Here is a 144,179-nt window from a genome sequence, read left to right on the forward strand (position 1 = left end):
ACGGCTAAATAATTCATCAAAGGCATCATCTTCTGTATCAAAACAATTCAAATAATACTAATTAAATGTTAACTGTCAGATCAGAGGTTTAAAGTGGCTCCAGAAGGAGAAAGGTGTTCACACCTTATAAGCCAGGGAGGAAGAAAGTTGTAGGGAGACAAGGAAAAATCCTGCTTTTGTATTTATCAGAAGACAGGGTTAGAGGCTTCCCTTCAACCTAACTCCAAGAAAACAACTTACTTCATTCAGGTCCATAATTTTAGTCTGTAGAGGTTCTCAAGATTTGTGCTGCCACCAGTATGAGCAATGACTGAGTTTTGCATCTCTACAGTTTATCTCTTTTCAGTTATGTTTTTTTAACCCTGAACCTCTAGGTTAAAATACTGTAAGCAGAGAAGAGCAGCTGTATATTTTACTGCTCTCCCTCAACAGAAACATCAGTTACATCACATTTGCAGAAAAACCACCCCCTTCCTTTAAAAAAAACCAAACACAAACTAGATATTGGGTTTGAAGACACTGCCCTTCCTCTGAAAACTCACAAACCTCAAAAATGACCAGTGCTGCCACCCAGTTTAAAGGCAGGCATGAGCTGGTGCCAGCAGCACTCCACCAGACAACTAGCATGAGTTTAAAGATTTCCAGGGAAATGAGATTCATTGAAGTCCCTGTGAACACCCACCCTTCACGTCCATTTTCTGCCCAGGTTTAGCAAAAGCAGGACACATATCCTCCCAGTAACCTGGCCACAGGACTGCTCTGGTTCAAGCAATGAACAGAAGCATTTGAAACACCCTTCAAAATGACGGGCACTCTAGCAGTGTAACTAAATAGAGAACCAGTTTCTGTGGTGCAGGAAAGCAAAGGCAGCTTTGCTTAAGGAAGATTCCTCCTCAAAGCCAGTGACAAATATGCCTCCACTCCAGAAGGGAGGTTTCTCCATTCTCCCTGTTAGGGTGTTGCTGCAGGAGCAAAGTCAGGGAATAGGTGAATCCATCAAAATCACTGAGGGACAATGGTCTTGCAAGCTAGAGAGCCCTCTTCCGAAGCCATGCTTTAGGACTCCTCTCTTTGTTAAGCAAGCTGTGTCGAAAACAGAGTGCATTTTGCAGATTTCTCTTCCCAGCAGAATCAGCCCACTGGAAGAAACACCTAATTACAGGGGGGGGTATTTTGGTTGTTTATTGGTGTGGTTTTTCTCCCGCACAATTTCAGCCCACATTAGAGACCACTCAGTGGAATAAATGATAAATATGTATTAAATGATACAGTTTGCACCTCTGCAAAGAATGAAAACACTAACATAAGGGGCACAGCAGAGAATTAAAATGGTTGCCCTGATTCACTGGGGATGCAATGTGCTCCTTTGCAGTAGCGAAAAGCAGCTCACACGGAAGCCTAAGCAGTGCCCAGACCTTCTCCAGGCTCTGCATACATGGACATTTTTCACCTCAAGTATTTCATAGCCCTTAAAAATCCTATGGGCAAAAACTCTGGACACATTGGTTTTACTGCACTGCCGTCCATAACTGAGTGCAAGTAGATTTCAAAACCTCATTTGCAAACTGCAGAAAGGAAACTATGTTGAAACTGGTAGCAACAAGAATGAGGTCAATGCATAAATCCAAGACATACTTTGCCCCTAGCCAGGTCTTCTCTGTTGGGTCATCAACCCACTGTTTCATTTCTTGTCTCATGTCCCATCTGCTGCCTGTAGTCCATGGGCTAAGTGGCCACCCAATTTCCAAACTATATTATGTTGATACAAACAGACATTAACAGGAAATGTTTGGAGAAAAACACTAGGAGAAATCCATGAATCACCATTAAATCTGGTGGGAGCACACAGATTTTATCATGAGGTAAAAATGGTTCAGAATGTGGTGTATAACAGCACAAAATGGTGAAACACTGAACTTGGCAATGCCAGTACTTACTTGACTGCACTTCTAAACTCTCCCTAGAATTGTAATAAAAAGCAAAAATTAGAAAAAGCATTCAGCAGAACTAATCTTATTCACAAGCAAAGCTTATCTAGGCCATCAGCTATTTTGTAAAGCAGGAGACAATACAAAGTGCCATTAACGTTCCATCAGAATAACTCTCCAACAGACATTTTTAAGTACTCTGTATATTTGCCCAGGCTCTTGGAAGTATATGAGATTTTAAATTGGCCCACAGACCAACAAACATTTATTTTATAAGCGCAATCCAAAATATCCTCTTCCAATAAGCTGCTCATGATATTAGAGTTTGAAGATGCTCTAGTGTATTAAAGATAAAGTAGGAAAATCTGTTTCTAGTTCTTGGAATAATGTCCATATTTTCTCAGTATACAAATGGTATCCTACTACTAACCTCCTTTAGTAATGACTACTTCACACGCTCAGCAAGCTCAAACCTTTCTTTCACAGCATAATCAGAAAACAACTGCCCCCTTTCTCTGCTCAAACCTTTCTTTCACAGCATAATCAGAAAACAACTGCCCCCTTTCTCTTTATTTAATAATACAATAGCAACAAATTAAAAGTAGATTTAAACCACTATGGCTTTAGAAAATTTCCAGTTTAGTCTGGGACAGGTAAATTTACGGTACTGGATTTGTATTATTATATTTGTTACTATATTTCATGGCAATAAAAAACACTAGGCCTCAGAAATAATCATGCACATTATTTTAGAGAAGTTCATATAAAAAGCATTATACTATAATACTAAATCTGAAGAGAAAAAAAAAGAAATCAGAGAAACAGTTTGCATGCATACGCATGTCTGGGTTTACACTTGTTGTCATCATCATGATACCAGCTATTTTTTCTAAGGGGGAAACACCCACAATATTTCTTTTCTGATTGACAGTGTAAAAAGCAGATATATCCCCTCTTACTTGTTTTCTGTGATGTATTCCACCGCATTTGCTGTCTTTAATCCTCTGGAGGTGTTCTGTTGAAAGGACAATAAATATTTTTGGGTTTGTCACACAGAAAAAAAATACCCATAAGCATTAGTAAGTCTTTCATGACCTGTTTGCTGCCTTAAATGACTACCAGAGGGCATTTATTCAAGAAGTCCAGTGCAACTAGTACAGGCACTTTGAGAGATTGTGGCTCCCCTCTGCTCTCTTCAGTCTTCCAGCAGAAGCTGGGTACTTCCCGTCAGAGGAAGCCAAAGGAGAAGCACGTGGTCCCTCAGCTGGTGAAGTTTGGAGGCTGGCATGTTCACCTGGATTCCTGATGATGCATCAAGCTGCTTTGGGCAGGCAGCAATCTCCTTGTGCACCTCACTGCACTAAGGACACTTCAGTTTTGTAGCACTGGAGGTGGTCACCTCTGCCTTATAACAACCACATGCCGTGGCCTGCCATTGATGAATGCCCCCTGGCCCCGACAGAGGACTTAAGATGTCAATTCTTAGTATTTCTGAAGCTAATTGGGATCTTTGCTGATGTCCTTTTATTTTTTTCCTCTATGCAGATCTTAGTACCCCACATAGCATCAAAATAAAAAGTGCTTCAGCCCAGCTGACAGCCCGAAGAGGCAGGAGAGGCTGGGCATGCCTGCTGCTTCACATGGGTACACGGAAATGTGTCAGCACAGGAGCATCCTTGGTGTTTGCCGCCCTGTCCTCTCAGGCAGTGAAATACGTCCTCTGTTTACGCACTTCAACTCCTTTGGGTCAGCTCGTGGCCAAGGAGCACACCCAGCCCCGCCGGGGCCGCGGCAGGCCCTTCCTGCAGGCATGCGTCGCAGGAGGGCTAGGCCTTCCCTGGCCTCCCTGGGCTGCTCCAGCACTTCCCCCTTCGGAGCACTGCCTTCGCGGGCTCTCCTCACTTTTGACCTAATGACTACCGTTGCCACCAGAGGCATTGATTCCTCCTCCAGGGAACCAGCTCACTACCATAACCCATTACCCCTCTTGCTCCTCCTCTCCCTCCCAGGGTTAACAGCCCTTCCTTTCTGATGCTGCAATTTCACAGATAATCACTCCCAATTTCTGTGCACCTGAGGCAGGGCGGCCCCGTAAGGCACCAGATGGAGGGCTGCTTCCCTCAGAGCGTGGGTCTGATCAGTGACAAGTCCAATGCACAGGCTGGGCTCCCCTTAGATACCAGAGGGAACACTCCCCTGCTGAAGTGCCCAGCTGGGATGGGGCCACAACTGCTACCTTTGCAGAACCCAGCAGCTACCTTTGAAGCTTCAGAAGAAGCTTCTGGGGGACGCTTAAACCTCCTAAAGTGGCACACATAGCTCGAGGGCACGCTTTGTTTCAGTTCCAGTTATGATCCTCCAAAGAGGGAAGAGCACTAGATAATGCCATACAGACCGCGTGCTGGGCCCCCAACACCACTGCACTGCAAACCCTCTGTTAAAACTGTAACACGGTGGTACTAATTTTTGCAATTATATCCCAAGCTGCATGATATTTGATGTTCTCCTAAAGTCCCATAGTTGACTGTAAGAAACAAAACAGAGGAGGAAAGCATCGGCTTGTAGAGCAAAATACCAAAACGTGACCTCAATGGAAGGGGGTAAAAACTCCCTTCCCCTAAAGAAATAAACCCTCAGCATTAAGCCAGTATCATGGTTTATGAGTACAGGCTTCTATTTCAAAACACTTAAAGACAGTGACAGCAGAATTTCTTCTTTGTCCTCTTTACAGACTTCGGACCATTCCTTTTTTTTGATCAAGGAGAAAAAACAGCATAGTGGTTCTGCCCTTTCCTACCCTGAACTGAGAACAACATGGTAGTCTAGTTCAGCAAACTCAGAAATTAAAAGGCACAGTTCATAGAAAATACTTGAATCTCCTTCACAGCTGCACACACATTTCTCCTGAATTCTAAGCAAATTAGTCTCATCAAAGCTCTTTAAGATCTACTGTAACAAATACTGAAACTATAATTACCTCAATGGTGATTGTTTCCACTTGAACATTTGGAGGCATGGCCAGGCTGGGTTTGAAGTGCTTTGCCATTGCAACCAGAAGATGCAGTGTGCTCAGTAAGTCCTTTGTCAAGATAGCTATTCCATGTAAAGAAAAAAAACCAATGTTTAGTGTGCAAAACTGAGTAAACCTCACTCATATCATAAATTCTCCCTATGCAGAGGATTCCAAAGTTATGGAGGACCATAATACAGGTGGGACATCAGATTGGGGTTTATATAATATCACAATTCAGCAATACCGCACCTTAAAAGTCCTATTTGTGAGACATACACATGGACACTGAGGGTTTTTAAGTGGTCCACAAGCCATACAACTTAAAGGATGCAGCTTGCATGACTCAGTCAGGGTCAGATATTCCCGTCTCACTTTTGATCCAACTAGTAATTGAAAACAGGTTGCTTAATTACTGTTCTGGTACCCCTTTGCCTCATAACCGCCTTATAGCAGAGGAGGCTCTGTGATGGACAGTTTTCTCCAATTTCACTTCTGCACCTACATTCCACACTCCATTTCAGCTGACTTTCTTCCAGTTGCAAACACTTAGCCACAGCTTCCAGAATCACAGAGAGTTTCTGTCGCTGTTTTTTTTCTGTTAACGCGATCTTGTCAACATCCAGCTTGAGAGATCCTAGGTTTTCTTTGACAGAGAGTCCATAGGAAGAAGAAAGATGTATTTTAACATCACCACAGGAAAAATAAACCAGAAATATAAAATGACAGCAAAGCACACAAAGTCTTGTTTTAAATGTTCAGTAACACTTAACAGCTTCCACAGGCCCACATCCCACAGCTGTATGCCCTGTTAAAATCCTGTGCTCTCCGAAAGCCTCAGTAAAATGAGTGAAGCTCTGAAAAGGGGAGAGGAAAAAAAGTCATTCCTTGCAGCAGCATCCCCCAACCCTAGCACTCCACACTCCTACTTTTCCTAGTGGAAGCTACAGGAATCCAGTGAGTGAATCTTTCATGTAGGTAGTGTACAAAGGTAGTATCAACTCACATATATAGAAGAAATGCCAGCTCATTGCTCAGGGATGTAAACTACGAAAATAAGCCGATCCTGTTCATGCTACTGGCCTCAGCCTTGGTGAAAAGGAGATATGATTTGAAAGACGTCCCCAGAGAGAGTGAGAAAGGGGAAAAAAAGTGAAGCAGGGACAGGAGAGATGGAGAAATAGAAATAGACTAACAGGCTGTTCCAAGAGGTCGTATCTTTATGCAAGCATGTTGTTGCCTAGAGAGCCTCTTAGACTTTCGTCAGTTTCAGCCCAGTGCTTTAGACCTAGAACATTTATTTTTTTTTAAAGCAGGAAAACATATAAATGATAGTGCTGATTCCATTCAATGTTTCTGGTAGCATCACAAGTCACCTTTGTGCTCCTGCCTTATGAAGCACTCCTTACTTTCAAAGGCACTGTAATTTCACACTTCAAAGTTACCTTATTATTATGTTAACTAGCAGGTAAAAAGACTTTCTTAGAAGAAATATAATTATATGAAAACAATAGCAGATCATCAGGCATTTGTTGTTCAGAATTGCTGTTTTCACAGATAGTACACAATGTAGTGCTTTCTCCCTTAGTGAGAAACAAGACTCCAGCAGATCACTGCTATTGCGATTTGTGGGGTTTATTCTCTGATCTGGAAGTTTCTCCATGATGTGTTTGCAAGCTAAACTCCAAGCAGTAGCTTACCCAAAAGATGATGAAGTACCAGCCCGTCATACAGATCCTCTTCCAGACTTTTAACTACTATGTGTTCCTCTTTCAGGGTTGTGTTAATCCAGTCAATCAGTAACTGTGGAGGAAAAAGCAGCTGGCAATTACATTATTGCTGTTTAGACAGCAGAGGACTCAGTGCTATGTTCTATTTCACCTTTCTCTTTAGTCCCTTATTTCACATCTTTGTTTGCTTTCAACCTCCACTTCCTTTGTGCTTTTTGGTTCTTTTTTAAAGGGAAGTTAAGCATCAGTTAGTTCTCCCTAATTTTCAAGTGAGATAGACATCTTACAAGTTATATTCCTATGAATTTTCTAGAAATAGTTATACAGATGGAGACAGATCTTATTCCTGCTTCCATCAGGGAAAAGCCTGCAGAGTACACTCCCCAATCCCTGCCTTCATTAGACATCACAAAATTCACACAAATACAGTAGTCAGAAATGGTTTGTAAGAAAAGAGGCTTCACTCATTCTGTTGGTTGTCTCTCAATCATCCATGTTACTAGCACTCCCCCTCTTTCTCTCATATTTTTGTTTTCTTTTTCATTCTGTAAATTTGTACTAATCTATCTCCAAAAACCTTCTTTTTTGGTAAAAAAAAAAAAGGGCATTTTGTTTATTTTGCTTTCTTATGTGGCAGTCTTCCCATTGTCCTTTCCAATATTCTTCCTGCCTTTGCAAGGGCAAGCTGCTCAGGAAGCCATGGGCTCGGCTACAACTGGAAAGGAACCACATTCCCAGTTACATCCCTTGGTCCTGCACCCCTTTCTTGAACACCACGCTCCTGAGGCCAAAGGAGCTCTTCAGCGCTTCCCCAACCATGTGCTTTATCCACATCTGTTGACAGAAAGGGAAGATGACCTGCTGAAGCAGAACTGAAAACCAGTAGCCCCCACTGGCTGTTAGCAAGAACCTCTTGAAAGAGGGATGGGTATTGCTTGTATTGCTATTATTGCTACACAAGCGAGTGTCTGGAGTTTGTTTTATGCATAATATCCTTCTCACTTTCTGTAAACAGAGGAGAAAATTCGTAGCAGATCCCTGTAAGTTAGCCAACATTAACAGAAATGTAAAAAGCAGTATGGAAAAAAAAGGTTATCTCTGAGATGCTTGAAACTGCACAAGAGACAGAAGTGCCTGGTGCCAGGACTTGCATGAACTGAGAAGCTGTCAAAGTGTTTGCAATATACTTCCTCAGCTAAGAAGTAACAAGAATTTTCTGGAGCAGAAAGCTGTGCTCCTCAGCTAATGCTTGCATGTGAAGAACTGGCGAAGCTTTAGGTGTGAGAGAGACAGAACGGTACCCCAAACATCACAGTACAACTAGATGGAAGTCAGAAAAGGCAAAGCACTGCTGAGTACAGAGCTATGAGATCCCTTGTTTGCTATCTCAGCTCTAAACAGCCACATCCACAGCCTACAGGGTACACAACTCTGCTTTCAGTCCAGTTGTTGAGCAGAGCGCTGTGTCTAAAAATGAGTAAACAGGGAAAGGAGAAAAGGAATACTTCAAGAAGCTTGCTACCGGCTTCCAAATGTAACCATCTTCTATCTTACAAGCAATTCAATATTTATAGTAACTACGGTGAGCCATTTCACATTTCTTATTTTCCTAAAGCCACCTCAAAATGAAAATGTAGTGGAACACAGTCTTTCTCCCAAGCGAGTTTCTTTGCTTCCCTTAAAGATACCTCTTTGTCCCTGGCTCCATCCCAGTCTCTTCTCTAGAGGAGCCATGAACTGTTTAGATTAAGGTGGCAATCGGTGCCGTCAATGGGCACCCAGAGGATTGCCTCCCCTGGGACCTGCTTTCCACCTCCTCCTCATCCAAAGAAGAACATTTTTTCAGGAGTCTCTGATGGAAAATGGATTGAGCACTGAAGCTCACAGAATTCTCCATAAACAGGAAAGCTCTTCATTTTTGGCAGCACAGAAAGAACAAATTCAGTGTCTCTGTAGACAATATAATTGCATTTTGCAGCACCACCTTTCAAATTTTCTCTTTTGTATAAAAACATTGTGAAAAATTAAGTCTTTTAGATCAAATGTGCTAAAAACTTTAAGAAAACGTAACTAGAAACATGCGTATTTCTGGATTTATGAATGCCATATAACACACCCATCAGCACGAAGCCTAAGCTGGCTTTTATAATATTTATAAGAGTTTTAGTATCTCCATAATGCAAGAAGTGCTGGTCTTATAAGAGACATGCCACTTTTCTTCCAGGAAATTTCAGTATGCTAGCCTTCCCCTGAGCTGTGCCATTACAGAAACGCAGTGACTGAATGCACAGGGAAGATTTTCAAAATTACTTAGAAATAAAGTACTTTCCCATGAAATAGGATTCATCATTCACAGCTACCTCAAGCAGATGATGTACTATACAAAAACCTTGTACCATACTTAAAAGCTTTTCCCCAAATTCTTGGTGACTGGTGTACCTTTCATCCCTTTTCCCTCTGCTCTGTGCTATCCCCCTCGGGCTGCATCACAGCTGAGCCAGCTACCACTGGAGGTAGAAGACAAGACCAGAAGACCATTGATGATCAGCTCGGCAATCCCAAAACTTGTTAGCATGGGATCAGGGCAGCAAACCTGCACGTACCCAAACACACGTTTTTAGTCACAGCAAATGCTGATGTGGGTTTGCTTTCAGTCATGATCATTCCAGCTGACTTCCAATTGCTATTACACCATCATTACAATGAAGTAGCAACTGGGTGTAGAGGAATGAAGCTGGGTTAATTAACATTGATAACACAGCTGTGGGCTGGCTTGGGGGTGTTGGCAATGTAGATAAGGTGCAGCTGTGGCTGGTTCTGTTAGGGGGCTGGGCAGCCAGCGAAGAGGGAGCAGCCAAGGAAGAGAGAGAGAGGAAGAAGCAAGAGAAGAGGGAGCGGGCCCTGGATGAGGTGAGACTAGAAGGCAGCAGAGGGACGGGCACGAAGAGTATGTTGATACGAGATGGTAAAAGACCTTGTTCCAGCTTAATAATTTTGAGAGTGCTGTGACAGCTGGGTACTTCTGGCATGGCTCATCCACATGTCCCAAGTTAGGAGAGGTATCATAGTAGTGTTTAAACCTACGCTCCACTTTACACACAGCAGTGACCACCCTTGGGTGATGCAGGCATTTGAACCTGGGTCCTGTGTGGCCCCAGCCATCCTAGCACCATGCTTAAGCAAAAGCTCTGGTTTACTTGTGTGGAGCCCACATGCCAAAAGCAGAGCTCATCCCACCCCTAGACAGTGGGGAACTGGGGCCAAAGAGCTGGGTAATTTACAGGGATGAACATTATCACAACAGGTTAAAACAGCTTGAGGTGAGGGTTAAACAATACAGTAAAAGAAATGGTACCAGTTTTAATTCTTCCAATTTAGTATTGTGGCTTGAGGTCGGTTTTATGAGTTTCTTCTTCTCGCCTATGAAAGGAAGCAAACAAGATTCATTACAATTATCAGATACGATGTGGATAATACAAGTTTGCTGTAAAGTCTGCCATCAGTTTAATATTACCCAATATCATATTGCCATATGTAGAAACATTATCATTTTTTATTTTAGCTGATTCCTTATGAGCAAGAAAATGGTATATCACGCTATTAATGCTACTGTTGGAAATTATGCTTCTATGTAATTCAAATCAGTAAGATCTAGGTGGACAGTTCTGGAAATAAGAAAACAAATGTGGTCAGCTGGAAAAGACCTTTAAGATCATTGAGCTTAACTGTTAACCTAACGCTGCCAAGTCTACCACTAAACCATGTCCTTAAGTGAAATTTAAATTTCAGTTAAAGAACCAGCTAGAATTTGCGTTGTTTCTTCATTATCTGCCTCTAGAGAGTCAGCAGCCAAATTACACACACAGAGTTTAGTCGCTGCTGATAAAACCACGGGACTTCTGCTGAAAAAAAAATACACAATTCATTTGTACTGCACATTTTCTGCTTGGTTTTTCAGGTCATTCTTTGGACCTTTTTCTGTTCTGGTTCATAAAGTACATACCTTGAGCAATGGCATTCTCAGCTAGGAACTGATTAAGCGCAGCAGGCTGTGTAAGCACATTTAAAGAGGCTGGATCCATTGCCTTTTCTCGCTCCTGGTAAACTGGTAAAAAATATGGGGGGAAAAGGAACATGAATAACAGCATGTAAAGATCAAAATCAGTGCTAAGAAAAAAACAAACCCAAGGGATTTTTTTTCAGTTACGATTTCATGACTGGTAGATTGCTTTTTTGAAAAAATCTGAAAATGTATTTAAATCTGTGTAAAGAAAAAGTAATTTAAAAGAACTTTCCTTTTTTTTTTCTGTTAATCATCAAAATATAAGAAAGAAGCCCTGAAGTACTAAAATTTGCCTTAATTCCATCTAATTCCATCTGAATTAGATTAGTAAAATCCTATTTCAACTGAAATGAAAAAGCTTTCAGTTTCTAACTACCAATGGGTATCTGCTACAAAAATGACCATTACTTAAGTAGTATTAAATCCAGAATACAGCAGTTAAATTACTGAGACAAGCTTATAAATATAAGGAGTTTCTTTTATTGCTGGTATAGCTTAGGGGAAACAATGTCATGATTCTGGGTAGATAATCCCATCTCACGTTAGATTAAGTTGCATGGCTTCTTGAAGATTTCTTTATTTTAAACACAGATTGGAGAATGACTTTCTTTCCCAACCTAGATGTCCTCAAATGAAAGCAGAATCACAATACCAATACAGCAGTGAAAATACCTTGTCAACAAACACAAAACTATGGGCAAGATTTTCCAAAGCAGCTAGGAGTTGTGTTGGAGGACAGCAGAAGTCAGAGAAAGGAATGGGGTTATCAGAGCTGGGTGGCGAGGCTGCATAGCCATCCATACACATGGTCCTACCACACATCCAGCTGAAGTTCATTTCTATCACCAGCTATCATCTATGAATAAGAGGCAATGGTATCCCCCCAATCTTCTAGAAGCCATAACTCAAACCACAGTGCAAGCAGAGATGAGTCTGATTTTCTAACCATGGGTGTGTAAGGCTGTGCCATGCTGCCTACACAGAGAACACAAGAGATAGAGCCAGGCTCTACAGGCAGCCTACATGGTAGGAAATATTTAAAGTGCTTGCTTTTGCAATCTTAAAAGTTCACGTACAGGTTTTTCAGTCAAGTCCACAAGACTCAAATAATTAGGATGCTTTAGCCTGGCAAAGACTAAAACTCAATAAAAAAGTTACAGATAGTAGAATCTGAATACATTCTTTTACAAACTGTACTAAAGAATCATAGAATCATTTAGGTTGGAAAAGACCTTAAAGATCATCAAGTCCAACTGCAAACATAACATGGCCAAGTCCACCACTAAACCATGTCCCTAAGCACCACATCTACTCATCTTTTAAATACCTCCAGGGATGGTGACTCAACCATTTCCCTGGGCATCCTGTTCCAACACTTGATGACCTTTTCTGTGAAGATTTTTTTTCCTAATACCCAATCTAAACCTCCCCTGACACAACTAGAGGCCATTTCCTCTCGTCCTATCACTTGTTACTTGGGATAAGGTACTGACTCCCACCTTACCACAACCTCCTTTCAGGTAGTTGTAGAGAGCAATAAGGTCCCCCCCTGAGTCTCCTTTTCCCCAGACTAAACAGCCCCAATTCCCTCAGCTGCTCCTTGTAAGCCTGGTGCTCCAGACCCTTCGCCACCTTCACTGCCAGTCTGTGGACACGCTCCAGCATCTCAGTGTCCTTCCTACAGTGAGGGGCCCAGAACTGAACACAGGATTTGAGGTGCAGCTGCACCAGTGCCCAGTACAGGAAGACAATCACCCCCTTGTCCTGCTGGCCATGCTGTTCCAGATACAAGCCAGGATGCTGTTGGCCTTCTTGGCCACCTGGGCACACAGCTGGCTCATGTTCAGCTGGCTGTTAACCAGCACCCCCAGGTCATTTTCCACTAGGCAGCTTTGCAGCCACTCTTCCCCAAGCCTGTAGCAGCGCTGCGTGGGGTTGTAATGACCCAAGGGCAGGACCCAGCACTTGGCCTTGTTGAATCGCGTAGAGTTGTCCTTGACCCATAAACCAGCCTATCCAGATCCCTCTGTAAAGCCTTCCTACCCTCAAGCAGATCTACACTCCTGTCCAACTTGGTGTCATCTGCAACTTACCAAGAGTGCACTCGATCACAGAATCGCGACTGGCCTGTAGTTCCCTGGGTCTGTCTTAATTCCTCTTTTTAAAAATGGGGGTCATGTTTCCCCTTTTCCAATCAGTGGGAATTTCACCTGACTGCCACAACTTCTCAAATATGATGGATAGTGACTTAGTCACTTCATGTGCCAGTTCTCTCAGGACCCACAGATGCATCCCACCAGGTCCTGTGGACTTGTGCACCTTCAGGTTCCTTAGATGTTCCTGAACCTGATCTTTCCCTACAGTGGGCAGTCCTTCGTTTTCCCAGTCTCTGTCTTCATTTTCTACAACTTGGGATTTGTGGCTGGAGCACTTGCAGTGAAGGCCAAAGCAAAAAAAAATTGTAGTATACCTCAGCATTCTCCATATCCTGGGTAACCAGGTCTCCCATTTCCTTCTGGAGAGGGCTGACATTTTTGCCCCTCCTCCTTTTATCACCGATGCAACTATGGAAGCTTTTCTTGTTGCCCCTGACATCCCTGGCCAGATTTAATTCTGTCAGGGCTTTAGCTTTGCTAACCTGATCCCTAGCTGCTCAGACAATTTCTCTGTATGCCCCCCAGGCCACCTGCCCTCATGTCCACCCTCTGTGGGCTTCCTTTTTGTGTTTGACAGACCCTCTCATCCAGATCATCGATAAAGATATCAAACAGAACTGGCCCCAGTACTGAGCCCTGGGGAACACCACCTGTGACCAGCCACCAACTGATTTAACTCCATTCACCACAACCCTTTGGGCCTGGCCATCCAGCCATGCAAGTAGTAAGATGGCTCTTTATTAAACCAAACGTATAATGATTTAAGTGCAAGAAATCAGAGTTATATACTGCAACTGTACAAATAAAATTGTTGGCTGCAGAGGTGAAGGGAACTATGGAAGGATCATGGCTCTGAGCCCTGGACAATCATGGCAGCATATGGTTTGTGTCACAGTAATATCTGTACTAGCATGAGTAAGAGATCTCATCTTTCCCAACAGTCCTAAAATATAAAAAAGCCAGAGCAAAGACGACAATATAATGACCAGGAAGACTTTTTACACTCCTCTGAATCATCAAACCCCAGCTGCTGCTGAGCGCAGGATACCTGGCACAACAGCCTGCTGCTCTGCTCTCTAATTGGGAGTGCTGCCCGTTAGTGGATGGAAAATGCTCTCCCTTCTCTCTGAAGCTCAGTGCTGCAGGGTCGCTGAAGGAGAGGGGAGGCTTCTTCTAACAGAAACCAAGGAGATGCCCCGTGTTAAGGGTTCACACAGGAGAGGGCTCCTGCTCCCTACCCAAGACACCCATACTAGGAGCCTTGTCTCTCAAGGTTCCCTGTGTAATGAGTGGACATGGCACCTTTAAAGAACAATCCACAGTATTTAAACAAGGATCTAGCCCTGGCTTGCATTTTTCAGTTACCACCTCCATTCTGCTACCAAAGAGACAGCCTCAGCTGCTCCGCAGGTGCCTGAAGTGAGATGCTATGATGACCCAGCCCTGTAAGTACAGTGGAGCGAGGCAGTTGCTGCAAACACTGTTGCACACTGCCCACGGAAGACCTCCAAAGTGACATTTTCCTCTCCTTAATAGCTTTATACACACCAAACAGCATGGTGCAGCTCTGCAAGCTCGCTCTCACATATTTATTAAAGGCTCCAGTCAAAGTGCATTACGAACACATATTTTAACACAGATTTTGTCAAGCCAAGAATATTGGTAGAAAATAGCTACTGGATGCTTTTGCACATCAGTCTGGTAAAATGAATTAGGTACAAAAATCCCAGCAAGCCACTAGGGGAAAGGGTCACAAGAGAATTAGTTTAATTATGGTGGCTGCAAAACTGAATTCTGTCTCTAAAAAGATGCTCGGTAAAATAAGGTAGGAGAAATTGAGTCATTTAGTGCCTAAGGAACAACTGAACGGAGATAAGACTCCCAAAATGAAATTAACAGAGAGAGGAAAGTTTAATACAGAGCAACCTAAGGACAACTGACTTTCAAAGTAGGTTTCTGACAGCTGTTATAGCTGTTATTCCTTGGGATGTCCTGCTCAGAAGTCTTCTGTAGTCATCTGCGTACACCACAACTTACACTAACTCAGCCTTGCTGCAATACTCAACTTGTGTATCTCTTACTTCCTTCGACTGCTTACACATCAAAGTAATGTACTGCCTGCTGCATGCTTGATCTCCGGCCAAGGAACCCAAACATCAGAAGCCACTTTCTAACATTTGGAAGCCTGTAAGAAAAAGCCTGAAATTAAGAATTTGCAATAGTATAAGTTCATATCCTCTAAAGCTTCAGTCCTGTGTCCTAGAGTGTTAAAATTGCTATACAGGGTAAGACGAGCTTGCCTAGTATCCAGTCCCATACAGCACCCAAAAAGCAGAAGATTACAGGGAAAAAAGAACCAAACCAAACCCAAACCAACCCCTCCAAAAAAAAAAAAAAAAAAAAAAAAACAATGGAGCAAGCATATACAGGTACTTCCCTGAAACATTTCAACAGCTTACAAATCAGCCTTCCTAAATCAAAACCAGCGTCCTGTTTAATTAGAAGCTATCAACACATTTACTTCCCCTTCACCTCTTGAATATGTGTACCTCCCACCACTCAAGAGGAGGTGAGGAGCATGGCTTCCCCTTGCCTGAAGCACCACCTCCTGCTGCCTGCTCTGACCTGCCACCTGCCAGCTTCCCCTGAAGCTCCCCACTACGCACAGTGCAAAGAGAACCAACTGATTCACATTCTTCATGTCACCGTGTTACTACTCCATGTTACTACTGTATTACCATCCTACACCCTCAACAGTCATCTCTTTCCAAAACTGAGCAAGTACAGCCTACATCTTAGTTGCCCTTCACAGGGAAACCACTCCACAGTACCTTCGAGCATCCTGGTTGCCATTTTCTGAACTCTCTCCAGCATATCACAGCTTGTTGAAGTGCTGGGAACCAGACCTGCCCAGATTTAGAGAGGAGCACTGCAGCATTCACAATGTTGTTCTCCATTCCTCTCCCCCTACTCCCTATTGCTGTTTGCTATTTTGATCGCCACCACATGCCGAGCTGACACTAACGGAACTACCTATTATATCCCTGAGATCTTATTTCTAAATAGCAACACATCACTCTGAGCCCATCATTCATCTGCAGAGCTAGCATTGTTTTTTCCCCCCTCATGTGTTTCACATCACACTTATTGACACCGATTTCCCACAGAGAAATTTCCCATTTCCCATTTCAGAGCCTGAGAACCGCAGTTCCTTGACAATTAATAGACTCATTGCTTTTTATACTAATCATTAGCATTCGTGAGCAGTCCCTCATGTCGCAAGCTGCATTTCTGTGAGGCTTGGTCCTAGACAGCAGCCTTTCAAAGAATAAACTACTGCAGAAACAACATAAAATGGAACATGACTTGGTTTGGACACCTTCCTGGGGTTAGCTGTTTAACAAGAAATAGGAAGGGGTGCAAGACTCTGTTCTCACACACAAACTTCCACATTTGCTGCAACCAGCCTCTGCATCCATCGTTCAAATTTGCTATTCGGAGCTGTGACTGACATGCCGGTTTTTCCAGCCTCCAGCACAGATCAGTACTTGGAGAAGAGATCATTGTAGGAGACAACTGCTTGAATACTGATTCATTTTGCGATGACATTTCTAAATAAAATTGAGGTTTAATTATTGACTATTCAAATGAAATGGCATAATTTGGTCCTTCAGTCCCTGAGAACATCATAGATGTACAGGCTTGTGTGTTTTGAAGTCAAGAGGCATTTTTTTCTCCTGCGCCACCTGCTGAGGCAGCCAAGAAGTTAAGACTTCTTAGGTCGAGAGGTAGACTATTGCACAATGTTGCAAAGCTACAGCTATCAATAAAAGAGCAAATTCCCTAGTTGGGTCAGATCAGCTCACTTTTCCTCCACGAGTCTTCACACAGTCTGGCTCCCACAAATCCCTGATGTATGATAAAAAGCATTAACGAGCCACCAGTGGTCTCCGGCATACAAACTAGCTGTAGACTATACACAAGGTACTTACCAATGTTACCGAATTGTTTCAACTGTTTATTTCCTGTTTGAAAAGACAAAAGCTCTACTCCGCATTAGCTCAAGCACACTTCCTAGGCGCAGTTGACTAAATAGATCACACAAATGAGGGAACGAAACCCAACTGGGAATGTTGATGTTAATAGTGATAGTTCTGCCTTTGGAAAACCAGAATTAAATAAATAAATAAATAAATAGAAAGAGAATATGGACTGCGTGCCCAATTTAAAACTTCCTTTTACTTCCTTGTTTAGTACCAGACCTTTCAAGCACCATTTTTGCTCATTAGCATCAGAAGAGGTGCCATCGTAGCAAGAACAATCCACAGGAACACAGAAAGTCTTACAGTTAAAAAAAAAAAAAAACAAACAAAAAACCACGCATTAAAAAGCACCCAAAAGAGTCCCTTTTCCCAAACTTACTATTCTCTCCTTCAGCAATTTTCCGAAAGCTCTTCCAAGACCTTCTCACAGCAGGTGCGATGAAATTTGTGGGGAGAGGGGACGGACCCCCAGGCTCGGCGCGTCCTGCGCCAAAGCTGCAGCCTCCCATGCAGCACGACGCACCCCGAGTATGCAAGGGGGAAGTTGTGCCGCGCGATACTGGCTTAAAAACGAAACCACAGTCGTATCCGGAACTTAATTGTCTATGTGCTTGGTCCCTGCTGGAGACTAAAATAAACAGAAATACAAATGCAGGAAACATGCAACCCTGCAATTCCTTAAATACCAGAAAGCGTTAGAAAGACACGCTCATTCCTCCATGGTACTGCATGGCATGACTGCTTGCTAGTCTGCGGCTGGGGTGACTCCCAGTGCACTTTTTCTTTGCATAAACAGCCAAAATCGTCATGCTATATTACACCTTTTACCCATGGTCCTTTGAGCATTTCATAAAGCAGATCAGCACTACTCTACTTACCTGGTAGAAGGAGAAACCTAGGCACAAGGAGATCAACTCATTTGTCCTTAGAGAGCAGATTAGCCACACCAAGGCCCAACACGCTCATCTGACACAAGTGTCATCTCCACTAGGCAGTGCTGCTGCTCTTCCTCCCCTTTCCCATCACTGATTAAAAAGGGAAAGCTCCCTACAGCAACCACTTCCCCCGGACATTTGCTTCAGGTACCAGTTGCATGTGTTAACTCTTCTGGAAAGCAAAAGTAACTCTGCAGTCCTCCATGAAACCCCTGAATGACACAGTAGACAGCCACACTAACTAAGATGGTCCGGTTTAGCACTGCTAAGAGACTGACTCCTGTGTTTAGCTCCATGCCATAGACAAGAACAGATAGTTCAGCATGAGCTAAATGGGATAAAGGAAAATGGGTTGAAAACAGATTTCCAGCTGCCAGGAATTCTTAGTAACTGAGAACTTCACCCAAAATGCTTAATCAAAAGGAAAACTTAACTGTACAACATATCCCATTAGCAAAGACCCAGAGTACTTTACTACCTATGCAGAAGTGCATGCAACAGCCCAGAAAAGTTGTAAGTGAAAAACAAAAGTAAGTATAGTTAGAGATGCTATCGGGAACTTTGGACAAATCCAGTTTCATATCAGCAGGCAGAGGGAACAGGAATAATTAAACATTAGGAAAGCCATTTGTAATTACGAGGTCTCTCCTTGCTTCAACTGGCAACTCAAAGGACTTCTTTCCTGAAAGCCTCGCTCACAATACAGTGCAGCAGTGCTAAAAGAACAAGTCTGAAACGTGATGGACAAGCACCCGTTTTCCTCCAAAAAGTAATGTTGCCACCAGTGTATGAAGTATCCAGTCTTCTGTAGAACAGCACTAGTAAATTCTGTATCAGAGTTCATTGGACTTCATACCCATCTCCCCCAAGTTTTTCTGTACATTCCCAAAGCACACCTCATGCACACACACACCGCCACACCTGACCCTTACATAAAAATAGCCACTGCAGAACAATTCAAGGAATCAACAGTGCTCCCACCAAAACCAACTTCTGATAATGCATTTTCCTGCCTCTCCACACAGCTGTGCTTTATTGGAGAGCCCCTGTACACTCTCTCCATACCAGTGCAAGGGGAAACCTACAGGCATTTTCAACTTCACTCCAGACTTACTTAGGCTTCGGGCTTCCCAAGCGCTCTGCAGATGCATACGGGACTGGCTTCAGCACACCAGGCTTCCCTCCTGTGCCACTGCAGAAGAACTGGGCCCCAAGTCTCCTAACAGTATCACAGAGTGTAATTCAGCTACTTTACCTTTTCCTTTTTACAAGGGAAAACTACTTGATCAGGTCCAGTAGCTGAGCAATATAAAAAAGATCCCACCCAAAAAAATGTGGCTGACAAAACCTACAGAAGAGCTCATTTGCATCTGCCCATACAGTCTCATCACCTGCACCAGGGCCAGAAACCTGAGATCACTGCTTTGCTAGGTCTTTATATAAAGTAGGACCCTTGATGAAGACGACAGATGAAGCTCACCTTTCAAAAGTTCTTCCCACAGACTAGCCCATTTGTGTGTGTGTGTGAAAAAAAGACATAGAAAACAAAGTTGTCATTATTTATTTATTTGAATAAATAGTACAACTGTTACAAAGCATGCATAACACTCCTGCTGTGATTTTTAGCAAACATAGCATTGCATTGTAACTTGCTTACAGTACACAACTCCTGTCACAGCTGGATGTCTGCACATGTGACAAGTCCAGAATTTTACCTGCAAAGCTGGTTTTTAGTAGTTAGAAATCCAGAGTAAACACTGTTAAAAACAGTAGAAAAGATTCTTAAAAAGTACATTAATACTGAAAGCACTGAGGTGAGGGGAAGAGGGTTGGAAAATCCTGTAAGGTTTAAACTGATTAAAAAAAAATATCTGCCACTGTTGTTTTTTCATCTTGAAAAACAGGATGCAGCTGAGGAGTATCTGGGCTTCTGTGGTAATATAACTCACTGGACCCGAGTATGTCAAGTAAATGCACCTAAAAAGCAGTTGTATGGACTGGAAAAGACAGACATTCATTAAGTACTTGCAAATGGGGAAGCTTTAATGCTGCAGAGCGTTCAGCATTCCAGATGAACTCAACAGGATTTAGATCTACCCCATTGGCACACAGGGAACATATCTAAAACCCCAGTAACAATGAGTTCATTAATAGTATTTTAAATGTTGACTCATCTTTTTGAGAGGAGAAGTAGTAAATATCATGCATTTGTAACAGAAAAGCATGACAAAAGCAGGTGTTTAGAGAAGCTTTACCTACACTGCTCTTCCTAGAAACTGGATTGACTGGGATGAAGCTCCAGTTCAGTTAAATCCATCCTGCCAGCAATCCAGCTAACAATACATACAGCATCTACAGGAAGAATGAACTGGCTAGACAGCAAGGAGCCAAGGAATGAAAAAACATTTTTCCTGTACAACATTTGCCAACAGACTTAAAAACAAAACAGGGTATGACACCTGCCCCCAACCTGTCCAGGGCATCCAGCCTGCAGTCTTGATTGACAGTGATATTAATGTAAGGAATGCAAAAATGGATCCATGCCTCAGGTTGTAGAGGAGGGACTCTGGTTTCTGCAGAGTGGCCAGAAACACATATTGAACAAAACAGAGACTCTTAAAATTTGGTGGTACGTTCACATCTGCTCAGATGCAATGAAGATGCCAGCTGTATAATCCCACCTCACAAACAGCCATTCCCCCTCCCAAAGCCAAACTGCTCTTACCAGTCTCTTCTTGTTTTTATTTTCTGTTTGCTTTTCATATTAATATTGCTTCCAATTTTGATAGATTCTCTGAAGGTCTTTCTCAGCAACTCAGAGAATATAAACAGTATTGGCACTTCCATGTCACCTGAAGGGAGGTGGGTGGAATGACAGGTCTTTAACAGACTGATTTCCAATAAATAAGACTGCATTAAACTAGAAGTTTAAGATACCTTTCAGTTCAATCACCTTCCAGCCTGACGATACCCCAGTTCACAGCACAAGTGTTAGACCGATTTCATTAACTTGCCAGGAGAGCTGACCCACCAGGCCTTAGTGCTCTACAAGTCTCCTCTGCAATAACTCCTAGCGTCATGGCCCCATCTGAGATTCAAGTCCAATTGTTCTAGGCTCTGCATGAACAGCAAGAGGTCAGCTCCCTTATAAAGGGCAGGCAAGCAATGATTCCCCGCAGAACCTTGTAGAGCAGATGAGATCTGAATTTTCCATGGAAAGAAAGGGCAAATTCCTTCTATCTTTGTTTTGGAGGTGTGAGGGGAGGTGACCCAAATAATTCAAATACTAGAACTCAGAAGCCCAAAATACAAAACCAAGAAGCAGAAGCCCATTTCTATCCCTTTGAGATTAAAAAATATTTAATTGTAAATTGTAAAATTATACCATTCAAATAGCAGGTTCCCTTATGAACTCACAGGGTAAATAAAGTTTGGTGTAAGAAATCCATTTTTAGGGAAAGAAGATGCCTACTTTGAACAGGACTCAGGTGAGCCCATTGAGCACAGCAATACTACCTGCTTCCTCTCTGGAGCACTCTGACTAATGTTTCACACAAAATCATGGCCGCCCATAAAAGAAAAGTTGCTGCTGCGATACATAAAAGCAGTAGTAAAATCTCTCCCCTGTGCACTCCAGGGAAAAGCGTGCTATTATATCCATATTCCACAAATAATTTACCCTGGAAATTACAGTCCAATTCCCTTCACAAAGCTCTCCTCAAAAATCTACTCGTAGAGCTCATGTTCCAGCACAGCCTTTCATTCACACAGCAGCACCTACCACCTCACCAGCCAGGAACAGCTCTACAAATGAAACCTGCTAAGCACTATGAGGTAACCAGAGCCTACTGGATAAATCTAGAAATCCATTTTTAAAAACAGATTCCCACTAAAATCCCTAACAGTTTAAAAGATTACAGGACTAGGCCAGAGCCTAGAGAGTATTTCTTGGGATGGCACAGGGCAATCCGATGAAATTAGTTTGAAGCATAACTGATCGCTGAAGAGCTTCACGTTTTGAGTGCTTACCATTGATTTGCACTATGTGTACCACATATTGCATAGCCCAGTGCAATCCATAAGTACAGACAAGCTCTTATTTATACAGGAATTCAGGTTTATCCTTTAGGAAAGAAAATATATAATCCCCCATTTATAAAAGCCTGACCTCCAGAACTGTATAGCTGCCAATAACTACAACAGGAATGAATCTGACCCTTTAACTCGGCTATGGGAAATGAAGAGTCAGCCTTTAAACTGGCAAGTTCATTATTGCCCATGTTTGTTTCAGAAACGACCGGGGGCAAAATGCATTAATCCAGCCTGTGCCTACCTGACCAGCTCCTGACTGACGTGACTGAGGCTGCATGCTTAATGGATGACAGTGGCTCTAGCTACCAAATTTCTCCTAGAAAGGAGATGAAATAAAAAACAGACAACAAAAGATTAGCTGGACATCCCATTGCAAGACTTATTCTATGTAAACAAACACTGAATGGAAATAACACTGAATAGCATGAGGTTAACACAAAACCTGCAGCTTTTGACATTAGCTTCAGATAGTGCCTGTAATTCCCCTCAGCCCCACCCACCCAACAGAACACATAAAACCTTATTTAACAGAAAAGGCTCATCTTCTAAATAAATTCCAATGCTGATTTTCTATTGCTAACACTTAAGCCTGGAAAACCAAACGCCAGTTGCAGCCAAGGAGTATGCAAAAGAAAGTCTATCATAGAATCAAAGAGTGTCCAGCCATGAGAAAGGTCTCATGTTTTCCCTGCTTAATAAAATAGTTAGTGGTATATTTCCTTTATCAAAAAGAATATTTGTTGATCGTAACAAACAACAGACCTAACAGTATCTTCTGGTAAAAGTGTGAAATATTACACATTTTTCAAGTGACCTAGAGAATATGCATGCATTATTTTAAGTGAGATTGTCAAATAAACAGCTACAGACAGACCACATCAACCGTAGAAAGAATGCATGAAATATAGCATAAGGCACAACGGGAGCGTGCAGAGGGTGAATTTATTATAATTTCTGCCTAAGGAGGTTGGAAGGATGAAGACCTCAGCAGCTTCCAGGATCATTCAACGTTCTTGTACTTTGTGAACAGGTTGTATAGAACCCTGAGGGTAGACTTCAGATCCAAGTTGACAACATCTGTGGGAGAAAAGAAGAAAGCCTTAATTTGCTTTTTGTTCTCTCTCAATTGTCCTCAAAGGAACAAAAGTCTCCACATCTCTGAGCCAGCGGGACCAGCAACAAAAAACCCCACAGAGTTCTGATCTCCTCAAGTCAAGTCTTTTCAGTGTCCCATATGATGCACTTCAAAACAGCCTCACGATAACACAGTCACAGCTAACTTCTCTGGGAAATGGAAGAAAGGTAATTCCCTTCCTCACCTAAATCTGGTTACTTGAAAGTACTTCTGCCCGAGATCTAGGATAATGGCTTTGCGAAATACTACCACTGGCTTCACATGACTTCACTGGCCACAGAAGCAGCAAACAGGTAGCCACACACATCATAGGAGATACTGAACCTCACACGCACATAACTGTAATGATACAGTCTACAAATAAACAAAGCCTGAATTCTCTTAGCAGACTCAAGACTTTCGATTCCCTTCTTACCATGCTACGCCAAGGAACAGGTCTGGAACAGTTCTCAACAAAAAGCTTTTCTGCTCACACCTCCCAGTGTATTACTATGATAAAATGCCAGGAAATACCACTGACATGTAATCCAGGGACTATGGGGAGAGGCATAGCACAGAGAAGGCTGAAGAGGTGGAAAGAAAGGTTGGATATAGTACCTAAGAAAGGAGGAGGAGGAAGCAAAAACTACACAGTAAAAAGTATATATGGAAGCAGAAGGAACAACAGATAATGAAAAAAAAAAAAAAATCATTCAAAGTACCAGGAAGACAGCAAACAATTAACAGACTAAGTACAATTAATGCAAGGTCCAGGGAAAACATCTACTGCTCGTTTTGAAGAATCATTGCCAGGACCTCTCCACCCTTCCCTCCCACCCCACGCTGGGTAACACACTAAGCTCCACACTTCATCTGGTATCTGGTTCAGAAACTTCTCAAATTTTTCTTTGTACCCTTTTTCCTGTATTATATTACATATTTCACTCATGATTTTTTAGTTTGCATTTGCAAAAAAATAATCTCCTGCCCCAAAGAAAGGAAAGTCCTAACTGCTGTGAAGTAATACACCCTGAAAAAAAAGAGATGTCTTACCTGGATAACCTAAATATGAAACACGTTTCTAATTTTTCCAGGTATCATAGAAAGTTGCTTACTACCACAGCAACAGCCAGAATTAGCATTGGCTCCTCTGTATCAAGATGCAGTTCACTCAGAGAGAGCTTTAAAATGTAAATCTAGCCAGATGAAACACTGCAACAGCCATGCATTTCTAAGGTGGGGAAATCAAGGCAAGTATCTGGAGAACAGACAACTGACCCTACTGATGCTGGTAGTCACTTATGTTTGCTAATCAAGTAAACAATTAAACCAAGACCAAGGTGCCAGTGGAGAGACATAGAGATCTGGAGGACAGGGCAGAAACATTGCTGAAAGCTAGAAGCACAGCTAGGAAACTACAGCATTTCCCAAGGAGAGAGCAGCCGGGAGTAAGAGGCAGCAAACGGCCAGAGCAAGAGCTAAGGGCACCAGTAAGAGCACAGGCAGGAGCTGGAAGGGGGCCCATACCTGCAGCAATGTGCTGAGCAGGTACCATCCATCCGCCCTCATGCAGTTATTTAAGGCTGACTCCTACTAACCTCCATCAGCAATATGAGCTAGACACCTGCTGCTGTTCACCCCTGGTTACCCTGAGGAATGAGAGGTACTGGGAGGTCCCCCATCACTCTTTTAAATGACATGTAGATTTAGCATCAGAACTAACTATTAAGGTCACACAGTCTGGTCTCACATACAACAGTCCTTAATTTTACCTTGGAAATCCTATACTGAGCTTACAAACCAACCTTTGGCTGAATTAAAATACAAGGTTAACATTGCATGTCTTTTCTCTGCTTTTTCTTTCTTAAATCTTCCAGTAGTGGAAATTCCACCTCCATCCCCTGACAATTCAGACTGATGGGTAATTACCTTCTCTGTTGCAAAAGTTATACTGTAATTCTAGTTTGACATTTTCCTAACTTTCAGGCCTTGTTATGCCCTTGTTTGCTGCATTAAGGAGTACAGTAGTGTGAGATGCATCCTCCCTGTGTGGGTGATTACAGTGTTCCTTATTGATCAGTGCCTAACAGGCATTCCCAGGAATAAGCATACCCACAGCCTCCCATTTATTATTTTAAGATGAAGTCATAACTTTACCAAAAACAACTAATAAAATGTTAACTGAAAGTGGCCATAAATAATCAAAATAGTTTAAAATATTCCATTAATTTAAAATGTTCACACTCCATAACAACCCCATTACAGGTTAATAAATTAATCCGCTACAACATACTTTTGCGGCAATAATTCAGCACCAAGTTCTGCTGCTGACTATCTACTGAAATGGGCTGGAAGAACAGAGAAAAGGAGCTGTCCTGTATGCTATTCTTGTTCGCCACCTGTACTAAGACACCCTAAAATATTAAACAAGACCTCTTTCTTGCAAGCACTGCATAAAGCATGGGCTACAGAAACAGAAGTTGTGATGTTCTGCTCTAGACAAAGTTTTACATGAAAATCCTACAACTAACTCAAGATGCATTTACTACCCAATTCATGCCAAAGGACATGATTCACCTAACAGGTTTTCCAGCCTATTTAGGAACAAACACTAGATCAGTATGGCATTAACAGAGTATACTATACACAAAACATTTTGCAGAGCATCGGAGTCTGTGACAAAATGAATTCCTGTTCTAAGGAAGACATATTACATGACTGTACTGCCTGTCAAGATCCTGCAGAGGATTCCACAGCACTATGGTGACAAAGCCCAAGATGTTACTGTCCTCTCCACAGGAGCAGCTTTTCAAGAGCAAGTCAGTTTTACAGGCAATTTCAACACGCAGGCACCACACAAACACATTCAGTCCAACAGCTGTAAATAACTGCTGCCAGGAATGAGTACACACACAGAAAAGAAAGGAATACACACAAGAGACCGTACATCTTGCAACAGCAAAAAGCAAAGGAATGTTCTATGACTTAACGTGGCTCTCTAGCTTCTATTAATAATTAAATTTCCAATCAGTAAAATACTTAAACATATTTTGCTGCATATATCTACACACCTTGTCCAGAGCAAACAGAAGATCTACTTTAGCGCTCTACCACTCATAATAGTGTAAAGGTGTAAGATAGCCTTATAGGAAGGTAATCTCTGTTACATCAACCAATGAAAAGAAAACAAAGGGCAAGCTTTCAACAGAGCAATTAGGATTTTAACATTCTCTCTCTCAAAACAGGCTTGTCTAGCTTACCTGGTCTCCTACTGCAATCTTTTTAACCCTTTCACTCAAAAAAACCTGCCATTCTCGATTGTGCATTTGTTTTTCTCCAGTTTTCTCATCCTCCTCATATACTCACTGACTGAGCCCTAATACTCAGAACACTCCTTTACTTTCTCAAGTTAGCATCTTGTTTCACCGAATTCCTCAGCAGCACTTTTCATCATTCATTTAAAAGAACAGTGCTGACAGAACACATATGCATTCAATATTGTCTTCTGCCTTTTTTCCTCACTATAACCAGCTCCACTATTTGTTAACCTATCGCCTATCACCACTTTGTCTCATTTTAAGTCAGACTGAACATTTCCTGGGGACTCCTCATTCTTTTTTCTGCAGAAGCCTCCAACACCTACGTAGTTTGTAACACAGGAATAAAAATTGCTCATTTAGCAGTCATAAAGTTTTAATTCCTCTGCTGATCCCTAGTGCAAGCAACAATGCAGACCTCATCATTAATTAATTTCAAGGTTCAGAGACTTTAAAGGAAAAATTTCAGGTTTTACGCTTTTCAGTTCTGACTCCCAAGTCCACATAAATCAAGAAGAGTTTGCTACCTGTTCTCCTAAAAAAAAAAAACCAAACAAAAAGCCTTCCAGTTATCTGCCACTGAAATCTGATCACAAGAGTCCAAACTAGCGCTAACTGTAAGAATTAGGAGAATTAGACCATGAAAAGCTTCCTGCTTGGACTGCTATTTAGAATACCAGCCACATTTATAATACAGCACTGAACAGCTCTCGGATCATTCACTAAAGTTAGACCTGTACACCACAATGAATCTATTCCAGACAAGCAATACAGGTAAAGATATACCCCAGACACAGACAATGAATCCTTTGGAAAACTGTCAAGGGGGGCATTTACAGCTCCATTTTGTGGTAGTACTACTGTACTACTACTACTACTGTCTTTAAATAGAGTTGCACTTGAAATGCACCTGTTATTATGTCTTTATATACAGTTTAAAGCTGCATGGCATGTCCGTACCTTCAGGGCGAGCTTTTGGTTTCTTCAGTCCTCCATCCTGCATCAGCTCAAAAGCAAAGGAAACATTATGGACCTGAAAGAGGCAAAGTGTTTAGAATCTCAAAGCTACATAGGCATTAAAAACCTTTAATCATATTTTAAAAAATGCTTTATTCTCTCCATATTTGACATAGAGGATGATAATTCTATTTAAATCAGTATTAAACATTTACGCAGTTAAGCATGACAGAAGGTACATAGGAGGCTAAGAAATGAAAGCTTGTATCATTATAGGGCAAATATTCACTTTTTGATACAAAGTAAATATTTAAGATTTCCAAATTTCAAGTGGAAAAATGTGAGCGGGTACCTCATGAACCAGGAAATCCCATTATACCCCAGTCTCAGTTTCTATGGCAGAGGTCAGAGAGCTCCCAGTGCCAACTACAACAGAGCTGCACTTTGCAGAGTTCTTGCTGCCTGTACCAAAGATCAACATTTCCGACTACAAGGCAACAAGGCATGTAACAGAAGTGACATAACTGAACAGAGATGGGTTGTAATAAAGAAGAAGTAAAGAGACTAAACGGAATTATTTTCAAACATTAGTCTTTTCTACATTATTATCAGCTGCACATCAAGCAACATCAACAACACATCATCAAGGAGCCTGGCTGCTTGTTGCATGACTTTGTGCTAATCCTTTAGTCTCTTGGTGCTTTGGATTCCTCTACTTGAAAACAGAGATAGAAGTCCAATTAGGTTTCTCTAATGAAGCAAATGCTTCAAAAAATGCTTGGTGGTGGCAGTTCCTAGACAGACTGTGCAGTGAACTTGCAAAACAAGCTAGGCACAACTGTACAGAGCAAGCTTCTTGAACAAGCCACCAAGGATCATACATGAATATAAAGTCAGAGGAAAAAAAATGGACAAGAAGGAAAAATGCAAAAAAGTGGGTGTCTTCTTTTAATCTCCCCTTTGAGGAGTGAACATTATGGTTTAAAAAGATCTGTGTAGCAACTTTCTCACCCATGCTTACTGAAATTCAAGCAAGGTAATTTGGATTATGAATTCTGTGCATTTTTGTTACTGCAAATGACAGTTCTGGAGATACATAGCAAGTGGAAGAGATTTAATTAAAGCTACTAATCTTGAAAATCAGAGAATTACACATACAAAGCTCCCCCACAACAAGGAAGCAAGGCCCCTTTCTCTGGCACTTATTGATCAGGACTTAATTAATTCATTGTGACAAACCAATAACTTTCAAGATGAAAATATTTCTTCCTTTCCCAAAAAACACAGAGTCTACCTCTGCTGCTTGGATTTACAAAACCCCTTTCCTCAAGGCAGAGTCTTCACACAAAACCACAGCATTACTTCAAGAATATTCAATAATCTTTATGAATTTAAACTGCCAACAACAAAATCATAGCTGAAGAGGTACTGGCTACAGCTCAGCATCCTGCATTTCTACAAGGGCAAAAATTCAAGATACCAAGATACTCAATTTCCTCTTGCATTGCTGATATGATTCACCCAGACAAAGCTGGGTTATTCTACTGATGATGAAGTCTCACCCCTCAGAGCACATAACTTTGCTGAAGGGTGCTTGACAGCAGTAATCTGCACTAAAGTCGTTATGAAAAAGCCACCATTTTAAACAGCCCTTGCCTTACAAAGCACTCTGTCTTTTAACTTTTGCCAATGTTTCCACTCCTGACCTAGCCATCACCTGCTCCAGCTCAGCCAACACAATTCTCACATCCTCTGCACTGCAGAACCTGGCAGAATAAAAAGCCGGGGGCACATGCATTACTCCAGAACAACCAGGCTCAGAGTATTCTGATACCAGGCACTGAATATACGCAGATGTGCATGCATGTTGGGGAACAACTGCAGAGAGGCAAACTTTTGCTTATAACCATAAAAGAGGTTAAGCACTCTTCTCATCATTAACACTAGGAAGGACACAGGACAATGGAGCAAGTGTGGGGCCAAGAGCAAGACACTTATTTCACCTCCTTCCATCTCTAATACCCTGATTATGAGTAAGACAATCAAACGCTGCAAAGAATCCACTCTTCTTCCTCAAAGCTCATTTTGTCTGAGACACTGTTAGGCAGCAAGTCATTCACTCCTTACCAAACAGGAAGAAAAATCAAAAAACAGGCAAGTTAGCGCATTCTCTCAGAAGTTGAAGTTAACAACACTGGCAATGATCCTGCCAGGAACTGGACACAGAAGCAGTATCTGTGCTCACAAATTGACTTCAGACAGGCCACTTTTTGCATACTCCCTCCCTGGCAGGATCAGGGCATCCATCTTGGCTTTAAATCAGCTTCAAAACATCTTACCTGTGAGCACTCAACATACGGTTTCTAACCCCAGATCAACAAAAGATCATGGCCCAGGTACCACCTCTCCTGCTCCATAGTATCTCATTCGCATATCAAGTAATAATATTTATTCGCTTGGTTTGTAAGAACATTAAATAAACTACAGAAAAAGAATTAATGCGTATTAGGCAACTGATGAGGCATCAATGAGATGACGGGGCAGTTTTTAAGGATGACATTCTGTGACCTTGGGAAGCAGCTCTATCTCCATGTCAATCCCAGCACATCGGGTGCGGCTAAAAGAGAGCTTCCCATCTCTCACTGTTTTGCCATTCTTGCCTATTTGCATAGCACATGCTAGGCAAGGCCAGGCATCAGCTCTGCTGTCTAGCATAATAAGGCATTCCTGTGCAAAAAAACAGTTCAGGCAGTACTACAATTTAATAAATCACTTTGATTATGCAAAGTACTAAACAGTACAAAGCACTTATTACTGACTAATTCATTATGGATATTTACAAGCTTTATGTGTCATTTGATGCTAGTAACAGAATACCCTTCTTCCTTAAATGTGAGGAATTTACCCATTCATTTCACAAGCAACTTTCAGTGATATTAACTATCAAGTGTCACAGCTAGTGTATTTTTGCTATGGTTCCTGAAGAGACATATATACCAGGTTCTGATTTACTGGGCCCAAAGAGAAAGGACACAATGATTGGCAAGTATCATGTCGTAAAAAAGCGAAAAGAAACTGGAGTTTCCACTCACCTTTTGATCAAAACTTTCAGGTGTTAAGTAGAAGTTATGAAGTGGAACAAAATAGTCTTCAAGGAGACCCATGAGTAAAACCAAGTAAACACCATCTGCAAACTAAATAGAAATACTGATGACATTCCTAGGTGAAAACATCTGTTTTCAAACAAGCATTCACAAACAAGGAGTACAAGGAATGCTTGGCCCAAATTATGTATTTTTGATTTCTGCCACTGTTGTTTTGCTAGCACAGAAGTGCAAGATAGTTCAGGAGTCACAGCCTGCTCCTTTCAGGCATAACAAGTAATTGACAGCAAGTGTAACATTTAGGGCTTTCTTTCATCTGCTCCCTGGATTCACCTATACCCTTGCAATCACCAGTGCAGCTGAACAAGCCAGATCAGTCTTTCCTTAAGAGCCTGTTGATATAGCTGCTTTCTTGTCAGTTCTCTAAATAAAAGGAAAAAACACAGGATGCAAGGCTTTCTCCCTACATCTGGTAGCATTATTTCCCCTACTCTCATTTCCTGAGCAAAACAAAGAAGCCCACCGCTTATTGCTATAGCATTAACCCATGCGAGATCATGTGCCAATGACTATTTAAACTACTCGCAGTAAATCACTCTAAGCAGAAAAAATGAAAAGCAATTCACCTGGGGGTTATCTACAGTTCGTACTCCTCAGTTATGCAGCGTACTTGGTCTGAATAGGCAGAGACTGAAAACATCATCTTCTCTATCCCCAGCCAGTTATCTATTTACTAGGCTACTGAATACTTTGGGGTGAGGTTAGAGTATGTATGTTTGTTCTTGCTTTTGCCCGTGTTCATTTTATTTACTCGAGGAATCTTGCCAACTACCCTACAGTATTTAACAAGGCTCTTTTTTTTTTTTTTTTTTTTTAATCAAAAGGACTTCGAGAAACATGTTTGCACATTGTATACTCCCAGTCCTACTACTACAGTACCTGGTCATTTCAACCCTTCTTAAATGATGCATGCTGGACATTCAAACCTCTGCCTTTAATCAGAACTTGGATGGAATCAAGTTTCCCCTGTCACAGTCTTCCTCATTTAACTTCACCAAATAATTTTTATTTTCCAAGTCAAAATAGATTGTTTAGAGTTTCAGTAAATACTAAATAATATACTGAACAGTTTCACCGATACTACTCAGTGTTCCTACCAGATAGGCTGACTACTTACTGGCTAAAGGGGGTAATGTTATGTATTTCTAATAGACTTCTTACTTGTGTCCTGATACAGTACATGTGACATCCTCTAACCTTTTCAAGAAGAAAAGTTGGGTATTTCCAAGGCATTAAGCAATAATTTCTTGTGATCAGGTCAGATCCAGTCACCCATTTAGCTTAGCAAAGCTATAAAATAGCAGTGAATGACTGGTATTAAACTAGGACAGGCTCAAACCAATTATACCCGTTCTCCTGGTATAATTTTCTAGATGCTGTGCTTATCTTTTTTTGCCAGGACAGTAAGATAACCATCTTCCCACAGTTCACTGAACTCTGGAAAGAATATCTGCTTTTGCTTAGCCAAGCCCATGTCTGGAAATTGCTTAATTTTATCTGTCAAGTGAGAACCACCCCACTGACACCGAAACTCATACTCAAGTTTTCGAAGCATACTCCATACCTAGTTCTGCACTAGAGACAGAGGAACCCCTCAGAGCAGACACCGATGGTTGACAATCACCTCCACTACCTTTACACAGACCAACCTGGATACCACTGCCAGTCAAGCCACTGCAGCACAGGAGCTTCGAGTCATTAATCCACACTGCTGAGAAGCAAGCACTGCGCACGTGCTCACAAGATAGCAAGGTAAAGAGGAGGATATGAAGGCCTTTGCTGTAACAGAACTGTTTCCAGTCCCACTTTGATGGGATCAAAGTTAGCACTGGTATCTCTGCCACGAACGGCACACTGCAGTCCACACTCCTCCTGAGAGCCCCAGGCAGCCAGCTATTAAAACTTTACACCAGCTCATCACAAACCCTCACAGCTAGAAAAGACACAACCCAGCATCCACCCATAACTATAGCAACTGCTTTGCAGCACTCCGCTTTGATCCAAGAGACAAGCTGCCCTGAAATCTAGTCATATTCTACAGTCATTACTATGGCCCTATTAAATATCCAAGAATTTCACCTTATAATGCAAATCAACAGCATTACAAAAGTCCATGTAAACATGAGTAAAGGAAGCAAGCATCAGTGAATGTCATTGCTACTTAAAAGACAGAGCCCTGATCCCATAAATTAACATGCCCAAAGACAAACAGTTCCATAACATAGTTTTATGGAGCAAGGGCCTAGATTTGCAATTTACACAGTTTAGACTACATACAAAAAAAGACAAAACCTCCTACCTGGGTTTCCAACTCCGTTACTTCCAAATTCAGTTTATTCAAGTGTTTATTCACAAAGGTGATCAGAGACTATAAAACACCAGAACCAGCGATGTTAGTTAGATACTACAGTCAGTGCCTATGTGAAAGGGTTAACATCATCTTTTAAGATATTTTTTGAGCTTAATAAATATGCATGTGCACTATTTGCTTTTGTGTAAATAAGCGCATAAAACTGAAAACAGCTCAGTCGTATAGTCATTTTTGTTGCACCATATGCCAGAAGTCGCCAGATGGTGCTATTAGATACAGCTTACTAGTTATTTTTCCTAGCACATAAAGCATACTTTAGTCTTGTGGGGAAAAAAGCTGATGACATTGGTTCTTTTGTAGGCTCTTTGTGAAGATGAAGCAAGCAGTAGGTGCATTTCCTGTCCACACTAATCTCTTCAGGTTTCTGGGGAAGTTCCACTGCCAGGGAGCAAGGCATCAGCAGCACTGAGCTAAGACTCCCAAGAAAGGATGCCAACAGCACACTGTTCTGCACGTACCTCTGTTCCTGGAGCGATGTATGCATATCAATTAGCAAATTACAGTCAGGATGTAACCTGAGTCTGGCATTTCTATTCCTCTAGGAAGCAGACATGCAAGATCCTGCTACTATGAGCCAGATATGTGCTAATGTACCGAAGCAGAGCTTCCAGCCTGCTTAGGACACTTCCAAAAGGGATGCAGAATTGGGTGTTAACACTTCTATTGCATGGATAGAGTTAACTTAATTTTCTATCAACTTTAAAAACACACTTCTAGAAGATGTTTCAGACTGGAAAGACAAAATTTTCCATGGACTGCAAAGCATTATTCTAAATGCATACATCTTATGTTTCATATGCAGCAAAGAGACAAATTACAACACTGTATACTACTGCTCCAGTAAGTAACTTAACAGCCTTATTGGAACTAGCTGATGGAACAACATGGAGTCTCTTCCTTCTGTGTTCTCTAAAACTGACAAGAGATGGCAGAGATCAACAGCTACTTTACCCCTACACTCTGCCTAGCACAAAGAGCCATGTCAAGAATATGTCTGGATAGGTGTGCTTTGCGATGATGCTCAGCCTGGGAGGACAGACCAGAGGACCACATGAATTAATGGTAAGTAGAAGCACCCTGGGACAAAAGCAACTCCTCTGTAAAACCTTTATATATAGCAAACTTATTTTTGGGTGAATCACATTTCAGGGTACTGTGGAAAATATCTTCCAGTTGCCAAAGATCATCTTTAGAACAGGAATGAGCTGAAAACCAAACAGCAAGTGCTTCCTGGGGAGACTGAGGCTGAAGACACATGCACGACTGAGTCGGTTGCTGCTGACCGTAGCAAAGGGGTCCCCACCGCCAGCTGCTCACTAGCCTACAGCCCAGCCCCCTCCTTGCTGGAGGACAGCACCAGCGATATAAAAGCAAGTATGACTGTCCAGTCAGAATGATCTGTACCACTACAAATACTTAGCAGAGTAACTTTTTCTAACTTGTGTCATTTTGATTGAATCTAGCAGCACTACCCAGAAAAACCCTGGCCAATAAACCAGGGTAATGAGACAAGCCTGACTGAAGCCAATGAATCCAGGTATCACCGGAGTGAACTCTGGGGGATAAACACTCTTTTCACTATTTCAGAATCCTCTTTGCTATTTTCCAGATCCTTCTAGATATCATTCCAAAATCATAAGGAAGAAAAAGGAATGCAGAAAATGAAACTTGAATTTTATTTTTTACCTTTTTGACTACGCTGAGTTTGTCTGGTGCATGATCAAAAAGTGTGTCAAAGGCATCACGCTCTGATTTTAGAAAGAAAAACAAAATAAAATTAAAACACCTCCAACAGCCATGTACGGGAAGCAAGTTCTGTCCCAAGCTCAAAGGTCTTTCTCAGAAAGCCACATAACACAGTCTCAAGCTAAAAGTTATCACCCTATTTTTGTGTCTAGCTAAATGCCAGAGCAAAGTCCGCTTGGAATTTTAGAGGTAACTGAAAATAAACATATAATTCACTGAATTCCCTTTTCTGCCATTCATGAATATGAGCGAGATCTAATTCAGCAGTGTACAAAGAGCAAAGCTTACATACAGTACGAAGATTTGAATTATGTTTAGACATTCAAAGCATTGTGTAACAATATCTAATTCAATCTAAACATCTACAAAATTGACTACATTAGTGCAACATTTCACACTGTGGCAACTTTTGGGTTGACTGAAATTTTCCAAACACTGACTTTTTCGGATGACAACTGTCATCATCAGGTAAAGCAAGAAAAATTTAGAAATCCAACCAATTGCAGCTGCATTAAACATATGAGCAAAAGCATTAAAATGCTGGGAAAAGTGTGTGGGGTTTAAGCTGTTAAAGTTTTCAACATAAACTTGGAAAAACTGTTAAAAACTAAGTTTTTTTTTTATTTACAGAACATATTTTCATAGTCTTATATTGTTAAATAAACAAACACATTTATTATCCAAATTCCTTTGGTATCTGAAGGTATGTTATTTAGCCCCTATAGCCCCAACATCACTTGTTTCCAAGTACCTTATTAATTACTAATGCAGATATTCTGCAAGAGGAGAAATAGTAGCGTTCACATATTATAACTGGGGGAACAGAGAAACTAAATGCCTTTATCTCACACAGTCCTTTACAGAAGCCCACATCTCTTTGGTGAGAAGTGGTGACTTAATGCCACTAAAAACTAAATGCAAAAAGAGAGGTCTCTTGGCAGCAACACCAAAAAAAAAAATAATTTATTTAGAACACCAGATCTACTTTTGGTAAGGTCTAAACTCTAAAATCTAGCGAACAGGGAGGAGATAAAATACTCCATGCAAAGGAATTAGAGGGGGCTGACTGGTGGCTGAAAGGGGACAGATAAAGGTAGCTTTCTTAGACCTTGTACCATCCACCTCTGCATCAGTAATTTTCATGTGTTCATTTATATATCACTTACATGGTCACATTATGAAGGAGGTGTAATTCTTAATGCTGGAGGTTGCAAAGATTTTTACTTGAAAGCCACTAACAACAGTACTAGGAAATACTGCCCCTGTGCAGCATTTTCACTATTTGTTACTTACAAATGGAAACATACCAAGAGACCTGTCTAAAGAGCACAAGCAGTATAGTGGGTCATCTGGTTCTACCCAGTATGCTCCACATTTGTGTGAAGTAACAAAACCTGTTCCCATAACACATTCCAACCCTGAGGAATTCCTCAATCCATTGTCTTGATCTGCTGAAGAAAAACAGGATTTCTGTGTCTGATATAAATAAACAAAAAAAATTCAGCGTCAACTTTGTTACTTACCAAATCTTCCCATCATCATCCTGCAAGTCAGAGCATTCAAAAATACTGGGTTAGTTCATGAATAATCACTTTGAAAAGACCAGGCCATAGACTTAATGGGCCTTCTCCTGCAAGATGCAAAGACTAACCACTTCTACCAAGTCAGAGGGTTGAGCATGTTGCAGACCAAACCCAACGTGCCACAGGAATGTCCCCAGCAGACCACCCACGATGCCAGGGAGATAAATTTGAAGTTAATGGAAATGCATAATTATGTTTTACACATAATTATGATTTCTTATGCATAATTATTTTTATGATGAAGAGTGAATGAGCACATGTACTTCCATGTACAGTTTCTACCAATATAGTCATCAGACTACACCACACAGCTCAGAAGGAGCAAGGCCATCTATCTCGCTTTAATCTGTTTTCTCTGAAGAAAGAAAACATACATCATATCTGGAGATTATGGAAATATGAATGATATACGCAGCCAGTGACATCAGACATATGCAGATGTTTATCAGCTGAGAATCAAGTCCTGATTCGCACAGAGGAATCTGAAAGTATTCAGTGAATGTTGGATTATGCTGATCATTGCATTTTCTGTAGCTATACTTGTATCTGGGTATGCAACACATTAAACAGCAAACCTCTTAATATTGTGTAATATTAAATAACTTAATAAAATACGTGTATAAACATACATGCAAATCTATGAACATTTGGCTTGCTAAAAAAAACATCTAAACCCCACTCCACAGAATACATTTTACAAACCACATCTGAAGGAGAGGACACGCTAACTATATTGTTCAAGAGCATAGGAGGGAGGGGAGGAATTCTGGCCCACAAACCTGAAGCAGAGCTCTGATCCTACAAAAACACCATGAGATCTTTAATGTCCACACAGAGATGTTATGATCTCATTTTTGAGCGTTTCCATCTGAAAGCTCTTCCCCACTGAGCTAGCCACATGGTACTTCATTTATCTTCAAAGTCACTGAAAGCTGAGCCAACTCTACAGGGAGCCAATACACTGATAAACTGAAAGAGGGCTCATGTTAAGTCCCTCTTAGAAGGGATGCCTTCAGGCCATGCAAAGGAAAAACTCAGCTTTTATTTGCAGCCAAAGTGCATGTCTAGCCTTCTCCTTATAAAAAGGACTGTAAAAACACAAAGCAAAGCAATCTGTTGCAAAAACTGGAGAGGGAAGAGCTTTATTTATTTTATTTATTTTTGCTGAGCTCTAGTTAAAGTTACAATTTTAACAGGGTATTACTTCAGTTTTGAGAGGTATTTCAAAGAATTGCCTTTTGTCAAGCTAATTCTTCTCCAAAATACCTACATTGGTCCTTCACTTGAGACAGGCAACAGCACTGGGCAGAAATTAATTCTAAATGGCTACCTCCAGAAGGCAGGAGGGAAAAGAAAAGAAAAAGCCCCACAAAGGGCAATGAAAAAAAACTGTAACACAAGAACGTCAAGAAGACACTTTTCTCCTTCATAACATATTTCCATAGACATTCTCTATGGTTAAAAATGCACAACATAAAGACATTAAGGGACTCTGTTAATTTAACAGGGGCAGGGGAAGATTGTCTCTCTCTCATCTTTGCAAACGGTCTCACATCATGCACCACAGCCACATTCTGAAGCTAAAGTGTTTTGTGCTTACTCTGTTGTAGTTGTCAGCTCCTCTGTAACATGAGTGGTCTGAAGGAGGCCTTCACGTTTCTGGAAAGGAAGACAGAGTCAGAAACAGAGATGGCATTAGCAAGGGAGAAGCTCATTAGGGCCTCTGCAGCATTCAGCACCTTTCAGAATTCTCAGAGCAGAAAACTGGATAAAGCGTGCTCACTAAGTTTTGCAGATGTAGAGGTGAAACAGCTGACACAGGAGGGCTCACTCCCAGAACAGTGGCATTTATCAGGCTGACAGCCAAATGGATGTTTGGGAAGTGTGTGTGTACATATACAGATATATATATCTGTATGTATTTGCAGCCAACAAACTGGCTAACAATTCTCCCAAGACCACAGTCACATCACGCCTGGAACACAAATTAGAGACAGTTTGTCAGCCCTGTCTTAAAATCCCCAAGGCCACTTGTTCGTGTCACGGCGTCAACCAACAATTTGACACAGTTGGCAGCCTGGGTCTGTGGAGAGGTCTGGGGCCGAAATAACACAGATGGCTGCCCCCAGGCCAGGGCTCCAGTGTGCTGGCAAAGCTCTCTGGGCACAAGGGCAGCTCTCCTAGAGCAGGCAGGTTACTGAGGCCACCAGCCACATGCCTTTCAGGCACACATCCACCAAGGAAGTGTAGGGAACATAAAAAGCCCAAGTAGTGATTTCACAATGAATATTATTTCCCTGTTACATGGTTTTCTCTCCTTGGGATAATTTTCTGCATGAATAAGGAGTCTCCTACCCAACAGAGTTAGCATGCAGTGAGATTCAGTTTCAAAACAGCTTTTTAACAGCCTCCTCAGCTCTGTTAAGACACAGCGCCTTGACACAGGTAGGGTCAAATGTTTCTGAGCCTCTCCAGAGTTCTGGAGACAAGGCACATGCCTCTCAGAAGCTGGAAGTGCTTTCACCTGAATCAAAAACTTTCTTAACATCTCTGTGGGTCCCTTCCAAAACTATGGGATATAGCCTTATGCCTGAATGAAGGAACTTCTTTCCTCCCTTATCGGCACTTAGAAAGCTGACACAAAGAGCTCAAATCTCAGCAGCCATCTAGGAACCAGGTCTGTCAGAATGACTTATGGCAGGGTTAATAAAGCTGCTGGCTCAGGTAAGCAGGGAAACCACCACCCCCAGGCACAAGCTCCATACACACATGCCATCTCAATCATTTTTGCCAACTGAACCCCAAATAAGAACTTAGTAGAGAGAACAGCTTTGAGGAGAAACGCGTCCTTCCCCAGAAGCAATCTAAGAAATAAAAATTGAAATCTGAAAAACAGAAGAACTCCTGCCCTTCCAATCCCTACTCAACAAATAAAGGTAGAGTTGCGTTCTCAGGCCACCACCAAGGGAGCCTGGCTGAAGGCACGGTGAGAGCCACGGTCTCCCATAGCTGTGCTGTTACAGCTCCATGCCTGTGCTGGATGCCGCCAGTTGGCCATGTCTTCACAACACCTCACTTCCCTATCATGCATACATCTCATCCTGCTCCCCCAAGGGAGCCCCAGGAGTGGTGCCAGAAGGTTTGGTGAAACAAGCCAAGATGACAGCATGGATGGAAAAATGAGGAAGCATCTGACAGGGCAATGTTTTCTTGCATACAAAACAACGTCATCTTTATTCCGTTCCATCACATCCATGCTTTATTAAAACAGGTTTTGGGACCTTCCTGGCACCACACACCCCAGGGAGAAAATGCTATAAACTGTGAACAAAAACTCAGTAAGCGATGACTATCCACATGCCTGATAAGAAAGAGGAATGGATGCCAACACTGACTCCCCAATAGGTGGAAATGGCAGCATTTCTGTGTAGCCCCCTCCAAGGCAGCTGAGCACGCTGCTGGCACAGCAAGCCTAGGTCCCTTGGCCTTGGAATCCAAAAGCAAACATCATTCTTTGACTCCTTGCACCACTGCTAAGAGACGTCCTGCCTTGCCTCTGACCTTTCAGTCTGCAACTCTGACTAGAAGGGAATTATTGTAAAAATACCTCTGATCTCCCAGCAGCACCAAGGTGGGACATGCTGCAATTTCAAAAAGAAGAATGAGGAATGCTAAATGCAAAAGATGGCAATTCCTGAGCCTTGTGAAAATAACAAACACAGTGAGCCTTCAGAACAATTTTTAGACTTCTTCTTTCTGAGAATATTTTCCTGAATTAGGGTGTTTCTTCATCATCAAGTTTACATTTCAAATATCAGGCAGTAGAGTCAGCTGGAAGAAAACCCTCAGGGTTTTCAGTTTTCACTGGAAGCACACAGCGAAACCATGAAGTTTCTCTCCTCCCTGCCCTCACTGGGGAGGGCTGGAATGACAGGCACATGCCAAGTGACACCAGTGTGAAAACATGTACCATCTTAGACTCGTAACTCAGCACTTGGAGTAGCTATCAATAGGATCTTAATTAGAAAACCCACCTAATCCCTTACCCTGCTAGGACAATTCATGTGTAACTTGGACATATATTGCCACAGTTATGAAATTTTCTGTTTTACAAAAAAACTACCAATAAAAAACATTTCTGGAGGTTGATTTAAAAAAAAAAATGTTTGAAAGTAACTAGGTTTCAGGAACTCTACTCTTGAGAGAAGCTACCTCATGGAGTTCACTTTATAATACAAAATAATATAAACAGAAGTGTTTTTCTGTTGGGTTAGTCTTGTAGTTGTTCTAGGTAACACTGACAGATAGATTAGGTAAAGGTTGTTCCTTCAAGTAAGGTAAAGCAGAAGGCCCTCTCCAAAATGCTTGCGAGTTTCTGAGCAACCTATACAGTGCAGGACCAAAAGAGGATAGCTTATTGTTTGACAGATACAGATCCTTCTCAGACTCTAAATTAACTATTTTTAATTTTAAAGAAATACAACACTTTATGACAGTCTCGGTCTGTCACCTCAAGACGCTAAAGGAAGGGATAAAGGAAGGGAAGAATTTAAGGGAAGGGCAGAATCACCACCCTTCTGTTGAGGTCTTGGTAAATACTTTCCATATAGCACAGTGATGTCATAATATCTCATTTTATGGAGCAGGACACTAAAAATTAGAGAAGAAAAAGCCCACAATACTTACACAAGCTAGTAAGGCATTTCGCATTGCTCCAGGATGGGCTATGGAAATGCACACAACTTGGCTAAGCAGTAACTTGCTAAACCAGTATGACTCTTATACTCACAGTGCAAACACAGCCCTTCCTGGGCAAGCAGCACCTCATGCATCTGCAGTGTGAGGGCAGCTCAATAAAGTTGGTAATGAAAATCCTAAGCACCCAAGTCACTCATGAAAGTGAGACTTAATGAGTTGAAAATTTCAGCGTGGGTGTGTACTTGCACAACACTCCCACAACATCTTGCAAGGTTTTCTTGCTGTGAGGTCAATTCTGCAGAGCTTACAAAGAAGGCACCTAAACTGTTGATTAATCCCCTTAAATGCATATTCAAGCCAGAAAAGTCATGTAAACTAAAAACTCTCAAGAGAAGACATTTTATGGTAATTGTGATCTAGTTTGACAGAACAGTAATCATTAGTAGGATCTATAATAAGAGCCTATTTAACAATAAAGTAATAATTATAATAATAATCTTCTTAATAACGGTTTTCTTACTTGGATTAGGAACAATATTAACCTCATTAACACTCTTCTGTTTGTCATTAGTATAACAAAGGCTAAATAAAATCCATTTAGAGAGATCTGTGTTACTGAACCAACATGTATTTTTAGACTAGATTATGGATGTTGAACTACAGAAATTCAATTTACCAAACTATAAGGCAAAAGTTATTGTTCCAGAAGAAACATGCTTTGGTTGATACCGTGCCTTGCTTTCCATTTAAATAAACAAAGCTGCAGAGTTGCAAGCCTTTCCTAGCAGTATGATAGGGGGGCTGAAACAAGCCTCCTCTTGCCTGGGGCCAGCTGAGGTAGGCTCACAGCCAGCAGCTGTCCTAACCACCGCCAGGACTCCAGGCTCTAGATCCAACAGCAAGAGCTTAGAGCTTAAATTAACTCTCATTGTACCATTACTCTCACACCTTCAGGCACTCCCTTGGGGACACAGAAGCAGCTCTTTTTCTCTTTTGTTTTTTTTTACTAGTTTCTGTCAGCCTTTATCTCACCCTATCTTCACCTCCGCCTTGTCTAGCCTCAAGATGCATGAACTCTGGTGAACCACATGATCTCAGTAGGTCTCTTCTCTGTAGCCCTCCAACACGAAAAGATGTGAAAACACCTTCTCCATGGCCTTTCCCTCTGCTATAGACGTGGAGGGTCCTGAAGCTTGAACTAAGGACAAGGAAAGGGAGGCTTTACCTCTTTACCTAATGATGTTTTCCGATTTATCAATTATGGAAGACACTTCACTGTACTGGGCAGAAGGAGATTTCTAGCATCAGGGTGTCAGAGCACTGTTGACCACTTTATATTTGCTTTTTCCTCCTTACCTTTCCAAGACAGTAAAAACATTTAAGAAGAAATTGGTGTCCTATTTACATTCATGTTACTTTATATCTGACTCACCATTCTTAACATGAAAAAACTACAGCAGGCTGCTATCAGTTCAAAATCACCTCTTAAAGATAATACATATATTTTTTTTGTGAGCCAGGGAGTATCCATCAACTACTCATTTACATCACACCCTGTACCTCTAGATCATTCAGGCAGGCAGCCTGGAAAGTGACATTATTGAAATGTAAAGTAAAATAAGGCTTACTAAATCAACAACTATGCAATCATATCTTGTAAGAGGATCCACGTTTGCAAAACAGAGCCCAAGATCACTTTATCCCTCTCTATTCCTGCAAGGAAACCTACTACCGCTTGACAGCTCAAACAGTGAATGGCATGAACAAAACGCACTTTGACAGTCTGCTGCCAGCAGCTGAGCCTGCCTTGCAACAACAGCACTGAGCACCACAGCAAACAGTCACCACACAACCAGAGTGCCAGCTGGAACAGCTCTGACTCGTGTTTCAACAGCGGTTGAGAAAAGCTGGGTTTGCATGCTACAGACTGTACTGCCACAGGAGCTTCCGCTGGGATAGAAGGTGAGGTAACAAGCAAGGGCACATATGCTCCAAAAGTACAGTCTTTGTAGAGTGAACAACTTGGTCAACACCAAGCAGAGACAGGAATAACTAGAGCAATATCTAGGGCAGGATGGAAAAAATCAGGGTTCCTCAGGTCAGATCTCTTTTCCATATCTAAGGAAAGCTAATAAAAACACAAGGCTGTGAAAGAAACGATAGAAGTCTATTAGCATGCCAAGGAAAACAACATGTCTAAGTCTGCATAATAACTTATTGGGGCAAAAGCAACATCAGTAACAGGCTTCCCAGACTAGGGAAATTCTATGTGCTGAAACTCCTTTGTGTGCTGTTTGTGTTTCAATGGCTTCTCTACAAAAAACGCATGCCAAAAACCATTTATTAAAGTGCCAGAAATTACAGACATGACTCTCTCTCATAGAAAATCCCATCACATGTTTTTAGCTGGATATTGCAGTAGCAAATGTTGGTACCAAAAATATTAAAGATACGATGTTCTTGGGGTGACATTTAAGCACAGCAAAAATACATTCCCAGGACTGGGACTCACTGAACAACTGGGACAAGAATTTTCTAAATGACAAAGAGATCAGGGGGGCAATGGATGAGAGCAGCCCAATACTGCAAAATCAGAGTTATAAACAGTGACTGTTCTGATCAGTTTTGAGAGTTCATACTCACCCGTACAACTACCACTTGTACAGACACATGTTCAGGCAGTCGAATGGGAGCTCGGAAATGCATTGCCAAAGCTACCAGAAGGTGAAGAATGGAAATCAGATTCTTGCCATGGATTGCTAAAGGGAACAAGGAAAATGAAGCAAATAAAAGAATTCTGAAGACTTATTTTAAACATACAGCTCTGAGAAAAACGCAGGAAAAAGGCAGTGAAAAATCCCTTTGGTGAACACAGACTTTTTACGCTTTAATCCTTTTTCCTCTTTTTCCTAAATTTACAAGGCCTACAACACAATTTTATAGGTAATAAAACCTAGATCCAACCCCCCCTTCAAGTTACATGCCTAACTTAGGAGTTCAAACACTTCAGCTCCCTCTCTTGTCAACAAAGACTGGCAGACTCAATCATTGTCTTCCACTGTACTGCCAAAACTGGAGAATTCTGCTTTTAGCAGACTTCCAAAGTGTTAACACAAGCTTTCCTGGCTATATGAGATGAACCCCGCTCAGTGCTTAGGGGAACAGACATCTCAAATTCCACTCTCACTTTTGGACTGTAACAGGCCATGCTTGAACAGAGGACACGTTTTGCTTAGCTTGTCAGAAGCTGCATCCTCCAGCAGGACACAGGATCCTTTTGCTCTCACTGGGGTGGCCTGAAGGATTAGACCACACTCTATAGTACTCAAATGACTAATACATCTCTCACACCTGTAGGGATTCAAATTCAGGAAGCAAACAAACAACTTTCTAATGAAAACATAACTTTAAAAGAAAAAATTACTTCAGTTATCCCATAGCCATGTACATCTGTCCTTAAACTAAGACCACAGAAGAAGGTACCAGTTACAATCCAATACATGGATGTTGCAACACCCTCTACGCAAACAAACAGATAATTTTTAAAAACACACTGCATCACAGAGAATATGATCAACCTACTGATTATCATACCCTCCTTGCCTGTGAAGCCGAGACAGAAAGCCTAACAGAGTCCTTACAGTCAACGTTCCACTTGATTGTCCAGCCATGGGGTCGGAGTAAATCATGGACAGCTTCCAGTACTGTCTGCAACTTTTGTTTCTGACCAATTTCAGATTGCGTCACTTCTGCCACGTTCAGTTTACGGTCAGCCAATTTTTCTGTATTTGGAAAGAACAACAACAAAAAGAACAGACAAAATAAGATTAAACAAGGGCCTGGGCGGGATTAATGAGCACAGAGCACTGGGTAGAGCTGGACTCTGCTAGAAATTTTCCAAAAGAATGATCTTCCTTAGAAAGCAAAATAGCTGAAAGCAAACCTTTCATCGAAGTGCATCAATTCCAATAAAACTTGTGTTAGAAAACTGGTAAGGTCTGGCAGAATATGCTCATCAACCAGGTGTCAAAATACATAACAGTGTTCAGATAGGCACCAAGTTAGTAATAATATTTATTGTAACTCCCATTTTCTTTCACTGTTGAAAAGCATTTGGCACAACACAGCCTCCACTACACAAGGAAACTGCACAGGTTTAATGGACTTTTCTAACAACAATTCAATTTAGGACAAAAAAGGGGAAATTTTGTGCAAACATTTACTTCAGCTTGATAAGCTTTATTTCAGGTTAGCTAAGGTATGAATTTAAGCTAAAGCAAACTGCCTCCACAAACCATCATTTATGAGTCACAGACTCATATGACCCACTACTGACTTAGTGGAACTAATTTAAAGAAAGAAGTAAGTTGGTACAATCTTGTCATGTTGTTATGACATTGTCACATCATGATTGATCACTTCTAAAAATGAACTAATGCAGGAAATTTTGTAAAATGTCATTACTAAAATTTGAATTCTGTTTCTGTAACACAATTATTTGTTGCCAAAGCCACAGACAAGTCATTCTTCTCTTCCTCTGCACTGCGGCCCTTGCCAAAGACACAGAAGCAGAACTTCTCAAGAAAAAAAAAAAAAGAAAAAAAAGGCGAAGAGAGCTGAGAAAGTGGGGTAGAGTCCTCCAGCCATCAGAACAATGGGAACAGCTAATCTCTTTTCTGCCTTCCACCCTGGAGAAAAAAAAAATCATCAAATTCACTGTGCTGCTGAGACTACGAAGTCAGGACAAACAAAACATACTTCACCAAAACTTTTTTCACAAAGTGGCATGGGCTTCAACTCTAAAGATTCTTTCAGAAACATTTCAGAGTTGTCAAAACCTGTTATACCAATATTGAAAACGGTTCTGCTCTCAAGTTCAAGAGTATGTTTCTTCTGGACATTTTACATAGCTGAAGATATTTTTTTTTAATTTTTTAGTTGGTTTTTTTTAAGAAGTGACAGAAATACAAAAATACTTTAGTAACCCAAACAGAAGAAACTTGAAGGTTATCAAATCACAAATACCTTGAAGATTTTGACTGCTTCTGTCAAACTACAGTAGGAAATTTTTATCAATATCTGAGTAATATTCATTGGGAAAATGTTCTTTAACTAATATGTGTCTGAGTTTTTAAAACTGACTACCAAAACATGGAATTATTATTTTAAATTTTAGATGTTTTTACAAAAAAAAAAATATATTACAGCATTCACTCTTTGGACATGAGTTATGGTTCCTATTTACTCTCAGCCGAGGTTAGCAAGCAGAAATTTATTTCCTTTCACCCTGACACCATGTATACCAAGCCACTGCAGTCCCTCTGCACCTCACTACTTGTACCTTGATAAAATTAACTAAACAAGCTGCCTCAGTCAGACAGCTATTTCTAATCTCTTATTCCAAACTGCTTCAAAATAAGCCCACTGACAAGCTGTGGTCTTTCATCTTTTTTGTGTGTCTGCCTGCTAAGGCAGATCTTCTTGAAACAACTCTCACACACAAGGAATGGTAACAACTGCTTTAAGTATAATGACCCTATTTTGTTAGCCTTTCTTGCAGGCACCAGAAGACATGCACAACAGAGGGCTGACCATTCCAAGGTCTTGAGTAACAGGAGCACCACCAGAAGCGTGACGGGCTTTGCCTCTTGGATCAATGACACGGCACAAAGATGGACAGATTCAGTAATATAAAGTCTTATTGAAGAAAGCAGGAAACCACTGAAGAAAAACACATGATGGTGGTTGATTTGTGATAGCTTCAGGTCGGGGGAGAAGCATTTGCTGTCCAGTAAGGCCCAACAGGAAGAAAATGAGGAAAAAACAGCCCAGTTAAAGTCTCGGGCTGCAAGATGTACATACCTATGTTTCCTCCTGTAGGATACGCAAAGTCCAACTGAGCTACACGTGTACATATGTATGTAAAACTAAGCACTTTCTAAATGTCTGCAGGCCTGAGGGTGGAACCGTAGCCTCCACAGGGAGCGTAAGAAAGCAAAGATACCTACAACAAATGTCTACAATGAAATGCACTACCACCTGCTGTAACAGCAGTGTCTCTATGTTAAGAAGTACAACTGTATTCACACAAATACTCCCCAGCTAAAATGAACTCTACACCCCTGCTCCCCACCATAACTGCAGGGTTCCAGCTGCAGTCTAACCAAGCAGTGTTAAAAAGTACTCTTGTTTTATTCCTCAAGTTATTTTTGAGGAGTTTTATTGCACACAAAATTAATTGCTGTTAACCACTTTCAAAAGTTTGTGAATGCTCACCAAAATGCTGCAGACCTGTTATTTAAGGCGCATACGCAGAAAATTCAGTAAGCAGCATCCATTAGCACCAGTGGAATTAGCACCGCTAGGTCCTCTTGCCCCACTCTGACACATACATCCCACATCCCAGCCCACTCTGGAAAACATGTCACAAGTAAACCAAGAAAAGTTCTGACTATCTGTCTCCAAGAAACAGTGTGGATTTACAATGGCACTTGAAGCTTCCAAGTCTATTTGTTTGCTAAAAGCACCCCCCCCATAAATCACTACGTCATCATAAGGTTTTCTCCATTGTGCTTCTTGTGTGAACACACACATTGCAAAGATGTAAGGGGGTTGCAAAATTAAAATTCTTTAACCGAGTATAGGTTTTCATGAAATATTCACACATAGGCGTGTATTACGAGTACATGCCTGCTGCCATGCATTCTCTTTTTCTCATTTTTTTCTCCCTAAAAAGTAATTCTATCAGGACCTCACAAAAGTTCTCAGCCCAGCAGCTTTCAGAAGCTAAATACACAGACAAGATTTTGGACCACATGGCCTCTACTTGGTTCCCCACTGTAAACACCAATCTCTTCACCTTTTTTCTGCCACATACTTCAGCTGCCTGGACTATACTTAGTCCACGAAACAAATACCTAAGAATCATCTGGATTTCCTCCCCTTTCAGCAGACAGCCTGAGAACAACAGATGGAGAAGCTGACACTGTAGCTATCAGTAAAACAAATTGTATCCCTGGTGAGATGGTGAGTTACTGCATAGGCCTGCTGCTGTCTGCAGCTTTGGAAGAGATTAACTTTGGGCCCCCTCCAGTCCTTGGGGACGCCTTCTCTTGTGTGCACTCACCTAGCAGCTTTTGCAGCACCTGCCCATCATAAAGGTCCTCTTCAAGCTGTTTGACAATGATTCTCTCCTCCACCAGCACATCATTAATCCAGTCAATTAGAACCTGGAAATACAGAAAAAGGAAACAAATGTCTAAAAACCACTGAAATATGTTCCTTTCATTCAAGACAGTAATCAGGAACATAAAACAGAGCAAGAGTAACGATATTTATGTATTTCCAAGTTACAGAGATAGACAAAGAGATGATTTTGCTCTATTGTTTTTAATTCAGGTCTGGCAGCATGACAATTTTAGTGCCCTCTATTTTTCCTCATTAAAATGTCTCATTGCACCAGTTCTACAGCAAGTAGCAACTAGCAGCTCTGCAACAGTAACCTTTGCTAGTATCTATATTCTCCAGGTCCCACAACTCACGTCTTACCTGCTTTATGTGAACAGCAGACCTGCCAATAGATAACAATAGTCCTATGCTCACACCATGATCTCTACCCCAAACAGATGAGTGGTGTGCCAAAGAAGAGCTTCAGAGAGCAAGTACGGTCCTACTACTAGAAGCTAAACAAACCCACTAGCTAGATCCCTGCCATCAGCAACAGGATAAGGCACTTATATCTTAAGTTGTTGCAGAGTACAGAACTCTGAAATTAAAAATTTGGTCAAACAGGCCTGATAAACCATTCTACAACATATATAATAGTCCCCATATGCTGACTAACATAACTATAAAAATCATTCAATCACCTACAAAACAGGAATGAACATAAAGAATGTTTAAAAAGAAAAGGAACTGAGTTTATTTTTCCAGGTGCCAAAGATAATAACTTCAAAACAGTTACAGGAAAAATAGCCTTGACTGATTGAAGTTGGCAGTAGTGCTTTCCTCCAATTTATTATTTGGAAAATGAAATTACTTTCATAAAAATATCATTGTGTGGGAAGAGACACAATGTTAAACCCTGCTAAATCCTTGATTCTGTAAGACGGGAAGAATATTGACAGTCACAGACATGCAAAATCCATTAACTAGAGCCACCCAAAGCAATAAGCCTCATTTAATAATTCTGCAGTTTTAAATTTGCTTCATATAAAATAGTGGATTCTTTAAATTCACTTTCTGATTAAATCCCATACTTCTGCCTTTCCTCAGTAGTCACGATGGCTAAGAAAGTTTTGGTGTTTTAATATACAAGAGACAGCGAAACAAAAGAAAGTAAACAAAATATAGACAGGTTTGCACTGGATAACATCCACCTTGGCAATCCTAGGAAACACAAGCATTTGAATGTGTTCATTTGAACATGTTGGTCACAAGGACATTTATGTTATTAAGCCTGGCTACCAAGGTTCATTGAATCTACCAACCTCAAGTAAGTTTCACAAGGTTTAGTGTCCACAAAGAAGTTTACAATCCAAACACAAAATATTAATGTTTTATGCATGTCTAATCTCTATCTTTAGTACTTCCAAAGCATGCTGAAAATGTGCAGGGCTGAAACTCAGCTCTAAAAATAGCATAAGTGGCAAATTTTAGCTGAGTGATATGGCAACTAGCCAATTTATAGAAAGCAAGGATCACCATCAATGCTCACATATTCAAATCACTTTTGCCCTCTCTAAGCTGCCCAGAGGGATTAAAAACCTCAATAATAAAAACGACTCCTCTAAAGAGGAGCTTTATTTCTTTCAAAATAAAACTTTTCTGGTAAGTTATTCACTAGTCAGTATCAGCAACTTGTATCAAAAGCAATCTTCTCTAGAGCAGGTAAAGGAAAAGAGGAGGTAATGCTTGAGACAAATGTGGACATACAAAGTTGTGCTCTGCACCAGTATTATTTCCCCAGTGCTCCCCTGTAACCTTGCAGGAACCTTACCTATCACTTGGGCCATTCCCCCTATCAGATGGTCTCTGCTGTGTGGTTACAGCTACCACCACTGTTCCAACACATGCCGCCAAGTTGTTCCACACTCTCACATCTACCTAATGCCTTTTGTTAGGCAAGAGGGTCATACAGTTCCTCCCGCTCCTTCCCCTCATGCAACACCTTCATGGCTTGTAACGCCAATGAATTATCAACTGCACTTGAGGAGCCCAGCCTGCTGGCACAGCAGCTATCCCTGGCACCTGGGGTGCTGGATTGAAAGGGGTATTGCAGCAGCATGCCCTGGCCCGTACATGTCATCCTCTCACTTTGGCTGTGGTCATGGGAGCCATGCTAGGAAGCCTGTCTCCTGAAACATGCTCCAACATGCCCTAGAAACCATCTCCTTCCATTGTCACACAGCCTGATATATGTTACCACATGTGGGCAGAGAAAAATGTCAAGACAATTCTTCCTGCATTTCACCCTCTATCCTCTCAGGATGCCTCTTCAGCAGCCTCTGCATCAGGTAAACTCTCCCTGCCTAGTCCTTCTCCTCTATATTTAAAGCTATGGTTTCCAAAAAAATTGTAACACATCAGCTAGCATCTGCCACAAGGCATCAAACCTTTGGAACTCCTTTGAAAACCCCAACCAAGATTATCTTATCAGGGATTATAGCCAGCAAAACTTAAAAGCAAGAAGATGCAGCCTAAATAAAAGTTAGCAGAGATCTGCTCCACAGGTGGGGAACCATGACCACATTTGGCAAGAAAACTCCAATCAGCTATTCTTGTCTCTTTTGATCTTTTTCAGGGTATAGAAGGACATTCACGTTAAAAGGCGGAGAAAGACATTAGGCCAGACTTCCAAAAGTCCTCAGAAGCTCTGTTAAAGGAAGACTCAGGATGCTAAACTATTTGAAACCATTAACATTTTGTCTGTCCTGTCCTGAATGGTACTGAAGTCAGAATCTAGAAAATGTCAAGGAATTAAAAATAGAAGTCTGGAAGTACCTTCTAATGTAGAAGTCAACATCCGATTTCCAAGAGTGTAGGTACACAGGAATCACAAATTAGCTTTGGGTACAGGGTGTTAAAAAAGGGAAATACGTACACTACGTCCTACTTAAATGTTTCAGAGAAATTTAGCACTGAAGAACTTGTGGCAAAAAAGTACATAACAGAAATATAAGTTAAAAGAACTATGGCTAGACCTTGTTTATTATTTTAATATTTCAGAACCTGAATGAAAGAAAAATATCCCAAAGAACTTTTTAACTTCTTTAGTATTCAGACTACAGCTCCAGCTCCGCCACAAAAAAAATGGATCTGCAGTTTATACTCACAATAAAAAAAATAAATCCAAGTGTTCTTTTTTAACAGCCCTTGAAGACTGGCAAGTGCTGCAATTAGAAAACAAAACCAAAAATTAGATGCCCCACCTCTGATTTCCTGGTTGTGTCTTACTTTGGAGACTGGAAAAATCTTTCTGCACAGAATTTGTTTTTTTTTAAAAAAAAAACAAACAAACTTTTACAAGGGAAATAAAGCACCATATTGCTTATTGAAACGGTGAACACACAGAAATATGTTGACTCTCTGCTCATGAAAAGTCAGCTCTCCTGTTCTTTGTAGCTGCACCTCCATGCAAAGACAGAAGCAGAATATATTTAATAACACCTACAAATTAAAAGAGCCTGATACAGGCACATAGTACATGGTGGAAAACACACAGAAGATGTGTTTCCACACAACCAACGCTGCGTTCAAGTTTTGGGGCAAGACACTGAGGTGTTGGAGCATGGCCAGAGAAGGGCAGTGAAGGTGGTAAGGGTCTGGAGCACAAGTCCTATGAGGAGCAGGTGAGGGAAATGGGGTTGTGTAGTCTGGAGAAAAGGAAGCTCAGGGGAGGCCTTGTCACTCTCTCCAGCTACCTGAAAGGAGGTTGTAGGGAGGTGGGTGTTGGTCTCTTGTCCCAAAGAACAAGCCATAGGATGAGAGGAAACGGCCTCAAGTTACATCAGGAGAGGTTTAGATTGGACAGTAGGAAACAATTCTTCACCAAAAGGGGTCATCAAGCATTGGAACAGGCTGTCCAGGGAAGTGATTGAGTCACCATCCCTGGAGGTATTTAAAAGACATGGCACTTAGGGATGTGGTTTAGTGGTGGACTTGGTAGTGTTGTGTTTGCAGTTGGACTTGATGACCTTAAAGGTCTTTTCCAACCTAAGTGTTTCTATGATTCTATGCTTACCTTCAGTCTGCCTGGTCTCACACTTCTCTATCCATTTTTTCGTTTCTGTGCCTGCATTTCATACACCTGCAGTTCAATATTGACCTTTACGCTCGGGCTACATTTGCTGTGTTAAATAACGGGTGTAAGAGGTACACGCCAGTGCTGAGGAAGTGCTTTATTGCAAAGCCTCTCCTCCCAATGTGAGCCCTAACATCCTTACACACAAGGGCTGGTGAACCCACAAGATCCCCCACGTAGTTAATAATCTTCAATGCACCCGAGACTCAATCTTTTGCAGTACTTGGAGACTCACAAAACAGCATGCAGGTACACGGAAGTGTTCATTAGGTCACTTGTCATACCTTTATATAAAGCTGCTTTTCTATAGTCTTCTATAGTATTTGGGATTAGCAGCTTGATTTTAAAACCTTGATACAGTATCTCAATGTCCTGACAAACATGCTTACCCTTTCAAGCATATCCATTCTCACACAAAACATCTCTGAATTGCATCAAATGCTCAGACACATGCATTTGTAGTTGCCAAATTTCCAGTGGTGCTTTAAATTCTGACACATCCATTTATCGTATCATTTTTAGGACAAATGCATATGTCCACTTAAATGAGCCATGTTACATTACTAAACACTGGGCTGAAAATTGAAATCTGCCATGTGGCAGACAGCGGAAACAAAAGTGATGGAAATCTAGAAAGAAAAATTAGCGTGCCTGGCAAATTTGTTTTTTTAGTTCATGTAAGATGGGTTTTTACATCACACTTCATCAGCTCAGTGAAGTATTTTTGTTCTGCAGGCTGGCTGCTCCCATCGCAGTGACGCACATTCAGAGTTCAAGGGCATAAGGACCTCACAGTCATCGCTACACAGCGATAGATAAAATGAAAAATAAGACAAAATACATGAACACATGTGGCACAATGGGAAAACAGGAAGCCCAGTCACCAAAAACAGCAAAGAAAGAAAACTGATTTCAATGACCCTTTTCCCCCTGACTTCTGGGAGAATTAGGAAGCAGAGATCAAAAGGTATGAAAGCTTAACTGGCTTTAGGGTTTAGCATGGAAAGTAATATTAAGAATTCATATTCAGGCCTGGAAACTGTTGACTAAGCACAAAGCACTGGCAGCCTGTAAACACAGAGAAGGCTTCTTGTTTTCAGAAGCACACCACATAGCATTTAGGAAGCACAGTTTCTTCTGGTCACTTGCAAAACCTTACCCAAAGGCCAGCGGCTTCATTTCGGTTTTCTCTTCACCACAGTGAATTTTAAGAAGCCACAAAATTAGACATGGAAAAAAGCGATAATTTACTACAAATGAGAATGTTTACTCATTTTAGGAAGTATCTAGATCAGCAGTGTTTGGATCTGTATTAAGTTTAGATGAGGCTTTAAAGGCCACAAGTTGTTGCAGTATCAGCCAGTTTTAGGGAAGTCTTTGCAGGGACAGAAAGCGTCTTGCAACTGTGACTTGCTGTCTTTTGTCAAGGCAAGGCACTTTGATGAGACCCAGTTCTTGCAAGTTGCTGTTTGGATTCAATTAGTAGAAGCTCTTCTTCATACTTTTCCCACTGAAATACATGAGAAAACCCTAGGAAATCTGCCACATATGTGATACGTTAAAATGTTTTTTCAAAGTCTCTGACTCAATTCCTACAGCCTGTTAAGTCTAATTATGTTTAGGACGACAACCAGCAATGAAGCTTTTGAAACTTTTACCCTTCGGCAATATCTAAACCAGAAAGGGGGGAAAAGATTCTTTCCACCTTTACACCCAATTGAAAGGGATTGTAAACAGATTCACAATAACATATAGACTAGAAACCTGAGTGAAGAGTAGAAAAAGAAACAATGTATCACAGGACACTTCTCTATCCCATCACAAAACCACCCAAACTTACAATTCAAACACTCACTTAAGTCAGCAGTGCACTTGTCACTTGGCAAATATTGGGAAACGAGTAAAAGAAGCTCACACATTCAGACACCAGAAACAGTATTTTGCAAATACACACACACACATATAAAAATATAAGTAAAACAGTAACTCATCTCTTTCCCTGATTCGAATTTTCAGGTTTAGGTCTGCTCAGCCATGTATCAAACTGATTACACACAGAGCAAATGAAGGCTTCTGGCCACAGAGGGAATTTGGTTAACACCTGTGGCCAACTATTTTTAGAGTACCATCAATGATGATAATGAGCAACATTTTGAGACATAATTCTAGTTCCTGATGATTTTCCTATGTGCAAGAGGACTTAAAGCTGGTATTTTAGCTTCCCAAACTACGCAGCCTTCAACAAGGAGATTCACTATTTGCTTTAATAAAAGTGAGGGTATGAGGCTTTTTGTTGCATTGGGGTTTTTTCTGTTGGTGTCTCCATGTTACCACAATGTGATACAATCTGTCTCTCCAGAGTTACAAAAGCTCTGTCAAAATCACTTCCAAACTCTCACACATGGCTTGCACTATGCATGTAATTCCTATGGCATGAGGCTAGCAGAAATTAAAACAACATTCTGTGGAGACAAAGAGATATTAAAGCAGTGTCAGCAACAGATAACTGCAGCTTCTTTGCACTGAGATCCATTTACCCAACTGCATGTAACTGACAGAACAGAAACACTCAAAACCAATGATGGTAAACCATTGGCATGTCTAACTGGTGTTGAAAGAGATTTGGGCTGGCACCAAGGAAATGAAGTCATACTGCCAAATCTCAAAAGGCATGAGGCTCTGTTGCTGCTATTGACACATTCCTCTCAGAGGGGAAAAGAGAGAGAACCACTCTGAACTAAAAACACCCTCCATCTATTCAATCCTCACTCTTTGCTAGTCTGTGGAAATCTTTCATTCCAAGCTCTGTGGGGCAGGCAGTCGCAGTCTTTTCTGCTGGCTGCTGCTGTACAGCATTTCGCACAGCTAATTCTCATCCCAGCACTGGGGCTCTTGGAAAATATCATTAACCACTGAAGAACAGAAAACAAAGAATAAATTGCTCATTTTTTTGCATTATCCAACTCTGGCATAAAATAGGTTTTGCCAATGTAACTCAAACCCCTCCCTGCCTTACAGATTCACACCAACGTAGCGTTTAATATTTTTCTAGCTGAATCTCCATAAAAACTCTCAACTGCTGAGAGGTATGCAAATGATTAGTCATTACCTAAATTACATCATTTTCAAGTAGACACTCTACAGGACACATCTCTCCTTTAAGGATGATCCCAAGGAATCAATTTCCAGTTATGTGCTGTTCCCCGCACCAGCTGCTCCAGTTCAGTTGGTAATATGCTACTCTCTCTTCATGCAAAGTGTGAACTGGCACGGTGAACCACAGCCTGATTCTGCAGCGTGCAGTAAGCACTCAGATACATTTCCAAGTGCCGCTCTAGCCCTGATTTTCGTTCTTCCTGAAGGTTTTCATAACCTTGCTAGACTACGACATCCATGGAAGACTCACCAACTCACATTAAATTCAACAGCAAAATTCCCAACTTAAAAGCAATTCTGATCTCAGTATCAAGTCTCCTGCATCACAGAGTGCATCTGGTTCCTTCACTGCAACAACTGTTTCAGCCAAATTATGCATGAAAATATCACTGTCACACTAGCAGAGAAACCACAGTGCATTTTAAAAGAGTGGTGCAAGACCACTGTACCTTTTGAGAGAATTAATAGATTTAGGTACTAACAAAGAAAGAATGTGCAAATTCACTTAATTTAAAACACCATGTATTCCAGGTGAATTAGAATAACAAAGAAATTTGATCACAACTCTTTGCTAAACTCGATTTGATGTGGTTTTGTAATTCTAAACATGTTACTGCAGTGTTAATAAGAGGTCACTAAGCTTGTTTTAAAGATGCACCAGACGAGCAGTTTGCTGAGGCATTCTGTGAAGCATATTTGTGCAGCCAGGGTGCACAAGGTTTCCTGAAAGGAATGTACCACAGCTCGACCCTCTATCCAGAGACGGTATACACTACCCAGAGTTCTAAGACTCACCCAGCTACAGCTGCATGGTTGTTTCCAAGAAGTGTGTGTGCTTGTGTTAATTTTCATGCTATACTTTGTCTGTATTATTTTTAAATTATTTTTTGTTAGAAAGAGGACGCATTTGTTTGGAATTGCCATCCCTTCTCTTCCTGCTCAAGTTTTCACTATGTTAACCTCAACGACTTACTGCATAGAAAAGGTTCTCCTAAATGCTAGACCCTCAAGATCAAATCTTTCATCATGCCTGGCAGAAACTATGAGCACTGCTTCGGCAGGAAGCCATACTTCACATCAGCACAGCTGGAAACACCATTATCAACACCTTGGGCAGGCATCTCCAGTGACAATACAGATTCAGGACAATCTGGTCCTTGCCCCAAGTAGCCAGGTAAACTGATTACTTTTCTTAAAAAACACCACAAAAACACCAAACCAACAGAATATAGGGCAAGAAGAATCTCAGTTCCAACTTTTCTGTTAGCACTAGAGGTCTCCTCCTTGTGCCCTACCATGCCCGTGCTCATTTCAGTCCTACGCTTTTTTTCTCCTGAAATCTCACTAAGGCTTTCCAAAACTCCTTCCCTGTTTTCATAAACAGAAGGAACCTATGTTTATGTGTGGTGAGTGCAGGTAGATTCAAGCCAAGCACTGATCCTCACTGTGATAATCACAAGGATATGAATGGACAATGGAGCCTTACTCTGTAAGTACCGTGAGCACTCTGACATTCAGCCTTTTCTTTTTTCTCTCATTGTTACTTTCAGCCTTACCTTGTTGATGACCTCAGTTTTCACATATACTTCAGTAACAAGTTGCTATTCCTCAACTACATTCTTAGTAATCAGCTTGTAAATTACTCCAGCTTACTAGTTGAAGATTTGAAGGAGGACAAAATTTCTTACCTTGATCAGTTCTTTGAATTTGGGGTCTTCTTTTGAGTTAGGATCAATCATCGTGCGTTCTTCGTTCTCCTCTGTCCAAGTAAAAATAGGAAACTTTAGCGAGATCCACCTCAAATGTACACTGCTGAAATACTGCAACAATTCATAATCATGAAGTTGCCTGTCAGCTGATCAAGAAATGACAGTGCCTAGTCATCATCTTAGCAAGGGAATTTCCGATGATCAAAGTGTTAGGCGTTTTTAGAGACACACAGAAAGATAACAGCTCTAACTTCCCTAAAATAAGATTGTTTCCACTGATTTTCCCCAGCTCAGACCCTGCTGTATGCAGAATACTTCAGAAAAATTGCCATCTTCTGTACCCTGAGGGGCATGATAACATCAACATACCAAAAAGTGCAGTCAACTAGTTTTCTCCCTCTCCTCAATTTTTATTTGATTTCTATTTGAAAATACCTGTCCCAAATTTCACCATCTTGAAGAGTACAGCAAGTTTATGGTACTGCACTCAGTGTGGCTGCTGAGACTTGGGCTGACACTTTGTTCCTGTGCTCTCTGGCTCCCTGAAACTTTGTCACACATGTGGCCCCGAGTGCATGAACTCCTTAACCTCTGGTTAAGCTGGAGAATGAAAATTACCCCAATTTGTATCAGTTGTACTTGTGCATGGTGGAAGAACATCAAATAGATTTCTGAGGTGTAAAGTCTTCTATTTCTTCCGTTGCTGGGAGGTGGAGAGATGTGAGAAATGCTCTCCAATGGCCAGCAGGACAACCACAAGAGGCACAAATGTAAAGATCTATTTTTAGAAGGGATGATTTGATGCAGAAGTGTTGGTAGCAAAATTAACTTGACTTCAGTAAGGTTAACAATCAAACAATCTTTGGCAAAATTATCTTCAAAACAGCACACATGGACACATGCGTGATGTGCATGTTTGTATGCTACCATAAATATGGACACCAGTATTTAGGAAGCAGCTGGAGTAAGTCTCATTTTAGATTCTGGTGCTTGCTTTCAAGTAGCAGACCTCTCCCTGCACCCTTCATTTTAGCTCCTTCAGTAGCCAAGTAGTAGCTGTGACCTAGGTTAGATCCGTTCCTTTCAGTGGGGTGCAAATCCTGTCTACTACAAAACAGGAGCACAAGGATGGATGGCAGTGTCACAGCTATGCAAGGAGATGCACATCTTTTCAGCTGAAATTATTATTATTTTTTTAATATATATTATATTTTACATATTATTATATATTATTACTATTTATAAACCCCACGGATTTATCTTTAGCTGAGTCTAGACAGTCCATATGGAATTCTATTTTCCTATTGATTTCTTAATTCCTTGCAGCACGACAACAGAGGGGTTTCGGTATGACCATTACTCAGGCCACTGCCACACTGTATAGAGGAACCCTTTAAAACCTGACAATGCCCAGCCTACAGTGACTGCCTATTGCAGTTCTAGACTTCACTGCTATCAGATGGGAAACACGACACTCGCACAACCTAGACAGAAGACTGACTATATCATCTAACTGGTTACCTTAGACTTTACCCAGACATTTGGGTTCAGTATTTTCCAGGGCCCCTTATCTTTCTTAAATAAGACCTTGCTACCTGAACATACTTGACAAATTTCCACAAACCTAGAAAGAAAACCATGAATTCTTTTGCTGCTTTTTTCCTCCATTCCTTTACTTTGTTACTGCCTAGGATGAGTCAGGCAGTCTAAGCACAAGGAAGTGACACCCACTACACACCCAAAATATTGCTAACTGAAACCCTGGACCAGATTTGACCCATAATGCTATACGATTCACCACAGAACTTTGCTTAAGGTTCACAAGGTTCACTGGTGGTCATGCCTTTACATGACAGACTTTCAGCAGGGATCCTGAATCTTCTAAAATCTCACACAGCTTTAGAAGAAATCATTGGAGACACTCCTAATCCACATACATACACAGAGCAATCAACACTTTGTCCGCATCTCAGGAGAACAGTACTTGCATTTGCTACTACTCTTTTCATCAGAAAGTCTAAATAACTAAAATTTGTTTTTTAGTTTACTGTTTTAATATTTGTCTCCATGACAGCTTGCTTCAGCTAATTCTGTAGATTAAGAGACATATGGCCAGGAAAGAAAAAAAGTCTTTTATTTCAACAAGTTTTAAAGACTTTCTGCTGTTGTAGGGACTTGGGGAGGAAACGGAGAGAACAGGTGAATATTTAACTTTTTTCTATAAAGAATTACTTCTTTTACATACTTCTATCTTAATCACATTTAATTACTATTTTCAAAAGCCTAAATGCTCATCTGTTCATCCATTACCACGTCTCATTTTGCTGCACTGTCATTGCAAAGTGGCAGCAGTAACCCAAGGAGGAACATGGCATACACTAGTTAACAGTGTAGTATGTACATTGAGACAAGGCAGTTTTAAGGGTTCCACAGGAATCATGACACACACTTCTGCCACAGACTTTCTGTGGGCTGATCCTTTTGCACTTCAGTTCCCCATCTATACACACAGAAGAGAGAACATACCACTTCCTTACCAAAGGAGGATGCACTTGGCCAATGGGTTAATGGAACTGAAGTAAATAGGCACACAAATTCAGCAGTACTTTCCATGTAATTCTTTGCAAACCTCAACTTTCTATCTACTTTCAGGATGAGCACAAAAGAACTCAAGCTCTTTGCCAATTCATTGAACAAGTCCATTTTTGCCTAAACTACCTAGCTTAAGTGTATCTGCATAATTGGCACTGCTCTTTAAATTCCATTTTAGCCCTTCTAATTTCTAACCTACATGTAACATGCAACAGTTCTCAATTCTCATGCCCAATTCTCTCAGTTCAAACTGAGCAATCTATATTCAACAGTAAAGCAATGGCTACAGGAGTCACAGTGGCAACCTTAACTAATAATCGTTTAGCTGAAGTCTGTAGCATGAATACTTTACCTAATAACGTGTCTTCTGGATGGATGTCCACAGTGCTTGGGTTCATTGGTGCATTGATAGCATTTTTACCTTCTTCTTGGAGGTCACTCACTGAAGACATGGAAGAAACAGAAAGACAGACTGTAATGAACACAAAGTTGGCAGATATGTAGGGATTGAAAAAGGTATTTATTCACAGTAAGAGAAAACTGGATCTGGTAGCTCAATTTCAAAACAGGTGCACAGTTTATGTAATTAAGAACTGCACCCACAGTGGAAAATAATATCAAAAGCAACATCCTTTTATATCTTCTCATTAAACTGAGCCGCCACACAACTGGCCAAAAATACTTCACAAGAAAATCAATTACGTGGTAAGAGCAACCTCGGAGTGCTTGTTTCTCCAGATGGAAGGGGTGTGAGCTTTGTCTGCAGGACAGCCCAGATCCAGAGAAGACAACAAACTGTAAAAACAAACTCCTTTTCTGATAGCATGACCCCCACTCATCACCACCTTTTCCAGCTGCAGAACACCAGGAACTGTAGCTTGGTACTGGCCTTATTAAAAGCCTCAGAGTATTCCAGGGAAACCTCCCAAATAAAGATGAAAATTTATTTAATTCTAGCATTGCCACTGGCTAAAAATACATGTAGCATGATCCGGTAAACACAAATCTGAAATCTGTGATTTCAAGCTCTTGTCCTAAACCTACAGCTATCATTTAGGAAAGTCAGTAAAGTACCCTTCATCAAGAAAACAGATATTCAAATATTTCCCTGTGTCCTGCCAGATGGGAGGAACTGAACTTGAGGACAAGTACCGAACAGTTCTTTAGTATCTTCACAGAGCCTGACTGTAAGAAAAGCACTAGCAATGCTGTAACACTTGTACACTCTCCAAGGCACATCTCCCTCCTAAACTCAGATAACGATTATTTATTTATAATAAGCCAAGCTACTGAAATAGATGCATTTGAATTAGGAGACACAAAGACACTGTAACAGCCCCATCTATTCAGTGACAGTTCTGCATTAGCATGGGCTAAGATCATCTGTAGCAGCATCCGAGGCATCACAGTCTCCTTTGAGAGAGGTCCAAGCCCCATACTCTTTTCAGGAAAAAGCAAGGACTTCCGAATAAATAAGGTCTGCTAGGCAAACTTTTCAGGGAAAGAAAAGGAGGTACAATTAACTAATAGTTACAATACCCCAACAAGGACTACCTTCAAGAACCGTCACTATTCCCCTTTCCCACTGGAAAAATCAAACCACAAGCTAATCATTTGTATACAGTCTGCAAAGGTTACAAAATCCTGCATCAGTACTGGCTCTTTTCCTGCTTGACTGACAGAGAAAACAGATCCTACTGCCCCAGAGGACAGGGAAGAATGCCCACTCCTTTCACAGATACTTGAACCGGGTGCTTAAATCAAGTTACCACATTTCTTAATTGCAGTTCCAAGATGTTAGTTGATTCTTGTCTACAGCATGATATTGAACACAACTAAAAATCCTCAATTATGAAATACTGTTCTTATGTTCTCCAAGCAACAGACACCCGTCTCATATTTTGAGACCTTATGGCTTATGATCCATGTTAGAGCAGCTGGTTGGAGCTAACGAGGAGCAAAGACTGGTGGAAGGGAGCTGCCAGCAGTAAGCACAGATTGCTTTCTGTATTCTGTACCTTCTGCAAAGGGAAGAGGAGAACAGCGTTCTTGACTGCAAACATAATACAATGTCTGCTCCTGAATAGATGTCATTATCAAAAGAAACTCGTAATTACACCCCTTTCCTGCATTCATTCTCATTTTCTCAGAAAACTCTTCAAACAGAAGTCAGGGAGCTAAAAGGCCTCACGCAACAGACCCCAGCAGCTCTAACAGCATGCCTTACCCAGCCCTGTTTGCATTACGCCCGTCTAGAGCTTTCTCACCCCAGCAGCTGGTACACCGCAATGCCGACAGGAATACAGCCACCAGGAGGCAAAAGAAAAATCGTGTGGAAACCAGGCATTAAAAGTAAGATTTTTAAAACCCTGCTAGGACTATAAACGCCCAAATTCCACTTAAATCAGACTCCTTTTGGAAGTACCAGCCTTGTTTCTAGACATAAGTTTCTTCATTATTGTAGCTTTGCTGTCATTATGGGAATGCCAAGCGTTCAATAAGGTCTGGGCATCACTGTTCCTAATGCTCTGCAAATGCAGAACAGAGCTGCTAAGTTCCTCCAGGCAGCGAATACACAGTACTATCTTCAGTGCATGCTATAGAAACTACATGTGGCATATACGTCAAGCCAGAATACTTTTAAATGCAGCTATACTAGTTTTATTTCCAAAAGTTCATTTAAGATGCTACACTTTTTATTTTTAATGTAAAGATGATCCCTACTCTTTCTAACAAAAATACCTTGTTTCTGAGCAATTTGCTAAACTAAAATATTAATATGAACTTGTGTATTAAGCCCCCATCCCTCACAACCTGAAGAGCTCGCCTTCAGATCCAGCGCAGCTGGGCCAGATCCCACAGGACCAAAACATCCTCTTCCACCACCACCGGCAAAGCACGGCTATGGCAGCAGAAAGCCCCCCAAGGCCTGCCGCCCAGGGAGAGCCCTGCTTACAGACAGCCCAGCCCATACACCAGGCCCTAGGCAGACAGCTTACGAAGAGATTCTTGCTACAAACGTAATGTTTCCTACCTCCTTTTTTGCGCCTCTTGCACAGGAGCCCTGCCATCCCAACCCCGGCAGCACAAGCAGGTCGCAGACAAACCGCGTGAGCTGTCTGAATGCTGAAGGAGCAGCAGCAACTGGATAAGGGGCTGCCACCTCGGGACTGCCAAACCTACGTTATTTGGGCATGGTGACACAGGAGGAGTCACTAAGATAGCCTCCCAGCTGCTAGGTGCCAGGGGGGCGGGAGGGAGGGCACAACACTTGTCCATAGACTCCCAGCCAGGAATCCCTCCGTACCCTTGCTGCTTCTGCAGATGGCCAAGTGCCTCCCTTGGCCCGCTGCTGGCCACCCAAGAGCAGGTGCCTCAAAGATGGTATTTTCTCTGCAAGGAGCTTCATGACAAAGTAATCTCCACGCTCTGGCCAAACCACAGCCAGTTTCCCACCACAACAGCTTGCCCCAGGAACATCAGGCTTGCAGAGCAACAGCCAGCATGCAGAGAAGCAATTCCACTCACAAACATAAATTTGCCAGGGTATTTCCAAAACCTGCACTCCAGAACCCTTTCACACTGCACCTGAACAAATGCTGAGGACTTTTTCCCCTGCTCGCTGCCCCCAGTATTCACTTATCACTGTTAAGCAAAGAAGCAGAAGCAGGAAAAGGAAACGGAGCCATAACACTGCAAAATCAGCAAAGCCACAAATGAGCAAGTGGAGACAGTTAAAGTAACAGTCAGGATGGAGCAACAGGTACATTTCTCAGAAGAACCTGATAGGTGTTTTCATGCAAGTTTACAACAAAGAGCAGCTTTCACAAACCCAAAAGTACTGTAAAAGATAATGGATATTAATCGGCTGGCAAACACCAGCCTCCTCAACTTTGTATCAGCAACAGTGGCTTTGCTGTAAGATTTATACCAGATCCTCACAAATGAGTCATCCATGCAAAAGGGCATTTTACTGGTAGCACAGAGCTGCACTTGCCCGGCAGGTTATAATCACTGGTAGGTCCCACATGAGGTATTACTGCTCCTTGCCTGCTCTCCATCTGCCCATTCACAAGTCCCCCTTCTTTCCCCCTTCCCTTCCCCACAGGGAACATCATCTCCTGTTGTGCTGGCATAGTTCTTTGCTCTCTAAATGAGATTTATGTAAAACATCTCTCTCTAAAGCCTGATCACTTCATTTCATAGATCGGTCAGAGGAAAACTGCAGTAGGGAAAGACACAAAGAGGTAGGAAATTGAGTACAGGCTGGAGTAGCATCATTTAGTCCAGGCCGGTCCCCAGCAGAACCTTTCCTGTATCTTATCCCTGTGCTTTTGTTGCTCCTGCAGGTTTTTTTGCTCCTGCAGGCACACCACGCCAGGGCAGAGGTCTCCCTCAGATGTGCCAGCAAAACTTGTACAAGCAGCCCCAGCATCCAGGGAATGCTCTCCTGCCCACAAAAAGTTTGCCCCCACCTTGACCCACAACACAGGCTCTGCTAAATGGTTACAGCCTTAATATAAAACTTGCCAATGGTCTAAACGACTCAGCTGTGAACTTACACAGGACAAGTCAGGTGTAACTACAGACACAGAGAGACGATGCCTTGGAAAGGTACCTGGCAAAATTCACTATGATTTCTCCCAGATGTCTGCTAAGGCTTCCCTCCTTTCTGGCTAGATATCTCCTCTCTGAGCAGATCCTCAATTAACAGGCAGCACTAGTCCTCCGAATTGCTTCAGTACCCCATCAGCCAGCACGAGCAAAATCCAAATGTAACAAGGGACGGGCAAGCAGCCAAGGCATTCAGCAAAAACCCTGAGTATTCCCCTAAACCAGAAATTTAAATTCATGAGTAAAAGGTCACTTCTCTACCAGTCCCAAGGAAAGCAGCAAGGGTTCCTGGCAGGCCTCCGATGTTTTAACAGTCTCCTGGCAGTGCCAGCAGTCAACATGATTTAGTCACATTGGAAGCTGTGCTGGCCTTTCAAACAAATTAATATAATGAGCAGACTGCATGCACAAATGTTATACAGCACTACATCTGGAAGCCAAGCAGGCTGTCTCGATGCATGGGTTTACATGCAAACTGCACAGAACAGGAGCAATTAGCTGCAGAAAGTTGGAAGTGCCACTGTCAAGGATTTCTCACAAGTCAGGAAATGGCCTTTAAAGTCAGCAGGAGTGCTATAAAAAGAAGAGATGTCCCTGCTGTGTCCTTTTTATAAGGAAGAGTGAGCTGATGTCAACAATTTGATCCTTTCTGCCTTCACTCTTCATAATTTTAGTGTAATTTTCAAGGATAGCACCAACAGCACAGTTCACCTCCTAAGTCTTTACCATTCATTGTCCTGTTATCAAAAAATTGACCACAAGCCTCTGCCTCTTACAAAAATAGATGGTAAATGCTACTTAATTTTAGCTCTAGTTATTTCTGACTGCAAGGCTGAATCCCACCCTGCAGAGAGCAGCAGCTGTCATGATGCTAATCATGGGTTTCTGGATACACTACTTTCCTTCGCATTCAACCAGCGCTGAGCTGGCACCACAGCACAGCCTTTCCGCAGCTTTTATATGATGTACTTCCATCTCATGATTAAACCCTAGATTTGGAAGTTATTAAACTGCTTTGTTAGCCTTGGCTCCATTACAAAAGATTTGTTCAAGTAACTTTGTCATCCTCTGAGGCAGGAGCAGCACACAGACAGGAAACATGCAATGACCATGTAACTCAAACTGCACTGGAAACTCTCTTCCCACCCCAATGTCTTACTGCTTCCCAAGTTTCCTTGCTCCTTCCAGAGAAAAAACTACAACCAGCTGCACTTTTTCAGACAGTGACTCACCTGCCTGCAACTCATCTCCCAAGAGTTCAGACAATAACATCCAAAACAAAATCCATATTCAAGACCATTTCTACCCGATTCAGACCAGCAACACAACCCTCGTTCACTCACACCTCAGGTGAGATGACCATTTCTACCCGATTCAGACCAGCAACACAACCCTCGTTCACTCACACCTCAGGTGAGATGACCATTTCTACCCGATTCAGACCAGCAACACAACCCTCGTTCACTCACACCTCAGGTGAGAGGTGGCCACAGGACAAATCCCCCTGATGAAGCACCCAACCCTTGCATAAAAGGCCCAGTATCTGCTGGAGCATCTACTCCCCATGGGATATATCAGACCAGAAGGCAACAGGTCCCTGGTGGGTGAAGACCCTACAGTGTCTATGCCTTAACCTGCTCCTCTGTTTGCCTGCCGCAGACCAACACACACAGCCATGCACATGCAGAATTTCCACCTGACACCTAAAACTCTTTCAGGAAAAGTTTTCTTCCAAACTGTAAGAGTTCTAGAAAAATTGAAAAAAAAGAAAGTTTTATAAAAACTGGCATTTTCCAAGAAAAACTGTTGTAGTGAAAGAGTTCAAAATCAGCCCCAAAGATAACACATACTGATAAACTGAGACTCTTTGTCTCTTTTCTACAGACAAACCACACATACAACTCAGTCTGCCACTGCACTACTAATCGCTGAACATTTACAAAAGACTCTGAGATCTTTTCATAGAGACTGCAGGAGAAAAGACAAAGCCTCCATTAATTATAATAGAGAATTAATAATCCCAGGCAGATCAAAGGCAAAGACTTCATCAACTCAACATAAAGGCACTGTATCAAGGGACTGCGGTAATAAAGGAAATTATTTATATGCCTTAGCAGGCAGACAAGGTACTTGCAACAGTCAGGCTCTGTCATTTCAAGAAATGGAAAGACCTTGAAAAAGGAAAAAGTAAAGCTAAAGGCAACTTTAAGGAGAGGGCTGTAATAATGCTTTTGGTTTAGTTGCAAAGAGCAGGCCATGCTTGCTTATATGGATGTATTACACTTACACTGATGAGGGGTCTTATTCTGCGACTGCCAGAACACAGATCCCCGCTTTATTTTTGCCAGTGGTAAAACATATATCTAGCACACTAGCAGTATATTCAGTATTTGAGCCGGTTGGAAATGTTTGTGAGAAGCTGGGGCTCCGTTTTGTTTGTGAAGGTGAAATACCACTTTCAGATTTTCACCCACAAAAATTCTTATCTCACTATGGAGTTGGGGGGGGGGGGGGGAGGAGTGGGAGTGGTGAAAAAATAATTTGCATTTTTTTGTAGGTGACACTTGTGTTGAGATAGCCAATAGTGACATGGCTACAGCTGTTCTGGCCAAGCCCTGCACAGGTACCAGCCCTCCTGAAGAGAGGAGGAGTGCAGAGGTAGAACAGGGACAGAGATGCAGCAGCTTGGGAGAAAGAAGCACTGAACAGACACAGCGACGAGCATCTCTCAACATCACCAGCACTGGCAACTGAACACCAAAACAAACAAAATAAGACTCTAATAATTATATATATATATAAATATAAGCAAGTAATTGCTAAGCAGACAGATCTTTATCCAGTTACATGGCCTGCTTTAATTCAGCAAGAAAGCCGAATCCTGCAAAAAGCAAGCTGCTGTGCACTGAACCGGTCTTCTGCTCCAGCTCCCTGCAGGGCCCTGCAAATGCAGCACTGCTGCTGCTGAGGAGGGAGGACCCCATCCTCACCCAGCTGCTGCCATACTGGGCAGCCTTACCTTAGTCTGTCAGCCACCGACAATGCAACAGCCAGGAAAGCAGGACTGACTACCCCTGCCGTCACACTGCTGGAATAACCGAACCCACAGATCTCCCCTGCAGTATTTATCCGGCTCCAATAGCAACTGACAAAGCCACAGTTGACCCACAGCTGCCTGGGCATAAACAATGATAAGAGCCAAGGTAAACCCACAGTAGCCATCATATAGCCCACATAAAGCCATCATATTTAACAGCCAGGTCTTCTTTCCAGCAGCCATACTAATCCCATACAAGTCTTACAGCTACCAAAGGACCAGACCAGAGGAACTCAACTCAGCATTTAGCTCCTCAGTTGTTTCAGTCTCTTGCTCAGCTCATGCAACAGGTCTAACACCCACTTAGTAAATACTTAACTAGGAATCTTTCAAAATAGGTTCTGCAAGGCAGAAAAGCAAAGTGCAGACTTCGACAGAAGCATACAGAGAGCTATGGAACTAAACCTGTCAAATCTGGGATTCATCATACACTGTTTCTCATTTCTTTCTTAAGCCATAGTTATGTAGCTGTCTTTGTCAGGCAGGCATTCACGCTGTCAGGAAAGGGGCACTCCACACGTTGCCTCCATCTCTAGCTGCCACTCACCCCTTCCCTTTTGCTGGCACTAGCAGTTGCAGAAGCCACATTATGGGACAGAAGGAAAAAAAAATATATAATTTTCACTGTGTGGACACGCAAACACCAATGCTGGCAAAAAAAAACCCAAAAAAAACCACACACACACACACCCCAAACAAAACTCCAACCAGCAGAAATAAGAGTGTGGACAAGAGTGGTGTTTTAAAGTATTTGTAAAGTTACACCTACAAAGGCAAGGTTTTCATGTGTAGAAAAAGCCACCCTGTAGGATACTGAGCAGACATACTGACCTAGTCAGCTCTGTTCCAGTCTCCCTGCAATCCCACAGCTTTGAAAATGACACATTAAGTCACCTTTCCTCATGCCTGAGAGGTGTTTAAGCAGCTCCCAGCAAACAGTTCTGACATTTTGTGTCCCCTGCCTGAAACAGAACAGTCCCCTTCATGCAGATGAGCAAGGAGAGGTCAACAAGCTGCATTCGTTACTCATAACATGCTGCAGTACTCTCAGGATGCACCCTGGCTGTTAACAGCTCAGTGTCACTGAGACCCTGTGCAAACTCAGGTCTGGAGCCAGCACCTGGCTGGAAGCAGGACCCTGCAACTTAACGCCATGTATCCGTTCATTTCACATCGAGATTGTTCTCCTCCATTTCCCACCTCTTGCACAAGCCTTTGCATAGCCTTGTTAATAAATGGGAAAACATTTCAGGTAAAGAGAGGGTCCCAAGCACGTATTTTATTTTTAAGGCAAAAATAAAATACTCTTTAAAGTACCTACCCCTTACCCAGCTCATACACACCAAGCTATACAGCTTCTACACTCCAGGACACGAACCGGGCATACTTTTGGCATTTGCTTTGTCCTAAACTTGTAAACAGATTGCTTCAATCCCAGAGTTTTTTGACAGGGGAAAGCCAGGCTGCTGCCTTAATCATCACAAGCATTTACTGCAGCTTGAGAGGACCTAAAAAGCAACTCGGGAAAGCTACGTTCCTCCCTCTGCACACAAGTTCTACTTGAAAATGGGGAAAACATACTTTCTCAGCCTCCCCCATTACAATTCCGTCACAACCCACAAAAGGTCATTTCTTCACATGAAGCAATGATAGAGGATTATGTTCTCATGAACATACCACACGAGCACCAAGACAACTTCCACCTGAAACAAGGATGTGGAGTCAAATCTGCCTAATGACAACAGAAGGAAACAAAAAGTCTGGGAAGAAGAGGAAAGGACTGAAGGAGACTTCTGGCTGTACCTACCCCCAGTAGAAAAACTGAAAGGCATTTTAAATTTACTGCCATCAATTCTCCATGAAATACTGTATTCTACTATATAGCGCTTAGCACTCTCCAAGGCTTCTGTGTACTTCTACAACCAAAGCTGATGGGCACAAGCAGGTAGAGAACAGCATGCTCAGCCTAGAAACTCAGCCTGAGATCCCCCAAAGCAGGTTGATTTCTGCAAGGCACCAAGCACCAACAAGACCTTTGACCAAAAGCAATTCCAGAAACCAAAATCAACTCACTAAAGGTATCCAAGTTTGATGGGTCCAACTTCCAAGCAAATCACCAAGGGAGAGACAGCAGAAGCTGTCAGAAGCAGAGCTAACAGCATTACTCTGGAATAGAGATGCCTAGTCTACCCAGTTCTTGTCTTCTACATCATGAATAAGTCTGGCAGAAAACAGCACTTGAGTTGACTGCCTCCTACAAGCTCTCTCTCTGATCCCACATACAAATCTAACTGTGCAAACATCAAGCAAAATCTATCAAGCAGAACACACAGCATTAAAAGAGTTACTACTGTAAAATGTGTTACCACTAGCCACAACTGAGCCAGTTTCTATCCTTCCACCAACTTCTTTCCACCTGCTTCTCAAGGTTTGAGGGTTCATTGTAGGCACCCAAATGAAACCCCCTTCGTTAACTGCCCAAGCAGTTTTCCCTGCTTCAGTTTACTGCTTTCCCCACATCCTTCACCCCTCTTTCCAAAGGCATGAAAAGGCTAACAACTACCACCAAAAGCAGTCTGCTGTGCAGATATGAAAACATTTGATGTTGCCAGTTCTTCTTAACCTGTCAAGAGAAGCACAGAGCAACAGACTCACTTCTGAAGGCAGCAATGGCAGGTGAGCACAAGAAGTAACAAAAAGGCACTGTCTTCTCCAGCTGATACTACAGAGCTCAACAAACTTCATGCAAATGAAAAGGCGGCCACAGCTATAACTAGCAATTCAAAAAAAGAAACTTTTTTGCTTGTGCAACATGATTCTGCAGGAAGAGTAAACTGAGATAAATGATCCTGCAAACCACAAAAAGTGCACATGGCCTAATCGCTGGAGTTGCCCAAATGTCACCCAGAAAGACAAGGGAAACCCTGAAAAACACTCACACATAGCAACTATATCTGCAACGTATACATTGAGGGTTTGCTGGTAAATACTGGGTTTGAGTTCAACAGAGCACAGGACCAATGGAGGGACAGACAGTGCTCCAGACTAGAAGTTTTAGCCTAAACACACAACAGAGCACCATATACCAAGGCTGCTCATGCCTAGCTCTACCTTTCCTGTGTCCTACCTGCATCCATGGCAGTAAAGCAGCATATTGAAAATGAACTGAAATGTCTCGCTATACAAACAGATGCTGCAAAATACAAAGAATTTTTCTCAATGGTTTCCAGACAAGTCATTTGTGGAAAATTATTTTACTTGTTGCTCTGAGCACCACAGCAGCCTGCCAAGACAAGCACTTCAGTGATAAGCACTACAGACCTCACAGTAAAAGAAAGTCTGGAACTCAGAGCCCACAGTCAGATAAAAGCCATTCCACAGGGAGAAGGTACAGTGAAGACAGAAGCTGCCATAAAAGCATTCAGATGCCTAACTCTGCTAGGCTTACGTAAGAAGTAGACAGCACCATGTCCTAACAAAGCTGATGAAGACCACATAAAAAGAGTGGAACCCAGGCCTCTGACTGCCATTCCAGTTCAGTCCCCAAAACACAGCCCTCAAGGGATAACAAAATGCAATCATGAAACAGCCAGCCCAAGAATCAAATCAAAACAAGTCCAAAGCACAAGAAAATGTCACATTTCATCAAGTATCACAAAGACCTGCAGCTGTTGTTACTTGCTTACTTAGTCAGCACACCAAAGTTTTATACAATTTGCAGTTCTAGCTCTCTGTGGTCTCTTTTGAAACCTTTGCACTGATAATACCAGGTCCTACGAGTTAGACAAGCTGGTGTTTCAGTGGAGCTAGACATCTTAAAGACTTTCAAGCTCAGCTACTGGTCAGTCCCAAAATAGCTTTCCAAGTATACAGCCTCTCCAATTCATCCTCACTAAAGAAGGAGCCAGAGCAGCAGCCTAGTAGAATCCATGCTTTCCTCCTAAAAGGTTAGACAGAAAAAGAAAAAAAAAAAAACAAACCAGGGGAAAAAAAAAAAATCATACACTTACTGTTACTGGTTTGGCACTGAGGTACAAGAAGAGAAGCACAGCTCCACTGCACACCCTTGTATTCACATACTCATAAATCATTAACCCACAGATTTCACGCTGTTTAAGAAATGTCCTTACTCCAGCCTTTAAAGGGTCTAAACTGCCAGGATCATTTGATAATTCGGGGTGGTAAGGACCTCAGGAGGTCTCTAGCTGAACCTCCTCCTCAAAGCAGGGTCAGCTTTGAGATCAGACCAGGTTGCTCAGGGCTTTATCGTGCCATGTCTTAAAACCTTCAAGAGCAGAGGCTGCACAAACTCTCTAGACATCCTGGCCCACTGCTTCACAGTCCCCGGCATGAAAAAGTTTCTCCCTTTGTCCAGACTGAACCTTATTTGTTTCAGTTTATACCTGTTGCCTCTCTGCCTTGCTATGCACAATGATGAAGAATCTGGCTGCACCTTCTCAATAACCTCCTCATAGGCATCAGCAGACTGCTTATTAAAAGTCTCCCTGAAGCAATCTCTTCCAAAGGCTGAACAAGCCCAGCTCCCTCAGCTCTCCTCATAGAGAGAGGTGGCCCACTGTTGAAGGCACTCCAGCTGAGCCACCTCTTCGCTGCATTGAGGCCAGAGCTAGACATATCAGCTGGGATCTAAGGAATGCAGCCTAGAGGGGGATAAGGACTTTGCTCAGTCTGCTGGCGTTGCTTCTGTTGATACAGCCCAGGATACTGGTCATCTTCACCGCAATGTCAAGCTGCTGGCCTGTGGTCAGCTCACCAGGGCCCCCAGTGCCTTTCCAGAAGATCTGTCCCCTGGGCAGGCAGTCTCCAGCCCCTATCACCGAGGGGGGCTCTTCTTTCCCAAGTGCAGGACTTTTCACTTGTCCTTGTTGGATTTCAGAAGGTTCCTGTCAGCTCATTTCTCCTGTCTACATCCACCTGAGCAGCAGCCCTGTAACAGCCCAACTATATCAGCTGGTCACCCAGTTTGGTGTCATCTGCAAACTGTATGAGCATACACTCCACCTCCACCAGGTCATTGATGAAGATGTTAAACAGCACATACCCCAGGTCAGACCACAAAACAAAGAGATCACAGGACACTGGGGCACTGCCACAGGCAGCCATGGCGATCTTTTCCTCCCCTTTTCTTGCACAGGGATTAGTTACTCTGTTTTCACTCTTCCAATGTAATAGATATGAAGTCTTTCACACTCTAAATACAGCTACACAGAATCATCTGGCCAACTATGCTACGACACACCAAACTACTCAGCCTCCCTGGAACAACAGTGCCCATCTCCCTGTGCATTCAGTACAAAAGCAGAATTCCCCAGCTCTGACAGTTTCAAAGTAACTGTGTTTGCATTCTTGGAGAAGCCTCCTACCAACCACTGGGTCAATAGCACATTAGCTTAGCAAATGACAGAACCCAGTGAGAATGCTTTCTACCAAGATTCTCGGCAGCACAGCATCTGCACGTAATGTCATTTATGGAAAGAAGCGTTACTCCTACAAATTACAATTTGTTTTACCATTCTGCCCACAGAAAAAAAATCCATGTATGCTCCCCATTGGTTAAAGAGCTGCCAAAGAAAGGCTTTTTACCAGGTGCTGAGCTAGCTTGGCAAATATTGGCTCCTGTGACCTGTTTGTTAACATGTAAATGACAGGAATTAAGAGATCAGAAATACACAGTTGGAAAGACAGAAAAAAACTAACACACACCTTAAATGTCAGAGTCATGGCTTGGTCAAGCATAGCTCCACAGCCGCCTTATTGCTCTTACTGATGTCAGCAGAGCAAACAGCCACCACAGTTTATTTTTTTTTTAAATAAATTATATGAAGCTAAATGACACTGAGGATCCAAGGTGATGATTTAGACTATGGCCCCTCACTGTGTTAATGCAGCTACAGTTGCAGTGCTACAGTAAAAGTGAGCATTTTCAAGACAGCAGTCTAATTAAGTACATCGTAAGTGGTCAAGAGGGAAACTATTAGTCTGAATCTGTATGAGCAGTCAGAGGAAAAAACTCACAAGCGTCCTGTTATCCCAGAACACATCATGGAAACAAATACATACCTTTCTCCTTCAACCATACAGCAAAGAGTGGGTACCAAGTCCAGTCCTTCTTCCCTTCCCATTATCATCTCTCTCCCTGACGAGGAACCCCAAAAAATCCCAGCTCCACAAAACCACAGAAATGCTGCTTGCAAGCAACTGCCAAGGTCCAGCTTCAGGCTGGACTATTGCCACATTAGATGAGGTCAGTCATGACTGCTTCATCCCTTCCACATGAAAAAAAAAAAAAACAACCCTATCTGTTTGTGTGGCAGACAGCATCAGATTTGCCATAGAGGCAGATCTGGTTTGCTCCTGGCGCAACAGAACCATTTGGATCATGACATCCTGCACCCAATTCCAATCCAGTTTCCCAGTGGTAGGGCTCCATTATACAGGCTTATTTAATTGCTTATCCTTCCAGTTGTAGGGAATCATAAGGAAAGAAATAAGAAGAGCCAGTAGATCAATACCTGGCATGGAGACTGGTGTCACTAGCAGAATTTGGGGGTTTTTTTCATCGTGGGTCAGTTTACACAACAGCAGACCTGCTGGCAACAGATAGGGTACACCTGTCTCAAAGGGGGTAAAGGATCTTTGCACAGGAGTTAGCAGGGCTCACCGAAAGAGTTTTAACCTAGGCTTGAAGGGGGAAAGGGATAAAACCAGGCTTGCTAGAGATAAGCCTGGGGGCAGCATGCCAGTGTTTGAGGGATGGGTGCTAACAAGGTCCTTCTGTCTGCTATCCCAGTGGAGGTAGAGGATGGAGATCCATGCAGCAGCAAATGTGCAAGAGTTATCAATGTGTTAGAAACCACGGAAGCGCCTGAGAATGGTAATGGAGAATTAGGGCTTCTCCCTCAAAAAAGGTGGTGGAATCAACAGCCCTACTGAAGTGCACCTACACCACTGCACACAGCATGGGCAACAAACAGGAGCTGGAAGCCACTGTGCAGTGGGAAAACTATGATACGGTTGCCACCACAGAAAGATGGTGGGATGACTCACACAACTGGAGCAATGCAATGCATGGACAGAAGGGACAGGTAAGGAGGGAGAGGCGGTAGCGTAGCCTTATGTATCAGGGACTGTTTTGATTGTCTAGAGTTTAACATCATTAAGCTGAGTGTTTATGGGCAACAACTGGGGGAGAGGCCAACAAGGCAGGTATCACAGTGGGAGTCTGTTAGACCACCCAATCAGGATGAAGAGGCAGCCAAAATATTCTATAAGCAACTGAGAGAAGTCTCATGATCGCTAGCCCTTGTTCTCATAGGGAAATTCAACTCAACAGACATCTGCTGGAAATACAATCCAGCAGAGAGGAAACAGTCTGGGAGGATCCTGGAGTGTGTGGAAGATAACATCCTGGCACAGCTGGTCAGTGAGTCAACTAGGGAAGGTGCTCCACTGGACCTGTTCTTTGTGAACAGAGAAGGACTTGTGGGTGACATGATGGTTGAAGGCCATGTTGGGCATAGCAATCACACAATTATTGAGTTTTCGATTCCTGGAGAAGGGAGGTGTAATCAGCAGAACTGCCAGAACTTCCAGAGGGTAGACTTTGGCCTTTTTAAGAGCCTGGATGACAGAGTCCCTTGGGAGGCAGTCCTGAAGGGCAAAGAAGTCCAGGAAGGCTGCACCAGGAAGGTGCAAGGAGCAGGCCATCCCCAAGTGCCAAAAGACAAGACGGGGGGAAGAAGACTGGCCTGGCTGAACAGAGAGCTTTGGCTGGAACTTATGAAAAAAAAAAAAAAAGATGAAGAAAAAAATTGAGTTTGTGACCTTTGGAAGAAGGGGCAGGTAACTCAGAAGGACTACAAGGATATCAGAAGATTATGCAGGGAGAAAATTAGAAGGGCTAAAGCCCAGCTATAATTTAATCTGTCTACTGCCATAAAAGATAATAAAAAACATTTCTATAAATACATTATCAACAGAAGGAGAGCTAAGGAGAATCTCCACCCTTTATTGGAAGCAGAGGTAAACATGGGGACAAAGGATGAGAAAAAAGCTGAAGTACTTAATGCCGCCTTTGCCTCAGTCATTATTAGTAAGACCAGTTGCTCTCCAGGTACCCAGCCCCCTGAGCTGGAAGACAGGGAGCAGAATGAAGCCCCATAATCCAAGGGGAAATGGTCAGCACCTGCTACACCACTTAGACACACACAAGTCTATGGGGTCAGATGGGATCCACTCAAGGGTACTGAGGGAGCTGGCAGAAGTGCTCACCAAGCTACTTTCAATCATTTCTCAGCAGTCCTAGCTAACCAGGGAGGTCCAAGTTTACTAGAAGTTAGCGACAACCATCTACAAGAAGGGCCAGAAGGAGGATCAGGAGAACTACAGGCCTGTCAGTCAGATCTCGGGGCCAGGGAAGGTTATGGAGCAGATTATCTTGAGTGCTATCATGTGGCACGTACAGGACAATCAGATGATCAAGCCCAGTCAGCACAGATTTATGAAAGGTGGGCTCTTCTTGACTAACTTCTTTGACAAAGAGACCTGGTTAGTGGATCACGGAAAAGCTGTGGATGTTGTCAACTAGACTTTAGTAAAGCCTTTGACACCACTTCCCACAGCATTCTCCAGGAGAAACTGGCTGCTCATGGCTTGGACAGGTGTACTTTATGCTGGGTAAAATAGCATAGAATTCTATTGTTGAATAGAATAGCATCCTGGAGAATGCTATTCTATTCTAAATAGAATAGCATTCTCCAGGAGAAACTGTCTGGATGGCTGGGCCCAAAGAGTTGTGGTGAATGGAGTTAAATTCAGTTGGTGGCTGGTCACAGGTGGTATTCCCCAGGGCTCAGTATTGGGGCCAGTTCTGTTTAACATCTTAAACAGCTATCTGGACAACAGGATCTGAGTGCACCCTCAGTAAGTTTGCAGATGACACCAAATGGAGCAAGAGCGTTGATCTGTTTGAGGGAAGAAAGGATCCACAGAGGGATCTGGACAGGCTGGATTGATGGAGGCCAGCTGTATGAGGTTCAACAAGAGGAAGTGCTGGGTCCTGCACTTGGGTCACACAATCCCCACGCAACATAAAGGCAGGGAAAGAGTGGCTGGAAAGCTGCCTGGTGGAAAAGGACCTGGAGGTGCTGGTCAACAGCCAGCTGAGTATGAGACAGAAGTGCACCCAGGTGGGCAAGGTGGCCAATAGTATCCTGGCTTGTATCAGGAATAGCGTGGCCAGCAGGACAAGGGGAGTGACTGTTCCCCTGCACTTGGCACTGGTGAGGCCACACATCGAAAACTATGTGTGTTTAGTTTTGGGCCCAGCACTACATAACAAACATCGAGGTGCTGAAGCATGTCCAGAAAGGGCAATGAAGCTGGTGAAGTGTCTACAGAACAAGTCTTATGAGAAGCAGCTGAAGGAACAGAGGGTTTTTTAGCCTGGAGAAAAGGAGACTCAGGGGACACCTCATCGCTCTCTACAACTACCTGAAAGGAGGTTGTAGCAAGGTGGGTGCTGGTCTCTCAAGTAACAAGTGATAGGGTGAGAGGAAACAGCCTCAAGTTGTGCCAGGATGTTTAGACTAGACATTAGGAACAATTTCTTCACCAAAAGGGTTGTCAATATTGGAGCAGGCTGCCCAGGGAAGTGACTGAGTCACCATCCCTAGAGATACTTAAAAGATGTGTAGATATTGTGCTTAGGGACATTTAGTGGTGGGCATGGCAGTGCCCGTTTAGTGGCTGGACTCAATGATCTTTAAGGTCTTTCCCAACCTAAATGAGTCTATGATTTCATTGGAGAGTCAAGATCTGTCAGACCAAATTCAGTACAGATCCCAGATACACCTATGATGTTAGCATTCTTGCAGCCTGCCTGATTTTCCAATGGAACCAATTCACTGCAACAATACTGGGAGCCACACATAGGGAAGAAGACAAGCAGTAATCCCGAAGGACAATTTCACAACCCCTGCTCCTGAAGAGGAGTATTAAGCAGAAAATGCAAGTCTGGATGTCCTTGTACTCGCTTCTATTCTACCACTTCTGAAGAAAATCCTGTCAATTTTGCAAAGCCTCTAAATTCATCTGCTGGGCTAGGCAAGCCAGAGAGCTAACAACAGTATTCTATTTTAAAATGACAGAAGTGTCTGCATCTGCTTAATAACACACATGCATACATCTGCCAAACAGACCTAGTGGGAAAGACACTTTCCGAGGATTACACATTTTTCTGTTTAAAGACAGTAAAAAAGACACCATGCCTCTATACAGATATCAGAATAGCTCTCCTCCTCATCCAGCTCTCAGTCTCCCTCCTTACTCCAAAAAAATCGTGTATGCAATCATCTCAGCTAATTAAAAATTGGCAATAAGGCCATGTGGCAGCTATAATGGAAAACACACTATTTCTTTTTTTAGTGGATTTCATTATGGTTCAGCCACACAATGAAAGAAGCACTAAAGAAGGAACTGGAATTGGAATTCCAGGAGTCAGAACAGCTTGCTTGTTTTATAACCAAAATGCAGCATATGTTGAAAATCGATTCTATAAGAGTTTCTATCTGATTGCCAGACAGGTCTCCAGGATTATAAAGAAGTCTCTTTTAACTTGGAGAAACAACCACTAGGAGTCAAAGCTGAATTCCCAAAGATCCTGTTACCACTAGCAAAGCCAAAACCAGAATCCCATCCCATGGCCTCCCCTCTCAGCAGAAGGGCTCTGGAGAGGGGTCTGCTGTGGGCGCATGGAAACAAATCATGTGTACAGGATTTATAATTAGAAGCTTTGTTGTGTGGATATATGTTCCTCCACAAGGAACTGACAGTGATTTAAGGGCCCAAAGAGTACGGAGCCACTGCTCTTGGCCAGTACATGCTGCCAGGTGTGCACGTTCTCTCCACATCTGGTTTTCAGAGCAAGACTTAACTGGATTCAAATTACAAGACTCTGAAACCACATATTAGCCCTAACACTTTTCCAGCTAAACTGGACAGGCACAACAGAAGTCACAGACTTTGGGCCGCAGCTTTCTACTTGGCCAACGAAAGGGTACAAATTAGGAAGTCTATACCTGAGTAGAACATGCTTCACCCTGGAGAGATCACTTGGCCACTGACCTATTAGCTGTGTAACACAGAGGTTCCTGTTCCCACTTCCCTTCCATACTCAGCCCACCCCCAAAGATAAACGGGGGTCACTGTAACCATGCAAGAACTGCTGGGTTAGATCACACGCACAGAGCCCCTTCTGCAATGGTGGGGATAGCACGGTGCACCAGCACTGAGGCAGCCTGTCCTGCAGCAGAGGTCCCAGGATCCAGCACTCCTCCTGAGGGCAGCCTGGAAGAGCCCCCTGAAAAGCAGGGCTTCCCCACTGCTCACCCTGCCCCTCTTTCCCTCACACTTCCCCCCCTCCTCACCGCAACACATGCCACACATCACCCCCAACCCCTCAGCCCAGGCAAGGAGCGCAGATGCAGCCTGTAACAACAACCAGAGGTAGGTACACCACAGCCACGAGGAGGGCACGTAAAGCAAGGGCTGGTTCATGTATGCCATATAGACCCTGGGGAAAACCTGCTGCAGACACACATACTTTAGAGTTAAACAACTCTGACAACTGCATCAGTTGATTTTGCTGTGCCCTGAGGAAAAAACCTAAGCTTCATCAGTGACAATACATATATATGCCACATTTCAGAGAGCAGGCAGAGGACATACAAGGGAGAAGATAAGCAACTACCAAAGTCACCATGCAGAAGAGATCAATTAGAGGACTGCGCAGAGTAAGGCATGTGGACATCACGACTGCTGACCAGAACAGAGTCTGTGCCATCAGTCACAACCTGACACTGGCACAGGTCAGATCTTTCTCTGGAGTCACCTGGTTGACTTTCAAATGGCTGGCTTCTGCAACAGAATACCCAGATCCCATTAGTTCAAAGAACCTGCAGGTTTCCCAAAGTCATGATGGCTATAACGAGCAGAGGTCAGCACAGGGAGAAGCCTTTGGGAAACAAGGCTTCCCTTCCTTCTTTCTTGCTGGCCTCCAGGTCTGCTGAAACAACCCCGAGGAGTTTTGAGGGCTGGCCCATGAAGACCTCACCCCACAGGCACAAGAATATGGACAGACTGAAAATGCTGAAAAGGAAACAAGGCTCCAGGATTAACTAGGCACGCACAGAGCCTGCTGCGTTACCAGCCACAGCAAGGGTGACATGGATCACAAAAATGATGTTATAAGGAGAAGGAATTTCCTGCCTCATCTGTGATACACGTCAGTATCTCTGTACAGTCGTTATGTCCCCATCAAGACACAGATAACCCTGACACAGACAACCTCCCAGGTATGTATCTGCAGACCAAGATTTACAGCGGTGCCCAAGAGATGTGTACACTCAACGTCCTTTGAAAACTAACAGCCATTTAGCATCCAAATCCCTCATGAGCAGCTTTGAGGCACCAGCTACACTAGCACCTCCACAGCTACAAACTTCAATCTCCTCAGCTGTGTCTGTAACATTTGTATGCATGAGGTATACACACTAAAGTTTATTCCCACTGAACAGCAAAGCTCTAACTGCTGACACACCAATTCCTGCAACTAGCAGACTGCCTTGCGCTGGTCTTGCCACAGACCACATAACCCTGAATCTCTTAGCAACAAGTTGTTCCGACATGCTTTTGCAATGGAAGGAGCTTGCCAGCTAATCTCCCAAATCTCCTAACATCAAAGTACAATCCCAAGCTCAAAACAGTGCCTTGGAAAACTTCACCAGCTTCATCTGTTTTCGGATCAGCCGGCCTGTAACAGTTCTTAAAGTACATGAAAAGACATTTAGCACTGCTATGCATAACTATACTAAATCTTATGGACTCCTGTGCTGCTGATGTGCAAATCAGTAGGATGCATTTATATTGATAAAAAGATCTAAACACCACAACTTTTAAAAGCACAAGCACTTAAGTCAATATGATTAATGCATTCATGACAACGCACTGCAGAACACAGCCTATCTCCCTGCACAGATCCACCAAGGGATCCTGTGGTCCCCAAGGGGACCAAGAATCTGCCGTTCACACCATCCAGCATAGAGCATCTGCAGACTTAGCATGAAGTCGTGACTTTGCAGCTCCCCCCATTCAAAGTCTCATGTGGCTCACCCACGTGCTCCTTGAAACAGAAACAACCAGATGCCAGCTTCTAGAAGACTCTCTCATGATGTTAGCATTAATAAATCCTTTAGAAGAAATGAAAACAGGTATCACTGAACAATTGCTTTTAAGTAAGGGCAGACTTTAAGAAGAAAATTAGTCCCTTTCCAAATCCTTGCATTAGTATTTTTAAGAAATGGTGTTCATAACCACCTTGCTAAGGTTTTATGATGAAATGTAATAGCGTTCTTACAACGAATCTTATTTTAAAGATTGCAATTCTGAAAATGTTTTATTTTCATTTAACTTATTAAAATGTCTGGTTTTCTTAAATAAAAGCAATTCACTTTCTTCAGTCCATTACTGTAGCGCTTCAGAGCTACTCTGCATATCTTGCTGCATGCTGTCTGGAAGAAAACTTTCAGCTGTAATTTAAAACTCCATTGTCTCACCAAGAGACTGTGCCTAAAGCTGTACTGGGTGAACCATCCTAGCCTAGCTGCAGTTACAGGAGAAAAAGATGGGATTTATGACACTATTAAAAGGAGGATTCCTGTGCATGTAAAGTTCATTTTGTTTGAGACATTGACACAAACTACATCAACAGTACAGCTTTTGCCAGAACAGAACACTGTCAGAATGTAAACTGGCACTGCTCTAGCAAGACTGAAACCAGACCTAGTCAGAGGTATGCCTGAATCCTACAGGAGGAACTCAGCAATTAGGCTATGCAGGTTCCCACTGGAAATTTAGGTCTGTCTGTTCCAATTAGTAGTAGAAAGTCCAATAAATTGGACCTGAATTTGCATATGTCTGCACAGTCTTTCTATTGATATACACACATATCTGGAATGCTATGCAGCTTCAATATAATCATATGCAAATTCCTCTCTTAAAAAGCAAGTAATTCTGCTTAACCAGCACCCATCTCCTGTTTGGATATTTCAGCAGCAGTACCCCTTTACAATGCACAAACATGCTTCCCCAGCCAAGCATCCTCTCAGACTGCCGCAAATGTACTTGTGTGAATCAGGACCACAGAATTACACCCTACGTCCTTTGTATTTGTCTCTTCATCTAAGAATTCACTGTCACATACTATGAGCATGGAAAGTGAGTGAAGATGGGAGTGAACTCCAACACCAGTCTATTGAAAGGAAGAGTGTTAAAACTGCATTGAGGATCAGGTCAGCAGACAGTGAGAGGCAACCAGTTGAACCCAGTATCTCAGATCACACCTCAAGGACCTGCAAGAAGCCGATTTGCTCATGAAGATTCCCAGCAAGCACCCTGCAAGTTATCTGGCACTTCACCACTAGTCAGAAATGCAGACATGCCTCAGGACAAAACCTAGAGTGCAAGCACCACATCAGTAACACACCTTCCCCCCGAGCTTTCTAGGCACCAGGTGATGCCAAAGTCCCAGCTCTTCCACATCAGAGTGGTTAGAAGAATTACCCTGCCTGTTCATGAAGCGGGTTACCATGGGCACAGCCAGAATGAAACACAATCTACAATGGCCAGGAACGGTTGTGACTGGGGCACATCCTGGGCATGAATAATACCACCAACATGAGTGGCACCTGCAAGGTGAATGAAGATTGAGTTAAGGATGCCTTACAGCTTTACATCTTCTTTTTAAGATCTATTGAACAGCCATCTTCCAGAAACATTTTAAAGCTAAATACACTAGGCAGTGACTAATACAAAGGTGCAGTACAACCCGTGTACACTGATACACCTCAGAGACCATATAACAGACAGCATTAAAAAGAGATCTTAACTATTTTCAGTATACCATATTCAAATGAAACATGAGATCCATTTTCTCAGCAAGTCCAATTTCCCTATCCTGTTGGGAAGCCCTAAAGGCTTGAGATGTGCTGCTCATCAATACAAAGGCAATGAAGTAGATCTTGTTTTGAACCTCTTTTCCCTCCAGAGAGCAATTACCCACAAAAATAGCCCCATCAGTTTCAAAGGAATGATAAAGAAACTGTTTCCTCCAATTTAACTCTGCTGTTGAGCTTATTTCCCCATGTTCTTCCATCCAGAAAGACAAAGTACATCGGGCAGTCCCACCTGAACAATTTGGAGCTAGGTTTCAGCATGTGCAGAGCCATGGGAAATAAGCAGATTATGCGGCACCTTTGCCAACGGATCAGAGCACTAGAGACAACGCAGGAGAAAGTTCCTTTCCCTGCTTTGTCACTGGCTTCCCAGATGACCTTAACAAACCATCTCTTCACACCTCCACCTTTTCTCCCTGCAAAATAAAGGCAACAACTGTCACCTTTCTCTGGGAGAAAAATCTCGCCATCTAGTGGAAATACTAGTCCACCAAGCTATTTACCAGACTGGTGTATCCCCAGGCAATTACAACAGTAAACTTTTCACAGTCAGGCTAACGCACCCTTACACTGAGCCACAGACCCCAAGAACAATACTTTAACGTTACTCCCTTGATATGTGTAAAACTTTTGTATTATTCAGCTGCTGTTGCAATAATTCTGTCCTCTGCAGCACTGTCATTTCCATCCTCCTTTCCGTCTCTCCTACTGATTGCATCAGGCACAACAAATCACGCTTTTCTGAAGCAGTTTCCTCACCCCTATGTCCACCCTCAAGCATGTCACTGGGTAACAACACCAAGCAATTAAGTTTGCTCTATTTTTCTCACTGACTCCTCCATATAGGCTTTATATATATATTCACACACACAGATACAGTAATAGAAGGTTTATTTAGCCAAACACCTGCTGCCCAGATCTTTCATACAGTGTGTTATGAGGAAAAGAAAACAAAGCTTTGCAAGAAGGCTTGAAGCAAAGCTTGCAGCAAACTCCTTCATTTCAGTACAAAGACATCACTCTGACTGACAGGAAAGGGGAGAGTTTTTAAGTTCCATTTACAGATGGAGATGAAACACAGCACTATCTGAAACAGCATCTGAGAAGAAGCAAAGGGATCATCTAGCTTACAAACCGTACACTGCTATGGGCCCTGCCAGCACCCTAATAGTTTCCCAAGGTATTTAAAGATTTTGGAGCTCCTGAACAGGCATGATAGGTTTATTAAGCACATTACAGATGTGGCACATTTGGAAGCCCAAGATACACCAAGAGAGTCATGTCACAGTAGCATCAGGCAAACTTAGATTTTTGCAGATTTCTACCACAGCTTAAGGGGTGGGGTGTGGGGGGCAGAAATTAAAACCAGGTGGGCACACGAGCACTGGAACTAACACATCCCACTTTTCTAAGGGTGTGTGTCATGACTGATTGTAAGATTAAGAACACACATCTCCATGCAGCACTCTCCCCATAGACACGTCCTTTCTCTGGCCATGTTCCTACCACACGGGCTATCTAATAGCTCATCTGTATCATAGATGAGCTCATCTACAGGTTTTCCTGCTGCGGGACTCCACTAAGGGACACCACTACTCACTGGTGACACATTTTGACACAATCTGCAGTCATTTCATAATCCTTAAGACCAGTACTTTTCTCTCAAGGGCATTTTCGGCCAAAATATCAGTTAAAAACTTTCCTGGGAGGGAAGAGGAAGGGAGGAGCCAAACAGACAGTGAGATCACCCGCCCCGTACTTCCATAGGAAACCAGGGTAAAAACGGCTTCCCCGTGAACAACGGTGGCTGCTGTGTTGTTTAAGTCAAGGCTCCCTAACAAGTCAGTTCATCCATAAAAATTCAGAAACATAAATATAAGGTGTAATAGTGTAAAGCAGAGGTTTGAGGTAGAAATTCAAAGGCTTCCTCAAACAGTTACACAACCTATAGAATTTGGCTTAAAACACTGACAAATTTGACCTGAGGTCTTAACCCTACCTCCCATGCTAGCACCCACTTACAAAGCACTATGTCACACCATACTGCTAAAGCAAGAGCAGCAGCACAGTTGTTTACATGCTACAGTAAATACTTCAAATACTGCCACAGTGACTGTACCCCAGAACGTTACTTATCCTCCCGTCATAAAGCAAGGGTATGAACTTACACTGGCCACCTTGATAAGCCTAATAAACCCTCCTCTCTCGATACAGTCTCTCTAAAAATAGATTGCAGCACGTTATAAAGTAATTAGCCAAAAAAATATTTAAATTTAGTTGCTTATGTGTTGGTAGCCACACATTTTGGTTATTTATGACACAACTGCCACCCATGATTAAAAAAAAAACTGCGTAAGTAACAACCAAAAACTTTTTCAGTACCACCACAAGGATCTTTAAGCTCAGAATTTGTGCACAAAGACAAAAAGGATTAATATAACTGGATTACAGCGCTTGCACAGAGCAGGCTACAGGTCATTGTATCAACACTGCTAAGATGGTGATAGCAGGCCCATATTTACCCTACAGTACAAAAGGCAGGCAGTGAATGCAAGAAGTCTGTATAAAGAGCCCTCCGGCTTGCTTGCTTTTCATGCTGTTAGAGGCAGAGGAGGCAAGAATGATTTTTGTTTGTGGCAAATCAGCAGCCAGCGTTCCCATTTGCTGTTGTGGAGTGGGCAGTATTTGCTCTGGGAAGATCACTCTGACCTCTGCTGGTCCCCTCAGAGAAAGCCAGCAGAAACCGCCTGAAGGGAAGGAGGAGATCCCCCAAACGCAGAGCAGTTCCCAGGCACACAGGGAAAGTTGACCACATGGCTTCTACGTGGTCTACCAGCTCCTTCAAGGAACGCCCCTCGGGTGAGCTTCCAATTTACTTCCGCTTCACACATACAAAGATTTCATTTCTAGCTATGAAATTTGCTTCTGCAGCTGTGCAGGTCCTACCACTAGCCACAGACCAGCCTCTCTCCCCCTGGTGCAGACCCCACCCCACCCCAGCACCTGGTCACTGCTTAGCCCTTGGTTCCCTCCGACTTCACAGTCATGGTCTGGACAGCCTGCATTTGAGAACTACCGCACAAAGAAAGTGCAAAACATAGGAGGGTAATAAGCATTTCCCCCTCCAACAAAGGGCCTCAGCTGCCTGGAGCACCACAGCGTGTCACACCCAATGGGTGGCTCCACAGGTTCTGCAGACTGTCTTTCCTCCCTTCGCATTTTCAGACTGGAAGGAATACCCAAACTAAAAGCTGTGTCACATGTTTCAGCTTCCTTCCCATCCCACTGACAGAAGTGTGACTGTCATGCTTTACTGCAGCAGCGGTTCCCCACGAAGTACCAAGGGCAGGAGCTGCGGCCACAAGAGTAGGCAAAATAACAGGCAAACTCAGCAAAATGAGTGGGTGGTCCCTGCTAAGGTCCCTGCTGAAAGCAGTCACCTCAAAAACATTGCCTAGCATGCCAAAATGTCTCATTTAAGAAGGGATGCAGCCAATCTGTTTAAGCTTAGAAGCCACCTTTGAATGAAATACACCCTTTCAGAGTGTGCGGTCAGCATCTGCTGGAAATTAGTTTTCCCCACCATCTTCCTTCAGAAGCAAATGAGATCAGGAAGGCACAACCATTTCTGCTGCTCTTCAGCTGAACCACAGTTTCTCTAAACTTGATTAAAAATAGATAATAAAGGAAATACCAATAAGCCACACCAAAACAGCCAGCAGAAGGAAAGGGAAGCAATTTCCCTGAGCCAGTTTTGAGGCTGCATATTTTATTTTTGAGTATTAAAAAGCTGCCTCATAATGTTGATGCCAATTAATAGACTCAATATGGATAAAACATGTGCTCACTCAACAGCCAGCTGAAAGGAGGCTGAAACTCAAGTTACATCCCTACCCTACACCCATCAGACACTAGAACAAAACTAAGGCCGGTTTTAACCAGTCAGAAAGTCAAAATCGCACTAAACAGCAAGGCAAGGACACCCAGATTTCCTGCTAGCAGCCATCTGGGATAACGTGGAACAATTTTCTCTGCAGGAGCCAGTACTTGGAGAGATGGGGAAGCAGAGGACAGAGTACACCATCATCGGTGGAGACGACACTCCGGAGAAAGGGACACTTCGCGCATGCAGGGCTGGATCATCTTTAATGATAGCACCACCTCCCTATCTACAAGCACGATAAAAAGTCACGTTGCTTCAAACAGCGCTATCTCCGCACAGCCCCTTGTGCATGCGGACAGCCGAGGGCAGGCCCCGCACGTGTGCCCAGGTGAGAGGCTGTGCCAGGGCACAGTGCCCAGGTGGCCCAGGGCTGGGGCGGGCAGGCGTGGGTGAGCCACACTGACACCGGTGCTGGCCCACTGGGCCCAGGCTGCGGGAGCCTGCCCTGGACCCCCGCACCGAAGGGGGAGGCCAGCGCTGGCAGCGACAGCCCGAACGCACACCCTGGGAGCGCCCCAGCGCCTGCGTACCCACGCGAAATCCGGGTGCTCGAGGACAAGGTGGTTTTACTGAGTATACTTGGTTATGAAAAACATGCTGAGCAAAGTATCCACACCAATGTAGACCCTATGGATGAAGCGTGCCTGGAACGAAACACGGGTGGAATTAACCGTCCCCTCGTGGCTTCCTTAATGCTCAGACGAGAAGAAAAGCGACGCCCACAGCCCCCTCGGTCACCAGAAGTTTGTTTCGCCGCAGCAGGCGGGTGCTGGGGCTCCCTTCCCGGCGGCGGGCGGGCAGGGCAGGCGGGCCAGCCCCGGGGCGCGCTCGGTGACCGGCCGCCCCACACCGGCGGGACGCGCCGGGAGCCCCCGGGCGCAGTCACCCCCCGGCAGCGCCCCCGCCGCAGCCGCCCCCCCGCGAAGCGCCCTCCCGCCGCGCCGCCGCCCCCAGCCGGGCTGAGGCGGGCAGGGCCCCGTTTCCCCGCCGGGGCTGCGGCCGCTCCGGGGGCAGGGAGCGCGACCCCTTCCCCAGGCGACGCTGCCCCTCCGCGGGGCTGGCGAACAAAGGGCGCTTCTGCCCCGCAGCCGCCGCAGGCTTCCCGCGGGGGGACGGGACGGGGCAGCCGCAGCCAGCCACGCCGGCCGGGCACGCTTTCCTTCCTCCCCGCCGCGCGGGCGAACTCACCCTCCTTGGCTTTCTTCTTCCTCGCCAGCGTCCCGCCTAGCTTGCCCAGGAACGACTCGTCTTTCTTCATCCTGTGGGGCCGCAGCGTCGGGGATCGGACGGGCGCGGCGGACATCGGCTTGGCCGGGGGGTCAGCGGGGGGAGCCTGCCCGAGTCCTGCCCGAACCCCTGCCCTCGCCCGGCGGCTGAAGCGGCCCGCGGAGGCGAACAAAGCCCAGGAGCGGGTGAATCACCCGGCCAGCCGCGACCGAGCGGGGAGAGCCGGCGGTGGGAGGCGTGCGAGCCAGAGCCGCACGGGGGGCAAGGGGCGGGCTGGGAGCCGCCGCCGCCGGCCACAGCGCCCTGCCACGGCCGGGAAGTCCGCGGGAGGCGGGGGCGCGCCGCCACGCCCACCCGGCCCGCAGGCCCCCCGCGGCGGCGGCCCGGGCCCTGAGGGGGCGCGGGGCGGTGGCCGCGCCGGGGAGGCGCCCGGCCGGCCTCGGCGAGCTCCGAGGTGACACCTATGGAGAGCCGTGCGGGCGGGCGGGTGTGTGCGGGGACAGCCTGGCAGGGGGCTGCGGCACCCCCTTGCCGAGGCAGCGGCAGAGGTGCAGGGACCGGGTGGGCCCAGCGGGTGCAACCACCGCTGGGCAGCGGCGCCGCCGGTCCCGCCCCGGCCGGAGCGGAGGGACAGCGGAGAGCCCGCTCCCAGCGCGCGCTGCTCCTCAGGGCTCTGCCCCGCCGCTCCTTGCGGGCCGCGCTCGCGTTTGCCGCCGCCTTTCGCCGCCCAGCGCCGCTCGGGCCGGGCTCTCCTGGCGCAGGGCCCGCCGGGCTCGGCCTCCCGTGCGGCAGGCTGCGGGGTGAGGGGAGGGGGCTGCGGGGACGGGCTGCGGGGTGAGGGGAGCGGGCTGCGGGGAGGGGGCTGAGGGCCCCGCGTCCGCCAGGCTCCCGCCGGCGGCGGCCCACACTCCTCCGGCAGGGATGCCACCATCTCGCCGGTCTCCAAGCAGTGCTGCCACTGTCACCAGCGTGTGTGCACGCAAAAACGGCCAAAAACTGGAAAGCTGGGTTTTATCCCACAGAGAGAATTTCTTATTATCATTTTACAGCGCCCGGGAGCATGATGAGGGCTTCGTGGAATACACATTAAAAACAGATCCTGAAGAGTTTATAGCCTTAGGCTCTGATCCTGCGAAGTCTTACGCACATACTTAATTTTAAGCCCCTGAAGCAGTCCCATGGACTTTAATGACCCTACTGGGTACCTACAGCCACACAACCTTTGGCCCCGCTCCTGCTAGCAGCTCCCTGTTGGCAGCCCTCGCCCCAAAACAAAGAGCCACATTCAAATCAACACAACTTGGCACAGGATCCGCACACCCATCTTTCAGGACAGATTTTCATGCTTGACCAGACAGTAGAAATAATGCTACATGACACATCCAGCGCATAAGACAGCAGAGATACTTTTCTGACTGTAATTTCACAAGAGATTTAACCCAAGCTAATCCCTTCCGTCATGAAGATCCACTTTTGTGCCTCACCTCCAGCTGCTCATTGCTTTTCTAGAAGCAGATCGGTAACTAGCCAAAAAAAAAAAAAAAGCACCCAACAAACCAAAACCAAAACCACCCTGCCCAGCTTTCCAGTATCACTGAGCATAGAGTCACCCAAGGGCAAGTGCCAGCAGAAGGGAAGTGGAGGGAGCAATGACTGGGGCTGGGAAGACCCTTCTGAATGACAGCACAGACTTCTATGAACTGGAGATTATCATGAATTGACAGCCCGATACAGGATGGAATGATGGCTTGAGTCTATGCTAACTCTTTGGGGCTCCAACTCTAAATAAATTGAAGCGTGAACACTATCCTTTTTTATATTTTATTTTTTTTAAGATGATGCTTTAAGAGGAAGGTGCCAGACTGCACTCACGCATTTTATTCCAGCTTTGCAATTACCAAAATATTACCAAAGAACAGGAAGGCTATTGCTGCCGTCAGCAGCAGAACAGCAGATACAGGAAACTCAGATTCTTTTTAACAAGAACTACACATCTCAGAGAGTGAACAGTGAAGCCCACCAGCCGAGGCACAGCAGGGAACTTTAATCAAGAGCCTGTAACTCACCCTGCGGTCACAAGCCAAAGGGACCTGCTGCACCCAGCAACTATCCCACCATGTCTGCTGAGAATACAATACTACTCAAAACAGGGCAAGGCTGCCCTAAACTGCAAGAAAAGCTGCACAACACTCAGCATTTCATGAAAATGCCCTTTCGTTAACTGAGATGGCGGCCATGAAGGATCCTTCAGACTACAAATCCAAAACAGGAGAGTGTTTGAGCTGAAATGTGGCTTTTTGTCCAAAGAAAAACACACCGCAGGATATACTTTGATTTTGCCTGAAAGTGCATGTTTGTAAAAGACTGAGCAATCTGCATTTCTGTCATAACTGCTATTAGCAGAACATGGGGCAGTATCTACATATAGAGATAGTTAGTTTAGCTATGTTGCATTTTAAAATCTGTAAATTTTTTTGTAAAATTCTTTTGCTTTTTCCCTGTTGAAAGTAATATTTAACACAATAGCTAATGAAAGATTCAAGAAAACAATGTTGGCTCACCAGTTTCTCTAATCTGCATTTGAACCATAGGTTTGCCTTACAGGCTTTATTTCTGTTATGATTTGTAAATCAACAGGAGAGTGGCAAATAGACAAATCAGTGTTTCAAAGCATAGAACTGAGGGGTAGCGACAGTTTTGGAGTAGGACCTGCACCTGCTTTTAATATTCACATTTAATGGATTAGTTTCAAGTTTATAACATTCCCCTGCTCAAGCCACCCACTGCTCCAGCGCAGCGAGGTCCAAAGTTGCCCGCAGCACTGCTGTGCGTCACTGGCAAAAGCAACCAAGCACCAGGAGTGCTGTTTCTACGTCTCACAAGTCCTGCATTGCAGACAGCTTGGACCAAGGGTTCCTCATCAGTATGAGCAGTTTTCCACATCTGTAATTTCCTCCAGCCCCATACTACCATTACTTTATGTGTTATCACATCATTTAAAAATCTCACAAAATAATATATACTGTAGATTTTAATGTAGTGGTCACTCTCACTGGCTGTGCAAGCAGCATTCGCTGTTCCTGCAAGCCATGCTTCTTACAGTCTGCTCCGCCAGCCAGGCTGCTGAGTGGTGATGCTGCCCTGCTGAACTTCTCCATTCAGGAGCCCCAGGAACACTGAGCTTAAGAATGGATTGATGATAAACAAAAAATCAAGAAATTCTGGACAAAGCCCCTCTGAAGAAAGCATGACTTCTCTAAAAACAAGCAAGCCAAACCAAAACTGTAATTGCACTATGCTTGAGAACTTCAGGGCACACAGAAAACCCCAGTGTAAATTAGGGCAGTCCCTTACATCTGGCCCAAGCCTCAGTGTAACATACAGATTCACTCTACTTGATCACAGAACCCGTCACAGAAACAATTATAAAACTTCACTATTTTGTTTGCGTAAAAAGCAGCGAGAATTATTATAAAGAACATACAAACGAGGCGTATCCTGCCACTGTTGCTTCAACAGTGCATTCTGCACATTTTCCAGCTGCCAGTATGTCTACCCCCAGACCAGACCAGTGGTTCTCTTCTTGCCAGGGAACTGTAGACTACAACAAAGGCTCCTGGCACCTGAGGAAATGACCTTCACTGACCAAACCACTCAGCCCATGTTCTGTCTTGGAGGATGCAAAACAGTTTAATAATTATGATGACCCATATGCAGGCCCAGTATGTAAGTGGCACTGCTGGAATGAAAAGAACCACTTTGCCAAGTTTAGGAGCTGCACAAGCAGAAGATGACGCCAGAGATCTTTAAGGGCTCATGTGATAAATTGGTGTCCAGACACTTCATGCACTACATTTGCAGTCTAGTTTGTTGGGGGGGGTTTAAAGCATAATTTCTTGCTATAAGCACTCATCAAAGGTACCCCAAATCTTACGCAAAACCTATTTTCTCATTCATTCCCAAAGTTTCTTTTTCCTGATTTTCAAAATAAATTTCAATAAGTGGAAATCCTGCTTAAGACTTGGTTATAACCTCAACTTCTCTTCCTGTTTCCTTGGCAAGTCTCAAACCTGCCGGTGGCTTTCCATTCTGACCTGGTTCTATCGCAGGATATAGGAAGCATCCTGTGACCAGTGTTGCATGGACCATCCAGAGGGGATTTTATGAGTCTGTCTGCACTAAACGTTTAATGCACAGCTGTTGCAAATTGTAGTGACCACAGAGTCTTATTCCACATCATCTCAGCTCTGTGCTCCTGTGTACCAATCGCTAGGATTTTCTCCTCACATGCTCACCTCTCCCCCAACCAGGATTTTCTTCAACTGCTGCACCAGAGCACTCATGTCTTGCTTTGTTACAGAAATGTGTGCCTTAGCTCACAGATAACACTGCCTTTAAGAAGCTGTGAACCTAATGCTATGCTAATTTCGGAATGCATAGAAAATCTAAATCTTAAAATGGAGCAGATTTTTCTTAATTAGACAGCCCACTGCCCCAGCTCTAGTCAAATAACCTCCTCCCTGCAAACACTTCATCTTTATACATCACAGCACGCTAAGCCTGTCTTGTCCCCATAATGGCAATGATGATGATTATTTTTTTATTGATACTGCTTCTTTGGAAGAACAAATACATTCTTCTTCCTGGGACAATAGCGTGTTGCCCATAGCAAAGGCTTCTAGACTGTAAGAGAACTCACCAAGGGTGGGGTTAATACCAGCTAGAAATCTGCCTCTCATTTAAATTACTTTGAGGTTTCAGGCTATACCTAATCAATATTTTATGTTGATTTTCTGTGCAGGAGGGACTTCTTCCCTGTGCTCTTACCAGTGGAAAAGGTGGATTACCATACCAAACATTTCAGCTATTATACTTTGTTCAAATACCTACACTTCGATTATTACACATTTTTCTAGTGAATATTTCAACCCTTGGAGTTGCTAATGGAGTTTGCCATCCAGATCCACATACAGTACTAGTAAATCAATCTTTCACGCAGTTCTGTGTCTACATATCTAAAAACATGGCTGCCACGCTTCTTCAGCACTAGGTTTGCCAATTGTGTGTTGTTGCAGTCAGTAGTAGTGCTACTACAGCAGTAGTGCCACTACAGCAGTAGTGCCAGTGCTGTGAGTGTTGAAAAGTTGCATCATTTCTTAAAGAATTTAATTCAAATAAAGCTCCTGCAGCTTTTTGGAGGAATGCTCTCAAAATCTCCAGAGAGTGGACCTTATGGCCTATGAGACTTGTGTGTACAATACAGTGACGGTAAAATCAAATCCCATGCCCAAGGACCAGGCCCACATCACATCCACTGAGAACAGTCTCTGCAGTTCTTACTACATTGTATGTTAACATTACAATCAACACATCAGGAAAATAGAAAAAAAATTAAAAAGGAGTAGCCTTAATTATGCTGAAGAAGCACATAGAAAGACAGTAATTGGTTAAATTACCCATATAATCTTTGCAAAATTAAATAATTAGCAAGGATATCAACTGCATTCTGCTGGCACAAACCAAACGAGACACTTTACAAACGCAAGCCCCATTTTCAATGCATCAAAAATAACCTGGATCCATATGAAGAACACTAATAACACCAAAGCACACACGAATGTTGATCTGCACACTAGCAGAGTGGATGTTTTCATTTCACAACATTCGCTTAGCTTTAAGGCAGCATGGCAAAAGCATTTTATCCAACCTCTGATGGAAAAAATAAAAATCAATCAGTTCTCATACTAGATTTTTTTATGAAATGGTAATCACAAAATCTGTAAGTACAAACTTCAAGCAAGAAAGCACACAAACTGGTTCACAAGCTATACACACAGTCCAAACGGTATATAAAACTTTACTAACTCAATATAGCACTCAAGATGTAATGACTTATAAGCAAGTTATCTTTTAATAATAGAAATAAACCTACACAGATAGATCCAGTCACCTCTGACTTCGATATCCTATGTATTTATAAAGAAATGCTTAAATCTGTAGCTAAGTAGAAAAAGTGTGCCAGCCTATTGCAAAGTAAAAGGCGGCAGGGTTGTCTGAGCCTGGGAGAGAAAGCCTATGGCAACAGAAAGTAAAAGGACACTCCAAAAAAACCAAAACAAAACCTGGAGTCTTTCTGAGTCCCATCACGGTGCTTCAAACAAACAGTGCTCTTCTAAACAGGAAAGTTAAGAGCTTGCATCAGTACTTTCAAGTGTGTGTTAGTCTTTGATAATTTAATTGGCAAATGGCCATTAAAACTGACACAGCTGCTGGCCTTCGGTCTGAAGCAGATAACTCTGTCTTAAAGCGAAGCATGAAGGCGGCCAGCTACGCTCTTTGTTTCAACCTTCCATACTGAATGAGATACCAGCACTCTGCATACCAGACAATACTCTCTGGTACCCTACCTCTCAGCAGGGATGAGATTCTTGTGAGCATATTCATTAAAAAACCTGTCAGAGCATAAACACATCTTTTCAGAAATACAGAATCACATTGGAAAGACTAAACCTCGTTCAAAATCTGTTTTTAATTTCAGCTCTGAACTGTTAGCTTTAATATTTAGCTGAGCTTTTAAATGTCTGAAGTTACATTTGTTCTTTTTAGCATTGCTCACCTTTTTTAAAGAGGCGTTCCGTTTCCTCTGTTCTAGCCTTACAGCAATTTATACTGTTCTCAAAATCGTAGACTACCTCAGATTACTGTAATTACATGTATCACAAAATAATAGTGATACTATGTGGTCTCTCACAGTTCTTCACATGTTGAAGCAAAGCAAAACCACCTGGTTTTTAAGCCACAAAATCATTATATACAGCCTTGTTCTGTAATAATACCTGTACTCATTTTCTAAGATGATAGATATCTTGTAGACATAAGACACTGTTAATTTTTCTTCCTGGTCTGCCAGATGAGTGAAAAGGTGGGGGTTTGGAGCTTGGGTTTGGGGGAGAGTGGGAGGTGTTCTTTTTTTGTTGTTTTTCTATTTTGATTTCTTTTCAAAATAATGCTATTTATTCAATACTGAGGTAGAAAAGTACCACCTAACTGATGCTACTGATTTGCTTCAGAATAATTTCTATTATGTACTCTATTTAACTGAAAACTTACAAAGACCATTTACTCCATGCAGACATTAGCTCTTCCAGCTGCAGACTGGGTTGCATTTTTTTTGCGTAACAACAGAAGAAAGCTGAATGCCCCGACTTGCACAGCATACATTCAGCATAAAGTCTCATCCCAATTAAGTTAAAATCATCCAAGAGCATCCAACAGCAATTTAGCACTGCTGTCATGAAAACGTACATTCAATTACACTATTTCAGAAACCTTTCCGTGGTAGAGAACTGTGTAAAAATCTTCCTGAAAAGGACTGCTACTGCTGTGGCTGCCAGGCTCCAGCCCTTTTAAAAGCAAGGCAAGAATAGCAGAAAAAATCCTACAATCCTAATCACTCCAAGGCTGTAATTTTAGGATGATTTTCTTACATTGTCCCATACAAAGTTCAGGATAAACTCCCAGACATCTGACCAACTCCTTAATATTCCCTCACGAAGGAGAAAGTTGGGGTTTTTTCCCCCATCACATCACAGTAAAAAATTTACACTTTTCCATTTGAGTAACTGCTCCCACTCCGTAGAGGAGAGAGCTAGCCTGGCCCTCCGCTCCTTCCCCGTGGGCCCGTGCATTTGGAAGTATGCAGGAAGACCCTGCATGCTTCCTCAACGGGCACAACACGGACAGCGATTTCTACACAGATGCCCAACAAAACCAACAGGTATTTCGGAAAGGTAGTAAGTATCAAACATTGGTTGCTACAGCTCCGCAAAGATTTCCATTGGCAGCAAGTACAGACTTGTATTAAAAAAAACACACAGAGAACAGTAAACGTACTTATGTTGAAGCGTGCTTCTGTATTATTGAGGTCAGCATTGTATTTTATTTTTAAAGGTTATGGTTTTAAATCAAATACAGTTATGCTTTTAAGAAGATGGCGGCAAACTGGCCCCTTACGTTCTAACAACCTCCCAGTTTCCTCTTCCACCCTCCCCTGAAGCTCCCTAGCAGCCTGCTCATTAACAAGTACCCAATACCACCAGACCTTCCCTAATATGCTCTTTATTTTCAACTTTTTAATGGAAGTAGAACAGCTCCAAGGAATCGCCCACCACCTGAGAACTGGTGATACAATTAGCTCTGCTTCCGACACATTACTGCCCCCATTATAAGCAACAATACCATGCAGTCATTGTCCCCAAAAGCTCTCCTCTCCTCCCCAGGCCACCTTTAGCCCCTAGAAAGGATTGTAAACAGTAAAGTTACAACACAGCTGAAGAAACTCTGCACTTCAGATGGTATTTGCAGCCTCAGCACCATTCACATAAAAAGCGTCCACAAGCATGTGGGTGGGCACTTCAGGTGCACCATTTGAAGGTATTTATCAGCGTCTTACTGTCCCTAACCGTGGGTGTGGCTATAAAAGCAAGAGCATCTTAACTAGTCAATAGGTAAAGCGATATCCATGCTTTTGAATCACAGTTATGACTGCAGGCCATACCCTTACACCTTCTACTCTTTCAGATACACTCTGGCCAGAAACACAATCAGCCAAGAGAAGAATCAGCTCACATCTGTCCAGAGCTGTTCTGCCACCGAGCCTGCCCAGCATGACAGCAGCTTCTAGTGGGATTCCGATTTCTGTCTTATCCATCCTCATTATTAGAGTCTCTGTGACAAATTTCAAATGGGATTAAGCATACCAATATTCTATAGGACTAACTGCATAATCCAGATGTTGCTTCCAGAGGAATACATGAATACTTTAGATACTGTGATAGCTTTTGTGCACCTGTTATATACCATTAAAAAAGTTACCTTTCAATGTGGTGCAATACAGGTGGGGAAACAGTGACCCAGGTAAAGGTAACATTTTCCTCTCTTTACTCTTCCTGGACAATTCTATGGGGTGTGGTACAGCGTGGTCTGTCAGGATGCGCTTGAAAGGCCTCTTCACACTTCAGCAGTTTCCTCCATTCATCCCTTATAGATCACAGTTCTTTCAAAACTTAATTGTGGACTAGCTGCTTCTCAGCATGCAGACCAAGGTGAAGGCTGTTTCTGTAGGCCTGCCCAACTCAGAAAGACTACTGTGCTCTCTGAAATGGGCAACTGATACTTGCTGAGGGCACTCTTGTGTAGTATCCAAGTGCTACACTGGAGCAGCCTTTAGTGATAAACAATGTGCACAGGAAAACATTCTTAAGGCAAAGAATACATCTCATTTTATGAAAAGGAGCAAAATGAACTTTGAACTCCTAGGAGAAAATCCTAACAGTATTATGGTATCTAAACTTTCCCATTAAAAATATTTTTGTATGTCAAAACATAGATAAGTGCTGGAGGAAAACTAGTTAACATTTGTTGACATTCTTGACATAGTGTCACATTTTATCTTGTAACAATAAAAATCATCAGAAATGTTTTGTTTACTATGTATTTGCTAGAGTAGCTGTTAGATACACACACACCAAAAAGGGGGGGGGGGGGGGGGTGTATATTAAATTTTGGTATTTTAAATAGACCTGACTTCCATCATTCACACAATTTTCTGTTTTGAACATCTGCGAGCCTGCTGCTGCTGCAACTTTCTAAGGGAAGGATGTTAGGTCAAGCGAACCTCTGCAAAACTAGGCAGATCTAGGAAGCCAGTTACCAACATAAACCGTTAGTTACTATATTGCAGCAACAGTAATCATACCAATGCTAAAGCAATATAAAACTGTGGTGTCTGTAACGGGAGTGGAGTCTTAGTGCCAGCCTGACTGGCAGCAAGATTTCATGACAGTTCTGACAGCATTCAGCCAAGACAAGTAGCATGCCAGTATGTCCAAAGCCTGTGTCTTCAGCTCAGTAGAAGAAATCAGGAGTATAATAGCTTGTGTATTTCTGTTCTACTCTCCCAGAATCTTCTTTGTAGTAAGATTTTAAATTTGCCAACACTTAATAACCAAAAAAAAGTAAATTTAAAAGGCAGGGAAAGTGAATTCTAGGTTCAGATCCTCTTAGGATGACATCCCAGGATTAATACATAGTAAAAAAAAATTAGTACGTAACTATCCTCAAAGATGAGTTGTTAGGACGAAACTAGTGAATTAGTCCAACCGTACAGAAACTGGAATACAAGCCGAGTGATAAAGCAGGAGGTCACTTTTAAGAGAAATTAGCAGTGAAATAAGTCAGTAGAGAGGCACGCCTCTCACACAAAAGCAAACCAGGTAGTATCACATGATCACATGTCTAGACATCCCTTTTTGCAACTGCTACAAAAAGATGTTCACACGACCCACATCAATGGCTTCACTAAGAACATTAAAACATTCACAACTGCCTCACAGTTGAGACCCCTGAACCTTTCAAAGTTATTTTTGAATTTTAGTATTTACTGTGCTAGAGCGCCAACTTGAATTTTTACAGTATGCAGTTCAGATTGTAGGAGGTATTTAAATATAGATGATTTACAATAAAGAAATATATTCAAATGAGAACATTTTGGTTCACTTACAGTCATTACTGGTCCAAAACAGTTTCTGATGCATTAACAGAATTTTTTCAGGGTTATCTGCTGACAGAAGTTGATGATGGACAAAACCTGTTCCCCCTTAATTTCTGCTCCACCCATATTCACACTTGGCCATCCCACCAGTTGTGAGAATTGTGGTTGGAAGACTGAAGGCTATGCAGGCCAATGACATCTATGATCATGCGAACCATATCCAAGAGCCAATTTCTGACACAACTCTAATATATTCAAGTAACAACAACACCTAAAGGCTGTAAGTCAAAGTAGCTAGAACCCTACAAACACCGTCCTCTTTGATAAGAATCAGAGATACAATGAACCTTTAGAGCATAATTCTTTAATGTAGTTTCTTGTGGAGTCTGAGAGGTAAATCATTCAGATGTGTATCTGTATTTCAAGAAAAAAGTTAGACCACACTGAGATACATTATAGTCTTGATTTCAATTACAGAACATGGTTTCATAAAATGATGTAAAAATGTTTCAGTATTATAGAAATCTGATTCCTGCTCCAAACTGAACACCATCACATATCCTGAAAAGAAACAAATAATAAACAATGTAAGTGATATGTAAGTTACTGATGAAATTAAAATCAATTCTCCCTATCCTCAATTTCCCAAGCTTTTCAATCTTTGGGAAGTTACAATACAAATACTAGCTGATAAAGGCTTTTTAAAATAAATACCCTGCCAATCTGTCATCCATATGGAGTATTCACATCTGCAAAGTAAAAACCATAGTTTTCAAATTGCCATTATTCACGTTTCACATGAATGACAAGTAGAAGCATAATCCAAGTCCTATACAAAATACAGAGTATCTCACAGAGTATTCACAGGCAAGAACAGGCTCCTTGAAGCTTTTTTTACTGTGTACTGTAATATTTGCTTGATGTAGGATAACTGGCTGCTAACAAATTAATTTGTTCTCCCTTTCTCTTTATAGTTAATCTTGTTTTTGTTTTTCAAGCAAAGATATTAAACTAGGTATTTATCTGATCATTTGATTTTGGAAGGCTCAAGAAAATCCCATGAGCTGTTTGAGCAATCATTTCACCTAAACAAAATCTGCTACACAGCTATTCATACATTTCAACAGCTGATCTCAAGTTTGAACTTTGAAACTTGACAAACACAGTCTTAAACCAAGAAGTACTGTGAAACCAACAGGAATACAGAGATCTGAAAGAAGAGTATCAAGTGCTGAAAAATCTCTAAATTGGCAAAGAGCAAACAAAATTAAAAGGCAGCAATTCTCTCTGACAAAACCAGACAGAAGTGCAGTAGCCTTTAAAACCAGTTAACACTTAACAAAATTGGTGTAAAAAACTAACCTGTCACCGGACTGTACTCCCATGGGGAAACAGTAGTTAAGCTCTAATCTAGCAATGTTTCCAAGTCGAAGCACTATGCCGGCACCGTAAGACCACCGGATATACTCTGCCAGCTTCTGCAGATGAGCTCTGGGACCATCACCTGAAAGCAAACCAGCAGCAGAACAAGCATCAAAGTTGACTGTCAGGGTGGTCAAAGGCTAACTGGGTTTTCAGAGCTAGAAGACACACTACTTAGGAGCATCTCCTGCAGATTCAAAATGTATGTACTACCCACAACTCTCAAATGCCAAGTACCTTGGACTCAAACTACTATGGTTTTGCTGGTTGATCTTCATTTCCCATCGCAGGGTACCTACTTGCATGAATCTGGAAACAAGTACCAAACACGTAAATGTCTTTAGTGAGTCTCTATTAGTTTTGAAGTTAATTAATCTGCTTTTCAATTGTGCATAAAGTGTTTCACTCCCCTACGGACGCCACCTCTCTTCCATCAAGCGAGGCAGACATCAAAGACTATATCCCAAAATTAACTGAAATTATATTGAAAAGTCATACACAATTGGTGATGGGAGAAAAAACCCCTGAAGGCACATCAGCTACCACACCCGCACCTACACTCTAATGCCACCACTTTTTATTTAGTTAATCCCAGTAAACACTGGAATCCCACTAAAACATCATCTTCCAATCTCCCTTCAGAACGGTGTAAGCAGCAGGTGTAAATCAATTACCACACTGGTCTCTGAACATCACCAATTCACAGATACTACTGTCACCACCCTAGCTCTCTTTTCCACAAGTTGTGCTAGACTTTCTGTAAAAAGCTAAAAAAATTACTGCCAATCTGTCAAATATACAAGTTAATAGCAGCAGCTTTTTGACAGGCACCAAAATATACATAGTAAACAAACTGCTTCTGAGTAAACAGGCACAGAACAGCTCTCATCATCTTTTTTACTTTTATATATGTAGACAAGCAGGTTTTGTTATATACAATTCTATCGAGTCTTACCATAATTGAGATTGCAGAGGTTTCCGGCATTAAGGAAGAAATGTGTTCGGAAAAGGTCTCCAAACCCTCCCCGGCCTGGCCGGAAAGGCAGAGGGGTGTACAGATGCAAGCCTCCAGCCCAGTAGGCTTCTCCTCCCAGGTAATCACCTATTTAGGTAAAATGTTGAGATAAAAACATTTACTGTGGAATATATTAAAAGAACCAGCTGTTAAAGGTATGAGAACGCATCCTTAAGTTGTTTTACATTGCACTTCTATCCTTTACAACTCTTGCCATTTGCTTCTAGCTCTCTCCAACCTCACCACTATCAAGTAAAAAAATTAACACTTACACAATTCTTTAAACCTACCAAGTGAAGTGCCCTTTTGCTTCATTCCCTCACTGGAACAGCCTGAGGCACACACCTACTTGTGGTTCATCAGAGACTACCTCCTGAACATCTCTGAAATACTTGCCTTCATTTTAAAAATGGGAAATTTATGCAATTAAGTAATTAGTTTTAAAATATACTGAATACTGAATCCACTGATAACAGCAGGTCATCAGCAGGGTAAGGAATAGAACTGAGGAAGCTTCTGGCTGTCAAAACACCTTTGTTCATCATGTAATCTTTCCCCTAAGCTCCCTGAACATATGCTGTATCACACAGAGATTGAACGTGACTGTTGCTATAACCATCATTCAGGAACTTTTTCAACTTGAAGACTGCTTACTAATTAAAGTGACATACTGCAAGTATGCAAGTCTGAACAACGCACTTGGTTTACAAAATTAGCTTATGGCTTAATGAAGAACTACTGGGCTTTATTCCATTGTGAACTAATATATAAGGACAGATCAAAGACATAACACTTCTCAGATTCAAAGTGCAGAATGAGTGCAATGATTTTTAAGATATACAAAGCTTGGGGACAGAACTGGAGACTGTCACACACTGATATTTACAGTATTGTCAGAGGAGCAGGATGTAAAAGTTTCAGACCTTCACTCTGCGGTCCAATGCTGTACATACTGAATCCACGCACACTTGTTGGTCCACCAAGGTAAAACCTAGTGAATACAGTCAAATTTAATTTAATGCTTCACTTGAAAGGATGTATTTGAAAATACCTAGCCATACCTCTAACATTGCTTTTCAGAGTTACAGGTAACTTTGTAACGCATTTAGTAAAGTCTATTTAAAGAAATACCAAAAATCATATCTAAATCTAAACCACGTATTTGCAAATAAATCAAAATAAATAGAAGTATTAAAAATAAAAATCAATCTTCCGTTACTTACAAAGATCAAAGCAGAAAGATTCTCAGCACCAAAGAATCAGAAATATTGTAGTTAAGATCTATCACATGTGAAGTTAACACCTAGTATTTACTGTAAATAAATGTAAGTCTAAATGATTTATTTAAACACAGGCATTAGAAGGCAAAATTGTCTAAAAAGCCACCGTAGCTACAATAGGCTTTACTTCTAAAAACACCTACAGTTTTACATATGCCTGACACAAAATTTTGCAGATAGTAAATATCATTTTGTAACGACAAATATTGGCAGGCAGAGATACCATGTAGCAAATCACAAATTTAGACTAACCTAATACAAAAATCAAAACCAGAAGGCATGGCTTGAATACTAACATGCAATTAAAGCTAACTAGAAACATTTTAATCTCCTCAGAACCAGAACTACTACTGCTTCTCTCTTCTACTATAGAGTTTTCTTTATACATTACCTGGGTTGACTGAAAAACATAAAGAAACATTTAAAGAACTTGCCTGTCAGCTATACTGGATGGCTTTTCTCCAATAGGTACTAGCATTCCACCCCAAAGAGATGCTGAAAATACCTTTGGAGAGAAAAAGAAGTTGTTTATTAATATGTATTACATAATTTCCCCAAAAACACTCTTAGTAAAATTTCATTGCTCAGTAACTGGCAGAGTTCTCATTAGTCTGACAAAGTTGCAGATGATCACAGCATACGCATGGATATCACACCATCAGTAATGGTATTTTCAGGGAACTCTTGATCATTGCTGCCCTCTTTCTTTCATATGGTGCTACATCTTGAAGAAGTCAATGCAGCAGATTTGAACCAAGTGCTGCTTTCACAATAGCTGAAGGGAACACTCATCAAGCTCCTATTTTCTTATGCATTTTCATGACTTTTTTTCATTTTCAAGAATACACTGCTGACATAAATTACTCCTGGCAATTTTAAACCCACAGGAGGCTAAGTCCAACGTATAGCTACCAAAAACCGTACAATTATTAACTGTCTGTAAATTAGCCTTATAATTAAATGAAACCACCTTCTGCAACTCCCTGTACTGACATCAAACACATATACTAACTAGTTATCTATACAGTAATTCTTGGGAGCTAATCACTATAATGAATACATTTAATCGCTTGCTGCCTGCGTACCAAGTAGAAGTACTACTGCCAGATGGTAAGATCTATTGTCAATACCTAGGCTGAAGGTATTGGATAATGTCTCTAATTTTACAGCACCCTCCTGCTACCTTCTGCCCTGAGAGTCCCCAGATGATACAAAATTTTGCAGATGATAAATACTGCCTGCCATTATCAGATATAAGCTCATCAGGCAGCGTACAGCATATGCAAAAGTCAGTTCCACGCAAGTCTACACTCATGAACAATGAGTGATAATAAAAGTATGTACACCATGTGATGAGACATGCTTCACTTTCACTCACAATGTAGGCATATTAGCAGTCATGGGAAAAAGCAAAGCCATGAAGCCATTAAATTATTTCATAGGAGAATACGCCATCTTTCTCAGCTGAAGGTCAGCAAATAAATGTAAGATGATTACAAGTACGCTTATCAGGCAACGCCCTTTCTTCCACCATATGGAAGGTGCAAATACAATGTAATAAGAAAGGGGTATAGCAAAGAGCCTTAAAATGCCCTTCTGTGTTGGCCTCGTTGGTCTAACCCAAGAACTTCATTGCACTGAGTCGCCTCAGAATAAAAGCAGGAAACAGCAGACTGACAGATCCTTCCAGCATCAATTGGTTAGTATCTGCACTATGGAAGTAGTTTGGAGTTTTTCAGTTGTACTGTTGGCATAATGTTAAGATTCTTCCAGTCTCCTAGAAGTTCTTCATCATTAGTGTACTTCTATAAAAACTATCAAGAGGTAGACATCTTCTCAATGCTTTTTTGTTTTTTGTCAGTATGTTGGGATGCAAATATTGTAACCCTCTGATTTTTTAATCTTCATAACAGAAGTTGCTGTTTAATTCCCCTTCAGCTATGAGACAAGAACTTACTGCACCATCTCCACGTGATGAAGAACTTCTTTCTAAATACAGACAGAAGTATTTCTAGGATATATTGAAATTCTGATTTCACTAAGCAGAAAAAAAATATTTCCACCCAATACTAGGTCTGTGCTGTTAAAGCCACTCGAAACTTAAGGTCTCTATGTTCTCATAAGCAGCTGAAGTTCTTTAAACATGAACTTGGAGTTATCCTGTCATTTCCTCTGAAAGAAATCTAGGTAGTATACACAAGAACTGCTCTGCCAACCAAACCCAGTCTTTAAGTGATGATATAGGAATTTATTTCAAAACCATGCAGTGACTGCAAACCAATGCACTAACACAGACACCACACCATAAAATCTGTGATGTGTTCTGCCTATGGGGTGGCAGACTGGGGTCTCATACAAACTTCTCATGGTAACATGTTTTTTTTATTGGAACTTAAGTTTTTCATTGTGCACAAAATGTTGTAGTGCAAGCTTAGCGTTGTAGTGAAATCAGTCTTCCCATTCTTTCCCAATAATTTTACATAGCAGAAATAATTACATGCCACGATACCAAAATTGGTAGTCATACATTCATAATTTACAATGACAAAAGAAATCTAAACCGTGATTAGTCAGAATATTCATAACCAAGGCTGTAATAAGTTTTTGAAAAATCACTCAAGAAAGATCACAAAGAACAGACATGCCCAACATTACTTCTGAAAGGAAAAGAGTTCATATGGTTAACTGTCAAACAAGCTGTTCTTTCCAGAATGCCCACTTCTCACGTGACTGCACATGCCAGGAACATCAGGTTAAAAATAAGAGGCTTTCACTTTCAAAAAAACAAATCAAGATATCTATGCCATCCATCTTTTACTTCCACAATCTTTTTCTAACCCATGGTGAAAAATCATCATAGACACAGATTCAATAATCTAATTTGCTAACTCAGATTAATTACTAAAATATCCTTAAAAAAATTACCGAATCCCAGATGAGTTGCTTATTCAACTGAAATTCAAAATCCTCTTTCAGAAAGCTCACGTCTCCACCTGTATAGCCAGCCAACTCCTGTAAAGACATGTTTATGAAAGCTGTAATGGATATTACACGTTTCTTCTCTCTAACGGTTCATCATATCTGCATCAGCATAGGCAGTGTTTTCTGTACAAGAAATACAGATATACTGGTATGGAAAGACAACAGAATTTTGGGTCAATGAAAAACCACGCATGACCCTCAGAACAACGAGCTGCATTTTTCTCTTCCAAATAATAAATCAAGGTATTGCTTTCTAAGCCATTTTGTATATGACAGCAAAATAAAATGGAGCAGGAAAATTCAGCACCCAAAATCAAAACTCTTACTGTATTTACCTAGACCGAATAAGATTTCAAATGTACTAAAGCAGGGCTGAAGACCCAGACAGTTGCATTCCACCAATGCAATTTGAAAATAACAAGTGAAGTGACTGAATCAGTGTTAGAGGCAGCATCTAACAAATAATTTGTTATCTAAACCCTGAATTATAACCACCTTTCTGACTTAGAATACTTCACTGTTGCTTACAGGAACAGTAGCACTTAAAAGAGTCCCAATGGCATTTCAAAACAATCTGCTTCTAAAGCATCGCAGAAGTTAATGCTTCTGAAGTCTTAACCCATACAATAGAAAAGCCAGCTTTTCTAAAAGCTCTGAAACTAGTAAGAGTGAAAAACATTTTCTGTGCCAAAATGATTCATGTGTATGGCGTTGAGAGTTCTTTTTACCCCGTCTCTCATTTTTAATTCTAAGACTTACAAACTTTGTAAGTAGCAACAGGACCACGGTCTGGTAGTCTCACATTACAGTGTTAGAAAACAAGGACTAATATCTACTGGAAAGTGTAGAGTAAATACTGTAAGGGATAATATATCTCAGTAAGTAAATAATTTAATGCTAATGGCAAGATAAAATGGCGGTGCTGTTTGACCAAATGGTATACAAATGAAAATTTGCCATCATAAAAAAGGTTTCATGATTTTAAGTGTCACACACTGTAAAAATAAAAAGTAAATACCGGTCATCACTGTCTCCTAGTCAATTTACGATTGAATTCTATCTTTAGACATTTCTAAGATGAACATCAATTAGGTAAATTAAGACTTACTCAAACACACTTACAGATATAAATACAGTAATAGCATAAGTCACTTAATACTACCTGATTAATTTTCAGCAAAGCCCCTCGTCTTGGCAAGATTGAGGAGTTCCGGGAATCAATTACCATGGCATGCTGAAAAAAAAAAATAAATCAAAAAAATATTTTTAGGTTCTCATATCTGTTGAATACCACAGAGTGACACTAGTATTTTCCTTCAAAACCTGTGCAAACAGTGGAAGACAACCACAGCTCCAGCTAAGGCTAGTGCAGCTTCACAGATCTGCGAATAATGTAGAATCACAGAATCATTTAGGTTGGAAAAGACCTTTAAGATCATCAAGTCCAACTGTTAACCCAGGACCTACAGACTAACTTAGTTTTGAATTTAGAGGCTACATGAAATGCATACATTTGTATCTTTTGGGCATGGTACACACCAGAAATACAGCAGCAACAATGCCCCAGTGTAAATCATCAATTTTGTGACAGTAACCTGCAAATCGTTTATCTCCTACAATTTCTAAGCTACAAGTTAAAGATGGCAAGTGACCAAAAACTACTATAGGTAGGAAAGAATATTTACAAAGGGCACAGCAACTCTAGGATGAGGAAATTTACTGATCTCATCTTCCAGAAAATAAGACAATTGTGCAAAAAGAGATAGCAGATGAGACAGAAGGAGGCCCTGCAGAAAGAACAAGCCAGCCTATGCCACAGTCAAAACGCAAGAGCCAACTATGAAAATACGTTTTCTCTCTGGACCTCCTGGATGGCTCTGTGTGAATGACCAAACACAGCAAAAGATGTCTGAAGTAAAACACAGTACCCACTAAGACAAAAAGCTCCTTCGGTTCATTCGTAAGTATTAGATGACTCAAAATAATGTGTTTTAAAAATTATCATGAAAAAGTCTTACAGAGAGAGAGGATTTAAGAGAGTGTCCGCTTTCTTCTCGAACAGAAAAGGATGCTGTTCTAGCAAGGCAGCCAAGCTCTCTCCACACGCCCTCCCACTTCAGTGTGTGATTCGTCTTCCAGATTGGAAACTACAAATGAAGAATTAAGTAAGAAATTTAAAAAAATCTTGCTACAAAATTAAAATAAACATTTCCTTGAAAAATCTTTCTCTCTGAAGTTTTTTTATAAGATTCTATGCTTTTTCTTTCCAAGCTTCTTGGATCTGAGAGAAACCCTTTTTCATTTCAGAGTAATACTAATTCTGCTCCAGCCAAGAGAGTTTCTCCAAGTAGGTACACACTACTTAATCCAACCCAAATGAAAAGTATCTTGAATTGGGCTGATAAAGTGAGCTAGGCAACAAGCTGCCTCTCTGAAATCACACTTTAAACATTAAAATTTGGAGAAAAACACACTGGTATTTTTATATGGCCAAAATAAGATTGAATTCTAGCAGAAAGACTAAGGTGTATTACTTCTGTCATTTTAAAATTGTTGACCTCTTTCAAATAATGACAAGTTAGCCCTGTGCACAAGTGTCTCAATCATTAAAAAAGTAAACCAAATATTTGTGAAAGCCAACTGTGACCCGAATTAAATCTAAATGAAGCATGTGTTCCACAAACCCTTGTGCTACACTTACATTGAATTCTGTTGAAATTCCTCTATCCGTTTCACGAAGAGAGCTCCAAGGGAACTGTCCAGTTACTTTATACAGGTTAACTGAAAAACTGAAACACAACATTACTGGTAGGTTTGAAAGTGAAACTATGTAATTAAGTGGAGGTTTATCACAAAAACTTAAGAAACTAGCTCTGCTACATTATTAACAGACCCTCAGGAAAGAAATACATTTAATTATTACTCACTGGAAGATCTTATTAATTGTTTTATATTCCTTCACTAAAAAAAGAGTAGTACTCAAAAATGCATCCCTTACTTTCTTTCAAAGTTTCCAGGCTGTGGTTTGAAGAATGACAGGCCATATGAAGTTTCCTTTGTTCCATAGGAGAACTGGAAGGTTACCTTTTCTGCACGTCCAAAGAGATTTGGGAACTTGAGCCCAAGTACCTATAGAAAATAAAAAAACCCCTCACAGCATTTCACAGTTTGTTGTCTTGCACCTTAACCATATGCTGAACGCAAGCATATCTATGATGAGAATGAAAAATGAAGACATTAAAAATAGCTGCAATTGAATGTGTTTTTCTTGTAAGTTAGATTTCTCTTTGCACTGGCAGCAAAAGCCATCACAACAGCACAAGTTACAGTTAACCATCCACTTTTTATTGCTGTCCAGTAGCTACTGACTTCATCTGCATTCTTGGTGTACCATCAGTACTGCTATTACGTCACGAAAAATATCCCAGCCAGTCTCAAAGCCCAGGAGAATAAGTCTTTGGCATAATAAGCAGCTGCTCTACCAACTGCAGACTTTCCAGCTGATCATCAGGAAAAGTACCCATCAGGTAGGGTTCATTGGAACCTCAGCAATAACCCAATGGAAAATTATCAGTACAGAGCCACTTCTCCATATTTTATTTCTAGTAACAAGATACTCTTGCAATCAGTCCTGACGGCACTACAACATACCATTACAATTCTCCAGAAACTAGTCAAACACTTCGGCCTGTTCCAACATAAATTTCTTACATCCCTTTGGCAGTACTTGGCCCTTTGGCAGAAAGGATAGGGCAGGTTTCCTCCAAGCACGGACACTATGAGGACTGTTCTATTGTGGAGTGCTCTATTCTAAAAGAACATAAAAAAGCTACCAAATCCTGACTGCCTTTGTCTAACAGCTATTGGAAGCAAAACAGTCACCTGAACTTTGTGATGATGGCTACTATGCAATTATCCAACTAACCAGAAAGGGCTATTAGGATGAAATACTAGATCTATAGGCTTCAGATGAATTTTAGGCATTAGAATAAATGTCAAATCTATTCAACTTTTCAGGAAACAATCTCTGCTGCCAATACCAGCATGTAAGAGTCATGCTTTTACATCACTCAAGTGTTTTGCTTTGCTGTAGAATTAAAATCAAATGTAAGGGGAAGCTGAGCACAAAAGAAACCAAAGTAGCTTTCAGGCTGTTTTCAAAGATACTAGAACCAACGAGGAGGACTCCCCACTGGTTTCATTTGGGTCATGATGCTCTGGACATTGCTCTTAGCAGCAGAGCTGCATAAGCAGCTCTCAACTCACTAATTTCCTATTCTCCTTGCACCTACAAAATACCATCACCTGAGTCATACAGAATCTTATCCAGGTTAAAAATACCTCTAAGAAGAAAAGGATGAGTCCCTTGATCTGGCTTATCTACCAGTCCCAGGCACAGCTGCACTGTGCACATGAGAAGGTAGGAAGGGTGCAAGAATGAGCACCTGAAAGCACCATCTGCTTACACCAGCACTTCTGTTAAAAGGACATTAACAGAACAGCAGCATGGCTGTTACTTTTTTGTGCCAACTGGTAAACATTTTTCACACAAGATTTTTAATGTGATGCATCCTTAACTGAATCCAGTGGGGAACAAGTTCCACTGTTTATATGGTTCTAGGAAACCTTGCCCTTTGCAGCTCAGAATAAATGGTATTGGGCTAAAACAGTGAAAAACAAGAACAATTTTTAAGTCATATACAAAGCATTTCAACTGAGAAGAAAAACACTTTAAATAGATCTCACAGAAACTAAATGCTAAACTCCTTACTAATTGCTCCAGTAGACAAAGCATCTTAAACATTATCAAGAAATAACGTAAATCATTTTAAGAATTAACATACCGAGTTGGAAGTTACAGCATTCTTCCCTAGCTCAAAATAGGCTTTTGCTAAATGAAAGCCTGACTAATACAAAGACTCTTTAGAGACAAGGGTCTGGCCAAGCCTCAGTAAAGCTGGATCAAGAAAATAATTTGGCTTGGTTCACCAAATTCCTTGCTAGGTTTGAAACACAAAAGACAGACAAATATCAAAATGAATTAATAATTATTTGAAATTATCCATACCATACTGCCTTCATTGTTGCCAACCATAGTGTTATAACTTCCAGTTAGTCTTCTCAGCTCTGTTACCTCAAAAGTTACATCTAAACCATTTGGAAGGGCATCATCTCCTACATAAACAAAAAAAAGTATGTTATCTTTAAAGAGATATTCAAAAACCACAGAAGGTGACTTGAATTACTTGAAAACTGGTTGAATTAAATTACAATAAAAGTCCACATTACAAAGAAAAATGGCTTGAGAAAAAGATGTCCTTTGGATATGAGTGGATACATGCCATCATAGCATGCCTGGCTTTAATCATCAACATGTTAGTTTAATTATGAAATAGTTAACACCTGTTTGCTACTTACCCACTAAAAACAAAAGATGTACACAACTTCTTATATTAGAATAAACAGAAATTAAAAACATGGCAAGAACAATGCTATCACTAGGGCAGGGCTCCCAGCATTTTGCAGGTAAGTGCTGATCAACAGAAACCACCCAGTTCCCTCAGGGCTCTGGCTATGGCAGCTGTTCCAAAACACACCCGTCAAGGGTACCTAATTCTCCTTGAAGCAAATGGGACAGAATCCCATCACCAGCAACCTGTGGGACTGCAATGCATTTCCTTCTCAGAAACACAACTTCCCTCTCTGCTGAAGAGAACAACAATGAGTTTGAAAAGCAGCCACAAGCCTGGGAATACCAACTGAGCGTTACTGTGAAGCCTGCACACATTCAACTGCCCCATATGTCATACAAGCCAATTTTTATGCACAAGCACTGATCCAGTTACTAGCATTTCCTTAAGCACCAAGGATGTGCTGATATAATGTCAGTAATGGGATGTGTAATACATGGAAGTACAGGACACATCTTCAAGTTTTTCCTCAAGTGTTCCTCTGAAACTCCGGACTGAGAGATGTGTACTTTAATTATTTTAGTGCTGGAAATACACTCATTTTTGCATGTATACAAGTAGTATTTATATACACACACGTATACACAGACACATATGCAAGTACATCTTCATAAGGATAATGGATGTAGACACATACATTCATATATGTAGCACACCTAAACGTACATGTGAGATATGTAAAAGTATATGAGAAAGTAAGTTATATACACAAAAAATGTCCAACCTCTTACACGGGGAAATATAAATTATAAGCAAGCACGTGTCCATATGTGTGTGAGAAAACAGGTGAGGATTCATGAGGCGATACATACCTTGACAGGTATCAATCAGAACATCTACATGTCTAAAGATTCCTAGACGAAGCAACTTTTCACGCGCTTCATGTGATTTTCTCATCACCTACAGGATGAGACAAGTAGCTTAGTCATGGAATCATGGAATAATTTGGGTTGGAAGGGACCTCCAAAGATCATCTACTCCACTTGAGTCTTTCAGGTTACCCAAAAAATAACTAGGATAAAATAGTTAAAATGCAGCTAAGTTATACAATATTCACAGATTTTGTGTACAAAGACACATATATGTGCCTTCAAAACATATCACAGCCACTTTTAACACTTGAATTGATAAATAAATTAAACCCAGAGCATCTGGCTTAATTCCTACCTTTTGCTAGTATGCTTCCTAATTGTTTTAATATTTAAACCTATGACTCAAACAGGTTTCAGCAGTTAAAACTTATACACCTATTTACAGGCCCCATGCTTTTGGTAAAAAACCCAAACACCCTAATCTGTTTAAATGTAGACCAATTTACAGGTCTAATTGCCAGCCATACTCCAGAAGGAGTCACCACCTAAAAGTGGAAGGACGTACAGCCTAACTCACACTTTGACCCATTGTGGAGATTGGTATCAATCATCTGTGCTGAGATCCAGTAATTCATCTTTAGCAAATTAACTGAAAATGTCACCTGCACGGTTAGCAATTCTCAAATGGGAGGAATGAAGCTGAGAAAGTATCTGAGAGTACTGTTAGCCACCTCACAACGTGAGCTGAACAAATCAGAAAATGCAGGACCTGCCAGTATTTCATATTTAAGTTTGGCTTTCATATCACAAGATCAGAATCATCATAAGACTTGACAAAGTTGCCCCACATCTGAAGGGAGTCTCCCAAAAGCAGGAAAAAGAGAAAATAGTAACCTGAATTTTTAAACAGGAGGTCTGATACTACTACAGTACTTACATCAATGAGATTTTTAGCCTTGAAAACATCAGAGATTTCATACATTATAATGTCATCTTTGGTCCTTCCAAGTCCTTCGAAGTGCACATGCTGAACTACCACCTAAACAGAACAGATGTTTAAACACAAATACTTAATTTGAATCTAATAACGAGTATCAAAAATCACCAACACACAAAAAAATATTGTTGTCCAAATGAAAAAACATATAGATTCCTAGGATAGTCACTGCTAACCTACATTATCAGAAATCAGTGCTACTGACAATCGTGGAAAGTTGTTCCCTTAACATGAAAATTAAAGAAAAAAGAACTCTAACACCAAAGCTAATACTGGTTGTAACAGAAGAGACAGTAACAAACTGTAGCTGATGGGATTTTAGTCATAAGTGTTGTAAGGACAAATAAAGTCACTGCAGAAATCACACCCAGATATTAAGACACATTAAGACAAAACGTAGTTAGTCATTTCTTGTATCAGCTACACATAAGCAAAGAGTTAAAGGAAAAAACAAATCAACCATCAAGCCATAAATATTTAAACTAACTATTACAATTATCACTGCCACTGGAGCATTCTAGTTTAAAATGCACATTAAGATCACTTCCATTATGAGGTTTTATATTTTCTTGAAATCATTCATCTTTTATATAATCATCTGAGGTAATTTTATCTTAAAAATCACAACACACTCCAAGTTAGCTGGTACAAATAGACTACAGCGATTGCATTTCCCTTATTTTTTCAACCTTTTCAGTGTATACAATTTTAGGAGTAGGTGTAAAAAATAACAACTGCAAATGTTTCATGTATTCACTTATAATAAAAACAGCAGAATAAGAGCAACCTAGCATTACTGCAAATTGCTTAAAGAAACCTATCAGAATATATCCATAATCAAATAAAATCATTATTACCAAGCTTCTAGTGAGTGTGATTCTGAATAGCACAAAGGAAAGGAAAATTTTAAAAAGATAACAGTTGTTATCTCACCTCTCTAGCCTGGCTAAATATATCATGGGCCATGACAGACATGCTCTTACATGTAAAATACAAACAAACAAGTTACCATCCTCTGCTGAATTTAGTATTTCCCTCAGCAACATAATTCATGTTGGTGGCATTTTACCCGAAGCTGGCTAATACTGCACTCTAGCAGATTAAGGACAGTTGCTTTGTTTGCACCTAAGCGGTGTTGCAGAAGCAGTAATCTCTTATGAGAGAGAGGTGAAAGCAGCATCTGGAAACAAGTCTAGTAACTCAAAGCTGAATTCTAGTAACAACTGCGGTACGGAAAAAAAATAAATAACAGAGACTAGACAACATCAGATTAAACTCACAGCATTAAATTTAATTCTTCCATATCTCAAACCATAATTTAGAAAGCTCACTTAGGAAAAACATGCAAGCAAGGGTGTCAAGGCATTTCTCTTGAGAAAAAAATGAGCATGTTGTACAGGTACTTACATCTTTGTTTTCGAGAATTTCCTGCTTGGCCTCAGGTTCAACTTCAACCAGTTCAGCTTCCTCTCCCAAGGCACCAAAGTCTGGCCCACCCATTGGAAGAGGCTCCAAGCTCTGAAAGCATAAAAGAAAACTGCATTTAATATGGTATGTGGATTTATGATTTATGCCTTTTGCAAAGGAAAAAAATGTATTGTTCTTGATACTGTGCTTGTTCAGATCCTAAGGGGAAAAAAAGCAAAAGAGAAGAACCCAAATGAGGGGAACGACCAGCACACTTGCTACCTACCTGCTTGCTGAATTTTTTAACGATAGCTGAATAGCTTCCATGCCAAATGATTTCTCAAAAATACTTTGCACTTTTCACAAAATAACCTTATTTTTAAGGCATGCTTCCTATTTTATCTTTTAAAAAAAAAAAAAATCTAAAAAATCAGGGTGCCACTACTTAGTTTGGGTTTTGGGGAGGGAGAGGAGTGTTAATGTTGAACAATAAAAAAAAACCAAAAGGTGTTCTCAGCATGTTACTTCACATATATTTATATGTTTTTATATTTTAATATTTCCTTTAAAAGTAACCTTCCAAGTAACACTCAAGAACCTCAGTCCCTATCCATCAGAAGTGTGCATTTTAATCAAAGTGGTTTCCAGCACAGCATGGCTTTATTTACTATACCTGAAAGAGTCCTAGAATAAGACTTATCAGAAAATAAAGGATTCAAGCATGAATGAGCAGAGGGTTACCTGCAAAAGCAGAGGTCAGGATTGGATAACTCTGTAAATCTACTTTTAGTCTTAAGTGACTAATGCAGTACTTGCCGTATTATGTAGGGATAGTTGTTTTGCTGGAATAGTAAATTGCTATTACATATCAGAATCAAGTTAAATGAGGACACAATACTCTCTCACTCCCAGTAATTTTCAGGCAAACATGAAACGCTCTGCATCCACACAATATTGTGTATCAGTTTATACTACAGATGGATACAAAACCCAAGCATACAAGAAAAAAAAATTTTAAACCAAAATTAAATTAGTCATGGTAATGAGATACTCTGGAGCCTTTACAAGCACCCGGCAGCTGTCCCTCAGTCTAATGAAACACTATGTAAAAGCCTGCTGCTTTTCAACCGGCTCACAGAAAAGACTTAATTGTACCTGGGATCTTGAGGAGTCACCCAGATCATTCTCAGACTCCAAATAAGTCAGTCACTCATTAATCATTCCTGAATTATCTACATCACAATTTTAAACACCCCTGTGCCGGCTCCCCACGGTTACTTTAAGGGGCAAGCACTTTTAAGTTCACAAGGTCTTAACATTTGCTCTGCAATTCCTCTGCTTTACAGTCAACAGCACTGCTGACCTTTTTCTGCGTTACACTGATATAGCCTAACTCTCTCACAACCTGTTTTACACATGCTCCTACACTTTTCCATAAAACAGACTGCTCAATCCAGAATATCCTGAGAAATGCTTCTCTAATAAAGCCTTGAGGCATGGAGAACCCACTGCCTTCCTAAAGTACTTCAGAGCCTACGTATCCTTACTCTTTGAAATTATTTTCTGATAGTTAAAACACAATTTTCCTGTTGCCATTACAAACGCTACTTCTTGTCCTATCTGAACAAACACTTAAACCTTTAAGCTGCTTCTTTAAGCAATGGTATATGGATTTGGAGAGTCACGTAGCTCATCAGGATGGTCTCCAAGTGCTTCAGGGTGTGAGACAGGGCAGAGCTCTTTAAGCAACACCGCTGTTTACCAGGGAAGTGCAAACCTACAACCTCCACTTCTCACCGTGCTGCCTGCAGCTGTGGGGCAGTTTCTCATTGCTTAGTGGTTTGGGTGTTTAGGGGGGTATTTGTTGGTTGTTTTGGGGTTTTTTTCTATTTTGATTCCTACAGCCAGGCTCTCTCCAGGCCCCTGCGGCAAGGTCAGCCCCGACCGTCGCCAGGAAGGCAGGAAAGTTCCGGGAAGGGAGGGCCAGGCCCCTCCAAGCACGGCGGCGGCCGAGCCCGTGCCCGGCTGGGTCCCTACCCCGCCGCCTGCCACCAGCCCGGCCCCGCGCAGGCCCCCGGCCGGACAGCGCTTACCGGCCCGGCTGCCACCCAAGCCTACGTGGGGAACCTCGGGCAAGTCAGGGCACGGCACGGCGGCCCGATCCTGGTCCCAGCCCCAGCGGCCCGGCGCTCGCCCCCGCCCCGAGCCTGGCCCGAAGGTCGCTGAGGCCGTGCTCTCCCCTCAGGCCGTGCTCTCCCCTCAGCGACCTTCGGGCCAGGCCCCGGGCGGGGGCGAGCGCCGGGCCGCTCTCCGGCGAGCCCCTCCCCGCAGCCCCACGGTGCGGCGCTTACCCGTGCGTACACGGTGCCCATGGCGGCAAGGGGAGGCGGCGGCCGGGAGCAGCGGGACCGTGCGAAGCGGGAGCCGCCGCCGCTTCAAGGCCGCGACACGGGGGCGGCCATGACAGGTAGCCCCGCCCTGCCTCCCATTGGCCGCAGGAGCGGGAAGAGGCGGGTGCTTCCTCGCGGTGAGAGGGCGCGCATGCGCGATGGGGGGCGCGCTCCGCCGCGAAAGGGCGGGCAGGACTGGGACGCGTGTGGGCCACCGCGGCAGCCCCCGCGGGACAGGGGCGCTAAGCGCCTCAGGGGAGCGGTGACGGGCGGGTACTCCCTTCTGCACAGCATATGCCCGTTACCTGGCGCTGCTGCCTCTGCCGTGTAAATAACTGAGCTTTAACTGAGGAGACAATGCTTGTTTTCCTCCTCCTTCTCTGGTTTTGTGTTGCTTCTGATCAAATACAAAGAGTAACTTGTGAACTAATGAATTGCAAAGAAAGAAGGGTTTAAACGATGGTAGCTTTCAGGTGCAGCTGGAGCATGAACAAGCATCCATCAGAGTAGCACCCTAAGTTGGTATTCTTAAAAAACAAAAAAAAAAAAAGGACACCTTCCAAGCATTTATTAAGTCCTTTCAATATTCAATGCAATTACCACATGCTTGTTTTACTTACACTAGGTGAATTACACTCAAGAAAACATGGTAACAGAAGAGATTGTCTTTTTATTTTAGAAAAAGGACACAAAATTAGAGCTGCACACAACAGAGTTAAGTAGTTGAGGTTGATTGTAGTTAGCAGAACTGTTCCAGTATACAGAAAGGAGACAAAACTTGGCCTTCCTGCTTAAATTCTAACATATAACTAGTAAACCCAACATTTTGCAGCAGGTTATAAAATTACACTATAGGAAGCTTAAAATTATAAACGAAGACAATATAAAACAGATCTTGTTTCAACTTCTTTCGCAAATTTGAAGATGCACACGCAGAAGAAATGAACAAAAGAGCTGAAGTAAAATAGCACCAGCGTTCTGTAGTACAGAAATGGGTAGCCTGACACTTTCTCCCACCCCCCCACCATTCTAAAATCAGTTTTCATGTTGTAAAAGTTTAGCACTTCAAGCTTAGTGAAATCAGAACTCAAACAAGTGTGTCCAATTCAGAAGTGCTACATCTTGCTATTGGACTGACTTCTGGATACCAAAGTTCCCACTCCTGAGCAGCACAATTAATCCCTGCTTCTCCTTGTACAAGATACTCGCAGGAAGCATCTAGTCTGCTCCCTGCACTGCACCCAAGTTGCGCAGAATTCATGTTCTTGAATGAGCAGCTTAAGTGTCACACGCATGCCCCCAAACACTTGCACAAACTCAATTTTAAAGCCATCATTATTTCCACCTACTTAAAAAAAATTGTAAAAGACATGAAAATCAAACATCTGAAAAGTTGTTAATATTAACAGTTATTTACTTCTCCTGATGTATTCATACACTAATGCATTGTCTTTATTAAAATTATGCAGAACCTTTGTAGTGGAAAGCGTTTAAAATGCTCATCACTCAATACAGATATGATTTGGCTGACTTTCAACCCACTATTTGAGACCTTCACAGCTCCCTGGATACTTCCACTAAGTCTTACAGATTTGCTTCTCGTAACAATCAGTATTCTGATTTCCCAACTTCCTTAACCCAACTTCCTTTGGGTTATCATACCTCAGCGAGACAGGAGGGACCCCTTCTTTCTTCCCTCCTTCAGCAAGAGGGATGTGAAAGAAGGGAAGAAAAATCTCGCAAGTTCAGGGTGGGGCAGAAATTAAGAACAGTCAGCAGTTGGACAGAAGACCTAAACATCACCACTTGTTAACAAAAATCAACATATAGCATCTTCTGTGAAGTCTACCACCAACTCAAATTACTGTTTGCTACTAATCAGTCACTATTTTACCTACTTTTCAATACTTAGTCAAGTATTAAGCCCTTATTAAGTACAAATAAAGTCCTCCAAAATCACTGAAACTGTACTTGTTTACACTTCAGGGGAATGTGTCCCATTTCTTATGTCTTTTTCCCTTGAAGTATATCAAGGGGGGAAGGAGTCATAGAGGAGAAGCAGTATGAACTGTGGAATATATACAACCACCTAGCATAATACTGTCACTACAGTATCTTGTGTAGACAACTCTTCCATAAACACAACAGTATGTTTAAACATAAGGCAAATGGACGCTGGAGGCCACTAAACAGCTCATTTGTGTATTTCCTTTTATGAATTAAAAGTCCAATTTCATTTAAGTGCTGTAACAGTATTATGTGTTAGGATTACTTTTAAGAACTATATTTTTAAAAAGCTTTTGTTATCGACGCTTGTCTAACAGTGTTTACAGAATTTACATTTTTATGCTGAAAGTGTATTTTTTAAAAAATTATTTCCAGAGAGACAGTTTACTACAAGTCTTAGCACAGCTGATTGAGCTGGTGCTTCGTCAGAATTGTAATCTGTTAAGCAGCCACTGTTTTTACAATCCTTAAAACAGTAGAACTCCCAAGGCAGATTTGTCAAGAAGCTGTAAACAAATGATTTTCCAAGACTTATTGGCAATAAAGTGATCTTTAGTCCTTCAGGACTTAAATTTCTCTGCCAAACTGGAATTTTGGAAACTGTGGCATCTACTTCCAAATTAATACTCTGGAGCAGTTCGGAAACTTGTCTCTGAGGAAAAGTCAAAATCTATTTCCAACCCAGACTCATCAGAATTTGGGAGAAAATTAGGATGGGAGTTTAAGCCTGAATGCTCCTGCATGTTAGCAGAAGCATTTTTCATAGCTGAGTGCATGAAGCATGAAGATTCCCAGAGCCAGGTTTCAAGGTCTGCAGAAGAGCGAGGCATTTTAAGGTGGCAGTATGAAGAATGAAATTCCATAGTAGATGGGACAGTTTGACATTTTCTTAGTGATGCATAATTGTCTTTCCTGTTAAAAAAAAAAATAAACCCAAAAAGATTATTAGTGTTTCTATGACGTTCCTATTACTGTTCAGATGTCTGACAGGGAATCTTCATATAAGGAATACTACTAGAGGAAAATAATTAATTCTAAATGCATTTAGTGAGTTAGGATATGAGACAACAGGAAAAGGAGCTTGAAACTATCATATCCAAAAGAGGGGCACTCTGCCATTATGTGTTGTTCTCAGAAGTAAGTATAAAATAGTTACACTAGAAGTCACACAATTTTGATGAGTTCAGAGGGGTAGACACAGCTCGTACATTACCTCTTAAATAGTCCTGATCTCCCCCCAGCTATCCACTTGGAATATTTGCTGATTTACCAATCACAGCACTAACAGAACATTAACAAGAATAGTCTCAACATTTACAAGTTGAGTAGCAAATAACAGTCGTTCAACTTCCCAAACGCCATCTCTGCATTCCACTTTACATCTAGTTTATTATCACCAACCTGAACAGCTGGGACAGAACTTTCCTACACTCTAAAACAGCACCTGAATCACCAGGTTAGTCTTTTCCAGTTTGAGAAACAGAAAGCTGAAGTTGTCGCCTAGAATACCCAGTTTTTTCTTTAAAGTTCTCTCTCCTCTCTCGCAGTGCTTTTGGGGAAAAACCCACAACAATGCGCAACACCTCCTCTCACACACAAAAAACACAACTCACCATACACACACTTCAACACTAGTTTCCATACCTGAACTTTAGGTGCACTGGAAGATACCATCCACCAGGTTAAGTTTCCTAAAAGGATTTTCAAACTGTAAACAGCGCAAATTTTCATGAGATTCAAGTTTGATTCCAAAACAGAAGCTAGATCTGGTGACAGAAGGGGAAGAGCATGAAAAGGGGAGGGGGGGATTACTTTCTGCAAAAGCAGCAGTAAGTTCTTGGTGGATGCTGAAACGAAGTAAAAGCCCACCAAGAGTCACCTGTAGAATATAATGCAGAATTCTACACACAAAGCATTGGGATCTAGCTACCTGAAGAGGGAATCCACTTAAAGGAAAGCTTCAGAAAACTTGGAAGTTTGACAGTGTCTACAGGTCAGTGTGAGATGATCACCTTGAAGACGCTGGTCTGGGAAGACCATAAAAACATACAGCAAAAGCCACATGACCACCATATTTTTCTTGTGGTTTTCCAAGAGGAAAGAAACAATGATTCTGGTTAATCACGACTCAATGACCAAGTAACCCTCTGAGAAGGTAGATCTGAGACAGACTCGTGATACCGTGCCTTCCAAGCACCCATTTCAGATGAAGAGTCTCACAATGGCTAAGGCTGGAATAGCAGCAACACCAAGAACCTGCTGAATAAGGGTAAAGCAGGAAGCTGACTAGACCCAAATCTATCATGCAAAGGAGTCAGAAATATCTTCAAGAAAATAAGGAAAAAAAGACACTGGATTACATGTGGTATCAAATAATCAAAGAGATGACAGTAAGATGATAGCAAATATATACCAAGAACTACTACATTTCTGCTCGGGGAGATGGCCTCAAAAGCCAACTAGTGTTACACAAGAAAAGGCTTTAACTGATTTCACAAAGGGAGAAGAGAGAGGTTATTTGCATACAGGAACTAAATGCTGCTGAATTCTGGATAAAACTGAATATTGTAAGAAAAAAAGTATCTTTAAAACTTTAATATTAAAGCCACCATGTAATACTTCCAAAGGGGGGAAGGAAACACAAGCTTCAACCTCATTAAGTCTTCCATTAAGCCAGAACCTTTAACAGCAAGTTTTATTACTCTGTGCCTCCAAGGGATAAAGGGTATGAATTGGATCTTTCATGATGCCAATCCAGAACCTGGCAAAGCTTCTTATGACTAAGTAGGATCAAAGAGATCTCCTCAGACATATCAAACCTGAATTTCTGATAGGTCATTGTATAGCACTGCCAGGGTGAAAAAGAACATTTTTATCTTCCTCTTTATCTAATTTTATTACTGAAAATAGGAACACAAAAGCTCAAGAACTCTTGGCTTGAATAAAAGGGTATTTTTCGTTCTAATTTAAAAATGTGCTGTATATAGAAGATGGAATGTTCTTATGCTTTAGTTGAAATAACTGTTGCAGTTAAGTCTCCAGTGCTACAGCTATCTCTTGGAAGCTTTTATGAAGAATTTAAGAATTCTGTTCACTCCTAATAGCTTTTCGCACTAATTTGTCTGCCCCCACACCCCCCTTCTTCTACCTCCTACCCACCAATTCCAAATTAATATTCATTTTGTGGAAGTTTGCAGAGCTCCTTGGGCAAATACTACACTCCCCAGCAAAAGGTGAAACCGTAACGGTATTCTTAGATTCATACAGAGGTGAGTTGTCACAGATTCCTCCATATACACAGTGCTACAAAGTTTTAACAGAAGTAAAAATTTGAAAGGCCAAATCTCACATCAGTTTGGTAAGGGATGCATAATGAACCTAGTTACAGCCAGGTTAGAGCAGAGGTTTCTCTTCCACAGAAACAGAGGTTCCTAAAAACATTCCATATGTCTTATTTTAATTCTTCCCAACTATCTTACAAGACTGTCCTTCATATTCATCTGCTTTTTAACTTACAACCTTTCCTGTCCAGACTCCAAAGGGTCTAGTCTTTCTCCAGTATTTTCCAGTTCCTACCTGCTACATCTGATTTAGAACATCCTGAGCAACCCTTTCCTCCTGATTGCTCCAGCTACTGTGGAGCAGAGAAGAAACAAAGTCTTTGTTCTCAGTCCAATGCCTGCTCCATAACCCATCCCTGTCTGCAAACAGTGTAAGCCTACCGATAGGCAACACCTCTTCATGTACAATATGTAGCAGTCATTGATCAGTTATAAACAAGAAGCACCAGGAAATATACTTCAGAAACAATGCTAAGGATTAGAACCACTGAGAACTGTTTTGTGTCACTTTCAAGAAAATTATTAAATCCTGTTTTAAGACAGAAACTTCTTGGTACTTGAAGTTCTGGCAAAAGAGAGAGAATTTCTAAAAATGCATTACTTGCATGCAGCAGCAGTCCACTTTACCTGGATGTACAGAACAGCTTGCTTTTAGCCTGGGAATAAACTGTACCAGCAATCCGACAGAGCTGTTCCTGCATCCATCGAACATCAGCAGGCATGTCAGGAAACCAGTTTACTAACCTACAAACAAAAAAACAATACAATTGTTTTGTAAGCAGTAGATCTAATTTATATTTTTACATACCATGCCCAAAATCCAACCAAACAACACAGTTTTCATTCTCCCAAGTTAACGCCCCCACCAGAGTCTCCAGTTCTTCCCAACCTCCCTGAAATCCCATCTAGCCTACTCTCCTCTTTTCTGCAAGCCAAGAAAAAAGGCAGTACAGACCACTGGATCTCTGTCTATGCTGAGGGGCTGACCAGTATGTGCGTGCTACACCCTGCGATCAACATTTAGGAAGCCTGCGAAATACTCCTGTCTCCGAGACCTCTTTCTCTGTGGTGGGAACTTTCTGGTCAGTTTAAAGTTAGGTGGAAGAGGAAGGAAGAACAGAAGAAAAATACAGCGGAATAACAAATAGAAGGCAGAAACAGAACAGTGTCACAAATGTATAGCTTTTTCCTTATGATGCTCTCAACAGAAGTCAGTTACCAGCGGGGGGAAAACCCACATAAAAAATCTGTTGACATTTGTTTCCTCCCCATCCACCAAAAAACCCACACATAAGTGACATACTAAGTGGCACAGAGACAAAATATTTTACTGGAGTTCCATGTAGTTCCACTTACAGAACATTTTGTTTTTCAAGTGTTTTCTAAAGATAGGAATGACATCTGCTCAAGGACTGGAATTCTCTTAAGCAAGCACAAAGCTTAGGGTTCATGCTGCATTTATTTAGCAAAAATTCTCCTTTATGAGGATTGAAAAATTTATAAAATTAAGCCCTGTTCCAAGAGCATAACTTTCAGTCAACCTAAACAAACCTAGTAAGAAAATGTGTATGTTGAGTAAACACTGGAGTTGCCTCCTGACTTCAGACAGAAGCTAAAGCATAAGAAGTATCTGGATAGAGTTTGAACATTGCAGAATACAGTAATAGCAATAATGTGCTCCTGGAAAGCAAAAGTAAAGGTGCTTCCTTTCAGCAATTATGAGACAGCTACTAGTAGAAAGAGTAAACTGTTTAGGCATCTTCTTAATATGTTTATCTAGCTTTAGCCTATTGGGGCTATTAGGTAGAAATAATAGCCTTTGGACGGTTACCACTTGAATTCTAGAGTACCAGAATGCCTACAACACTGAATAAGCCTTCAACAAGTAAATTTCCAAAAGTACATTAATTCTAAAATAGTTCATTAGAAGTTCCTTACCGTAAAGCAACAGAGTAAGCAGACTCCACTGGCAATGTATACGGCAGCATCAGATAGGATATAACCCGCATTGGGAAGAGTTTAGAGAACTGAGTGTAGAATCCATTCTGTTCTTTACAAGCTTCCTGCAGTGCTTAAGAATGATTATTTTTAAAAGTATGTTAGACTATTTGAAAACAGTTGAAATAATTTGCTCAAGGTTTAGTAATCTTCAGTCAACATTATCAAGTGTTACTGAATAAGGGTCAGATAGAAAATGAAAGAATTAATCTCAAAGCACTCTTAACGTAAACATTCTCTGTGTTATTTTAAAACATAGGAAACACAGACTCATACCACAGGGACAAAAGGCATTACCCAGAACTTTTATGCAATAAGTCTAAGAATTAATTTGTAATAAGAGGATATAAAATTCACCTCTCCAAAAATACTTATGTATTTTAGATAGCGTTCCTGTCCTGTCGAGAGACTCTATAACTCTGAGGAGCTTGTATAAATTCTGGAGTTCTACAGATTCCAGTGGTTACATATAGTTGTAAGAAATACCACACTTCAAATTTTGCACTGGGATCGCAAATTTCAGATCTCAGTTCTGATCAGCATCCACAAAAGAACCTTGGTATAAGTTACAAAGACATATCAGAAGTGGGTTTGGTCTATTAACAGCTTATTAAAAAGACAGGAAAGCCAAAGAATTAGAAATCCACAGAAATCTGTTTTAAAAATAAGATGGGGATAACCAGTGTTTGGATTTGAGGTTCAACTTAGGTGTGAAATACATGTTTACAGAAATACTGTGCATGTACAAAGTTTATCCAAAATCAAATGAGAATTCAATTCATGACCCTGCAGTGTTTAATGTACCTCCTTCCTCCTGCTTCAATCTTATTACTGTAGCTAAATCAAAATGTACATGTTCACATGTAATAAGCATTTGAAGAACTTTTTTGGGTTGAGCTAGTCTCTAGCATCACAGGCAGTTATAAGATTAAACAAAAAGCATCTTATGCTAATCGTAAGAGTAAACAGGGGAAAAAATAAATCGAAGTTTGCAACTCAAAGTAACAGGAAACAGTCTGTAGCATATACCTTTACGAAGTCTAGGAGGTAGACTCTCAAATATGCTCTTCTCCAAAGGCCATGGATTTTGCTTCAGCTGGTCATTAAATACTGCCATTTTCAAGGTTTCTACTCTGTTATTTTCTGTCAATTTTTTTTTCTTCATGTTGTCAACATGCTGTGGAGCCTCATGAGGATTTCTTTTTGTGAAGGACAAGTGGATATAAATTGAGTCATTCAGAATACCTGAAAGAGTCAAGAGCTTCCACTTAGGCTTGATCCACAGGTCTTCAGAGTACCTGTGTAGTACCTGTAATCTGTTTATCTGTACAAAGGCCTGTCCTGAGGGAACATTATCTACACAATGTCAAATACACTTGCTCTTATAATCCCACAAACTTTTAATCATGCTGATGAATACTCTTTAGCAAGTTTAGGTCTTACTTTAGAACAAGTTCTAAAGGAAAGAAAAAAGTGATTAATTGAAACTGCACTGGAAACTTGTCATTTACCAAAGCTGTTTTCCAGCAAGAAAGCCAATGATTTAAAGGAGAAGAGGAAAACTGATTTAGTATTTATTTGGAACAACACACCTAAACCACTTAAGACATTTGTGAAATTCGACATGGCAGGTATCACGTGAGTACTTTGAGGCACTGCTACAACAGGGCAGAGAAGGAAAGCGAGTAGTGTACAATACTGTTTTTAAGATATATCCAAAGTACCAATCTAAATCAACATCAGTTGCCTTGCAAAACTGGTGCCAATGAAGAAATAGCACTGATAGTCACCTTCAAAACAAGTACTAGGTAATGATCACAAAATGAAAAATACAAGAAGGGTATTTATACTCAGTTTCCAGAAAATGGTTATAAAGCTATTTTTATATACAAACTACCAAATTTGACTAGGATTTATACCTACATACAACACAATCTGTATCCTACTTACAATTACTCCTAAAATACAAATGTTAAAAGAATATACAGGAAATTTAGCAAAAAGGTTATCTGAAGTGTTACAGATGGGGGAAAAAATTAGTATCTACAGTCAAATTCACAAGAAAGGAGGTGCATAATGAATGAGTTTGGAAAGGTTATAATTATGACTGATTAAGCTTGAAAGCAAGACAAACCTGTGACAGAATAAGAACAAAGGTGACACAGGATCAGTAGCGTGAAAAGGAGGACAACAGTGCAATACACAGGGGACGGGGTGGGGGAAAGACACCAAGGAAGAGTTGCAAGGAATCTCAGATGTTAGTGTCAGATGGAAACATGCAGACAGGAAACTTGCAGGTCCAGTACAGCAACGCAACCTGTTTTAGCACAGACAACCACAAATTATAGGCCCTTTGTATAGCTTATGCTTTTAATCACCTGGTAGAAGGTATAAAGCATTAAATATTACTAAGAAAATCAAACTCTTAATGAATGATGATCTTTAACATTTAAGACAATTTTCCCATGAAAACTTGACATGTAACGTTTAATTGTAACAGAATATCAGCAGTGAGCACATCAATCTATGACTGTGCATTACAGTACTGCAGCTGGTACTATCTGTAGTACTGCAAACATCACATTTCAGTTTCCATTCCTCTCATCAGACACAGTACAAATTTGCTTCTGTAACCAAAGACTACAGGGGCTAGGCGTATTTCACCCTCGATTAACTTCATGCTATTATCAGGTTACTGTAACTTGTTTGTCTCAAAGTATGCAGAGAAATAATATTTATTAATATAAAATACATTACTAGAAATCTAGGAGTAGAGTAGAACAACTTTTCAATTCTTCTTCCTAAACTTATCTGGGTCCCAAAAACTGCTACATTACAAGTCATCTTCTTCTAAAGTCTTTCATGATACAGAGTAAGGATTTGTCTGTGACTGAGTTTATATTGTTGTTAGCCAGCTCCCAGTTCTGGACTATATGTCTTTACCTAGAAATACACTTGGATGACAGCAAAGAGGAGGTCGTAAGAAGATACAGGTTTCACAGGAGGGGGAAACAATAGCCTATTCCTATTCTTCACAATTAACACAAAATAAATTAATAACATTATTTCCCTAAATTTGGGGCTTCTTTGGTAATTTCACTTAACAGTACCTTAACATTCACTTCACACAAATTTGACAAAACCCCAAAAGTTCAATTTTTGTGTCGCAGCACAATTTAACCCGGGTGAATAGTTACTACAATTATGTTATTTCTATGACAGCTAAACCTACCATGATCTCTTCAAAAGCCTCAAAGACCTAGCCCCTTCTTAGCTACATATAACTCCCTGCACTTTTTTTTTTAACTTGGGTTGAAACCATATCAACAGTAATTATCCACAAGTGTAACATACCATTCTCTTTCAAGAATTTAAGAGCATCTGAATATCCTTGCTCACAGATCTCTCCTAGTACCTGCAAGCATAGGGTAAATTAGTCAGACAAATAAAACGAGATTCAACTTAAGATCAACACACTTTGCAGAATAAAAAGCCACCTCCACCCACCCTCCATTTTTAAGAAAAATTTACATTAACAATTGCTATAATTCAACAGACTTAGCTTAACATGCCTGCTATGAAGATAATACATGATCATGCATACATGAAGTTATCTTTCAGCTATTACAGATGCACAGAATTATTCACCTAAAAGGACAGCATCCTAATGGCTTGCAAGAATTCCCTCCCTTTTTGTTTCTTTGATTAGCCTTTCAGCAGGTGCAAGCAACAATGAAACAGGATGGCTTGGAGTATGCCAGTTCCCCTCCTTCCCTCCCAGTCCTTTCCACTTCCCAAAACTATGAGAAGTCAGCTGTGCAATTCTCATGCTCAAACTCAAGGCTTAGTCTTCCATATGAAAATATCTTTCACCAGATGCAACACCAGCTCACCTACACAAAAAAAAAATAATTAAATCCTACTTAAGTAGAATTTAACAGTTTTCTTCAAGTGGTCAAAAAGCCCTCACTTAAAAAAAATTATATTTATATCAGTCAGGAATGTTCATTCTCCTCGGTAGGCTATCCCAAGCCAAATGGCAAGATCTGTTTTCATTTGTTCAGCTTCCACAATGGGAATTCAAGAGCATTTCCTTCATCAGATCCACAATTAACAGTGCTTAGCAAAGTTTAAAGGCAACTTGCCTGTGTGAAGTATCAATTCAGAACTTCACAAAATCAGGAAGCTTTAGAACTTCTTTTAAGTTCTGAAGCACCTGGTCAGCAGGTTAAACATGAAAGGACTACAAACTGACAGTTATTAATTTAGCAGTGTTGATTTTATGATTGAATCCTGAGGTAATTCCCAAATAAATACTGAAAGCCAACAGCAAGAAATGCATTTCTAGTCTGAGACTAAAAATAAGACGACAAACTATGAAAAAAATAGAAAAAAGAAGAGAAATGTCACCATAAAAATTTATATGACTAGATGAAATGATAAGATTACTGTAACTTTCTGCAAAGGGAAGGCTTTTATATGGAATTTTAGTAGATATATGTATAGATGCGTATATATATAATATATAAAATATATAGACTTTAGTAACTGCATGAGAACAGTGACTTACCTTAGGTTCTGGTGGAAACAGTGCTTGTGTTAAACGATAAAGGTTCCCCAAACTGAGCTGAATGCTGGTATTAGTCACGTTCATTTCATGAAAGTTGGCAGAATTCCCCTTTGGACAGATATCACACTCCCCAGCGAAAGGCGAAACTGTGATTGTATTCTTAGATTCATAGTGAGGTAAGTTGTCACTGATTCCTCCATCCACGTAGCGCTAACAAAAATTAACAGAAATAAGAAGTCCCAAAGGCTGAAAATTTCTAACTAGCAGATTTCCCATGCAAGAATTACAGAGCATTTAGGACTGCAACAGAACACTCTCTGCCTGCATTCCCAGGCTAAACGTTTTGAGTAGCATGGTTTGTCCTCTAATACCAATAAAAAACATTTCCATCTATAGTTAGATGACTATCTATAGATAGACTAAGAGTATTCTATTTGGGATTTTTCTGTATGTTTAAGAAAAAGCAAGTCCATTTTAAAGTTCACAATCCTACACAACACACAGAGAAAAAGTAGTACAGTTGTGTCTGCCTCCTCTTCCCCAAAGGACAGAACGAACCAAAAAGCCGCCAAGGTACTTCTTTAGAAAGAACAAGTAAAAGAAGAGCTCTCCACACCAAAGCTCAAATTCTGTGCTATTAAACCCTTCAGTCAGAATAACAGTAACTTAAAATTAGTCTTAGTAATTAGAATTTAAAATAAAAGCATCAAAAATATTTGGAAATAAAGAAACTGCAAGTAAAAATGGACAATGCTTTAGAAACCTCGCCAACAGTCACCAATACCTATTCTACTTTGTGTGCAAGTTTAGAAGTTCTTCCAGGTTATGCTTTTGTCTCCTGTGCATTGAATTGCCCATTTCTGTAGTTTTAGTACATCACCATCTCAGACATTTTAAGATCCAAGAACTGAAGAGTTCTGTGTGAGGGTAACTAATCTACAGCGCAGCAGCTGCTACTGCTAAAGGCAACTCCTCCACTTGCCCACAACAGCCACCTTTCCAGCAGGGCCAATTGTAGGTAGTTTGCTCTGCCAGTGGCAAAGACCACCAACTTTGCTGATTTAGTGGCTGCATTTTCCTTCTTCCTCAGTAGGCAACAGACATAACTTGTAGGTCCCTGTAAAATGTAAATGTAACAGAGCAAGTGACTTGAGCAGGAGCAACCTGGATTACCGGTTTCACATGCCTTGATACTGACTCCCCAACCATTCTGAGAAAAAAAATTTAGGAATTAGAAGGACAGCTCAGAGCACTTATCCAACATGCTCTTGGACACTCTTTAGACCCAGCAGCATGCAGATACTGACAAATTTCCTATAGGTGTATAATGCAATCACCAATTGGAAGTATCAAGTACAATACAACAGGTTGGGCCCGCAGCCTTCTCGTGAAATTATTAAAAGGTAGAAGTACATGTCTAAGTCACTGTTCTACAGAGGTAAAAAGTTTTAATTATTTAGTTTCTGCCTATCTGATCCCTTTAGTAATTTTTTAATCTAACACCATTGCTGTGTTTGAGAAGGGAAAAATACCCAAACAAAATCCACCATACCCAGAACATTCACAACTGGCAGTTAGATACACTTATTGCAAGTTATGTTTGTCTGTCTTAAAGTGTACAGGCACAAAGCACCAAGCCAGTGAACAGCCAGATGCTACGAAGTTTACATACATGACATTCTGCTGTGTTTAAACCCTACAGGAGTCACGCAAAGCACATGCGACTGTGGTATTGTTGCCAAGTTGCATCAAAAATGCCTCCTAAGCATTAAAATCATACCAACTAATTGCAAAGATCAAAAGGATACAATGATTCCTTCCTTCCCCTTCCCTCAAAACAGGACCAAATAAAGCATCACTTGCACGTTTTTGTACTCTGAACTAAGCCTTTTAAAATAACATTGTTGTCTGGTGACAAGAACTGAATAGCCAGATTAGCCTGGATCCACCTAAACCTTGGATTCAGTCCAATGTCCTGTTTTCATAACACCTATAATCTGGAAGAGTTTAAGGAGACACACAAGGTTTAAAAGTACAGATAAAGAAAAATCCCTATACAGTTGTAATCACTTTTGCTTAAATTTCAGCATGAAGAAGAAAACACATTTCACATCTATCCTTGACCTTTTAGCGCTTCCAAACTGCCATAAGAACAGGCTGTAATCAACCACTGTGACAGATGTTTTGAGTTTTCTTTCAGTATTCTTCCCCTCTCCTTGTGGAAGGGGCACCAAAGTTGGAAGCAAAGCAAACACAAGTTAATACAGCACTGTAACAAAAAGCTATGAATGTCACTGCCTTGATTTGAAGTGCATGTCTGCTTCCAGAGCTGTTAAAACAACACCACCAATCGACACCAACTTTTCTACCGTTGTTGCCCCTTTAACGGGGGATTTTAGAAAACCCAGTATAGCCATGAAGTATTATGAGGTTTTGTAACTCATAGTTCTCTGACTAGACTAACACACTGACACTCTACCTTTAAAAAGCAACCTTTCTTACACTCAATACAAATGACAGAAGACATTAAACATCTTTGTTTATATCTAACTGAACACAGTACTTTAATCCAGTTGTAAAGTGGATCTACCTACAGCAAGAACACAAAGATACACAACAAACTACCTTACAAGATCGATTTTTTTTAAAGAAAGAAGTGTAAGTGACACTGCCTACAAATTTGTGCAGATAAATGAGCATCGCTTTCTTCAATTACTATTCATCCTTAAGTTAAACACTTGCTAGCTTAGAATACTCTCTTTTCATTTCTGCATCAACAAGCAAGCAATTGGGGGGGGGGGGGAGGGCAGGAAGAGAGAGAGTGTTTTGCAGAGTGGAGAAGAAATAATATGTAACAGATATTCCTCACATTTAGTGTTTCCTTGCTCTTTTGCAAAGTTGTAACATACAGCTACCATACTAGAAGCTATGAAGAAGGTCTTTATTTTACAGTAGGATAACTGAAAAAACATACGCATTGTCTCTATAATATTTTCAGAATAGCTAGAATTATTAACAAAAGAGACTTACCACACCTCTAAATGATGGTGGAATTAGGCCACAATAAATAGGAACAAATGAACTACAGATTAAAGCCTGTAGGAAAATGAGACCATATAAATTAAATGGTAACTGTTGTATTATTGAAATTATAAATTATATTTATCTCTTTAGATGCTAGCAAAACCAACCAAGCAAGCAACCAAAAAAATCCCCAGCAAGTACACTTCAATAAAAAGAAGTGGGGAGGTTATTATCCAACATTATTTTAAACAGGATAAGGGTATTGCACATTTCTTTTTTAGAATGTAACTGTGCCCCAACTAAAAAATTGTAAGACTCACTAAAAGACTGTTTCTAGAAATGCTAATTAGCAAGGAAGTTTATGATTGTTCTTGCAAGCTATGTATTTTTTGAGTAAACAAAGTAACTAACTAGGAACACAAATATCAGCATTCTTGGATCATATTAAACTAGCTTTGTAACTGATACTAAGAATTTTAAAAAGCTATTTGACTGTTCATTGATCACTGCTTTTATAAGAATGACCTTAAAAAAAGTCTTACTCATTAAGGATATAATTTCATTAGACACACTGCAGTTAAATGAATTTATCCTTTCTATGATTGATCCCTCACACCTACTCACTAAAAGTTTGCTGATACATTGACTGGGAAAACTATTAAGTTAATTTATTGTAATGAAATATGACCTCATCTTGAAGATACTGTCCAAGTCACAATATTCAAAACTATTGAAAAGAAATCCAATGGGTGACATTAAATGGACTTAAGATTACAGAAACTTTTAAAAGTTGCCAATAATAAACGTACCTGGACAACTTCTTCTTTAGAGTTAAAATTAGATATCAAAGCATTTTTACCATCTGATACTCTGGTTAGTGAAATACACAGTCTGCCCGATGACAACTGGTGAGTGTTTTCTGGAAGATTTCTCATCAGTCCATCTCTTATTATCTTTATCACATTAAAGGAAGGATGAAGAGGACCAAGATTTCGCTTTCTAGCTTCTTTGGCTAATGCCAGAACATCTGCACAAGCCTGAGCTGAAAATAAAATGCATTTAATTTAAGAACAAATATACATCAACAATCAAAAAACAAACACTCCCTATAATAAAGCACTAGAGCCAGTAATGAAGTCTAGATCTCTAACTTTTCTCTCTGACTGCTAGCATGAAAATTCAAGAGCTTTTTAACAGATAATATAACTGTCCAGTAGTATTTGATGGAGTTTAAGAATTTTCTGCAGAAAAGAAGTCACTTTAGATGTTTAAACAGAAATCCTGGTGAAGACCCAGCCACTAAGTTACTTATCTTTGATTTATATGCAGGCTGTAAGGTGTAAAATACCAATTTCAGATGCTTCCATTAGGGGTTATCCCATTCCAGAAACACATTATTTAAGAAAAAAACCAAAGATGAGTGACCTTCTCTAAGTATGTATGCATGGACATATTCCATATTCAACATCCATAAAAACCTACGGTGTATGACACACAGATTTAGGTCCACAGTGTGTCTGCTGAAGAAGCAGAGCACCTGGGTTCATCACAGCACCTGGGTTCATCACAGCTAGCAACCCTTGCTGGACTTTAACCAAACTTAAGGTTTCAGGGCACACTGATCTTCATTTATACATAAACACAATAAAGGGCACATTAAATGTGGTAAGGAGCATCAGGAATGAAGTTTTTAAAGAAGCGCATAAGGAATGTGGATGAGATCTGTAGCACTTCTCACACAAGCCTCCACCTAAATAGGTGCATTTTTACCAATATGTAACAGACTATAATCGTTTTTTCTCCAATTAAATCAGCATTGGGGAACTAGATCAAACTACTACAGAAGACACAATTGTTCCCAAAGAATACTAAAATCGTTGTACCAGCCACACACCTAGTAATAGTAAGAACAGCAGCCCATCTACCCGCAGTGTTTTGTTTGACTTTTTAATGTCGTGTTCCTCCAAAGCATACTTTGAGGAAACTGCCCGATAAGCTTGTCAACTTGGTAGAGGAAAGGGGGTGGGGAGGAAGGTCAAAGTAGCAGGTTATTAACCTGAACGATAGCTACAAGGTCATCTAAAAATACTTCCAGAACTTGCATATTTTAACTTACATAGACTCTTTCTAGAATAGACAAGATTCAACTTAAAGTTAAATGTGAGCACTGCACTGGAAACAACTCTGCTTAAGCTTTTGAGTTTAGATTAATTTCGCAAAATATTATCTTTGTACAATGTCACTTTTGACCCCTCAAATAGCAATACCTAAACCTTTCTCATTTTTAACACAGTAAACCAAGAGTCTACGTTCAAAAGAGTTATCTCCCAAAAAAATCTGAGGCATCAGACAAACTCCATTTTTACCACTACAATTTTTTCCCCTTGCAGAGTGAAGCCTTGGGCCACGAATCCACTGATACCAGTAGTCTGACCCCACCTCCCACCCCAGAAGACAGCAAAAAGTTTAGGCACAGCTCACTGCTCATGGTCAAACAGATGCTTATGTTCGTAAAACATATTTTACATGAAATTAAAAAAATGGCACAAGTCACATTCTGGCAAGTGAAGAAGTTATTTCCAAAAGTGGCTATGTAGACAGTTCTGTTTCTCAGGCACTCAAATATAAATTACCACCTCCCTTTTTTTATTAAGCCGATTTATCAATGTTCAGTCTTGTAAGCTTTCTAAAGAGGGGAATCAGGCATGTTGCAGGAGTCTGAGGTAATGAACTACCACAACTCTGCCCAGGAACAGCAGCCTTAGCGCATACATTAACGTCCTCTTGCAAAATTAATACATTTTTGAAAACTTACACACCAAGTGAGTTGCTTGTTCTAAAAACCAGACCAAGAGCACTAGGTGCACGGACACATGATCAAATACACACGCTCACTTCTCTGCCAGATCTTGACCCTGTTTTTCTAGCTAATGTCCTGTCAAACTGAAGCTCAAGCCATTACTTCAGTTTGAAGTATGGTAACACCTTCACTTATTTGCACTACAGGCCTGCTTCTGTGGAATGAAAATAAACTAGTGCCCGCTACAAAACCTTGTGTTGTGATTATTTACCTCTCACCATAAAAAATGTCAAGTAAATATCAGCACACTTTCCGTACCCTATTAAAGGGCAGCAAAACTAAGGACCTCTAACAGTTTAGATTTGAACGCCTCATTTCAACTTCCTTTCAGAAAATAACTACCCATCAAAATGAAAACTGATTTCACAGTTTACCCATCTCTTCCACATACAAGAATTTCTACACTTGATGTAGTCTGTAGGGAAAAAAATAAACCCAAGTTTACATACTTTGTTTACCGTAACCTATTTTAAATATGAGAAGGGCTCCTAAGGAAAAAAATCCACCAAAACCAACAAAAAAACCCCAACAAAACAAAACAACAAAAAAGTGAGAGAAAAGAGGAAGTTGTGTCTACCCAAGAGTATGTGATATTAAAACACTGAAAATTTAAAAAGCTGTTAATTCAATAGACTTCAAAGTATTCCAATTGTTTTCCCTTCTCCTTTCTCTCCTCAACAGGACTAAAATACAGCCTCTTAGGCTGGTGTATCAAAACGGGATCTTCTCAGAAAGCGACAAGGGGCTAGAGCTCAATCAAGTCAGACTAGGATTTTAGGCAGATCTTGGTACATCTGTTTTATTTTTGAGATGCAGGACAGTTAAATAAATTAATATTCCTACTAGATGTGAACTGTTTCTAGTTAATATTTCTATATTCCTAGTTAGATTTCTATACTCTTATTTTTAACAGTTAAAAATTCGTTTCCCACAGAGTAAAACCTGACAGCCTATTTACAGCCCCCACCAAACCTGTTCTCTTTAGTTCCCCATTAGAATGGGTGGGCACATCGCCATCGAAATACCAGTCCTCCAAGACATCCATGGGGAAGAGCTAACAAGAGGAGTGCAACTTCACAGTTCCAGTTTGAAACAGCCTGGAATGTACTTTATCCTCATAAAGTCACCTCTAATCTTCTCCCTCTACCTTCCCCCAAATTCAATGAAGGAAACTTCTTTCTCAATCTGGAAAAGTACACTTTCTTTTTTCATCCGTTCAATGCCTAATGTTTACATTTATTGAAACTTGAAATTCTACAGACTCTCAGTTTGCCTATCCAACACGTAACATGAAGCACAAAGAAAACCCTTTATTTAAAAGTCAGCCACAAATCTGTAAGAGAGGAAACATACACATCAATTTTAGTCAAAAACCCTGTTCATATATATATATATGCACACTCAAGAGTTTTATGTGCACCAACAAGCATACTAATTCAGGGCTGGATCCAGTGAAGTCTTGAACACCTCCAAGGACGGAGATCCCACAACCTCTCTGGGCACCCATTCCTGTATTTTACCACCCTCATGTTAATCTTCCTTATATTCAGAATTTGCCCTGTTTCAGCTTGTCTGCTGCCTCTCACACTTCCACTACCCATCTCTGAGAAGTGTCTGCCGCTGTCTTCCAAGACAGTGAAATGCAACTGTGAAAATACCACATGGTATTGTGGACTTATAACCACAACTGCAGAAATAACAAATACTGTATATTGAAGTATATCAACGTAAGGGAGGTATACAATATGAACTAATGAAATAGAAAAAGTTATTATACCACAAAGTGTTTCTTTAGCGCTTATTTACAATCCTCCGCTTTCACAGCAACTCAAAAAAATAACAGCTAAAAAGATATAGAATTAACTAAAAGAAAATACATTCTTAGTTTTACAAATCTACAATGATTGACAGATTTTAGAACATGGCTGGTGTTGAACTGTCTTCCAAAATTCCCAAGTGGGTTTTTGTTTATTTAAAAAAAAGTTTACAGAAGAAATACACTTATCTGTGAAATGCAGTACCTTGGGCAGTGATCACAAACACACTAGCTATTCTATTAGGGAAAAGCAGAAGTCTCAATTCTCATAGAAGAGAAAGACAAGGGAATAATTTGAAGTCTGCAAGTCTCAATTATTAAAATGGTCAAAATTTTAAAAGCTGTTAATAACATGTACTTTCAGGTAAACAAGGTAAGTTTTTTGTGCTTAAGAGCACTTCAAAAATTCAAAGCCACTTAAATCGCTTACAATGACTTAAGACTTAAAACTGGATACATTCTAAAAATAGATAGCTATTGTGGATAAATATGATTTGTTTTAAAAGCTGGTATTAGGCTCATAAAACTCAAGTACGTTAGGACATTACAGCAAAATTAAAAAGTTGAAGTAGCACAAGTTTATCGCTAAAGCTTTGAAGAAATTCAGCATGTGTTAGACATCAGCGGCTAAGCAGCAAGGCCAAGCATTTCACAATATTACTCTTGCACGTAGAGAGAACTTCTGTTCACTTCAGTCAGTATTTATCCCTCAGAAATTTAAAAGCAAAACTCAAACCATCTCCAAATTCAAAATAAGTATTTGTTGTTTTCCTCCTCCATCTGTAAGTAAAATGAAATGTGACTTTACAAAGCCTTCTAGTTCTAAAGCTGTTAAGGGTACCATTAACAAAAACGGTCAGTGTTGAATCATGAACTAGAGAAGGTTTTATTCAGTGGATTTCTTTGGTTAAAAAGAAAATTATTTTCACATTTCCAGATATTTAACACGCTTTTTTACCTCCATTCCAGTCACTATCCTAAACACTTTGGTATTTTACTTGTATTAAGGTGGCTTTAATGCCTACCGTATCTAACTCACTAGGATAAACCTGCATTTGGGTTCTCATGAGCTCAAAATAGGTAAAAGAAAGGTATACTTCTCCTACGGCTAGAAAATATGCGCTTATTTCACAAGAGAGACTATATTTAGTTGCGAACTAACATCTTTTATCTGGTATAAATACAAAACAAGATTAACCCTATTACTTAAATCACAATTAAAATCAGTGATTTTAATCAATCCAGTTTCTAATCATATACCTAAGTGACCTATGCAATACACACTGCGCACAGATTAAAGAGGAAAAGCATGTTAAAGCTAACCTAAGCCCTGACCTTAACTCCCTTAGCCCTACCCCAAGAAAGGGGAAGCTTTAGAGGAAGCAAGTTAAAGCTGACTGGAACTCGGTGCGCAAAGGTACCTACGGCAGAAAAGCGCTATTTCCCGATGATGGGTAAACGGTGCGTTTGAGGCCGACGACGGGGCGACGCCGCTCCCCTGCCCCGCTTCCCGCGCTGCCGGCCGCCTCCCGCGGTCGCTGAGGGTGAGGGCGGCTGCCCCGCCCCCACGCGGGCCGGGGTCCGTCCCCGTGCCTGAGGTACCGAACTCCGGCCGCCTGACCGCGCAGGCGTGGGGCTCGGATGAGGCACCGCCAAGACCGTTTCTTGAGCCCGGGAGGTTACCGAATGCCCACCCGAGGTGGCGACACGCTAACCGCCGCCTGCCCCTTCCCCTGCCCTCCAGGGAACGGTCGGCCTGCGCGCACTGCGCTCGGAGGGGAGGCGTGCGCGGCGGGACGTAAAGGAACAGGGGAAAAAAGGCAGCCCGGCAGCCACGGGGCCATATAACCTGCTCGAATTTAACACCACAGAATTGTCACACTCCTCTTCGGGGCAGAAAACGAAGCGAGACAGCGCCGCCCCGCCCACCCCGCGGCTGTCCCCGCCAGCCCGCACCGCCGGCTCCCCGGGCCGGGGCGCTGCCCGGGGCTGTGCCCATGCCGGTGCCGCACCTGCCCCTTCCCGCAGGCCCGCTCCCCGCCGCCCGCCGGACCCCCCGCTGCCGCCGGGCTGACGCAGAGAGCCGCCGGACCCCCCGCTGACCCAGAGAGCCGCCTCCCACCAGCACGGCGCCGGCCAGCGCCCCGGCTGAGGCGCCGTAGATGTGCCGGGCGTCGCGGATGACATGGGGGGCGCGCTCCTGCAGGCAGGTGGCGGCGCCGATGTGGTAGACGCCCAGGAAGCCGCAGCCGGCGAACGAGACGCTCCAGCCGCCCTCGCGGTCCAGCATGGTCCCGGCCGGGGCGGGCGGGCCGCCGGGCACAGCGCTGCTCCTGCCGCCGCTGCCGAGCGACTGGGGCGCCAGCGGCAGGGCCGTCCCGCGGCTTTAGATGGCGGCCGAGCCCGGCGCCACCGGCCGGCGCAGCAGCCAATCCCGCGCTCCCCGCCGGTGGCCCCCGGCGCCCCAGCCAACCCGGGCACAGATGCAGACGCCGCCCCGCCTCCGCTCGCTCCCCCCGCCAGAGGGAGGGCCAGGGCCGGGGCCGCGGCCGGGGCGCGGCGTGGTCCGAGTGCCCGGGCCGCCCGCCAGGCCCGCCCGCCGGCTGGCGGCCCCCTGCCCGCCCGGGCCCCGCGGGGCGCGCCCCGCACGTGGGGCCGTAACGGCGCGAAGCGGGGCCCGGCTGGGGCAGGAGAGGCTGCGGTGCGGCCGGGCGCGCCCTGCCGCCGTCCGGTGGGGGAGGCAGGCAGCGCCGCGCTCTGCTGCCGCTTACAGCCGCGGAGGGGCGGCGGGGTTCGGCACAGCCACGGCGCGGGCCCGGGCGGGCAGCGGGAGGCGGGGGGCCGGCAGTCACCGCGGCAATCACCCCGGTTATCCGAGGCTCACAGGAACAGATCGTGCCAGCCCGTGCTGTCACTTGTATTTCCTGACCCGCTGTAAGAGCCAGCACTGTTTAGCAATCCTGTAATAAAACTTTTAAGAAAATTCATTATGATAATACATAGCTTACAAAGGGAAGATTAGAGAATAATCTGCTTTTCGTGATTTGAGATATTCAGAAAACTTACACAATTCTGTGCGTTCATGTTCTACCAACACTTTACAGAGAGAATTTCAAGCAAAATGGCAAAATATCATCTGCAGTCTAGAACAGCGTCCCCAAACAGTCTCAGTCGTTCCCAGCTGTCTGATCCATCGAAACCAGGCAGACTTTTGGGGGTCTCAGTTTTTAAGCACCTGAAGAGCTTTAGAAAACCTGAAAGCTTGAAACAGGAACTGTTATTCGTACACGACTCCTCTCCATCACCACAAATCCCCAAGTTTCTATTAGGCTACGGCTGTAATGCTGATAGAGACTTCATGGCTCAGAAGGGAATTCACAATTACCTGGCCCAGCGGGGAGCTCCTCCCCCCAGCTGAGCTGTGAAAACAAACTGAGGACAACATGTCTGAAATGTTCTAGGATGTAATTGCCTCACTCCGGGCTGCATAAAAGCTCTTTAGCTACCTGTGCTCACCATCGTATCCTAATATTGGGATTTAAAAACATCTTAAGAGTCCAAGAGGAGCTCATACTTTCCAAATACAGAGGTTGTGTTGTGCAATTTTTTTATTTACAGAAAGCACGGGAAGAGAGAGCAGGATTCAAGCTCTCTTGAAGCAATACTGAGCAATCACTAAATAGTTCTACGGCGGACATTGTGAGCAAGCCTCAGACAAAACAGCATGATGGGAAACTCTAAATTCTATCTTTAAGTGAGCACCACAAGCACTGGCCATGCTTCCAGTTTTCCCACCTCTAACTTAGCTCTCTAGCCACCTGTCTTATTGGGCCATGCATCTTCATCCATTCATCATTTTACCATTTCAATGAGCAGAACAGAGAGTGTCCTAATCCCAATCCTGCCTGTCATTCGGACACTTCCCTTCATTTAGGGAAGAGGAAGGTGTGAGACTGAATCCACTTCAGTTCACAGGGAAGGAGAGAGCTGAAACCATATCCTACACTTCCTAGAAGAGTCCTGTTTCATTAAAAAGGTGACGGTGACCCCTACCTTTTTCCATTCTTTTATAAAGGAAAAGGCCAGCCACCTCTGCTGTATTTCGTATTCTCTCCACATGTGTTCTTATGCTATTTACTCAGAGCTTAAGTGCAGGAGAGTACCATTTCTTAATCTGTATTGTTGGAAGAGAGACACTAAGGTGTTCAGAGAGGGGCATTTCTGAACATCTACAGAAATTTGACAGGGGGAGCCAATTAAATGGCAGGGGAGCAGGGGATTTGCAGAGCATTATCCCATCATTAGGTTTTTTCAGGGCTAATCTCAATTTTGCCAGTAGAGATCAACTCCGTTTAAAAATATTTTTTATCCCTGAATAGTCACTAGAAGGCTGTTCCTGAACCTCGTTTCTCTAATAGTTAGGAGGAGTCTTACTTCTACTGTAAAATTACACACAGCCAGTTAATAACCACCTGCTCTTGCACTTTGTCCTTTTCCATTAGTATCTCCTATATGTCACACTCAGTGTTTGGAGTGATAAGCCTTATTCCCTGCCAGCCATCATTCTGTGATTCTCAGGGAGCTGAGCTCCTCTAGCTTCCCTCTCATGAGAAAGGTGCTACAAACATTCCCCAACCAGTGCTGTAACCAGTCCTTCAGACAGGTTTCACTAGAGCCTTACACGGTCTTTGCTAGGGAAGCTGAATTACTGGTTCTGATTACTTATAATCATATAATGATCAGCTGATAAATCCAGGTCTTTCCCCATCTCAGCTTAGATGATTATTTTTTTTTTAAAATGTATGGCAGTTCCCCAGTACACAACACCAAGTCTGTTCCCAATGCTGGATCCTCCTTCCTGCATACGCCTTTTGTTTTCAGTACCTGTTTTTACGTCTTGGGTTGCTCCCTAGCAGACCTTGCAATTTCTTCACTACATCATCCCCATCTTAGCAAACAGCTTCTCGTGCTGGAAACAAAACAAAACAAAAATCAGCTGAGGTACATACAGACAGGATGGATCCCACTTCCCTTCCCAGGAAAAGCAGCTGTCTCATCAGAAAGGTAGATTAGTTTGACACGCTGAACCTTTGGCTAGTAACTGGCTATCTCATCTCCCTTTTATCTCCAGGCCTATAAAGATAATTGTCCTTCCTCCCAAAACCTGTTCTAATCCCTTCTTTTTCTTTCAGTTTTTTTAGGTGTGGGGTTTTTTTCCCCTCACATTTTTCAGTTTATTCGTTTATTTCCAACTGCAGGTTTTACTGCCCTGCACATAGCTGTTTAGGATAAAGATCCTGGAGCTAGCTCTAAAATCTGGGACCTCTGAGAAAGCTGATGCAACCTCGTCACAAGCACTACCAACTAACCCTACTGCAGTTGTACAATACGCAGTTTGAAGATTGTCCCATTTATCTCAAGAATCGCGACACATACTATGCTGCAATCTGTGTTGCAGGCATATCCCAAATTCTTTACTGATTCCAGTCCATAATAATTTCCCCATAATTCCAGGAAAATACAGACAGACCTGAAAGGCAATGTGATGAAAATCAAATATAGTTTGATGGGGGTACAATCCTACCCAATATCTGGTACATAAATTCAACAAGCATGCCATGTGTCCATCATTTAACCACTGAAAGCTTCTCCCTTAATCCTTTCTGTCTAGCTACCATGTTAATCATAATATAGGCATGCCAACTTCCTAAGATACAAATTAAATCAAATCTATTATAAAAGAGAGAAATTGATAGTACACTCGTAAAGCACCTTTAACTCCTTTGAAGAAAGGAACCATTTAAGTACTAGAATAGCTGGAGGCATAGAATTTATAGGAAAAGGAACCACATACGACAGAGCACCAACAGGAGGTAGCAAGAGCACTACTGCACTAGCGATAAGTCATTGGGTCTGAGATCCTGGCCAGCCTTGAAAATCTGATAAGAATTTCTGTCATCAGAAGGCGAAGGATATGAACGCCAAGAGACGATTGCTAAGCCCTGACTGGAAACAGCGAATGTTTTCTGTGATCTTTTTGCCTTTCAGGGATTCATTAATAATCATTGGTCTCTCACTTTTCATAATGCATTTTAGAAGAGATTGATGTATCACGACAGCCATTTTCATGGAGGAGGTGGAAGGATATAGTAGTGAAGTTGGTCCAGGGTCATTCAGCAAGGCCAGTTTCAAAGTCAGAGGAGAAGCCTAATTTACTGAGCGCTAAGCCAAGTCAATAGCCTAGCACTTCTCCAGAAGGATGACAAAGTACCTACTAGACTTTCTGGAGCCCAGGAAAATTGCCTTAACTTGCTAGTACAGTCTATCATGTGTGTCTGTGACATTATTCTGGCCTTATCAAGTGATAATTTACCTAAACTAAAAACATCAAGACATCCTCTCTGCCTAATACCTTTCTGGGAATGCTCTATTGTGAAAATCTTCTGAAGAAACACAAAGCATTTGTTGGTGTAGTTCAGATGCAATAATGCAACCTCGTCTCATGATAGAAAGCCTTGTTCTCCTCTCCCTAAAAGTATCCAAAGATCAAAATCAAGGGACCACTTACACTCCCTTTGAGATGTCTTATATGGGATGCTGTGAGTTTAACTCTTGTTTCAACGCATGCAGGGGAGAAAGAGTAGGAGCTATGCTGTCTTTGTTATTCAGGCAACTCCTGGTTATGTTCCCCTGACCAATGCCAGTTTTTCCACAGAAATTATAATTGATAACAGAGATTGATTTTACTCATTTTGTATCATCATTCTGTATGATCATCCTACTTGGGCAGATCATAAGGGAAATCCTACTGGATTGGTGGCCAGAAGACTGTTAAACAGCCTTTACTGTTTAAAATGCATGAGGAACCAGCCACAGGGCAGGAACGGAGAAGTGTTGAGTTACAGAGGGAGGTAAGCCGAGGACAAATACCGATCATAACCTGGACAAGGAATCCCATTACATTCCCAATGCCAATGCCCCACATGCACACTTGCACCGCTCTCTTCACCGACTTCTGCCACAGGGCTGTATGCTGGGGAGCAGCGACAAGGACAGGATATTTAAGTTTTCCTGGCCAAAATAAGTATTTAATCTGTTTGCAGCATCAACTGAAATGCCTTCACTACACTCAATACTAACATTCACAGAGAAACTATACTTGGCACAGGCATCATTCTTGTTCCATTATTGGCTTCCCGTTCTGTTTAAAACAGTGACATCAACCAGCAAAAACACAGGCACTCTGTGGGGCCTTGTTCCTCTTTGCATGTTATATCACAGCCTATTAAGTTTGCAAAGGTCTCAAGTTAACTGCTCAGGTTTCTTTGGCAAGAGATGGAAAGTAGGTCATTTCAGTGAAAGCTACTTACGGCCTTTTCCCTTGGGCTTGATCTACTAGAGTTTGAGCAACATTATGGGGTTTGGGTGAATAGTCTGGTGATTATGTTCCTGAGTGATTATGGTAGAGCATAGTAAAGGTGTAGAAATTTAAGAGTATGATCTCAAAAGTTTGCTTGTATACATAATACCGTAGATGCTGACAGTTTTATCAGTTGTAGTGCGGCTTCCAAGCTTCACAGCCTAATCCTAATGATTTCTTTGAACTAAGATAAGAGGCCTGTTCTCTGAGTTTTAGTTGTGACTGTGGACTAGCAGGCTCTCATTTGGGCAAGGGGAAATCAACTATGAAGATCTGTATGAAAGCAATACAAAAATCTAAAATCAGATAGTTAAAGCAACCTCTAGAGTTTTCTGTAGGATTCTGCCATAATCTTTTTTAAAGGAAAAGAAAAGAAAAGAAAAGAAAAAAAAATCAACCATCCATTTCACATACCTTTGGCTAGGATCCAACACTAAGTCATTCTGTAGAGGTAGACACCTATTTTCTTTGTGATATGGCTGAGGCATGGGAGTAGTAGGCTAGCTTTTGAAAAAAGTCTTCACAGGCCCCGTTTCAACCTGTATGCTCTTAGAAAACTGGAGATTTCATTTTGGAAGCTATATCCAAAGTACTTTCTCTGGTTCCTTTGGCTGGTATTGTAACTATTGCTGAATCTCAAAATATATGGGAGGGTCTCTGGTTTAGATGCATCCCATGTACTAAAAATTCTGTCTGTTGAAGTGCTAATTCTGCTGCCAACCCTCACTTACTCCAAGTGATGTGGGAGGGAAGTGATGTAGAAAAGGCACCTATCTTTGACCAACTTGTTTGTAAACGGGTCTCTCCCAAGAACATAATGTGTTTTAAATGACAGCAGGTAGAGAACAGCACAGTGCAAAGGCTACATGCTGTGCATCATGCACTCAGCATCACTGTGCTGCTGGCAAGGGTCTAGTTACTCCACAGTGCGTGTAATCCACTCACCACCAATCAAGAGCTATCCACCTCGTGGTAAAGGAATGAAAACAGTGACTGAATTCTGTGACCAGAGCCTTGCTTTGTCAATTTATTTCTAAAAACAGGAAAAATCCTCCAGCAGTTAGCATGTTTTTCGTATTGGAGGGTAGCTGGAAACAAGTGTAACTGGTTCTGGTAGGAGAAACAATGAATTTTTGTATCTTGAATTCCTTGGTGTGATCTGTGTTTTTCATTCTCCAAGTTAAACAGATAAATCCCGAGAGTTACAATTTGCTTCTCAGGTCTGATATCACAACC

General features: G+C 41.8%; 4 protein-coding genes across 13 annotated transcripts in view; all 4 read right to left on the reverse strand.

Annotated features, from left to right (window-relative positions):
- The window catches only part of PARVG (parvin gamma), a 26,365-nt gene extending 8,434 nt beyond the window's left edge, over positions 1-17,931 (reverse strand). Inside the window, exons 1-10 of one of the 4 annotated variants that reach the window (XM_014287032.3) lie at positions 17,809-17,923; positions 17,310-17,558; positions 10,672-10,773; positions 10,024-10,088; positions 6,639-6,759; positions 5,444-5,584; positions 4,906-5,021; positions 2,888-2,943; positions 1,938-1,960; positions 1-32 (exon numbers count right to left, since the gene is read on the reverse strand). The exon at positions 1-32 is cut by the window's left edge and continues 30 nt beyond it. In XM_014287032.3, the coding sequence (XP_014142507.2) occupies positions 1-32; positions 1,938-1,960; positions 2,888-2,943; positions 4,906-5,021; positions 5,444-5,584; positions 6,639-6,759; positions 10,024-10,088; positions 10,672-10,773; positions 17,310-17,439 (786 nt within the window). In that variant the 5' untranslated portion in view covers positions 17,440-17,558; positions 17,809-17,923. Of the gene's footprint in view, positions 33-1,937; positions 1,961-2,887; positions 2,944-4,905; positions 5,022-5,443; positions 5,585-6,638; positions 6,760-10,023; positions 10,089-10,671; positions 10,774-17,309; positions 17,572-17,808 lie in introns of those variants that run through there. The other 3 variants (XM_027797476.2, XM_055711315.1, XM_005433700.4) reach the window with 3 other exon arrangements.
- A 1,479-nt stretch (positions 17,932-19,410) lies between these two features.
- On the reverse strand, positions 19,411-93,793 carry PARVB (parvin beta). 3 transcript variants are annotated; one of them, XM_005433699.4, is made up of 13 exons: positions 93,702-93,793; positions 60,019-60,108; positions 57,054-57,124; positions 48,034-48,136; positions 44,549-44,689; positions 43,551-43,666; positions 37,810-37,868; positions 36,150-36,169; positions 34,567-34,628; positions 32,809-32,877; positions 30,438-30,539; positions 27,349-27,421; positions 19,411-23,034 (listed from the first exon to the last, which is right to left on the reverse strand). In XM_005433699.4, the coding sequence occupies exons 1-13, from the start codon at positions 93,721-93,723 to the stop codon at positions 22,958-22,960; spliced, it is 1,005 nt and encodes a 334-aa protein (XP_005433756.2). In that variant the 5' UTR covers positions 93,724-93,793; the 3' UTR covers positions 19,411-22,957. The 3 variants fall into 3 exon arrangements, with proteins under 3 accessions (XP_005433756.2, XP_055566782.1, XP_014142527.1); XM_055710807.1 differs by lacking the exon at positions 93,702-93,793 and adding an exon at positions 87,541-87,824; XM_014287052.3 differs by lacking the exon at positions 93,702-93,793 and adding an exon at positions 70,033-70,147.
- Positions 93,794-98,479: 4,686 nt separating this feature from the next.
- On the reverse strand, positions 98,480-116,022 carry SAMM50 (SAMM50 sorting and assembly machinery component). The gene is made up of 15 exons (XM_055710806.1): positions 115,869-116,022; positions 113,518-113,628; positions 112,051-112,152; positions 111,114-111,201; positions 109,899-110,005; positions 107,829-107,959; positions 107,532-107,619; positions 106,849-106,977; positions 105,993-106,064; positions 104,774-104,860; positions 102,283-102,353; positions 101,492-101,559; positions 100,509-100,655; positions 99,494-99,635; positions 98,480-98,692 (listed from the first exon to the last, which is right to left on the reverse strand). The coding sequence occupies exons 1-15, from the start codon at positions 115,887-115,889 to the stop codon at positions 98,647-98,649; spliced, it is 1,410 nt and encodes a 469-aa protein (XP_055566781.1). The 5' UTR covers positions 115,890-116,022; the 3' UTR covers positions 98,480-98,646.
- Positions 116,023-116,557: 535 nt separating this feature from the next.
- On the reverse strand, positions 116,558-137,944 carry LOC102055351 (patatin-like phospholipase domain-containing protein 2). Of its 5 annotated transcripts, none has more exons than XM_055712005.1 (10): positions 137,627-137,943; positions 131,657-131,889; positions 130,854-130,919; positions 127,824-128,033; positions 126,608-126,668; positions 124,283-124,498; positions 123,194-123,326; positions 121,883-121,999; positions 119,559-119,622; positions 118,614-118,826 (listed from the first exon to the last, which is right to left on the reverse strand). In XM_055712005.1, the coding sequence occupies exons 1-10, from the start codon at positions 137,811-137,813 to the stop codon at positions 118,746-118,748; spliced, it is 1,368 nt and encodes a 455-aa protein (XP_055567980.1). In that variant the 5' UTR covers positions 137,814-137,943; the 3' UTR covers positions 118,614-118,745. The 5 variants fall into 5 exon arrangements, with proteins under 5 accessions (XP_055567978.1, XP_055567980.1, XP_055567982.1 ...); XM_055712007.1 differs by having other exon boundaries at positions 118,694-118,826; positions 119,559-119,605; XM_055712006.1 differs by having other exon boundaries at positions 118,694-118,826; positions 119,559-119,680.
- Positions 137,945-144,179: the final 6,235 nt, after the last annotated feature.

The sequence above is a fragment of the Falco cherrug genome, chromosome 5, assembly GCF_023634085.1.
Source record: "Falco cherrug isolate bFalChe1 chromosome 5, bFalChe1.pri, whole genome shotgun sequence".
Lineage (NCBI taxonomy): Eukaryota > Metazoa > Chordata > Aves > Falconiformes > Falconidae > Falco > Falco cherrug.

What these genes read in the sequence shown, in the direction of transcription:
- PARVB (XM_055710807.1), bottom strand. Translation starts at nt 87,655, where the DNA reads ATGTCCGCCGCGCCCGTCCGATCCCCGACGCTGCGGCCCCACAGGATG. An exon ending in AATTCAAAGAACTGATCAAG is followed by an intron (nt 48,137 to 57,053) that starts GTAAGAAATTTT and finishes CTGTATTTCCAG; the next exon opens with GTTCTAATTGACTGGATTAA. An exon ending in GATGATGATGGGAAGATTTG is followed by an intron (nt 34,629 to 36,149) that starts GTAAGTAACAAA and finishes TTCTAAAATCAG; the next exon opens with AGCGTGATGCCTTTGACACA.
- SAMM50 (XM_055710806.1), bottom strand. Translation starts at nt 115,889, where the DNA reads ATGGGCACCGTGTACGCACGG. An exon ending in AGGCTAAAAATCTCATTGAT is followed by an intron (nt 111,202 to 112,050) that starts GTAAGTACTGTA and finishes CTCATCCTGTAG; the next exon opens with GTGATGAGAAAATCACATGA. An exon ending in CTTTGCTGAAAATTAATCAG is followed by an intron (nt 104,861 to 105,992) that starts GTAGTATTAAGT and finishes ATGTCTTTACAG; the next exon opens with GAGTTGGCTGGCTATACAGG.
- LOC102055351 (XM_055712003.1), bottom strand. Translation starts at nt 137,813, where the DNA reads ATGCTGGACCGCGAGGGCGGCTGGAGCGTCTCGTTCGCCGGCTGCGGC. An exon ending in CACCATCATTTAGAGGTGTG is followed by an intron (nt 128,034 to 130,853) that starts GTAAGTCTCTTT and finishes AATTTTTGTTAG; the next exon opens with CGCTACGTGGATGGAGGAAT. An exon ending in ACCTCCTAGACTTCGTAAAG is followed by an intron (nt 123,327 to 124,282) that starts GTATATGCTACA and finishes ATCATTCTTAAG; the next exon opens with CACTGCAGGAAGCTTGTAAA.